Source organism: Amblyomma maculatum, chromosome 8 (assembly GCF_055883805.1).
Source record: "Amblyomma maculatum isolate TAMU_Amacu chromosome 8, ASM5588380v1, whole genome shotgun sequence".
NCBI lineage: Eukaryota > Metazoa > Arthropoda > Arachnida > Ixodida > Ixodidae > Amblyomma > Amblyomma maculatum.
This window is the reverse complement of record NC_139351.1, coordinates 88,823,774-88,967,952: the sequence shown is the minus strand read 5'-3', so window position 1 is coordinate 88,967,952 and position 144,179 is coordinate 88,823,774. Positions and strand designations below refer to the sequence as shown.

General features: G+C 44.7%; 1 protein-coding gene, 3 long non-coding RNA genes and 1 pseudogene across 7 annotated transcripts in view; 4 read left to right on the top strand and 1 right to left on the bottom strand.

The window, feature by feature from the left end:
• Positions 1–6,068, top strand: part of LOC146181745 (uncharacterized) — a 7,100-nt gene extending 1,032 nt beyond the window's left edge. The window contains exons 2-3 of the long non-coding RNA XR_014700019.1: positions 317–377; positions 5,840–6,068. This is a non-coding gene — a long non-coding RNA (uncharacterized LOC146181745). The remainder of the gene's footprint in view (positions 1–316; positions 378–5,839) is intronic.
• A 34,568-nt stretch (positions 6,069–40,636) lies between these two features.
• On the top strand, positions 40,637–58,200 carry LOC146181744 (uncharacterized). Of its 2 annotated transcripts, none has more exons than XR_014700018.1 (4): positions 40,637–40,815; positions 52,391–52,419; positions 55,468–55,528; positions 57,886–58,200. It is a non-coding gene; the product is annotated as an uncharacterized LOC146181744 (long non-coding RNA). The 2 variants fall into 2 exon arrangements; XR_014700017.1 differs by having other exon boundaries at positions 40,650–40,815; positions 52,391–52,426; positions 57,886–58,174.
• A 6,474-nt stretch (positions 58,201–64,674) lies between these two features.
• Positions 64,675–76,331, top strand: LOC146181742 (uncharacterized). 3 transcript variants are annotated; one of them, XR_014700282.1, is made up of 4 exons: positions 64,675–64,822; positions 65,418–65,453; positions 69,665–69,725; positions 76,043–76,285. It is a non-coding gene; the product is annotated as an uncharacterized LOC146181742 (long non-coding RNA). The 3 variants fall into 3 exon arrangements; XR_014700283.1 differs by lacking the exon at positions 76,043–76,285 and adding an exon at positions 73,087–73,386 and having other exon boundaries at positions 64,676–64,822; XR_014700284.1 differs by lacking the exon at positions 64,675–64,822 and adding an exon at positions 64,853–64,945 and having other exon boundaries at positions 76,043–76,331.
• On the top strand, positions 68,108–69,072 carry LOC146181743 (uncharacterized; annotated as a pseudogene).
• A 2,065-nt stretch (positions 76,332–78,396) lies between the features above and the next one.
• LOC146181741 (acid-sensing ion channel 4-B-like) lies at positions 78,397–131,066 on the bottom strand. Its single transcript, XM_084575841.1, has 10 exons — positions 130,810–131,066; positions 111,961–112,077; positions 106,790–107,006; positions 105,930–106,084; positions 101,726–101,829; positions 97,127–97,287; positions 94,752–94,863; positions 87,009–87,054; positions 82,330–82,399; positions 78,397–78,549 (listed from the first exon to the last, which is right to left on the bottom strand). Exons 1-10 carry the CDS (start codon positions 131,064–131,066, stop codon positions 78,397–78,399), a joined length of 1,392 nt encoding a protein of 463 aa, XP_084431967.1.
• Between the last annotated feature and the right edge of the window lie 13,113 nt (positions 131,067–144,179).

Here is a 144,179-nt window from a genome sequence, read left to right as displayed (position 1 = left end):
TTTTTCAGAAGTTGTATACCGAAACCATGTTTCCCACATGGACTTTTGTAGTCAGTCGAAAAAGTAAACAACAAATCTTTTACCCTATTGTGTTACTAAAGTGGAATTATTCACAAATTTAACAAAATGTGAGCTTACTTGAGATCACCCGGTTTTCGGCATGTTGTGTTCGGTGAGGCAAGCATATTACAGAGACCAAAAACTTTGCTGTCACTGTAAATAAACAGGTTGACAGAAACAGGTTCTGGAAGGAACATGTTCTGTATCGCAAGCGGTTCGCCCGCAAAAAAGTCTAATTAATTATTTTCATTTTCAGGCGTCCTAAGGATCATTTTATTTTTCCGCCATCCCTACGCCACCCTTATTGCCCACATATGGTAAATATCATCGGTGCCTCTCCCGTTGGTGTACGGTTCAGTCGCTTATAAAAGCATGCGTCGTTGACTCAATCATGAGGCGCCGCCATGGAATGTCGAGAAGGGATGCAATATCAATTTTCTTTACAGTAATCACAGTGCTAAAGTTTCAATCGCAGGATCGTTGGACCTCCTACCACGAGCGATGTTCTGCTTCATCCAAGTCCAAGGTTGAAACGTAGGCATGATAGAAAGCAGGAGAGGTATTCCTGAGTCAGCAAGAGAACATATCCTACTACATATCCTGCTGTGCGGTACGAGGGACGTGAACACAGCACTCAGTAACACTAATGATCACGGGCAGAATTTCTGTCCATTGGCCAAGGGGACAGTTGGCGTTTTATGCGCAATGCCATCTAGTTTTCTTCCCATAATTAAACTGACTGTGTACGCGAAAAACGGATAGTCTAATTGCGATGAATATTTCTTGCGGTTGATGCTATAGCTGCCGCCCAGAACATTCTTTTTCAGTTTTCTGTCGTAAGTTTGCTCACTAGGGCTTTTGAGTTCTATGCCAACCTGCTTCTCTATCGCCTGTATGCTACTACGTGTGTACAGGTCCTTGCAGCGAGCTTTTATTATATTGAAATCGGCCAATGGCAGCACACACACACACACACACACACACACACACACACACACACACACACACACACACACACACACACACACACACACACACACACACACACACACACACACACACACACACACACACACACACACACACACACACACACACACACACACACACACACACACACACACACACACACACACACACACACACACACACACACACACACACACACACACACACACACACACACACACACACACACACACACACACACACACACACACACACACACACACACACACACACACACACACACACACACACACACACGCACGCACGCACGCACGCACGCACGCACGCACAAACACACATTTGTGTGTGTGTGTGTGTGTTGCCATATATATATATCTTTCAGGATCCAGAAATATACATGAGAGGTAGGGGCGCACGAACGAAAAGAATGATTTAGTTCTGGTGTTAATCATTGTTTTCGTTCGTGCGCCCCTACCTTTCCTACATATATATATAAGAATATATATATATATATATATATATATATATATATATATATATATATATATATATATATATATATATATATATATATATATATATATATATATATTGCTTTCTTGGTAGTAAAAAGATTCTTCCTCATGCAAAAATACTTTTCGTTAAATGTTACGGTTACATCGTAATTCACGCTTGCTTTGTTGCTTTTATCTGCTATGTGTAGCTAATGACCTGTGATATTAGTTTCAACAAAAATATACACGAGTATAAAATTTCAAGTTATTTTTTTTCTCACTTATACCTATGTGAACAAGGTTGTCCTTCAAATGTGCTCCACAGCCAGATAGATGTTTTGTTCAGTCATATGATATATGTAACGTGTGGACGCTAGTGGAGAACTAAGACGGTGCACTAATGAATGAAGTGGCGCAGTTATGCGCTTAGATGTAGTTCTCCGCACACTTAGACAAATATATGGAATCTTTTACTGCCGACACAGACAACGTTAAAGCCGGATGTTCCCGAGTACGGTACTTCAAGCGCGGTAATAATTATGTGAAAGATGGAGCAGCGAAACACTTTGTTATCAGGCACAATTTCTGTTAACTCTTTTTCGCTGGACACTGTCATTCGTTGTTAGTCCCACAGAGGGAGGCAAGTAGTGCGTACATGTAGACATGTCATTAAGTATTCCGTGCTGCTAACGCCCCCCCCCCCGCCCCTCCCCCCCCCAAAAAAAACAAGAAAAAGTAAAAAAAAAAACCACCCCCGCCAGCTAATATCCCCCCCCCCCCCCCTCCCGTGGTGGCGCAGTGGTTAAGTGTGCCGAAAAACCCGGGTTCGAACCCGACCGGCTTTGTTTAGATGGAGGAAAAACGAAGAGGTGTTCATATGAAACAAAGAGGCGTGGTCCGTCCCCTGCCGGAGTTTGGCGAGCGTTGTGTCGCATCGTCGCTGGTTGTGTATGATGTGGCCGAAGACTGAGTTTTCTATATCCTTGAGCGGGACCTCTTTAATAGGAAAGATTCATTTGAGTCCAGCATGTGTGAGGGGCGCAGATGCACGAATTCCGATTTCTGCTTTGAGCATTGGAGACCACAGGGTCAGTATAGCGGTCCCTTATGCGTTCGGCCGTTTGTAGTCTGGTCTCTATGTCCTCCAGGCGCCCTTGCGTAGGCCATAGGGTGAAGTTGTCGACGTACAGCGCTTCCTACACTCCTTCGTCCTCACCGAACAAGGAAAATAAGCGCATAATGACAATGTTGAATAGCAGAGGGACTACACTGTACCTTGTGGAGTGCCTTTCGTGCTAAGGAAGAAAGGTCTGTGTTCTTAGTCCAATATTTTCATGTAAGACAGTGTGTCCGAGAAATCGTTTGATGTAGTTTAAGGTGTTTATACCACAGTGTGTTTGACTCAAGCGTGTATGACCTCATGAGTTACGTCGTCGGGCGCCCCTTTGAGGCCGCGGGCGAGGACGATTTTTGTATGTTAGATGGGGTTTAGTATTTCGCGGTCGAGTTGGAGCAGGACATCGTGCACGGATATGTGTGGGCGAAATCTGAACATGGTGCCCGCGAAGGTGTGTTGTTCGAGGTACTTAGACAGTCGATCCCTCGCCATCGTATCCACCAATTTGCCCCAGGAGGTGAGATATGGGTTGGAGGTTGTCCGGCTCGATCGGTTTCCGGGCTTTTGGGCTAAAGGTGACGAGGCCGTCTGCCACTCAACAGGGGGGGGGGGGGGGGGGGGCTTCTCCTGTTTAGATTGCATTGATGTAGTCAAGAGGTACTGGTACGCCTTGCCAGGGAGGTTTGCCAGAAATTTGACTGTAACCTTGTCCATGCCCTTCATTTTGCACAGATTGGCCCGCAGATCGCGGAGCTTTCAGTGGAATGAGTTGTCCACTCCGAGTTTTCCCTGGTAGCAGTAGGACGATCTGCGGAGGTCCTGATTTGGGCACAGGTAGCGATCGCGGAGCGTCTCTGTCAGCTGCGTTGTGTTTCCTTAGAATGAGTGCATGGTTTTGTATAGGTACCTCTGCGTTTCCGTGCGGGTCTGTGTTTGTTTGTCGAGGACTCAGATTCTGCGTCAAAACTAAGAGATGCGAAAGTTACGCTTATACGTGGGAAAATTGAAGGGGACACTTAAGCTTTGGCTTCAAATATATGACGCAAAAATGTCAGTGGCGTCTATATGAGGATCCTCTTGCGGATCTACTTTCGCGTGCATGTACTTTGGCACTGGCTTAATGCACAACCCCTTAAGATCACGAGCATGGCCGGGAAAATGGTAGTTACCGGGCGTTGATTGATCATTGGGTGTGTAGCATTTCGAGTCCAGATAACGTAGCCCAGTTTGCAGGAGGGCCCAATGGCGAAAAAAAAGCGAGTGAGAACGGGATGCACGCACCGTGATCTGCTGACAGCGAGCTGGCGTTTCGGCAACCGGGGAGCGCCCTCGCCGCCACGCAGGAATTCAGAGGGGGGACCCCTTCCTCTTTCTGCATGGCGGCGGCGGTGTTCTACGTAGTCACGTTGTCTTGACTCGCTAGCGGCGGCATCAGTCAGTCGCTGCTAGCGCTGCTTCCTGCGAACCCCCCCGTTCCTTCCTCGTGTTTTCCGATTGCTGCGCCCGATCCTGCCCCATCGTTCGCCGCTGGGTGTACCCCACTCCCCTCTTCCTGCGAGGCTCCGGTTGCCGAAGCGCCGGCTCGATCTGTGGGGATGAAAGAGGGGCGGAGCTGGTTACGAGGCCGACGACGAAGACGATGCGAAACCCAAGAACGGGCGCCAAAGAGCTGCGCTCTAATAGGAATCGAACTCTTCGGTACCCTTGGATGCCCAGGCAGAACTGCTACCCCCAGTCCAAGCAGGCACGTTCACGCCGCTTAGGTAGGCGGAGCTTTATATCCTTGTCCGGTGGTTCACTCAGCGTAGTAGCTTCCGAATTTGTGCCAATAATTGTGTGTGAGATACAGAGGCACGCATTAAAGGATCAGCGACAGCGAGTAGCCAACTGCATGTGTGGTAACGAGAATCCGCAGAGGAAGCTGAAGATGGGAGACATAAGCGCTGTCATGTAATATCCTCAAATGCAGAACTTCTGTTTCTCCATCTTTTGAAGCGAAAGGTTCACTCCGCCATGACAGGCCAAGGTCGTCATGCGGTGCCGCAGCCGCTACTGCGCATGAACCGAGTCGCGCGTGACGTCAGACTCAGCTGCCTTGCTGCTCCATATTTTGCATTCCGAATCGCTAACGTGAACAGACACGAACGCTGACTTGCTTTCGCTCATATAACTATAGGTTCCAGCTATGCTTAAGCCTGCCCCTTCAGGACTCTGGACCGAACGGAAGCGAAATGCAAGGGCGTTCTTGTGCTGTGTGATGTCAGTGCACATTAAAAATCCCCAACTGGTCGAAATTACTCCGAAGGCTTCCACTACAGCACATCTTTCTCTGTATTTTAACTCTCGCCTTCCTCACTGCCTTTGTGGCCCAGTACAGGTGTCCGCGCAGAAAACTACTGTTCCCAAGGACGCGGGATCGAATCCCGGCCTCGGCGGCCACTTTTCGATGGAGGTGAAAAGCAAGGCGCCCGTGTGCTGTGCGATGTCAGTGCACGTTAAAGAACCCCAGGTGGTCGAAATTTCCGGAGTCCTCCACTACGGCGTCTCTCATAGCCTGAGTTGCTTTGGGACGTTAAACCCCACAAACCAACCAACTATAACAGATACTGCGCCTTTCTTTTTCTGTAAACCAATTTGCACTTACATTACGAATTACCTTGAAGGGCTTGAGAAGGTTAGAGGGGGACGAGTCTTCGCGCGTGCAACAAGCATGTTCAGGTGTCCACCAAAAAGTGAGAGAGACTGCGATTTTGCGCTGAGAAAATGACCTTGAAACGTGTTCGCCGCTTAGCGAGTCAGGTGTCGGCCGGCAGTTGGGAAAGATGCATCTCACCCCTTCCCTCCACCTCCCAAAAAAAGAGAAGCATGCTTCTGCTGGAACGTTAACGTGAACGGACACCACACACGAACGGTGACGCTTTTGCTCGTGCAAGTAGGTTCAAGCCATGGTTCAACCTGCATCAACTGTTTTAGAATAAATGTGGAGGTTGCGTTCATTACACAAGTATGATATTGAATAAGCATGCTCACCGATGACTAATAGTCAAATGAAGGTTTATTTTATAAATATCAAAGGGTATTTTATTAACCGGAGAATTTTCTGAATGTTATTAGAAGAAAGGTCTTCAGGAAAATGAAGCCTTTATGTGTTAATTTTCTTCCACTGCGTAACAATTCTGGGCTTTTGTTTTCGTTTTAGTGCTCTCGAATCCAGAAGCTAGGCGATCGTTGTGCTCCGGATTGCGTGTGCGTGAGCAACCCGGCAACCAAAGGCAAAAGAGAGAGAAGACCACATGCTTGCATATGGTCCCCAGCACGCGCAGTGCCCCAAACATAGTATGATGACGACATCGAAAACAATCAATAAAGTGGAAGTATTACCAACAGATTTTTTTTCCACGTCATCCAATAAATGCAATAAAAATCTGTTCAAGGTCAGTGTTTAGTTATTAATGCGAGAGCATTACTTCGCTTCATAAAACCCCGGCCCTCAGTCACCAGCGGCTGCGGAACAACTGACCACGGCGGCGGTCAGACCTGTGACGCAGCAGGGGGTGCTAAGAAAGCCTGGCTCCGCTGGACAGGCCGCCATTGGAAACTGACCCTGGCAACGTTTAATGCTAGAACCCTAGCTAGTGAAGCTAGTTTAGCAGTGCTGTTAGAGGAACTAGAGGGCATGAAATGGGATGTCATAGGGCTTAGTGAGGTTAGGAGGCCGAATGAGGCATATACTGTACTGAAGGATGGGCATGTACTGTGTTATCGAGGTTTACCAGAGAGGCGACAACTAGGAGTAGGTTTCCTTGTCAATAAGTATATAGCGGGTAATATAGATGAATTCTATAGTATTAATGAGAGGGTTGCAGGCATCGTAATTAGGCTTAATAAGCGATATAAACTGAAGGTTGTACAGGCCTATGCACCTACATGTAGTTATGATGACCAGGCAGTTGAAAGCTTCTATGAAGATGTAGAATCGGCAATGCGAAAAGTAAAGACGCAGTATACTGTACTAATGGGCGACTTCAATGCCAAGGTAGGGAAAAAACAGGCAGGAGGCAAGGCAGTAGGTGACTATGGCATTGGTTCTAGGAATAGCAGGGGGGAGTTACTAGTTGAGTTTGCAGAGCGCAATAACTTACGAATCATGAATACCTTCTTCAGCAAACGGAAGAACCGAAAATGGACATGGAAAAGTCCTAACGGAGAGACTAAAAATGAAATCGACTTCATAATGTGTTCAACCCCCGCCATTGTGCAGGATGTAGAGGTAATCGGGAAAGTTCGATGTAGTGACCACAGCATGGTGAGGTCTCGAATTATCCTAAATCTGAAGAAGGAACGCAATAGATTAGTAAGAAAGAAACCCATCAACGAATTAGCGGTGAGGGGGAGGGCAGAAGAGTTCAGGATCTCTCTACAGAATAGGTATTCAGCTCTAACTGAGGATGGCGACATTACCCTAGAGGCAAGGAACAATAATTTCAGAGATATCATTACTGAATGCGCGGTAGAAGTAGGCGGTAGGATAGTTAGAGAGGATACCGGTAAGCTGTCTAAGGAGACGAAAGATTTGATTAAGAAACGGCAGAGTATGAAAGCTTCCAATCCAACAGACCAGATCGAATTGGCCGAGATATCAAAGCTAATCAATAAGCGCAAGGTGGCCGATATAAGGAAGTATAATATGGAGAAAATTGAGCATGCTGTAAAGAACGGGGGAAGCCTTAAAGCGGTAAAGAAGAAATTGGGCATAGGCAAAAACCAGATGTATGCGATAAGGGACAAGGCGGGCAACGTCATCACTAATATGGACAAGATAGTCAAAGTAGCCGAGGAGTTCTATACAGATCTCTACAGTAGCCAAAGTAGTCAGGACCGTAATGAGATTGGCGGTAGGGAAAAACAGTCAGACGTTCCACCAGTGACGAAGGACGAGGTCAAAAAAGCGCTAGAAACTATGAAAAGGGGGAAATCAGCTGGAGAGGATCAGATAACTACAGATTTGCTGAAGGACGGGGGGGATATCGTGCTAGAAAAACTGGCCACCCTGTATACGCAGTGCCTGGTGTCATCGACGGTACCGGAAGCATGGAAGAATGCAAAAATTATCCTCATTCACAAGAAAGGGGACTCTAAGGACCTTAAAAATTACAGACCAATCAGCTTACTGTCTGTTACGTATAAGGTATTTACTAAGGTAATCGCTAATAGAATCAGGACAACCTTAGACTGCAATCAAGCAAAGGATCAAGCAGGGTTTCGGAAACGGTACTCTACTATCGATCATATCCATACCATCAATCAGGTGATAGAAAAATGCGCGGAATATAACCAGCCCTTATACATAGCATTCATTGATTACGAAAAAGCATTTGACTCAGTTGAAACCTCGGCGGTGATGCACGCATTGCGAAATCAGGGGGTAGACGAGCCGTACGTGAAAGTGCTGGAAGATATATATAGTGGCTGCACAGCAACCATAGTTCTGCATAAAGAAAGTAACAAAATTCCCATAAAGAAAGGTGTTAGGCAAGGAGACACAATCTCCCCAGTACTATTCACAGCTTGTTTAGAGGAAGTATTCAGAGACTTGGAATGGGAGCAGTTAGGGATAAGGCTAGATGGAGAATACCTCAGTAATCTGCGATTTGCCGATGACATTGCCTTGCTAAGCAACTCGGGAGATGAACTGCAAATAATGATTGATGACCTAGACAGGAAAAGTAGAAAGGTAGGCTTGAAAATCAATATGCAGAAGACTAAGGTAATGTTCAACAGCCTTGCGAAGGAACAGGAGTTTACATTAGGTAGCGAAATAGTGGAAGTAGTAGGCGAATATATCTACTTAGGACAGGTAGTAACCGCAGATCCGGACCATGAAAAGGAAATAACAAGAAGAATAAGATTGGGATGGAGCGCATTTGGCAAGCACTCGCAGATTATGACTAGCAGCTTACCGGTATCGCTCAAGAGGAAAGTATACAACAGTTGCATCTTGCCTGTACTCACCTATGGGGCTGAAACGTGGAGGCTAACCAAGAGAGTTCTACTTAAGTTGAGGACAACCCAGAGGGCTATGGAACGAAAAATGGTAGGGGTAACATTGAGAGATAGAAAGCGTGCAGAGTGGGTCAGAGAAATAACTCAAGTTAACGACATTCTAGTGGAAATTAAGAAGAAGAAATGGACATGGGCAGGACATGTAGTGCGAAGAGAGGATAACCGATGGTCGCTGAGGGTAACAAACTGGATTCCAAGGGAAGGAAAGCGTAGCAGGGGGCGGCAGAAAGTTAGGTGGGCGGATGAGATTAAGAAGTTCGCAGGGGTCAAGTGGATGCAGCTAGCACAGAACCGGGTTAAGTGGAGAGATATGGGAGAGGCCTTCGCCCTGCAGTGGGTATAATCAGGCTGATGATGATGATGATGATGATGATTACTTCGCTATGTTCACAGATTTCTGTCCGCAGACCGAGTCCGCAGGCCGCGTTCGCAAAATCGTGTCCGCAGCAGTTGCGAGTAATTGAGAAGTGGTAGATGTTAATGAGTGGTGTCGATCGATAGAGGGTGATGTAATGTTCCTGCTTAAAAATATTTAGTTCAATAAGTTAATTAGGTAATTAATTACAGGCAAAAGTTGTAAAGTCTGCAGCAGTTGTGAGTAATTGAGAAGTGGTTAATGAGTGGTGCCAATCGGTCGAGGGTGACGTAATGTGTGCGAAGGAACAATTAGGGAAATAAGTTAATTAGGTAATTAATTAGAAGCAAAAAATGAAAAAGTAAAGGCGAAAATGGTCTCATTGCGAATGGCTTGGCGCCACATTTAAATATTGTCAAATACTAAAATAGTTAATTAAATCAGCCAATTTAGATGACGTCAAGGATGTGACGTCACACAACCTGAAGTCAAGCCAAAAAAGGGCATAGAAAGGGGTTGGCGCGCAATTTGAAAATACCAAAGTTTAAAGTAGTTAATTAGGCAGTCAGTTAGGGTGACGTCAAGGATGTGATGTCACGCAACCGAAAGTATAGCCGAAAAAGGGCGTAGGAAGGGATTGGCGCTCAATTTGAAAATACAAAAGACTAAAATGAATAAACAAAAAGGGATTTAATGTGACGGAGAGGATGTGACGTCACGCAACCGGAAGTATTTGCTTATTAATAATGTCAAGAGTAATATCACTTTAGAATATAATGTTTAGAAAGGACACAGAAGAGAACGAAATGTATGATATAAATGCAAACATCTTGATTCTGATTATAAAATTCTATCTCAGGTGTTAAGATAGTATTGAATGCGTTTGGCAATCGAGAACAGTCAACGTGTAGATGCTAGTCTTAGACATACACATACAGTGGCTCTTTGTTTTCGGGCTTATTGTGGACCTACTGGTTTGTGCACTCAGATAAGTATTTTTTTAATGCAGCCTATTACGATAACGCGAAGGTTTACAAGGCGTTTTTTCAGTACGAATAAGTTTTTCTGCCGAAATGCTCTCTTTTAAAAAAATAATTCGGATGAAGACACGATTTAAAGTTTCTAGAATTCGTAGATCATCCATGTTTTTTTTTTTTTTTTTTTTTTTAAAGCGCGCAGAGTGTGACCCAATTTCGACAATTTTTGGCGTGTCTGTAATACGGGTAATTGTTAAAGTGCAGGTGTAGGTCACGTCACGAAGTATTCGATCACCAAATGAGCCTCATCATGTGCGTCAGTGTGACGATTATGCGTCTGACAAGTCACACGAGCTTTGGCGGGGTACATTGGGGTGGCGTCGGGAGGAATATATTAGGTTGGCAAAGTGCGTGTCTAAGCTGCGCAGTGCATGCACTACAGCATATACGTGCTTTAAGGGCCTTTCTGTATTTAAAGCGCCACTTTTAGTTGTAGTTATAACGGAGCCTGTTTCTGGGCGAGGTGGATGATGGCTTTTATTAAAGAGAAATAGTTCAAGAATGAAAGTCATGGAAACAGGACACATGGGTTGTAGATTGAGTCTGAGCTCAATGATTGTTGCATATGTATCAACACGTTTTTTTTTTTTTTTTTCTTTTTGAATCGTGGCAGATAAATTGTTTATAACTGAATTTTCATTTGTCATCTGTTTCGGTTTCAGTCTCAGCAGCCAAGTCAAAGTCAAGGCCACGTGTCGGATGAAAAAGAGCGCTCTATTTCTCGATTCTTGACGTATAGTGACACATAGTTTTCAGGCAGGCAGGATATATCAGCATGATTATTGAAACGACAGACGAAAGATTACATCGCTTTTTATTATTCACTCATGTGACCTCGGCGACATTGCGCTAGGCTGTTGAAAGCGAATACAAGACAGATGAGAACAGAAGGAAATAAAATTACAACATATTTAGCGACCGTAGGCGAATACGACGTGGGGATTCATAAGCAGTAATGTCTTATGCAAATGAAGCAATGCACGTGTCATGCGAACTATTGCAGATGTGTTTCCTCAAATCGATTCCTCCATGATGCAAGCACGATTCGTTTTCTTGATATGCCAGGACACTGACTGGCACGCATTCAACAGCTAGCGTGTTACGGCGTTCCTGCTGTTGCCGCCTAGAATAGCGATATCGCCCAACCAGGAGCGGCAACTTTTACTTCGCCGTTATAAATGCGAAGCCATTTCTTGGCTTGTGGATGGCCTATGGACAGGATATATGGACGGATGCGTGACAACGAGATGTGTACATACATGAGACAACGACGATAATTAGAGATAATCAGACAATAAACAGAATATCAATGATGATAACGTGATAAGTCATAGCAGCTTTGTTTGTAGAGAGGGTCACGATAGACATGAAAATGAGACCAAATAGCTAGACAAGCCGGGGTGGTGCAGTGGTAAGACGCCCGACTACTGTGCCGGAGTTCCCGGGTTCGAACCCGACCTCGGCGGCTGCGTTTCGATGGAGGCGAAACGAAGAGGCGTCGTGTGCTGTGCGATGTCAGCGCACGTTAAAGATCCCCAGGTGGTCGAAATTACTCCGTAGCCCTCCACTACGGCTCCTCTTTCTCTCTTTCCACTTTCATTCCCACCTTCCTCCCTTCCCTTACGGCGCGGTTCGGGTGTCCACAGAGCAAGTGTGACAGTTACTGCGCCTTTCCCTTCCTGTGAACCAATTTAATAGCTAGACAAGACTGATAACGTAACTCGGGGAATTCAAGACAACTTTATCTGTAATCATATGACATCATCAGAATAGATAGATAGTTACTGATATGGGAGGGATAGTTAACCATAGTGATATTTAGTGAACGTGATAGTTAATATTAGTGACAGTTGTGGCAAGTAGTGTTTAGGGTATGGGAGGGATAGTTAAAGATAGTGATATGTAGTGATAGTGATAGTTAATATTAGTGACAGTTGTGGCAAGTAGTGTTTAGAGTATGGGAGGGATAGTTAATGATAGTGATATGTACTGATAGTTAATATTAGTGACAGTTGTGGCAAGTAGTGTTTAGAGTATGGGAGGGATAGTTAATGATAGTGATATGTAGTGATAGTTAATATTAGGGACAGTTGTGGCAAGTAGTGTTTAGAGCATGGGAGGGATAGTTAATGATAGTGATATGTAGTGATAGTATTAGTGACAGTTGTGGTAAGTAGTGTTTAGAGTATGGGAGGGATAGTTAATGATAGTGATATGTATGATAGTTAATATTAGTGACAGTTGTGGCAAGTAGTGTTTAGAGTATGGGAGGGATAGTTAATGATAGTGATATGTAGTGATAGTTAATATTAGTGACAGTTGTGGCAAGTAGTGTTTAGAGTATGGGAGGAATAATTAATGATAGTGATATGTAGTGATAGTTAATATTAGTGACATTTGTGGCAAGTAGTGCTTAGAGTATGGGAGGGATAGTTAATGATAGTGATATGTAGTGATAGTGATAGTTAGTATTAGTGAAAGTTGTGGTAAGTAGTGTTTAGAGTATGGGAGGAATAGTTAATGATAGTGATATGTAGTGATAGTTAATATTAGTGACAGTTGTGGCAAGTAGTGTTTAGAGTATGGGAGGGATAGTTAATGATAGTGATATGTAGTGATAGTTAATATTAGTGACAGTTGTGGCAAGTAGTGTTTAGAGTATGGGAGGAATAGTTAATGATAGTGATATGTAGTGATAGTTAATATTAGTGACAGTTGTGGCAAGTAGTGTTTAGAGTATGGGAGGGATAGTTAATGATAGTGATACGTAGTGATAGTGATAGTTAATATTAGTGACAGTTGTGGCAAGTAGTGTGTAGAGTATGGGAGGAATAGTTAATGATAGTGATATGTAGTGATAGTTAATATTAGTGACAGTTATGGCAAGCAGTGTTTAGAGTATGGGAGGGATAGTTAATGATAGTGATATGTAGTGATAGGTAATATTAGTGACAGTTGTGGCAAGTAGTGTTTAGAGTATGGGAGGAATAGTTAATGATAGTGATATGTAGTGATAGTTAATATTAGTGACAGTTGTGGCAAGTAGTGCTTAGAGTATGGGAGGGATAGTTAATGATAGTGGTATGTAGTGATAGTGATAGTTAATATTAGTGACAGTTGTGGCAAGTAGTGTTTAGAGTATGGGAGGAATAGTTAATGATAGTGATATGTAGTGATAGTTAATATTAGTGACAGTTGTGGCAAGTAGTGTTTAGAGTATGGGAGGGATAGTTAATGATAGTGATATGTAGTGATAGTGATAGTTAGTATTAGTGATTGTTGTGGTAATTAGTATTTAGAGTATGGGAGGAATAGTTAATGGTAGTGATATGTAGTGATAGTTAATATTAGTGACACTTGTGGCAAGTAGTGTTTAGAGTATGGGAGGGATAGTTAATGATAGTGATATGTAGTGATTGTGATAGTTAGTATTAGTGACAGTTGTGGTAAGTAGTGTTTAGAGGTGATAGGAACAGCATTCTCAGCCCTGTTACCATAGTTTCGTTGCGCCTTTTAATGTTTTGCTGTGAGTCTTCTTGAAATAATTCGCTCCTTTGATACAATTTGTGAATGCGTAGTTCAGTCGGTGAGACCACAGACTGCGTAGCTCCGTACGCTAGTAAGCGCAGATTCCAGAGTTTGCATTCGTTGTGACTTTCACTATCTTGTTTCACTCGTTAATAGGGTTTGAGCTTAGCAATTAATAGAGGTACACGAAGTGTGGTTGAAATTTACCGAGGGTAAAACATTTACAACTTCCGCGGGTAGATAGTAGCAACTCACCATGGCTCTGGAGCTTTTCTTGCCCACTAATATTTCGGATCTGGTTGTGCCGAACAACAAAAGAAACTCAGTAGACAAGAGGTAGTAGCCTGGACGAACACACAGGCAAGGACGTTTCCAGATATAGCCAAGTACTAGAAACTCTGGACCAAAAAAATGCTCAAACAACACATGTTCTGCATACGGAGAAGTCTCTGACATCATTCAGATGATACGGAATTGCGAAGAATGATTAGAGAGAAATATAACATCAGAGCACTCAGGCAAACGGAGTGGGAGGAGGAGCAGGCCCCCATGGGCCTCTTTGAGCAGCCTAAGCTGCTAATCAGGGCCTAAGCCACTGGGAGCCTGGGGCACAAATTCGTTCCTTCATTTGAATACGAGTGACTACGTAACAAGAAAGATTTGTTTTTTTTCCTCTCTCAAACAGTGTTTGAAAGCCGAAACGCGTCATTGAGAAGACATTTAAATTGTTAAACTAAAGAAGAATTCTTACTATGTTTGTTAACTAAACATAGTAAGAATTCTTAGCGGTACACGATGATAAGAAACTCTATCCCATAGGTGGGACTTGTAAGCTCTTTTTTTTTTTCAGTTGTATAGCGTCATTCCGGTTGAAACGCGTCTCCTTTTCTCCAGTTTCATGAGTATTTTAGGTAAATGCGAATAAGCTAAATCTAGTTGTAGTCGACGGCATAGGATTCCCTAACCTTGTCTAATAAACAGAGTGAATCAACTATGGTTTTGGATTACAACGCGTTTAGCAATGCCAATATGAAGGCAGAATTAATACAGACAATCTTATTTATTGATACACTCATCACCGATGTGCAAAGGACATCTAACCAGTCCAGGAGTACTTTGCACTCAACGGTGCGACCATCCGTCAATTTTTCTTTTTCACGGCGGTCCAAAACAGTGTGCACCAGAAATGTCGATACTTCGAACATTTATTGATTGATAAATGCAGATACGTTGGAAGCATTCCGAGCCTAACAGTGATGCGTAGTACGGTCTCGTGTACGAGCCTATGAAACCTTTATAACAGCCCCCAAAATAATTAGGTTAAGCAATTTGCTAATAAATTTTCAAATGATCCAATTTTCTGGGTCGCAGATTGTGGATAAAGAGACGCCGCATGGAAATGATAAGAATGAAAACCGAGCTATATACGCGTTTACTTTGTACTTGAAGTTCCGATTATCTCGTAACATTTAAAGCGTAGAGAAAACAGGTAGCATTATTCCTTCGCTAATCTAAGGAAGAACAAATGAATAAAATATTTCGCTATAACAATTAACCTAGTGTGGAAACCATTTATTAACATTTCACACCCTCCAGGAGCTGCGCAGGATTGTACTGTGATCACTGCCGATAATCCTACGTTATCAGGAAAAAAAAAAACTGGCTAATTGCTTTAACTTTACTGAAGCCGTTACGCCGAACGGTGGAGGGAGAGTAAAAGGAGATGTTTGGCTGCCCGGCAGACTACGAACTGCCAGATCAGTAAAGAGATGCTGCCTTTTTGACTGCTATCAGTGCCCCAGGTCCCTCCTGATTATGCTGTGTTTCCGTGGAAAGCAGCGGTAACGATGATCGTTCCTCCAGACATGCTGAATTTCAGAGCGCTCAAAGTGAGTTTTTTCGCCAACAAATAATTACGAAATAAGTTGTGTTACACCCTTTCGAAATAGGATGCCCCGTGATGTAGATGTAATTACCAGATAGAACCTTTCAACTATCTGATTGATCTCATCAGCCCTGTATTGCAGCGCAATTTCAACAGCTGGCCAGAAAAGAGAGATGCAGTTGTTGTAAATGCGGGGGGGGGGGGGGGGGGGCTGAGTCACTATTATCGGCAAAGGAATCAGCAGAAATGGCTTTGCGAATGCTCGTCCTTTCTTTCACTGAATATAATTCAGACATGTGAACTGTATATATACACTTTGTTCACACGCTGCAGGGCGTCCAGTGGGAGTGCACTCATATTTTTCAATGCATTACTCAGGCTGGAGCACCAGTCCCATGATTACAACACGAACCGCAGTGATCATTTCTATACGCCCCCAATAAAATACGTTATGGACGTCAGAAGGATAAATCGTAATCCTGCATTTTGTTCACTTTCATTTTCCAATTCTGTAGTTTGTGTTTGTGCGTGTGTGCATGCGAGTGCCCTGGTATATCTCTTTTTGCCATTGTTTCTGCCTACTGCATGCGAAAATTCCGTTTTCTCCTATTCTTGTATATGCAAAATACCTTCTGCGCCGAACATGGCTAACTTTTGTGACGAGGCGCAGATAGTTTACAAGTTTTTCAACGGGCATTTGTGTTGACCACCTGACATCCACGTGAAGTTTAAGGTGTGTCGACTTAGACCAGGGTGGAGTACAATAAAAAAGATGCAGTTTCATTCTTTTGATGGAAAAAATAAAACTTGCTATTCATTTGCATTCTGGTGTATTAATGTTGGATAGCTGAATCAGGTTTTATTGCTGTCACTTAATGGTTATTAGACCTGGATTTACGTTAGCTTGAATTTGGGCAGATAACGTTCAATCGACGGTGTACTACAGATGATTATTTGATGGAATAGAAAGTACTCAGACCACGCTTTCGCCTTGCGAGCAGAAGTCTTCTCACGCGCCCTTTGTAACTTTCGTCTGCCATCTTCTCTCTCTCTCTCTCTGAGCCTCTTTCTGCCCACATCTGCATAATACAGGTCCAAGGATGCAGCTCGAAGGCTTCCTTTCGCAAATGCTCCTCAGCAGAGCTGTGTGCCACAACTGAGGAAACAGAGCAAAAATATAGAAACCAACTTGCATGGATGTAGCCGCAGTGGTTTGGATAATGCGGAGGACGCTATTGCTCGCGCTCGTGTGACACCATGCCAGAATATATCAGACGAATTCGTGCTCATCTCCGAAACAGTGGTCGATCGTCGATGTATCAAGACCGAGCTGCTGCGCACAACAAAGGCCAGGCTGCGGCTACAGCGGCGACGACGACAATACATAAAAGGGGGGATATTCACCTTTCGAAATCGCCATCTCGGCCGAAGATTGTGCTAGAAAGTACCACCTTGAGCGTCAGAGCTAAGTAGCTCTCTCCGATACTGAAGCGAAAGCTTCAATATACGAGGTGTAAAGCCAAGGTCTTCTTGCGCAGAAATATGACTTTCAAGGGTCAAACTACGAAACACCTGTGGTGTAACCATAGTTTCGCTTTAAACGGTGGCAAAGGTCAAGGTAAAAAGGTCAAAGCGATGAACTATGACGCGCGCATATAAAATTGACGCCATGTTGTGACGTAGCATATGAAGACCATTGCTGCAGCCTGGAGCCCGAGCAGACGGACGCAAAATGAAGTCCAGCTGTTAATTTCAATTCAATTCAATTCAGTTTATTTTCAACTTGAGGTCGAAGGCCTTCAGGCGAAAAAGCTGTTTTAGGACAGCTTGAAGAGTGCCTGAGGGCCCACACACGGCAGCAGTTGTCCCAGAATAAATTACAGTGCAAGCTCACATCAATTTAACATCAGTTCAACAAAATCGAACAGAAACTTCCGAATAGAGTAATTAGCAAAACAGTAGTTATTCATGGAAATTCAAAGTAATTCACGTTATGCCCCAATTCATAATGAAACTTTTTTAAGCGCTGCAGAATTCTAACACGTCAGTCCAACTCTAATCACAAAGTGAGCATGGTTATTGAAACATAGTTAGTGCATTTGGTTATAAAATACTGTCGCAATCTTTTTTTATTGAAAGTCTCCAAATATACTACCGGCTTTGAGTTAAGTTAGTTAAATTGAGTTAAATATAAGTTTAAATTTAAGTTTACGCCCTCGTTGCCTCTTCGTGCTACGCTTTTTGTCGGATGGCTGACATCAGTGCTGAAGTTTGGCCCAACAACTGCGGCCATCCTCGAGTCAAGCAGCTTGACAGAGGATCATTGTCCTATCACTTGCCGAGCTTTCTTTCCCAGTTAAAACAGTGACTGGGCCCGGTATCCGAAACACGAATCAATAATATAAATAAGCAGATGAGTTACATATCTCTTGACAAATTATAAAGGCAGGCAGATGATGCTGTTTTAGTTGAAGCCTAAATGCTATACAGACATATAAGGCTGCGTAGAAACGCACACACGTGTCCATGCAGGCATAATCAGTCCTTTCTCCAAAATGATGTTCTAATAATACTACTTCAGAAGTCTGAAGAAAGATTTTGTAGAACAGTTGGCGGCATAATTTTATGGAAAGAGCTATGGTGATAAATCATTCCGCAGATGCGAATAAGCATTCTTTCACTCGCATTTGGGCAGTCTTACATTTCGACATGACTGCATTATAAAATTACATTTCAAAAATTTAAAATCAGGTTGCATGATTTGCAAAAGGACAGCAGTAAGCACAATAAAGGCCAAGCCTTAAATTTTAACGATCTCTACGTATAGCGATTCCGTCTGATTTTGGTATAAAAGTACACTTGTTGAGCATAAATACCAAGGCACTAAGTAAGGCGACCACATGCACTGTTTCAGCATCAATCCTCATCCATGAGGGACGATTTTCCAGCTTTTGGGATGAAGTCGACAATGCTCGCACTGTATTTCATTTTAGGGCTGATTGTGGTTTCAGAGTAAGGATAAACTATTTTCTTCCTTATCGTATAGAAGACTTGGGACTTATCGATCAAATTGTATGCCGGAAATCATGTTAACCTTTCAGTGGAAGGTATGCAAACCTTATTTCTATTTCGAGCTAGAGTTGGTGGAGGAAGGGCGGCGTGTGCGTGTGTGCGTGTGTGCGTGTGCGTGCGCGCGCGCGCGCGCGTGTGTGTGTGTGTGTGTGTGTGTGTGTGTGTGTGTGTGTGTGTGTGTGTGTGTGTGTGTGTGTGTGTGTGTGTGTGTGTGTGTGTGAGAGAGAGAAGGAGGGGGCAGGAGTTACTTTACCTTAGGAGTGTTATTAGCCCACTGAACAAAACAGCACACATCATAATCTGAGCCCCAAAGTGACGGAAACACTCATTTGTGTTTGGGATGTCCAGAACGTCAAGTCCTCCTTGCTTGTTTCAGGGCTGAAGAAAAAAAGGACGTGATTTTTTTTTTAACTTCATCACTTCTGATAAATAAAAAAGTCCGATGATTACACTACCTAGTAAGGCGAAATTTGAGCGCAGCTGTTCTGGAATTTCAGTTTTACAGTAGGCTGAGGAAATAAATCTGGGAGACATGTTTCTATGTATTTGCAGCTTCAGTGTAGTCTACATTGTCCCCCATAACCATCCTTCAACTAGCACTCAGCCCTCTCCCAGTTTATTGTCATAAAATTCCGCTTTCATCATAGCTGCCATCGCTGTTGCCAGGTTTCGACGACCTAACCTCGAGAACCGCGTGGTTTTCACGAGAACCACGTAACTTTGGCAAGCCCCACTCCCTGTCCAGGTCAGATAGAGTAGAAGGTGCGTCTAAAAAGCGCGACGAGCTGTCGCTGTAACTCTAGATTTGTTGGATTGGAATAATAATTCCTATCATAAACTACTTGACGCCAACAGAAGAAGAAAAGAATCTCCCATTTATCTCAAATTTTTTATTAACCTGACCTTGTGCCAGCTGATGCCAATTTATAACCGCCTACATCCTAATCTCAACCGCCCACCTAAATTTCTGCCACCCTTATCACTCTTTAGGTCTCTTGGAATCATGTGCGGTAAGCGTCGCAACCACCAGCTATCTCGCCTTCGTAATAGATGCCCTGACCATGCAAGCCAATTTTGATTCTGTGATTTCGACTGCGATGACATCGATTCTCGCTTGTTCGCTGACCCCCTTTGCCCTATTTCTCTCTCTTGATTTTACACATGTTTAACCCTTTTATTTAGCCTTCGCGTTTCTTCTCCATTGGTGACTACCAGCATGATACAACGGCTTCATACGGGCTCTCTTCAGTTGCACTCGCTAACAGCTAATTATGATATGAGACTGCTTGCTTAATCGTCAATCTCATTCTTATTGTCCTCAGTTATTTCGCTTTCGTGGTCAGGATCTGTAGTAGCTCACTACCTGTTCTAAGTAGATTTATTCTCAAACAACTTCCAGCGCCCTGCGACCGACCTTAAGCTGCGATTATCTTCTTACACTGTTTAGATTACATTACTTTTTGCATATTGATTCTTAGACTTCTGCTGTCTTCAAAAAATACTTCGGTAAAACTCACCGGAACATAGATCGCCGGAAAATGTCGGCCTCATTTTAACGCTTCGTATGTGTGAATAAACAGTGTGTCACGCATACCACGATCGTGCATTCTTGCATGTTTCAAGATATAAAATTACATTGCAGCGAACCATTCAAAGCTTTATCGCTTTTCAACAGCAGGAGGCATGTGGCCTTGTCTCTTTGATTGGAGCGCACGAACCGATGTTGTGCTTTTTGTTTATTCATGCTCGGTATCGTGAAACGCGACTTTATTGTTTTCGTTGTAGCGCGGGATGCGCCGAGATTAGTCAGGAATGATCACAGGCAAGCACGAGTGTTTCCGTAATGTTCCGGAGGTTTCCAGCATATCTCGACTGGGTTATCTAGAGGCTTCTGCGCCGACCCTAAATTTAGCACTACCGAAAACAGCGGGCCTTCGTGTATACAAGACCGTCAAGCACGCTTACTTACACCGCCGCCTATTCGCTTAGTCCTTTTGCGGGCGCAAGTCAGCCCATTGAACAGTTGTTTTTAGTGCAATAAATGTCTGTCCGTTTGCTGTCCTTGGCTTCATCACCACCATGGGACAATATGTCAAAATGTTACCACAGGAAGGAGCTCAGCATTAAGGCAAAAGACGCATGAATGGCAAAGCCTAAGAGTTCATCACTCTGCGTGTGCTTACATTCATTAGCATGTCAAATCAAAGTTCTGCACCGTTTTCCTTCACTCATGTTTGTCTTTATCCATGTTTGTGTTTAGCATATTTCCCAGATGCACGAAAAGACCAGTATTTGAAGAAATTTCTGATAAGCGTGCCCTTCTTGAGTCTAAATATCAGGCCCCACGGTTTCAAGGAAGAAGCATTTTGCCTCACCATCAGATGTCGCCACGGACGGCCTAGGTGCGAGCTCCTAGGATGGGACTGGCGACTTTGAGCATGTGTTTTATTCTGTCGCTGCTTGTTGTCTCACAGTAAGCATGAATTGTTTTCTCTTGAAAGCAAGCCACACAGTATGTATATATATATATGTATATATATATATATATATATATATATATATATATATATATATATATATATATATATATATATATATATATATATATATATATATATATATATATATATATATATATACATATATATATATATATATACATATATATATATATATATATATATATATATATATATATATATATATATATATATATATATATATATATATATATATATATATATATATATATATATATATATATATATATATATATATATATATATATATATATATATATATATACATACATTAGATAGCAAAACATATACCTAGTCTAAATTGAAAGTAATATTTCAATGGAACGAGTGAAATTCCTCTATTTCGACATTCAATATAGCGAGGAAGATTTCTCTTTGGCAGCTTCAGCAACTTTCTCTACAAGAATTTGTATGCAGGGTTAAGACATTTTGAAGTACGAAGGCTGGTTAACGTACACCAGCTTTCCGCTTTGGTGGCTATGTCGGGTCCCTTTGATTGGTTGAACTTTGGTTTCAGATCAGCAACCGATGCCATCAGCAGCTAGACGTTGATCGGACGCTGCGTATACCTACGTAGGGATGTAGGCGGCTGAGGAATGCTTTATAGGTTCGTCGCGGCGATGCGCTGTGCCAAATGACGATCGCCTATTTCTAACGTCAGGCTCACTTCTCTTTGTCAGTGTCTGTTCGACCAACAAGGACGTTGAAAATACCCACGTTTGAGAGGAAATTTATAAAGAAGAAAGTTTTAACAAATTCAGATAGTAAGTTAGGCTTCAAAGGAAAGGGAGACGTACGTCAGCTAGAGGTGGTAAAGTGTTCCGCGTAAGGTCTATTTTAGGCGTAAAGTTAGCATCATTGAAAATGTTGCTCTTATGCTTCAGTATTTGTAGCGCTTTACTGCATATGGTACAACAACCAAATCACTGTGCTTTTCCTCAAATCTGGCAAAGTGGCACGCTTGAGCAGAATGCGTGAAGACGTGGAAATTCGCCAAAGCAGGCCGTATCCCTCCAGCGCTTCTAAATTGTTTTGTGTATAGGCAATATTTACGACCTATCTATGGGCAGTGCTAAATTTGTCTATAAGCCCCCTATAGAAAAACGCATTAGTCTATGGGCATAAATCTATAATTAATCCAATGACCTTATTGACAGAAGTCTACAGACTGTTTATGGCCTGTCTAAAAGCAATTTTCTAAGATGTGGTCTTGTGCACGTTATGTTGATCGACGTGTTCAGCGTTTTCTTTTACAGACGACGTATCTGCCATTCAAGGCTGCTGATCCGCTGGGGTGACTAAATTTAATGGCTCTCGAATGCTGAGCCCGACGGCGCTGGTTAACCCTTTGAATATCGAATATTCTATTCCAGAAAAAAAAAAAACTCGCCCCCAGTGTCGAATTTTTTAAACGCTATGCGTTTGGCGCAGTACCCGTACGGCAAATACGCCGCGGGACGGAGTGCGGCCGCAGTACCCGTACGGCAAAAACAGTCAAAGGGTTAATGCCTGCCGCGACCGCCACGTTTAACTGGAGGCAAGTTCGAGCTACTTTGCGATGTTAGTGCACACAGATTACCGTCGCAACAGGATAAAAAGGATTAGAGATGGATGAAAATTTTCAGCCGAAATGCGAGTAAACAGAAAAATTTTTGCTGTTACTAAGCAACTTAAGGGGCGTTAAACGTCTTAAATAGTTTGTGTGATAGGACTGCCGAGTGGGCATTATGTCTTCCTTTTAAATGGTGGTCTTAATAACTTTATAACTGATAACTTGCTTTAGCGGAGCTGATTGGTAGCAATAAGTATTTGTTATTAGTATTGTAACTAAATAATGATGATTTGGCATTCCCAATTTGTGCTGTGTTTTGTTTTGTGCTGCTTAAGAGATTAAGGCTATCAGGTGTCAAACATGTACGTTTTTAATTACATTTGACACATTATCCGATTGACGAAAAATACGCGGATGAAAGTAGAGGAGACAGCAAGAACGCCGGATTTCAACTAAGGTTTATTCCTGTTTCCTTCTTTTTTCTTTTCCAGAGGCCAACCACGTACAGGGGCGCAAACGAAAATGACGTAATGCTCTTTTTACTCGTAGTTTTCTTCGAACTAAGTCACACTTTGCGGATATGTACCAAAGCTATTGGTGGTTCTGGTTCCCGTGTTTACATCCGGTTTTACGCCCCAGTGTAGGCTATGATTTAGGTTAACGTTTTCATGTAAGGGGTGTGGGGGGTTATGAAGTCAATTTAAGAACCAGTATCAGGGGCAAACAATGGCGGCCCGGGCAATCTCCACAGCCCTGTCCTTACACTTCTAGCCTCTCAGCACAGACAGCCATCAGCCTCTGTAGCAACCTTTTTACTTACATAGTGTTACGGACGACAAGGAAGAAGAAGCGGGCAGCGGCGCGGGCAGGAGCGCTCGCGCTAGGCCCGCGAACATTCATTAAACGTCATCTACCATCGCCATCGGTCATGTTCTGTCTCCTGTCTTCATCGGCTTACCGCTTCGTAACATTTGGTTGGAGGTGCGGCGTACGACATCCCCATCCTCGCCTTGGAGCATCGAGGCCATCTTCAAGCCGGGACCATCACCGAGGGCCCAGGGACATCGCCGAGCAGCTTCGCCTCAGCCCTTCAAGCCCAGACCTGAACAACTACCACCGCCCAGCCCGGCCAGCCCGGACCTGAAGACAAGGAGAACAGACATACCAATCAGAATCGAGATGAAGGACCCGAAAGACCCGAAAGACCCGAAGGAACCGATGGACACGAACACGCAACCCCCGCCCAAGCTGCCCGACGTGACCTCGAGCCATCTGTCCCATGGACTCTGGTGACGGATGGTTGACAGCTCCAAGGGAGGCGGATCACCCACGCATCAGACATCGTACCGGCAAGCCGTTCTATTCTTCCTTCTTCCTCTTCTTCTTCAAGCATCCAGACACGCCCATCATCACGCCATAAAATCATTAACATTGCTAAACTTCCTCGTCCACGATCGGGACGATCGCTCGGTGGCCCCGGGTCATGTTACGGACGACAAGGAAGAAGAAGCGGGCAGCGGCGCGGGCAGGAGCGCCCGCGCTAGGCCCGCGAACATTCATTAAACGTCATCTACCATCGCCATCGGTCATGTTCTGTCTCCTGTCTTCATCGGCTTACCACTTCGTAACAATAGGATAAAATGTGCATTGAGCCCTTTTTAATGTATTTGACGAAGTTTTTATTATTATAGACTACTACAGTGCTTGCATTAACATCCCTTTATTTGTGGTGCCATGACGTTTACAACCTGTGGGCTTAGTGTACGGGTACTTTACAAAGACGAAACGGAGGAAGTAAATGACAAGGCATAATCACAAATTCCCAGTTAATGACAGCAAGTCAAGGCAGGGAGCTTTTTAACCAATCTGTGTATAAGCTAAAATATACACTCGTGTAATTTTATATCGTATCTCCTGTCTTCCTGACATAAGAGCATGTTATTTACCACAAACATCAACCAAGTGAACCGTGAAAAAGCCTGACGTCTTTAATCTGACATTTTGTTTTGTGTGTTCTCTCATATCATTTTGGGTTGATATAGTAGTGCATTTTCTAAACCGAACTGCGTCAAAGCGTACTGATAGGGTACTTCGTGAAACATCTTCTGAAGAACAGCGCAAACACAGATACATTAGACAAGAAGAGTGCTGACTTGCAACTGATGGTTTTCTTTTCCTCAATCAGAAGATGTTGATGTCTTTAGTCTTAATGGCAGATAATAAACGCCGGCACAAAAAGAAAGAAAAGCAAGAAAAATTAACGGCAAAAGAGAAATGAAGAAAGAGGGCGTGTTTATTATTTTTCTTCTGATTAAGGAAGAAAATCGTTAGCTGCGCTTGTCAGCGCTGTGTTAATCTCTTCTTCCCTTGTGTGTTTGTCTGTGCTTGCGCTGTTCTGCAGAAGTTGCATACCAAAACCATGTTACCCGCATGAGCTAGTGTAGTCTATCACAAAAACTAAAGAACGACACCTTGACCCTATTGTGTTACTAAAGTGCAATAATTCACAAATTTAACAAAGTGCGAGCTTACTTGAGGTAATCCAGGTTTCGGCATGGTTTGTTTCGTGAGGCAAGTATTTTAAATGATCCAAACATTTTGCTGTAACTTTGACAGAAACAGCTTCAGGAAGGAGCAGTTTCTGTACTGCATTCACTTCGCCCATGAAAAATTCTAATTAAATATCTTCATTTTCAGCCGTCCTTCGGAATACTTCATTTTTCCGCCACACCTGCGCAAGCCTTATTGCCCACATAAGGTAAATATTATCCGTCCCTGTCTCGTTGGTTAACGGCTGAGCCGCTTATATAAAGCATACGCCATTGACGCAATCATGAGACGCATGAATGACAGCGCTAAAAATGTTGTTGTTGTTGTAGTGGTTATTTATTGTATGTACAAAAGGAAAGAAAAGAAGTTTGCCAGCCCCGGTATCTGCTATCTTATATCTGAAGCACCTGAACTAGGGCAACGCTAAAAATGCCAATCACAGGATCGACGGACCTCCATCCACAAGCGATGTTCTACTTCACCCAAGCACGGTGTTGAGGCATGAGACGTGTGAGGCGGTTTTGAGGCGTAGGTATATTGTTGTTGTGGCTATACGAAGAAGGAAAAGAAAATGCACGGGCCTGCTACTGGCTCTGTAGCTGAGCCACCTCCGCTGCCTCGTGCAGACAGAAGAGAAAATAGAGAAGAAAGAAGAAAAAGAGGGAGAGAAAGACGTGCGCCGCAACAACAGCCGTCGTCCACCACCGTAGCGGTGGCTGGTGCAATGACGGCCTACAACAGAAAGAATTCGGTGGCAGGCCAGCCCCCTCCCAGCCCCATCAGGGGAGTACCACACTATTCAGTCAGCGGAGAGGTATTATTGGGTCACCAACAGAACATACTCCATTACATAACCCGCTATGCGGGTCGAGGGACGTGGACACAGGACTCTGTAATTACTAACGATGACAGTAAAAAGTTTTGTCCATTAACCAAGGTGACAGTCAGCGTTTTACGAGTCATGACACCAAGTTTCCTTGCCGTAATTAAACTGACCATGAACGCGAAAACAAAAAACCGACAGTGTAATTCATATCATCTTCCCTTGCGGTTGTTGCAAAAGCTGCTACCCACTTTGTTATCCAGATTTCTGTTGTAAGTTTGCCCACGAGGGCCTTCGAGTTCTATGCCAACCTGCTTCTCTATCATCTGCTACTACGTGCGTACATATACCCGCAGTCAGCTTGCAATATCTTAAAATCGACCAATTGAACCATATTGTATTTTGCTTTCATGGTAGCAAAAATAATACTTCCTCATGCGCAAATACATTTGCATCAAACGTTACCTTTTCCTCATGCTTAACGCTTGTTTTGTTGCTTTTACATGCTGCATGTAGCTGAAGACCGGATATCTTAGTTCGAGCAAAATATGCACGAGCACAAAACTTCAAGTCAAATTTTTGTGAATCGTTCCTCTCTGAAATTGGTCGTCCTTAAGATGTGTTCCACAGCCAGATGAATAGCTTATTCAGGTGATAAATGTAACATGTGGACGCCAGGGGAGAATTAAGAAGGTGCACTAATGGAACAAGTGGCACAGTTGTGCGCTTGGATGTATTTCTCCGCTGCCTTACACAAATATATGGAAGCTTTTACTGCCGACGCCGACAAAGTCGAAGCCGTATGTTTTCGAGAACGGGTCTTCGAACGCTCTAATATTAATATGAAAGATTGAGCAAGGAAATACTAGGTTACGGGGCATAATTTCCCTACTGAAAAAATTGTATGAGGCAATAACCTCACATTTTCTCACACAGTTTCACTCAATTCATATAAGAAATCACATACAGGTCGCATATAATTGCATGAGGTCTCATAGGTTCTTGAACATTGTCATAAATTATCTATGATATTTTATGATAATGATGTGAACCGTATGAGAGTCTATGCGATTCGATGAGATTTTATGAGGTTATTGCCACGTAGAGCTTTTGGTTTTTCAGTTGGGTTCTATCGATTAATCAATTCGTAGCGGGACGCTGTCATTTACTGCCTCCTTTGTGCGCTGGAGCGTGTAGATGGGCAACCGCTGACTGAAATTAAGGCTCTAGGCCAATGGCCGCGGCAATCGTCGGTGGTGAAGGCATCCCAGGCACTGCTCCGCTTCATGAAAACCACGGGTCTGATCGATAGGCTGTGATTTGTTGTTATGTGACGTGATATGACTGTGACGTGATATAGCTATGATGTGACTATACTGACTTCACCCAATCCCTTTCTTACTCATCACTTTTATATCCACTAACTCCTTTCCCCCGTTGCGGGGTAGCAAACCGGTTTCTTTTACCGGTTACCCTCCCTGCATTTCCTCCTTCTCATCTTCGTCCTCCTTCCTCCTCCTGCAAGCCGCTCTCGCCTACTTAGCCAAGGAATATAATGCACCCACATATTCACCGACGGTTCAACTACTCAAGACATTTCTTCCTGTGGTCTTTATGTGCCATCAACAAACCATGTCCTGTCTTACCGGCTGCCTCGGAAGGCATCTACGACAGTTGAGCTCCATGGCTATAAAGGAGCTGTTTCCTATATCCTGCGCCAAGCCCCAGGACGATGGCTTATCTTCACTGTTTCCAGAACATCTGCAAATCCTGTATAACCTGCTGAAGAAAGCCAATCATCAGCCTGTTTTCCTTGACATCAGGTATCTACATCATTTGGCTACTGCAGCAGGCCACTGAAAAACATTTTAGTGGATGCTAGCCCACTGTGGCATTAAAGCCAATGAAAAGACTGATGAAGCGGCTCATAAAGGCCATCAACATCAAAGTTACACTCGGACTTTCTTCACGTAATTTGATGCATCCCAACTGACCAAAAAATTTGCGTTCGAAGCAAAGTTTCGGCTTTAAAGCCTAACCGACACATCACTAGCAATTTCTTTCAAGACTCCCTCCGAAATTTCCTCGCCAACTAGAAACTCCTTACCACAGACTTCGCCTGAACTGTGCATATACAAATGGCTTGCGATACCGTTTTGGTCAAATGAACAGTCCGCATTGTGACAACTGTGGCTCGATTGAAACTGCGGAACATATCCTGCTTGAGTGTCCTGCGTACGCTGAGGAGCCTGCGTACTATGAACACAGTATGGAGAAGCTATCCCCAGTGCCTTTAACAATGGACAGTATTTTAGGTCCCTTAGCCTACTCTAGGCAACAGACTCGCAATAAACTTTTTATTTACGTATTTGAAAGAGATTGGACTTCTTGACAAACTCTAAATTCACCTTAAATGTTACCCTCCGGCATTTTTCACGCTGTGGACTCTATAAGCACATTCGCCGGATTATGCATTTCATCATTTCATTTTATACCATTACCACGATGCACCTTACGGTCTCTTTCTCTGTCTCTCGCAGGAGTTTCCAACTAAGGTGGCAAGGCGGTAGGATATGAACTTTTTGGTAACCTTGGATCCCCATTCAGAAAGGCTACCGAGTCCATGCAAGCATGTTCACGCGGCTTAGGTATTCGAAGCTTTATAACCACGTCTGATGGTTCATTTAGTGTATAGCTTGCGAATGTGCACCAGTGAGTGTGTTTGAGGTACAGAGGCACAAATTAGAGATCAATGATTCAGCTAGGAGCCAACTGCATGTGTGGTAACGAGAATCTGCAGAAGAAGCCGAAAATGGGAGACATTATACCGCTGTCTTGTCATATTCTCAAAGGCAGAGCTTTAGTTTCTCTCAACGTGTTTAGAGAAGAAATGAGGAGGGTGCGTTCATTACGCAGGTATGATACTGCGTAAGCACAATCACTGACGACAATTATTGGTAAAATGGAAGTATAATTCGGAAATGTGGAAATGGATATTTTAAAAATTAAGGAATGTTCGTTATCTTTTTAAACGAAGATTCTTCAGGAAAAGGACGCCTCCTCCATGTCTTCATTTACTTCCACTGCATGACAACTCCGGTCTTTTTTTTTTTTTTTTTTTTTTTTTTTTTAGTGCCCTCGAAGAAAGAATCTGGGCGATTTTTGTGCTCCTGATTGCGTGTGCGTGAGGAACCCGGCTAATAAAGGGAGAAAACATACAAAACCATATTCTTGTATATGGTCCCCAGCACGCGGATAGCTCCAAGAATCGCATGGTGACAACATCGAAAGCAGTCAATAAAGTGTAAGTTTTACCAACAGCTTCGTTTTTTATGCCTTTAATTATAAGTGAGATGAAAATAAAGTGCATAACAAAACTATTTCCCGGGGGGGGGGGGGGGGGGGGGGGTGAAAAAACGTGTTTGGCTTAAATCAGGTCTCTTGAGAAACGAGGAGCTACTCTGCCAGGGCTACATCAGCTTTGCCGTCAGCACTGTTAGTGCTTTTACTGCCCCTTGCTCACTGAATAAAGCTGGGGCGCGCTTCAAGCTGTTAAAATGCAGTATTTAGTTGTTTGTTTATTAATAACCTCAAGGCTAATGACACTTCGGAAGGATTGTTTATAAAGGACAGAGAAGAGAACAAAATCTATGATATAAATATAAAAATCTTGTTCCTGGTTATAAAATTTTATATCAAGAAGTAATATAGCGTTGAATGCTTTAGGCATAAGAGAACAGTCAACATCTAGATGCTAGTCTCACACATGCAGGGCGCATCGTGTTCTGGCTAATTGCGTACCAACTGATTTGCGCTGTCAGATAAGTGTTTTAGACAACCTCTAACGACAACGCACGGTTTACAAGACATTTTGCAGTGCGAACAAATTTTTCTGGCGAAATGCCCTTACAAAACAGTTTGGAGACAAACCTAATTGCAGTTTATCGCATTCGTAGATCGTCCTTTTTTTTTTTTTTTTTTTTTTTTTCAAAGCGCGCAGAGTGTGACTCAATTTTGACAACTTTTGGTGTGTCTGCAAAGCGGGTACCTGTTTAGAAAGGGCGGGTGCAGGTCTATTCGCGAAGTATTCGAAAAGAAAATGAGCCTATCCCGGCCTCGGCGGCTGCGTTTCGATGGAGGCGAAACGAAGTGGCGTCCGTGTGCTGTGCGATGTCAGCGCACGTTAAAGATCCCCAGGTGGTCGAAATTACTCCGTAGCCCTCCACTACGACCCCCCTTTCTCTCTATCCACTTTCACTCCCACCTTCATCCCTTCCCTTAGGGCGCGGTTCAGGTGTCCACAGAGCAAGTGTGACAGATACTGCGCCTTTCCCTTCCTATGAACCAACCAACCAACCAGCCTCAGAATGCGTGTCAGTGTAACGGTTATGCGTCTGACAAATCTCGCGAGCTTTTGCACGGTACAAGTGGCGTCCGGAGGAATATATTGTCACGTGGTGGTGACCAGGGTCGATGACACAAATGAAGAGCCGGTGATTGCACCGAAGAAACTCTTTATTGGGCTGACTTGCGCCCGCAAAAGAACTAAGCAACTCGGCGGCGGCGATAGCAGCAAACGTGCTCGTCGATCGTCGAACAAAGAATTGCCCGTCGCACTCGTCAGCGCTCAATTTAAAGGCTGCTCAGAGCAATCTAGATAACGTCGCAACTGCTACAAGCACAAGCTGGAACATTGAAGAAAGACACACGAGTGGCCGGAATCTTCGAGACAGATCTCGGTGCATCTTGCGCTACAACGAAACTGATAAAGGTGTGACTCGCGACATCGAGCATTAACAAACAAAGAATACAGAACTGATACGCGATCCAGAATCAGAGTGATAAGGCCGTATGCCGGCGGCTGTTAAAAAACAACAACTAATACAGTTTTGAGGTTTCGAGGCATTATTAGGTCGGCAAAGTGCGTCTCTCAGCTGCGGAATGCATGCATTGACATATACGTGCTTTTAGCATAATGACATCGTGAAGCTCCATCTTGTACAACCCTGTTTTCCCATCAATCGGAAATCCGCATTGGGCTTCTGAAACGCGGATACCTTCCTGTATTGAAAGCTCCACATTCACTTGTAGTTATAGCCTGCTTCTAGGCGAGATGGATGATGGCTTTTATTGCAATTAATAGCTCACGAATGAAATCCATCGAAACAGAAGACGTGGGTTGTAGATGGAGTTTGAACTCAACGATTGCTGTATATGTATCAACCCATGTTTTTCTTGTGCGGCCGGTAAATATTATATATCTGAATTTTCATTTTTAATCTGTTTGGATGTCAGTTTGTGCAGTCAAGTCAAGGTGACGTATCGGACATAACGTAACAGCGATATAATTCCTGATTCTTGACGTTCTCTGACTCCTATTTTTCAGGCAAGCTGGATTTTGCGCTGTGATTATTGAAACGACAGATGAAATTACATAGCTGGTTTTGTGACTCATGTGACTTCGACGACTTTGCGCTATGCTGTTGAAATTGAAACCGGAACAGACGAGAAAATAAATAAATAAATTATGACATATATCGCGGTCCTAGGCAGAATAGGACGCGGTGATCTGTGTGCATTAAAGTGTTACGTAAATTGAGCCCGTGCACGTGTCATGCGAAGTGTTTCAGATGCTTTTCCCAAACGATTTCTTCTTGATGCAACCGCTATTCGTTTTCCCGGTATGTCAGCACCCGACTGGCGCGCATCCAACACCTAGCGTGTTACGGCATTCCTGCGGCTGCTGCTGATGCTGCCTAGGCTAGTAATATCACCAAGTCAGGAGCAGTAATTTTTACATGCCACTGAATTAGCAGGCGAGTCAGGTTTTTCTCCATTATTAATACGAATGCATTGCTTGGCTTGTGGATGGCGCATGGACAGGATATATGGACGGATGCGTGACAATGAGATGTGTACATGATATACCGGGGATAATTAGAGATAACCAGGAAATTCATAGATCAATGATGATAATGAGATAAATCATAGCAGCTTTGTTTCTAGAGAGAGTCACGGTAGACATGAAGATGAGAAGAAATGGTTAGATAAGACTGATAACGTAGCTCAGTGAGAATTTAAGTCAACCTTAACGGTAATCAGATGACATCCGCAGAACAGATAGATAGTTACGGATATGACAGTGGTATTTAATGATAGCGATAGTTAGTGAACGTGTAGAACGTGCTGAAGAAGTTGCGCCGAACGCTGGAGGGAGACTAAGATGAGACGTTTGACCGCCCGGAAGACTACAAGCTGCCAGACCAGTAAAGGGACGCTGCCTTTTTGAGGGCTACCAGTGTCCTAATTCTCTTACGTAAGAATATACTGTGTTTCCATAGAAAATAGAGCTAACCTTGATTACGCCTTCAGATATCTTGAATTTCGGAGCGGCCAAAGTGCGTTTCTTTCGTCAACAGATAATTAAAAATAGAAAGTTGTTTTAAACCCCTTCGAAATAGCAAATGCCGTGACGTAGATCGTTTCCAGGTACAACCTTTTACCTATCTAATTGTTCTCATCAGTTCAGTATTGCAACTCAGTTTCAACCACTGGCCAGAAAAGGAAGATTGAGATGTCAATGACGCGAGTCTCTCTTATCGGCAAAGGAGGCGACAGAAATGACTTTGCGAATGCTCGTCCTTTCATGCACTGAATATAATTCAGACACCTAATCTGTATAAACACACTTTGTTAACACGCTGCAGGAGATACAGTTGGAATGTACTCACCTTTTTCAATACATTAATCAGGCTGGAGCACAAGTCCCACGCTTACAATACAAGTAGTAAGGTTGAAAGTTGGGCGAGTTGAATCTGGTTCAGTTTGAAGGTAGCGCGAAAAACGAGGACCAAGAGTATAAGTCCTTCTACTCTTCTACTGTCCTTCTACTCTTGGTCCTCGTTTTTTGCGCTACCTTCAAAATGTTACAATACAAGATTTCGTGATCACTTTATATATCCAAATAAAATACATTATGAACGTCAGATGATAAATTATAATCTGCCACGGGTCATAACATTTTGAAGTGCATTTTATGGACTTTCAATCGCAAGTTCTGCATTGCGTGCGTGTGAGTGTTTGTTTGTGTGTGTGTGTGTGTGTGTGTGTGTGTGTGTGTGTGTGTGTGTGTGTGTGTGTGTGTGTGTGTGTGTGTGTGTGTGTGTGTGTGTGTGTGTGTGTGTGTGTGTGTGTGTGTGTGTGTGTGTGTGTGTGTGTGTGTGTGTGTGTGTGTGTGTGTGTGTGTGTGTGTGTGTGTGTGTGTGTGTGCGTGCGCGCGCACACTAATGTATCTCTTTTTGCCATTGTTTATGCCTACTGCATGTGAAAATGCCGTTTTCTCCTATTGTTGCACATGCAAAATACCTTCTGCACCAAACACGGCTAACTTTTGTGCAGGGGCGCAGATTTTTGACAAGTTTTTCAACAGACTTTTTTGTTTAGCACCTGCCAATCACGTGATGCTAGAGGCGACTCAACTTAGAGCAGGGTGGGGTGCAATAAAATAAGGTGCATTTCCATTCGTTTGATCGATAAATAAAATTTACTAATACTACAGTTGCACTACGGTTTATTGTGCTGAATCTGCTTTTATTAGTGTGAGTTGAGGTTTATTGGAGGTAAGTTGGATTTGAGACAACGATGAACTCAGGGTTTACCACAGAGGATTACTGAGTGGAATAGTAAATAGCCAGTCTATGCATTCGCCTTAGAGAAGAAATTATCTCACATGCCCTTCGCAACTTTTGTCCGCCATCTTTTCTCTCTCTCGTGGCTTTTCTCTGACAATATCTGCATGACAAAGTCAAGAGATGCAGTTCTAAAAGCATCCTTCCGCAAATGCTCCGCAAGATTTTTTCTGCGGGCAGCCGAGGAAACAAAGTAAACATATAGAAACGAATGTGCACGGGTGGAACTGCAGTGCTTTGAATGACGCGGAGTGCTCGTGTTCGTGAGGCACAATGCCAGACAATACGAGACGAATTCGCGCTCGTCTCCGAAAGAGTGCTCTATCGTCGGTGTATCAAGACAGAGCTGTTGCGCAAACGAAGGCCTGGCTGAGACGACAGAGGCGCCGGCGACACTGCATAAACGGATGATCTTCACCTTTCGGAATCGCTGTCTCGGGCGAAGATTGCGCTAGAAAGGTCAAGCTTGGGCGTCAGCGCTAAACATTTCTCGCCTATTTCGAACTTCGCTATACGGGATGTAAAGCCAAGGTCTCCGTGCAGAGGAATATGACTTTCAAGTGAGCCAGAAGACAAACAACAAAACACATGTGTCGCTATGGTGTCGCACCCCATGGTGACAAAGGTCAAAGGGCAAAGGTCAAAGAGATGAAATATGACATGGGCATATGGTTAGGTGTTACGTGATAATCGACATAACATGTGACTGAGTATATTACAGGAGCGCGCAGCGCGCCAGGCCATTGCATTGCTGCAGCATGGAGTACGAGGACCGAGGAGAGGGACGCGAATGAAGCTATGACGTACAAATTAGGCTTACCCGTAGCTACACCACCAGCAATCTTTTAACTGCAACACTGCCCAGTTAGAAAATTTAGTTCTGCTGCCATATAGAGAATGCAGTGTTAATAAGCTTTAAATAAGAATTATAAAAATAATATTTGTGTCTATCGTCTTTTAAACTGCCTTTTGCGGCAAAGAACCTGAGGTACTACTAGTCTGTATGTATTAGAGCAAACGGTACGTGTAAGATGTAGTCCAGCTGTTAATTTAGGTTTAGGCTCTGATCGCATCCTTTTGCTCTAATTTTTGTCGGATGGCTGACATCAGATCAGTGCCGAAGCTTGGACCAACCACTGGGGCCATCCTCGAGTCAAGCAGCTTGATAGGGGATCATGGACCGATAAATTGTCGAGCTTCTTTTTCCAGTGAAAAAAAATTGCCGGGCCCCGCATCCGATACACGAATCAATAAGAAAAATAAGCAGATGACAAATTATAATACGAGAGATGACAAATTATAAAGGCAGACATATTATGCTGTTTCAGTTGCCTAAATGCTACGCAGACATTTAAGGCATGATGAGTCTCTTATCTAGAAAAGTGTTAATTATACTATGTAATAGGGCGTTTATTGACGCTCAGATGGAGAGCTGTGAGGACAGGACCTTGCAACGGCGAGCCCAGCGTACTTCTTTGTCTTCGTCGCACAACGCACAGGTGCATGTCGATGGCTGAAGTGCTGACTATCACAGTACATTTTCCCCCCGGGTAAAAAAAAGGAGCCATCCTGGCGACTTATGGCGTGGAAAGCACAGCGGGGTCATAGAATGGCTTCAATCGGTTCACGTGAACTGTTTCACGACCACGGCGACGCAAGTCCGCAGAGGGCGTGACGGGCTCAACTACGTAGTTGACTGCAGATGTTTGCTGGAGGACCCTATATGGCCCGTGGTAGCGAGCAAGAAACTTCTTTGAAAGGCCAGGGGTTGTGGAGGGCACCCAGAGCCACACCAGTGTGTTCGGGAGATATGACGAAGCTTCGCCGGTATCACGGAGGTATTTTTGTTGCCACTGATTTTCTGTTGTGAGAGAGCGGGCGAGCTGACGGCATTCTTCTGCGTACGTGACGGCATCGGATAGCGGGGAAGATTCGGAAACGTCAGGGCGGTAGGGAAAAAGTGTGTCCATAGTACAGGGTGGCTCGCGCCCGTAAAGGAGAAAGAATGGAGAGAATCCAGTAGTGGCCTGTGTCGCGGTGTTATATGCGTAAGTAACAAACGGTACAACTTGGTTCCAATTGGAATGGTCGGTGTTCACGTACATAGCCAGCATGTCACCGAAAGTGCGGTTAAAACGTTCTGTCAGTCCATTCGTCTGAGGGTGGTACGAGGTAGCGGTGCGGTGTATGATGCGGCATTCTTTCAGGAGAGCCTCAAGAGCGTCTGATAAGAAAACGCGTCCGCGGTCACTGAGCAGTTCGCGAGGGGCACCATGGCGAAGAACCAGGTTTTTCAGAATAAAGGCAGCCACGTCGCGTGCGGAAGCAGAGGGCAATGATGATGTCTCAGTGTAGTGGGTTAGATGATCCACTGCCACGATAATCCAGCGGTTGCCAGCTGAAGTTGTAGGAAGGGGACCGTATAGATCTATGCCGACACGATCAAACGGACGGGCAGGACAGGGCAACGGCTGCAACGAAGCAGGGGACTTGAGAGGAGTTTTTCGGCGTTGGCAAGACTGGCAAGAGCGGACAAAATGGCGGACAAAGCGGTACATTCCACGCCAGAAGAAGCGTAGACGCAAGCGCGTGTAGGTTTTCAACGCTCCGCCGTGGGCGCACTGGGGATCAGTATGGAAAGCAGCACACATTTCGGCGCGGAGATGACGGGGGATGACTAAAAGCCACTTCCTTCCATCGTGAAGATAATTGCGGCGATAGAGCAGCCCGTCACGAATTGAAAAATGGTGAGCTTGGCGGGCAAGCGCCCGAGACAAACGACCTGGAGAGTGACTTGAAAGAAAGTCCAGAAGTGTAGATATCCAAGGGTCGCGCCGCTGTTCCGTGGCCATGTCGATAGTGGCAAGCGAAGACAAATCGTAGGCGCAGATCTCATCAGACAACGAAGAGGGAGGCAGCGGTGAGCGCGAAAGAGCGTCCGCGTCAGTATGCTTGAGGCCTGAGCGATATATGACACGAATGTCATACTCTTGGAGGCGAAGAGCCCAGCGAGCAAGGCGGCCGGGCGGGTCCTTGAGGGACGCCAGCCAGCACAGAGCGTGATGATCAGTGACCACATAAAATGGTCGGCCATAGACATACGGACGGAATTTGCCGATGGCCCAAATAATGGCCAAGCATTCTCTTTCCGTAACAGAATAATTGGACTCTGCCTTGGTCAAGGTGCGGCTTGCGTACGCCACCACATAGTCTCGGATACCAGGTTTGCGTTGGGTGAGAACGGCGCCTATCCCCAATACCGCTAGCGTCAGTGTGAATCTCAGTTGGCGCATTCGGGTCGAAGTGGCGGAGGATGGGAGGCGAAACTAAAAGACGGCGTAAAGTGTTGAAGGCGTCATCACAAGCAGGTGTCCATGCGCAGAGGTCGGAGCTGCCGGAGAGGAGCTGGATGAGAGGAGCAATAATAGAGGCGAAATTTAAGATGAAGCGGCGAAAGTAGGAGCACAGGCCGATGAAACTTCGTAGCTGCTTCAGTGATTTTGGGCGTGGGAATTCGGCAACTGCACGAAGTTTGGTGGGATCGGGAAGAATGCCATCCTTAGAAACGACATGACCTAGAATTGTTAGTCGGCGAGCAGCAAAGCGGCACTTCTTCAGATTCAGTTGGAGGCCGGCGGTAGCGAGACAAGTGAGAACGTCCTTCAGTCGGAGCAGGTGGGATTGAAAATCGGTAGAAAAGACTACGATATCATCGAGATAGCAAAGACAGGTTCGCCACTTGAATCCACGAAGCACAGTGTCCATGAGGCGTTCAAAGGTGGCCGGGGCATTGCAAAGCCCAAAGGGCATGCCGTTGAATTCATATAATCCATCTGGTGTGATGAAGGCAGTTTTAGAGCGGTCAGCGTCAGCCATTGGCACCTGCCAGTAGCCAGATCGTAAATCCAACGAGGAGAAAAACTCGGCGCCCTGCAAGCAGTCTAGTGCGTCATCGATGCGTGGCAGAGGATAGACGTCCTTGCGCGTGATCTTGTTGAGCCGGCGGTAGTCGACACAAAACCGGAAGGAGCCATCTTTCTTAGGTACCAACACAACTGGAGACGCCCAGGGACTGTGGGATGGCCGAATGACACCACGACGGAGCATGTCGTCCACATGATCAGCAATTACTTGGCGCTCCGAAGCCGACACGCGATAGAGGCGCTGGCGCAAAGGTGCAGTTTTACCGGTGTCGATGGTGTGCTTTACGACAGACGTGCGGCCCAAGTCAGTTTGAGGAAAGTCGAATGAAGAAGCGAAGTTCTGCAAGAGGGCGACAAGTTGATCACGTTGCGCAAGTGGAAGATCAGCATCAATAGCATGTTGGAAAACGTCGGAGGGCGTCGAAGCGGTCGCAACATCGCAAGAGCACAGACTAACGTCGAAGGAGGGGGTTGAGTCAGCAAGATTGGTGATATGACTGGGATCAAGCTCTTCAAGACGTCCAATGCATTCGCCACGGAGCAGGGCTGCTGGGCACTCTTGCCGTCTTGAATTTCGAGAACTGCGAACGGAAAAAGGAGGCAGGGATGACGGGAGGTGGCTTCGGAAGGTGTAAAAATCGCAGTCAAAGGAGTTACCCACTCACAAGACAGTGGTACGAGGGCAGCAGAGAACGGAGGAATGTCGGTGTCATGGGCGACGAGAAGTTTTGCAGTGCGGGGAGGGGTATCACAGAAGGGGGCATCACAGAGGGGGGCGAAGGCAATTTGCGCACGAGCACAGTCAATAACGGCTTGATAAGTCGATAGAAAATCGTATCCGAGGATGATATCATGCGAGCAGTTCGGCAGAACAATAAACTCGATGGGGTACAAGACGTCTTGAATGAGCACACGGGCTGTGCAAGATGCGGAGGGGTGAATGTGCTGTGATGAGGCGGTGCGGAGCGAAAAGTCGGAAATCGGAGTGGTCACTTTGCGAATTCGACGGCAGAGCGCTTCACTGATGACGGAGACGGCTGCACCGGTATCGACGAGAGCGAGAACTGTGGCGCCTTCTACAGAAACTTTGATAACATTAGCGGGACGACATGGAGGACTTGAGGAATTCGAAACAAGCGCAGTTCTTGCCCCCGGAACTGCGACTGTTAGTTTCCCTCAACGGTGCTGGTAGAACGTCGCAGCATTGGAGAAAGCGATCGGCGCCGAGGAGAATGTGATCGACGAGTGGTATAGGTTTGGCGATCTTGTGGGACAAATTGAGAACCGGGCGGAATGATTTGCGAGCGTGAGTCGGTATCGTACGGGTAAAGTCGAATGTCAGGCTGTGAAGGTTGGAGGCGCTGGCGACAAAGGCGCGCAACATGGCCCGGCCGACCGCAGGCATAGCAAATCGGAAGGTTGTCCGTAGTACGCCAAGGTTTCATAGGATGTGGGCGGAACCTTGAGGGTGGGGCTTGAAACGAAGGCTCAGCATGCGGCGGTGAACGGTAGGCAGGGACCTGCACATAGGAGCCAGACGTGGGCGAAGGTGGTGGCCTAGCCGTTACTTGGGCATACGTGAGAGGTGCCGTCACAGGCGGCACCACGGGGTTGGATGGCAAGACATCAGCGACGTGTTCTTGCACGACACGGCGTATAGCAGGGGCCAAAGATGGAGCCAGTTCAGGAACGAGGCGGCCCGAGTCTTGAAAATGGGGAAGGAGTGAGATCTGACGTGCGACCTCTTCACGAATAAAATCTTTGATCTTTTGATTCAGCGGGCTCCCTTCAGAAGTTGGCGAACCACCCAGGGCTAATGCGGATACGCCTTCGTCGCACACACTTGAGCGGCGCCTAGAAGCGCGCCGCTTGCGGAGCTCGTCGTAGCTCTGGCAAAGCTTCACGAGTTCACTAACGCTGGTGGGATCTTTCGCTACCAGCATCTGGAAGGCGTCCTCAGAAATGCCCTCGAGGATATAGCGGATTTTGTTTGCTTCCGGCATGGCCGGGTCGACTCGTTTGCAGAGATCAACGACGTCTTTTATGTAGCTGGTAAAGGTCTCATCAGCGCGCTGAACACGATCGTGTAAACGTTGTTCGGCACGAAGCTTACGCACTGCCGGGCGGCCGAACACTTCCGCGAAATTCTTTTTAAATGTCGACCAAGATGACAGGTCAGCCTCATGGTTGCGAAACCAGAGGTTCGCCACGTCCGTCAGATAGAATATGACGTTACTGAGCTTGTATGAGTCATCCCACTTGTTGTAGCTGCTTACTCTTTCATACGATGACAACCAGTCGTCGACATCTTGATCGGCCGTGCCGCTGAACAGGCAAGGGTCACGCTGGCGCACGACGCCAGCACACATGATCGTGGGTGGAACGGCCGGCAGCGTCGAAGTGGACTCGTCTTGCATGGCGGTCGTAGAGGGTAGTGTACGGCTTCGCAGTTCCAGTTTGGGTGGGATCGTTTCCGGCACCTCCGCCAATTGTAACAGGGCGTTTATTGACGCTCAGATGGAGAGCTGTGAGGACAGGACCTTGCAACGGCGAGCCCAGCGTACTTCTTTGTCTTCGTCGCACAACGCACAGGTGCATGTCGATGGCTGAAGTGCTGACTATCACAGTACAACTACTTTAGAAGTCTCAAAAGATTCTTTAAAACATTTTTTCATTCATTTAATCATTTATTCATTCTTTATCTGATACTCTACGGATGCCCTGAGGCAATAAATATCGATAAAAAAAAAAGCAGTTGGCGACCTAATTTTCTGGGAACAGCTGTGCTGAAAAATAATTCCGCAGATGTTAATAAGCATTGGCTCATTTGCATTTGCGCAGTCTACCATTTCGACATGACTGCATTATAAAATTATATTTCAAAAATTTAAAATCGGGTAGCAAGATGTGGAAAAGGTCAGCAATAAGCACAAAAAAGGCTAAGACTTAAATTTAAACCACCTCTACGTTTAAGGACTCCTGCTGACGTTGGTATAAAAATGTACTATATTGAGCATAATCACATAGGCCTTTAGTAAGGCGACCAAATGCACTGCTTCAGTATCTATCTTCTTCCATGAAGGACGATTTTCCAGCTCTTGGGATGAAGCCGACAGAGCTCGCACCGTATTTCATTTTAGGGCTGATTGTGGTTTCAGAGTAAGCATAAACTATTTTTTTTTCATTAACGTATAGAAGACTTGGAAGTTATCGATCAAATTGTGTGCCGGAAACCATGTTAATATTGCAGTAGAAGGTATGCAAAACTTATTTTGATTTTGTCCTAGTGTTTGGTGAAGGAAGTGCGGTAAGTGTGTGTGTGTGTGTGTGTGTGTGTGTGTGTGTGTGTGTGTGTGTGTGTGTGTGTGTGTGTGTGTGTGTGTGTGTGTGTGTGTGTGCGTGCGTGTGCGTGTGCGTGTGCGTGCGTGTTGTGTGTGGGAGAGGGAGGGGGCAGGAGATACTTTACGTTAGGAGTATTATTTGTCCATTGAAGAAAGCAGCACACATTGTAAACTAAGCCCCCAAAAGACAGAAATGGAATGCACTCATTCGTGGTTGGGATATCCAGGACGTCAAGACTTCCCTTGTTTCAGGGCTAAAGAAAACAAAAGACGCTATTTTCCTTAACTTCATCACTGCTAATCAAAAAAAAATTAGTTAATTGCGATACTTAGTAAAGCGAAATATGAGCGCAGCTATTCTGGTATCTTACATTTCCAATATTCTGAGAAAAGAATTTGAAAGACATGTATTTGCAGCTTCAGCGTACTCTACATTGTCCCCATAACCATCCTTCAACTAGCACTCAATCTTCTCCCAGGTCTTTATGATTATAAAGGTGCGGCTCTCATTACATCTGCGCCGGCGCTTCAGCCACGTTTAGACGACCTAACCTCAAGCAACGCTTGGGGGGACGTGTAGGGGGGGTTGGCCTTCTGTGCAGACATATTTCAGCGCGGATAATTAGCGCATTCCTTAAGCTCCAACTTGAAGGGCATGATGCGCCCGCGTTACTGGTTCCCGTCTTCTGCGGCTCCCCTTACCGATTTCCTTTTCTGCGATTGAACGTGTGCAGTTTGCTACTCGCTAGCTAAATAGCTACTGTTCTTACTATGGGCTCCTAACTTTTCACGCTTCGTATGCAATCGTAAGATGACACATTATGTAAGAAAGCCGCCCAATATAGTCATAAAGCCCCGCTTTAACTAAGCCGTCCTAATGCACCTGCATGGCGTAGCGCTTGCATGTCTGACTAGGGATTATAGGGCGCCGGAGGAGGAGGAAGAACATTTATTTCCGCCGAATATGGCGCGGCAGCCACCTCCGGGTCCACACGCAGGCGTCCGGGGAGGAAGTCTGTCGCACCGCGGCCGGAGGACACCCGGCCCCGTCTAGGAGAAGAGGTCTTCAGCCTCGGCCGCCAGGCGGACGGCGAATCGCTGAGTTTTTTCGTCGGAGCTTTTTAGCGTGGTCTCCCATTCATCGCTAGTTTTATTCGCGTTGCGCCCTGGGGCACGAACGCATCTCCGTATTATGCGATCTAATGTTGCCACGTGGCCGCAAAATTTACAAATTTCGGTTTCTGCACCGTCCCTCTTCCGCCCTCTGGCACCCGTCCAACTCCTCCACTGGGGCGAAAAGAAATTTCGAACTTGGAGTCTTCTCCAGTCGTATGATTCCTTTTTACTCAGGGATCTATCCGGTGGCGGATATATCCTCCGGTCTTTCTTCAGGTTGTCGGTTACATCCCTAAACGTACCAATACACTCTTTGCTTTTAGACGTTGTTGTGGAGGCGTCCGCAGCACCCCGAGGTAGCGAGGAGCGGGCGAGCATGTGGGCAGCCTCGTTGCCGGCGAGACCGGCGTGTGCTGGGGTCCAGATTATGGTCACGCTTTCGGCGAGAGACGACTCGTTCAGAATTTTTGCAGCACGATTGCTGACTCTACCCTCGCTAAAATTCCTAACCGCAGCTTTGCTATCGCTGATGACGTGTTTCACGCCTGGTCGTGCAATGGCAATGGCTATTGCAATCTCCTCCGCCTCTACCGGCGGTAGATCTCGGTTTCTTTCGATTCCTATGGCGATCCCGGTGTCTAATAGGGTGACCGAGGTTACGTCGCTTTCTTTCCCGATCGCTGCACCGGTGTAGGCGACCGATCCCGGCGGGAGTTTGTCCAATTTGTTAGCGAGGTGCTTAGCTCTGCTTTTCCTCCTCCCCTCGCCGTGTACGGGGTGCATGTTCTTCGGTATGGGCGAGACGTATAGATGCTTTCTGATTTCTCGATCTATGCTTCTTCTGACACTTTCGCCTTCCCCGGGCGCTAGTAGGTTTACCCAGTCGAGGATTTGCCTACCCGTTCCTGCGAGTCGCTCTCTCTGGGACAGCCTGACCGCCGCAGCTAGCTCTTTCCACTCATTATGCAACCCCATTTTCTCTAGAATGTCGTTAGAAGTAGTTATGGGGAGTCCTAGAGCGCACTTCGTGCATCTCTTAATTATGGTGTTTAATTCGCGTTCTTCGGTCTTGTTGATATTCAGGAATGGAGTCGCGTAGCAAATTCTGCTCGTGACAAAAGCTTGTACGAGTCTGAGTCTACTAGCCTCCGTGAGACCACTCCGCCTGATCTTTTAATTTCTTAATCAGGCTTTTGTTACTACCCCTGCGGTTGATAATCATACCTAATATTCTAATTTCAACTACTTTCGGGACATAGTTCCCGTTGACTTTAATTTTGATATCTGGAGTTAGCTTCCCGCTACTGCTGGTCATTACCAGGAGCTCCGATTTTTCTGGCGAACAGCATAGACCTACGTCCTCTGCGTGTTTGCTGATTATATCTGCTGCCTCTTGGAGCCTGGATGTGATGTACGAGTCGTTCCCTTCGCATATCCAGACGGTCTCATCGTCCGCGTAGATGCTTAGATTTAAGTCATCGAGATGGCCAAGCTTACGGGGGAGCTTCCTCATTACGATGTTAAAAAGGAAAGGTGAGAGCACAGCCCCCTGCGGAGTGCCTCTGTTACCCAGCGGGAACTCCTCCGAATTTAAGCCCTGAAAGCTGATGATCGCCGTCCTGTCTCGCAGGAATGATCTAATGTAGTTGTAGGTTCTTTCGCCTAATCTTAGCTCAGCGAGCCCGTCGAGAATGGCGTCGTGGCTGACGTTGTCGAAAGCTTTCTTAAGATCTAAGCCTAGAATAGCTTTCGTATTTTTTTTCCTGAATTCTCTGACTACATCGTTATGTAGTCTGAGCATGGTATCTTGCGTACAGAGGCCGGGCCTGAATCCGACCAATTCAGCCGACCACGCATCATTCTCTTCGGTGTATTTGGTTAGCCTCCTCTAAATGACTTTCTCAAGTAGTTTGCCTACGCTTCCGATAGAGTTGGCAACTGGGTACTTGGGCAGCGGTTTATACCACCGTCACGTAGATCACGTTCACGACTTTTCGCTCTCAAAGCCTACCACCTACTCTCCTCTTCCGCTTTTACCCCGCCGCGGTGGTGCAGTGGTTAAGGCGCCCGAATACTGTACTAGAGTACCCGAGTTTGAACCCGACGCGGTTGCGGCTTCGTTTCGATGGAGGCGAAACGCAGTGATGTCCTTGTGCGGTGCGATGTCAGTACTTGTTGAAAAACTTCAGGTAGTCGAAATTTCAAGAGCCCTCCACAACGGCGTCTGATAACCTGAGTCGCTTTGGGGTGTTAAGTTCCTTAAACCAAGCCAATCTTCTGCTTCGCACCTAGCTTTCATTTCCACCTTTCCCTCATCCGCTGCTGCCTTCCTCAGTCTCAGACGCCTCAGCAGGATTGGCCGCTAGGGGCCGTGGAATGCGGATGCGCAGTATTTGTCAGTATCTCTCACTCTGTCACAAGACGCAGTATCTGTCACACATGTTTCTGTGGACACCTGACCGCGCCGTAAGGGAAGGGAGTGAAAGTGGAAATAGAGAACGCGGAGCCGTAGTGGAAAGCTGCGGAGTAATTTCGACCACCTGGGGATCTTTAACGTGCGCTGACATCGCACAGCACACGGACGCCTCCGTTTCGCCTCCATCGAAACGCAGCCGCCGGCAGTCGAGATCAAACCTAGGAACTCCGGCCAGTAGTCAGACGTAAATTGGATTTCACGAAAGGCATTTTATCTGTCACGCTTCTATGTGGCCACCTAAACCGTGCTGTCGTGGGTGCAGGAAAAAGGAAAAGAAAATGCACGGGCCTGCTACTGGCTCTGTAGCTGAGCCACCTCCGCTGTTTCGTGTGGACAGAAGAGAAAATAAGGAAGAAAGAAAAAGAAGAGGGAGAGAAAGACGCGCGCCGCAACAGCCGTCGTCCACCACCTAAACGGTGGCGGGTGCAATGACGGCCTACAACAGATAAAAATTCATTGGCTGGCTAGCCCCCACCGCAAGAGGCGACGACCTACCGTCCCAGCCCCGTAGGGCCAGGAACAGCCACCCTCCCCAAACCGCTAAACCGCGCCTTAAGGGAAGGGAGGAAGGACCAGAGAAAGTGTTGTCATAGTGAAGAGCTCCAGAATAATTTTGACCACCCGTGGAATATATCGAGGGTGGCTGTTCCTGGCCCTACGGGGCTGGGACGGCAGGTCAACGCCGCTTGCGGCGGCGGCGGCTAGCCGGCAACAAATTTTTATCTGTTGTAGGCCGTCATTGTACCCGCCACCGCTTCGGTGGTGGACGAGGGCTGTTGCGGCGCGCGTCTTTCTCTCTCTCTTCTTTTTCTTTTCTCTACTTTCTCTCTTCTGTCTGCAGGAGGCAGCGGAGGTGGCTCAGCTACAGAGCCAGTAGCAGGCCCGTGCATTTTGTTTTCCTTCTTCCTACAGCCACAAGAACAACAACGCTGACATCGCACAGCACACGGACAGCCTTTGCGGTTCTCCTTCACTGAAACGTGGCGGCACTGCCGAATTTTTGCAGCAGTATGCGATGTCAGCGCACGCTAAAGATCCCCAGGTGGTCTAAATTACACCGTAGCCCTCCACTACGGCTCCTTTCTTTCCACTTTCACTCCCACCTTCCTCCCTTCCCTTAATGCGCGGTTGAGGTGTCCACAGAAAACAAATGAGACAGTTACCGAGCCTTTCCTTTCCTATAAATCAATCAGTTTTGCAGCAGTATTCAGGCATCTTAACCATTGACCACCGCAACGGCCTGTTCAAATGGCTTGATCAGCAATCTCGAAAATCAGCTTTAGGCGGCGCCTCGATTACATTGTATTGGCTTCTTACTCAGACACTTGAAGAAAAATTTTGTTTTTTCAAAATCAACATATCAAACCCTGCTTTGAACGTGACGTGTTTGGCGACGTGTTATTCAGGTGCGATTCGCGTGATGGAATTGAATACTTCTACCTTTGCGAGCCGTTTTGAGCATATTCCGTTTTTTTTACAACGTCGCACTAGTTCTTGACCTCATTGCATGCATTGATGCACACCAAAACTTGAAGACGGTTCTGGTGTTTTATAACTTCCCACGAATCTCCACGGAACTTATCAGATGTCTCTATAGACGCACCACAGCTGATATCCTTAACAGGGTGACAGCGCCTCGCTTCGCAGTGTTCCGTTGTGTGCGACAGGGCTGCGCGCTCTCGCCAGTACTCTTCGCGCTGGCCCTTGATCTGTTGCTGCGATGCTTGTAAGGCGCGAGTTCGGTGCGCGGTCTTCCGATGCCGGACTCGGCGCAGGCCAAGCTCATGGCTTACGCAGGGGCCCTCACGCTTCTTCAACGTGACAGAGATAGCTTGATGAGCTTTGAACAAGTATATGCTGAGTATCATCGACTCTCTGGGGGCCGCCTCGATGGGGCGAAGAGTCAGCTCTTATGTCAACGCCCAAACTCGGGTTCGGACAAACTAGCCTGCGTCGACCATGTTAACAGTTAGGAGTCCTGTTCTCAGCATGAGGGCAAATTATGCGGTCAAATTATGCGAACAGATTTGGTGCAGCAGATGCGACGAGATGGAAGGGGGCATGAGCCTTTCCAGAACAGGGGGTCTGCTGAGGCACCTATTAGATCCGACCAACTGAAAATCCCAATCAGGAATTAGATTACTGAAAGCCAGGCACGCGTTTAAGGGTACAGACGCGGAATTTATGGATGCACTAATCAACATGTACATTGGCGATGCTCATAGTGCCCCCCTCTCAGAGTATGAAGGAGCTCCCAACGAGGAGCTGGACGCACCCATCACGGAGGCGGAGGTTAGGGTAGAAATATAACTAATAAATAATGGACCGCATGGTAGATTAACTGTCGCAACGAAGTGGGGAAACTCAAAAAATTCACAGTAACATGCGAGCCTATGCGAACTGCGCATGCTTTATTTGATTTTATGTATTGAGGCTATTGTGACATTACTTTAGTTCGAGTGAGTTTGCTGACCCAGATGTACTGCTGGAAGCATGGAATCCTATAAGGGCGTTGGCTGATGACCTGTGAAGTTTGTAACAGGTTTTTCCTTTTTTGTGGGCTCAGAAATTTCTGGTTTGTTTTATTGACCAGACGCAGAACGGCATACGCCTGTATGGGAAAGCAATGGTTTACCGCGTCACGAAGCAGCCTCGTTTTCGCTTAATTAGTATCGTACTGCAGTGTGTTGTTTTATGACTCTGCGATGAGAACTGTGTGTTTATGTTAAAATAGCGGCACATTGTTTCAATAAATTTTCTTTTGACCTTGTTTAAACTTATTTAGTGGTACGAGCCTATGCGATGCCACGGATATTCCACCTCATCCCATCATGTTGTGAACATGCGATGGCATCTGTTCCTTTTTGCTTCGTTCAGATATTGTACATGCCTATGCGATGCCATCGGAATCCCACAACATTTATGGTGTGAACATGCGACAGCGTCCGTTCCTGTATGTATTATTAGGACTGCCGTTGTGATTTACGGGGCTAGATATGCGACGCCATAGTAATACGACCCCATATATGTTGTGAACGCTGGTGCGAAAGCATTTGTAATAAACGCTACAGTGGAGCTAGTTTTCGGCCTTACGTTCATGCTGGTTTTCACAAACGTGACTTGCCTCGAGGTTCCTGTGCACGGAGTATCGAGAACTGCCGCGCCTCCTTTCAGGCGTCGATTTAGATTCATGGACGCCCCGATGGCATTTAATCCTCTTCAAAGAATCTCCCTCCCCTCGACGTGACGTATAAGGACAATTTAAGGTCAGGTGGTCGAAATTAATCCGTAGCCCTCCACTACGGCTCCTCCCTTCCCTTACGGCGCGGTTGCGGTGTCCACAGAAAACAAATGAGACAGTTACCGTGCCTTTCCCTTCCTATAAATAAATCAGCTAAATCAGCTAAGGTCCCTGCGCCCCGCCGGGGTGGTGCAGTGGTAAGACGCTCGACTACTGCGCCGGAGTAACCGGGTTCGAACCCGACCTCGGCGGCTGCGTTTCGATGGAGGCGAAACGAAGAGGCGTCCGTGTGCTGTGCGATGTCAGCGCACGTTAAAGATCCCCAGGTGGTCGAAATTACTCCGAAGCCCTCCACTACGGCTCCTCTTTCTCTCTTTCCACTTTTACTCCCATATTCCTCCCTTCCCTTACGGCGCGGTTGCGGTGTCCACAGAAAACAAGTGAGACAGTTACCGCGCCTTTCCCTTCCTATAAATAAATCAGTTTTTTTAAGGTCCCTGCAGCATGACACAATGGGTGAGATGACCAATACTGTGCCGAAGTTCGAACCCAAATGCCGACAGCTATGCTTCAATGGAGGCGAAGGAGATTGGCGTCCGTGTAATGTACGCTGTCAGCGCATGTTGGTAATCTCCAGGTGATCGAAATTACTACGTATATAGTCCTTTACTAATGCACCTCTTGTCCTCTTTCCGCCTTCACTCCCACATTAATTTAATTAAATTGGCTTACAGGGATGATGAGCGCAAGCTCAAAGAAAGAGAACCGCTGCATAAAAAAACTGATTTATTTATAGGAAGGGAAAGGCGCGGTAACTGTCTCACTTGTGTTTCTGTGGACACCGCAACTGCGCCGTAAGGGAAGGGAGGAAGATGGGAGTGAAAGTGGGAAGAGAGAGAGAGGAGCCGTAGTGGAGGGCTACGGAGTAATTTCGACCACCTGGGGATCTTTAACGTGCGCTGACATCGCACAGCACACGACGCCTCTTTGTTTCGCCTCCATCGAAACCCAGCCTTCGAGGTCGGGGTCGAAAACCGCTGCATAAATCTCCAGGGAACGTTGCTGGTGATGAGAGAGAACGCATCTGCAATGGGCGCAATAAATATTAGAAGTGAGAGAAGTACCGAAACCCGCAAATAAACCTTCGGGGAACACGCTGTAAGATTTGAATATTGAGGTCGCACACACATGAATATGTTCTGAAGCTTAACGATGTACATATTAAAGTGCGTAAGTATTATTCGGATGTACAAACATATCTTACGTTACACATTTTTCGCAGATCTTCTCTTTTGACCCTCACCACTGACTTCGGATACGTATGGCTGTTTTAATCGCTTCTGGTCATCTCTACGCGATATCTGGACAGCTTATCCTTGACAGTTGTGCTGATTTCACGGTGGCCGGGCCTTTTAGTACGTTGTATGCGACAATGCGACCATTAATTGTTTACAACAATGTTCTTACGCAAGGATATGTAGATTTTTGCTTTTCGTGCACGCAGGCTCCTGTGGCAGAGTTGCCAGGGGCCGTCCCTTAGTGTGTGATTAAATAAAGAAGTTGCTTTAAGACCTAATTACTCATAAAAAGTTTTGTTTAATATTTAAACATGCATTGATCACGAAAGCATTAAATAAAATGTCATGAAATTTTTTTTGAACAAGGCTTTGATTCTGCCTGTGCTTTAACTGCGCCCTTCTCTGTTGAGAAGAATATTTTGTAAGATTTTTCTTTAATCTTGATTGGTTCTTATGCATCAGTTAAGCAGTATTATATATTAATTTAAAACTGCTATCAATCCTATTCAGTACTAATATAGGAGTTGGTTGGTTACACCAAAAATACATATGTAGTTGTGAACTAAAAATTGCACACGAAATATAGTGACGACCAAAGGAGAAAAAATCACGAAGAGCACTCGTGCGAGCGCTGCTTCAGCAGAGAAGAGAATCACTCACAGTTCTTTGCACATGCAATATTATTGATCTATTTACTACAATATCGGTCTGTTTCAATAAAAAGGAATATTCTCTGTGGTTCCAGAACATATTACGTTACTTAACCGGTCTTTACAAGTTGAGATATGCCTTACTAAATAAATAATTTAGAAAGCGACTGGGTAAACAAAATAACACCTTCGTGTCCTATCGATGTACCTGTCATGTGTCCGACCTATAGAGGTATAACGAGAACATATATTACCCGTACAGCAAAACGACCTTGAACCTGACCGCTGTTGTCTATCATATTTCAGGGAATTCATGGAGATGCTCAGCTTGCAGTGCTTGTCTGCATGTATAGCGTCGCTACTAATAGAGATTTTTCGAGCGAAGTTGAGATGTAAAGATGCGTAACCTTTTAACTTGTTCAGAAAATGAGCTCCATTTGCACGAAATGACATCAGAGAAAATTGAACCGTACTCATGGGGGATTTCGAGCCGTTAGCAGTCGCTTGCCACACAGGGAGGGATTTTTGGGGCGGGAGAGGGTGTAGAGAGTGCTAGAGAGACCGGTACTAGCAGTGTAAAAGTAGCGGAGTGTGAAGTAAGCTGGTGCATAAGCGTCGGTATATAGCAGCCTCCAGCGTAGTTTGGTTCTGAAGAGAAGTACAAACGTGCATCGTATGAGACGACAGTATTCTAGGTCAAAACAGTGAGTATCAAGGAGGTATACGTCTTATGGTGCCGGGAGTCTCGACGAAGGAGATCGCGAGTGTTTGCGCAGGCAGTGAGATTCCAGGGAACTAGCTGAAGTCCGGAACCACAGATCTGGCAAAACATTAGGGCTGGGCGCGCGTAAGCAGAGGGAGACTGGGCTGACTTATCCTACTCGCCAGATAGTTTGGCAGGCTTCAGTCAGTCCGACAGCATCTCGAAGTGGAGGCAGGAGGAGGTGATTAGCGCAGTTTCTTCAGGCTCTTCGCAGTCGGAGGGACAATTAGAGGCGCTGGGAAGCCTTGGACGTTGGCAGCGGCTACTGTTTTGAAGTCTTGGATTGGAGATGAGGTGTCACATCTATTGCTTCAGAATGGCAGTCCCAAATGCAGGAGAGGTGGCCAGTTCGCGTTTGTGTCATCTTTTATACAACTCGGGGTACTTTTTTAGGGGGAGCGGTTTTAAACTAATTCTTTCTTTCTCAGATTGAGGAGGCTGTGTTCTCATTGAATTGTTCGTTCATCACTAATGTACCAGAAGATTGCTCCTCGCGCGTCGTTAGCCTCTGCCTTATCTAAAGTTGTCGCTTCGCAGCATGCGTGACGTTGTGTTTGAATAAAGAAGCATTACCTAGGTTCAAGGCAAATTTTTATTCCTCAACTTCTCTTTTGCATGCATGGTGGTGCCACTTGTCGCACTGCGGGTCCACCGTCTCTTCGGCCGTCCTAGGAGCTCCAAGGAGTAATGATAAATACTAAGGCTTCTTATGGTGCCTGTATAGTCCGGAGCAAAACTTCTCCACAGGGTCTCTTTACCGGTCTCCGATAAACTCAAACAAGGAATAAAGCAGCACCAAAGTAAAAGACAAAACAACAGTCTATGGCGCATAGTGCAGCACGAATTAGTATATTTATCACCCCATATTCGAAGGTGAATGTTAGAATGTTACAAGGACGCAAACTGCAACTCTGCTATACCGATATGTTCTGTTTAATAGAGAGTACAATACGCTGTAATTTATCTTTAAAGTCAGGGTCTGTTTTGAAGCACAAGTTTCACTACACCATGTGTCAGCCAAGGTCAACCTGGTAGGTCGCTTGACCTTCAACGAGTAACAGGTCGCAGTGTGGTTATATAGCTTAGCCATGATGCCATGTAGGATGTACCGCCACTTGACCTTTGAAGGCAAATACAGCATCACGTGTTCCCTCTTGTGGTTGATAGCGTCTTCGACTCCATGGTCTCGGCAATTTAATAGCAGCAAAAACCATGCCTGCCCATGTCTAAACCTAAGCCTAACCAAAATAAAGCAAAATGACGCTCTCGCTTTTGTTGTCGAAACTCGTACGGAGATGATGTTTGAATCTCTATTGAACACTCGGTCTTGCCAAAATGTGATAACGTCACAACGTTGCTGACTGCAGGCTGTGAAACAGTCCTTTATCTGTTTTCGAGGCCCCTCGTATTAAATGCCATTAATTACTGTTTGAGTAACCAACCTCCGATTTTTACTAACCAAAATAAAGCAAAATGACGCTCTCGCTTCGCCCAACTAGGTTTAGCAGGGTTAAAGCAATTTTTTTTTTCCTGAGGTTACTGGTAAGGCTCTAGCACGATTATTTTCATAAAATTTCGTCTATGACCAAACTTCAATTATTATTTTCGCGTGCTTAAGACTCGGCAAATGTGCCGCTTTCGCGTGCACTGATTTGTGATCACATAATGTTTGATTTAGGTACTAGTTACTTTGTACTGCTGTTATGGATTAGGAATAATTGATTCGTTATTTTTTCGAGCAATTATAACTTAGTGACTATGTATACGGTTGGTGCTTCAGTCATCTTTATTTTTGCGCACGCTTAAATCCTCCCTTTTCATTTCCCTTCTTTTTTCTTTTTCGTTACAGAGGACAATCAAGTACTCAAGGGTCAAGAAGTATGCAGTAATGTCCTGTTTGCACATAACGCGTTTTCACCATCGCGGTAGATACAGATATGCGGCCGTATGCTGGTTGTTCTTGTTTTGCCCAATGCTGCTGTTCTAAGCACGACAAGAAGCATTAAATTCGCCGAAAAATTTCTTTTCAGCTATTTAAGGAAAACTTACCTGGGTACTCGCAGTAAGCAGCAGGGACTAGGGGTTCATTTTATCTGATCTGCAGACATGTAACAAAGCTTAGCTTAAATGAGCGACCAATTCAACAGCAAACTAAATTGAAAATGTTTGTGGTGCAGGGAGCATTTTCTTTGGTAATGTACTGTAGCTGTTGTGGGTAAAGGCAGCATGAAAAATGAGTGCCTCTCGTAATATTTTTGTTCGGGTTCGGTTTGTTGTGGTACATGGGGTTCAACGTCCCAAACCGATTCAAGCTGTGAAAGACGCCGTAGTGGAGGGCTCCATAAATTCCGACCACATGGCACTCTTTAACGTGCACTGACATCACACAGCACACAGGTGCCTTGCTTTTCGACTCCATTGAAAAGCGGCCATTACGGCTGAGTTTCGATCCGGCATCATTAGTTTCAGTAGTCTAGCACTGGAACCACTGCGCAAACACGGAATTGTAACCTTTTTGTTTAAGTATGAAGTAGGCATATATATATATATATATATATATATATATATATATATATATATATATATATATATATATATATATATATATATATATATATATATATATATATATATATATATATATATATATATATATATATATATATGTGAAGGAAAGAAGCCAACAGTCGGCGAGGCCAAGGAAAGCGCTGGGAATGGTACTTTATGTCTCTTTTTTTAATTTTTGTTAACGTTTACTTGGATAATCACAGAAGTTAGTAATGTAATCTATTTAGGAGAAAGATAATTAAACACAAAGTAGAAGAAAAAATAACGTGCCGATGGTGGGAACCGAACCCACGACCTCCGAATATCGCATCCGCACTCTCAAGCTTCGTATACAGACAACAGAGAACACTCTTCATATATATATATATATATATATGAAGAGTGTTCACCAGGTTGAGGGTGGCGCTGGTGAACACTCTCAAGGTTCGTATATACACAACATTAATACCCAAGAAAGTAGCAGGGGGACAGCGGTCGATGTAGCTCAGTTCCTGTATGTAACTTAAAAAAAAAAAAAAAAACGTCTTTGCCCCAGGAGAAACTGGCATTCTTTTGACACGCTTCATTACGTCCTGACCTAGACGGCCGCTATACAAGGCTCTGTACATAGGAACAGAGAAGAAGTCGTCACAAACAGCTTTATACAGGTTCTTCTTTTTCACTGAACTTAAGTATTCTGTCGAGAAGCGAGCTGACAGAATTCGAACACTGCTGACAACCTCTTTGAAAAAACTAGAAAGACGCCCTGGCACGCTTTCCGTGGCAACAACGAAATTGGGCAACGCCCGCGCGAGCCTCACTTGGCACACAGTGCGCAAAAAGGGGTCGGTAACGTCGCGAAAGAAAATAAAATAGATCTGTTGACAATCTGGAACATTATCGGTACAAACTTTTTTGAAAGCAAGGGTTTTTATCTGCCATGGGGTTCACTTTGCTTAATATGTAAACAGCCAGAGACAATAGACCATGTATTTCTGCACTGTTGGGAGGGCGTCTATTTTTGGGATGTGCTGCAACGAACTGTTAAAAAAGAATTACCATTAGACTCATACGGGATTAGATTCCTGCCAACTGGAAATAATGATGGGATTCTACTTGATGCGGTTATGCTAATAGGCCTGCACAGTCTATGGCGGTCCAGAATGGCGGGTTTTCACTGTGACCCTGACGCCCGCCCTGCAAGGCTCTACTTTCGCGAGAGTATTACACGCATTGGTTGAAATGCACAAATTGAAGACCACTGTGCCAGACTGAATTTCAAGAGTCGAACCACTATGCGAGCTGAAGGAATTTTAACTTGTGAGCGTTCTGTTTGTAGCGCGTTTTTGTTAGTTTTGTTTTGTGTTGGTGATGACCGGCAATAAAGAAAAAAAAAAAGCCGATGTAGCTCAGTTGGAAGAGCACCGGACGCGATATTCGGAGGTCGTGGGTTCGGTTCCCACCATCGGCACGCTGTTTTTTCTTCTACTTTATGTTTATTTATCTTTCCCCTAAACACATTACATTAATAATTTATGTGATTATCAAGTAAAAATTAAAAAAAAAAAAGACAGTACAATCCCCAATGCGCTCCTTGGCCTCGCCGACTGTTAGCTTGTTTCCTTAATGTATTATAACGAGCACCCTCATTTCCCCTTCATTTATATATATATATATATATATATATATATATATATATATATATATATATATATATATATATATATATATACTACATATTGCAGAATAGGTGAACGCGTCTTGACAAATACGTTAGGGAGGCGAGCAACAACGAAATAGAGGCACAACTTCCAGCGTTACAGAGGACAAAACCAACGTGGCAAGCTTTTGCAGCTTGCTATTATTTGAGAAAGTCATAAATATCTCCCCCGACGTGTCTCTTCCGACGTTATTCGTCTTCACAGAAGTTTCAAATTGTACCTTACCCTGTCTTTTCTGTCATATGTATTGTATTCGTATATGAAGCGCTTTTTAACTAACACTTGTCAAACACCCAGACCACGAAAACATCGGATGTACGTAATGTTTTTCTGGGTCCTCTACGTGCTTAACAATGTTCCGAGCCGATAAATTACATAGCTTTGTACGCAGAGGCTTTCTTGCTCGCACAAACGTGGGTATTCAGTCGTGCATACGGTAGAATGCGACGCTGGCCTTAGTAGCTTTATAGAAATTTAGCAATTGTCTCATGTAAGAAAAAGCGACTTGCTTCGAATATCCTTGAGTTCACGATGTTCTCTTTCGATAGGAAGTGTTCTAAATAGACGTGTTTTGCTGCAGCTGCGAGCAGCTGTTCTGAAGTTTGCATCCTGGTAACTTCGTACCTTCAAAAGTCTTACTGAAACACTTCAATTTCAGACTTCCCCCGGAAAGGTATTATTTGCCTGCTCGGCTGCGCCGGCCTTTTTGTCCTGCTAAGGTAAACGTAATGGTTGTTACCTCGACTCTAAAACTTTTCAGCGCTTGTAATGAGCAAAAACACGTGAAACGTTGACAATGTCTCGGTAACGAATACACATCTTTCTTACAACAAGGGTGTTAAGGTTGCAATTTGCCTGATCTCTATGAGCTGAAAGTAACCTGTTTCATTGGAATCGCGGTTGATGAATGAACATCGTCTCACAGCGCACCATGCAGTGTTTAAAACGAGAAGCCACTAGAGGGCCCTGGAAAAAATTATCATCGCACCACTGCGGTGGAAACTAGCGGTGGAAACTAGCAAAAAACGGCTGGAAGATTGGTGGCTTAAAAGCAGAGAAGTGACATAATGTTAGTATTGTAGGAGCAAAATTTAATAAATGGAATGATGGTTTAGTTAACCATTCTAAATCAATAATTAAGATATATGGAAAAAAATGAGCATGATAGCTAGTGCTACCACCCCGTTTCAAAGGGGACGCTCCTATATTCCATCCATCCATCCATCCATCCATCCATCCATCCATCCATCCATCCATCCATCCATCCATCCATCCATCCATCCATCCATCCATCCATCCATCCACCCACCCACCCACCCACCCACCCACCCACCCACCCACCCACCCACCCATCCATCCATCCACCCACCCACCCACCCACCCATCCATCCACCCATCCATCCATCCATCCATCCACCCACCCACCCACCCACCCACCCACCCATCCATCCATCCATCCATCCATCCACCCATCCACCCACCCACCCACCCACCCACCCACCCACCCACCCACCCATCCATCCATCCATCCATCCATCCATCCATCCATCCATCCATCCATCCACCCACCCACCCACCCATCCATCCATCCACCCACCCACCCACCCACCCACCCATCCATCCATCCATCCATCCATCCATCCATCCATCCATCCATCCATCCATCCATCCATCCACCCATCCACCCACCCACCCACCCACCCACCCACCCACCCACCCACCCACCCATCCATCCATCCATCCATCCATCCATCCATCCATCCATCCATCCATCCATCCATCCATCCATCCATCCATCCATCCATCCATCCATCCATCCATCCATCCATCCATCCATCCATCGTGGGTGGCTGTTTTTCGATGGCCGAGGCGATATTCATTGTTTTGGAGCGCCTTACTGTTACCTTTATTGCCATGTTTACACCAATTGCTCCTGCGAGCGATGGACATACTTACTCTACATATACTTGGTGACTTGCAGATATTACTGATATCGGACTGCTTCAATTTCCGGGTGTAAGTGCGCCTAGCAAGCAGTTCGAGCCCGGAGCCAACTTACTTGTATATCGCCTGCTACTACATGTGTACCACTACTGAAATTTGCAGGACATTGTTGCATGAACAAGATATCAGAACATAAGGTTTCTTTTTCAGCGTGCTGTTCATTCGCCTCACGCCCTCTTAGACGTATTTCCTGTCCAGTATATTGCAGGGATACAGACACCAAATTTTGGCTGTTATTACTATCTTTGAAAATATATGCGCAGCACTTTAGAAAACACGAGTATGTACGTGGATCGCGTGACACGTATTAGGCCGCTTATAAATGATTTCTTCTCTCTCAACGTTTTCTTTTGTCACCAGCCCAATGACAGCTGTTTTGACAAGAATGCAAAACTTCAAATTTGTGGTTTATTTTCTTGTTTTAGGTTACCACAGCTCTTGCATAAGCCAGCCCAGGGTTGATCCGCCAAATTAAAAATAAATTATTATGTCGTAGATTTTGCAGAAGACGTGTTACCTCAACTTGTCAATTACATCACAACAGCCACTGGGCTGTTTAAACCGAAACCGAAATGGGTCGAGAAAGAAGTCATTCGTAAACTATTCATGTAGCTACAACGTCATGGCTCGCGTTGACAATTAATTGTTTTCCCCACCTCTTCAAAGAAAACGAATTCACAAACAATTTTTCTGTTTACTGCTTACTTTCACAACGTGCTTACATTTCTGGTTTCCCGGTTATTTTTAGCCCATGCACACCTCAACCAATAATTCAGGCCGTCGCCTTACATTTTTCATTTCCTTTGAGGCTGTGCTGGTGGAAGCTATACAGCCCAGTGATATCACCATCCATTCAAAGTTCCTATCGTGTTTATTTTTATTCGCGCTTAGTTTAGGAAACTGTGTCACGTCGTGTCCTTTTGTGTCTTGTGGTTGCATGTCTTTGCCCTGTTACGTTTCCAAAATACAAGACGCACCAACTCGCGCAAAAATAAGTTATAATGAAGCTCACCAATATTTTATTTATTTTCGCTATGTGACTATTCCCGTTTTTTTTTTTTTCTGCATTTAGTGCCCTGTTTACAAGAGACTAGGCCAGCACTGCGCCCCGGATTGCGAGTGTGTGCGGAATCCCGCCGGAGTTCCTCGAAAACCGTATTCTTGCATATGGTCACCAGCACGTGGATAGCTATGCACAGCAAGGACGCCCACAACGAAGACGTCACGGATGTCAATAAATCTGACATCGGACCAGCTCAGCTCCAAGCGTGCTTTCCTTAAATGCAAAATATGACATCATATACAGAGCAAGATTTACAATGCTGATTTTGCCAGCAGCTGTCATAAGGACCTAAGCTTAGTCCGTGCCATGTATGTTTTATGTCGGCGCCCGACGAAAAATGCGAATACCGGTAGTAAATGCTGTGATTTTCTGCATCATCCTTGTAACCTTTTACTCCTTATTTTTTTCTTTTGGGGAACGTTAACACTGACAGACATCTCAGATGATGCCTTTAGACATATTATCGTTTTGCAATCACCCTGAATACAAACGCGCGAAATAATTCTCGATGTCTATTTTCGCTGCAAAGATGTATAAAACAGGTTACCACGAACGTTAACGTCAGACATGTTGTTTTGGTCATACAGCCCAAGATAGGAAAATGGAAACTGTTGAAGCTTCAGGATTTTATTTATTCGTCTTCTTATTTTCTGTGCTCATTCCGCATCTTCAAGGTTTTCATGTAATACTTAACAGCATGAAACTTTTCTAGGCTTTTGGCGCTACAGTTAAATGATTTTCGAGAAAACTATTTCCGTATCATGCATTTCACCTTCGTGCGTTTTTTGTAATATTTATGCATTGATAAATATTAAACAAAATATATTATTACACACACATACGTAAGATTTATCTTAAGCTCCACCTTTAAATCGATCACACGACAACGTTAAAGGTTCCCCTTGTGGATCTTCGGTTGGGTACATGCACTTGGCCACTCTCTTAATCAATAATCCCGTAATTTTTGACTCAGCTAAGTCGCACTCTTTGCGTGCGATAGTAATGTACTATATGTAAAATACAAATTGAAAAAAAAAAATAGAACCTTCTTTAACCAAGCCGTATGAACCTGTCTGCGTCGCTTAGGGGTAGCATCCCTGACTCGGTATCCAATGTGTATAGGAGAGTTCGATCTTCCTCAACCTGCCATCTTAATTGAAAATTTTGATTTAGCAGCTCCTCCTCAATCGGCAACGTCACGTAGTCGAGTGATCTCGCAGAGCACTGGGACCAATCAGTGTTCTGCCTCGTGAGCAGATCATGTTAATGAGTCTGCGCCATAAAATGAGTAAAGATCGCAGAGTCAACACATGCGCAGAATGAAAGATTTGTTGAATGTGATGCTGGCATTATGCATAACATTCCCTTGTCGTGTGGAATGAGTTATTTGGGCCAAACTGGCAGGTGTGTGAACATGAGTTTAAAGGAACACCGTCATGATATAGGTAAAATCACTAACCCTGGAAACCTTGAACCCAATTGAGCAAAACACAAACGCAAGCCAGAATTTAGATGAACCACCATGTTAGGCCGTTCAAACGAAAGAAAAGAAAGAAAAATAATACGAGCGTTTAATATATGGGAAGCTGGGGAAGACAAGTGCGTAAGCACACCGTCAGTTATACTAAAACGTCATGAGATAATGATAATAAAAGAGCGTAGTGCGTGGGGATGTGACACTGAGCAGTGAGAGATATCTTTTATCAGAGGCTGCGCGTTGACTATTTTAGATGTAACCCTGTTATAAAGAAACCATAGTTGTCAGTGCGTGCTTGTCCTGTGTACGTCAGTTTTCCTGCTTCCCTGTGTGTCTGTTATAGAGTAGCGCGCAAATTTTTTCCGCAGTATGTTATTACTACATTCAAAAGTATTACCATGTTTTCAATTTCCGCGACATGTTATTACCACATTCCGAAACTCATTTTGGAAACGAAGTAAAATTGGAGGAAAACTTAAGATTCGCCTCTAAGGGTATGACTGGATATCATTAATGCTAACTGTTCCATTTGCCCGTGCAGATGCGGGCATTGTTCTGTCTTTCCCAATCATTGTCATTATGCGAAAACCCATGAAGCATGCTTATAAATACGACAGCATAGCTCCTGCGTGTGAGTCTTACTAGATGGACACTCTCCACAACGTGTGAAGTTTCTGTTCCAAGTCTCGTATCAACGAAGTATTTGCCGCGAGCGCACAGAGCCCTTGCCGATTCTTGGTGCGGAGCCATCACCGCCTGTGCTGTCAGCCGTCCCACATCATGCGGAGTGTGACGTCACACCATGCGTTGCCCAGTCAGCGACCTCCGCTCAAAGCTAACTTGAAACGGTGCATCTCGGGATTTTTTGCCTCTCTTTTCTCGCCGCGAAGGTTTTATGATAATTGCGTGATATACGAATAAATGCTTTTATAACCATTTGGAAGATATTCTAAGGTTCCTGCCGCAACTTCATTACAGCAGTATGTGACCTTGGTTGTAACTGTTGATGGTCAGCAGGGTGACTTGGATTCATGTGGGCATAGAAAAGCCCGCCTTGAAGCGGCTGAGGTGCGCGAATCGAATAGGTCAGCCTTCCCAACTAACGCTTGCTCTCTCCTAGTGCAATATAGGTTAGAGTACGGGTACCAGAGAAATAATGCCGACAGCGCAGAAAGACAGTTCTTTGTAATATTTAACACCTTTCGTAAGAGCCAAAACACCGATGAATAGCTACAAACAGAGCGCGCAATCTTTTTGGCAGTGTAAAGCCTCGCTTCGTTCCGTGCAGAATTCATGTAAGTTTTCGTTCGCTTCCCATCAGATCTGAAACCGGCGAATTATCTATAATGCTGTCTGCAGGCCCTCCATGGGCGACAAGCGTTTTCGGCGTGTTTCTTCGTGGCCATTGAGGGCCTGACAAGGCCAGCGCACCATAGCAGTCTACGTCACGACTACCGGATGGTTGATTAATGGTCAGCTTATTGTTACAGGGAAGACCCACAGTCCGATAGCTTTTGTCGCGTTTCATAGGCACTTTTGCGCCCCGTGACCGACGTCACACACGAAGTTGAGTCCGTTCATCCGAAGTCCTCGTCCACAGCGCCACTCTCCGAAATTGTGCAAGTGTCCAGTCTGAAGCCCTATTATGCACGTTCTATATCACCAACGTAGAACGCACCGGGTCTGTGCTTTTCCCGAAGGGAAAGGGGAGGAGGGGGTGGGGGTGGAGGGGTAGTTTTACTTAGCAGTATTCGCTGGTCCTGCTGCAGAAGATGATGAAGTGCGACAGACTGCCAGAAGACGACGTTGAGTGTGGTGAGATCTGAGCTGTCTTCAACGTTAGTTGTGCGCACAGCTAGCAGACTGTGGATCTTCCCCGTAACAATATGAAGTGGCGTGAGGTGCAACGTTAAATGTAGGAAGCGTGTACAGGGGGTCTAAGAAATAACTCAAGTTACCGACATTCTAGTCAAAATTAAGAAGAAATAGCCATGGGCAGGACATGCAGTTCGGAGAGATGATAACCGATAGTCTCTAATAGTAACCGACTGGATTACAAGGGAAGGTAAGGGGGGGTGGGGTCGGCACAAATTAGGTGGGTGGATGAGATTGAAAAATTTGCAGGGGTCAAGTGGATGCAGATAGCACAGAAGCGGGATGACTGGAGGAAAAAGGGAGAAACTTTCGCCCCGCAGTGGCATAACCCGGCTGATGACGATGATGATGATGATGATGATGAAGTGGTGAGCGCGGATCTGAGTCGAGTGCCGAGGTGTCCAATCACCACTCATGCCCACGAGCGGGGGTTTCATGTGCCGATCATTTATCACCCATCCAGTAGTCGTGACGTTCGCTGCTTGGAAAGAGGACGATGCGTCGATCTGGTGGTGAAGGCTTCATGCGCTGAGCGGCAGAACGAGTTATCGATATAGTTCAGCTTGCTGCATCGAATTGGTACGAAATCTTGTACACCCATACTAATCGGCACAGCCTTCTCGAAAGGACCAGAGGGTTTCACTAGGGGTCATGATACCGTTTTGTCAACAATTTATTTCGCAACGAAGCATCAAATAAATTAGGTTTATTGTAACTTCCACGGGAAAGATCTGCGCCTTTGTAATAGTCGCGATTTCGTTGAAGTCGTTACTTTTCAAGTGGTTTACTTTACAAGTAAGGAAAAACTGTGTAGTATTATAACAGACGAGAATAAAAATAACACAAATACTTTCTTCAACTCGTTCATAAGTAATAAATGAGAAGTGCAAGGCAGTGTTGCTTGAAGGTTGTGGTCTCAAACAGCATGTGCAGGAAGTCGTCCTTTCCTCTTTCCTGGTATAATAGGCGCGAATTCAGAAAGTGCATATTGATTCCACATCAATCGACAAATGCTAACTATAACTAATAAAAAAATTATTTCGTTAAACGTTTAAGCCGCACAGCTCGCTGCAGGTGGTTGGCTCAATTATACATCTCCACATGTGATTACAATTTGCGCGTCGCGTCTACTACTGCCGTCCACTGTCAGGTTCCTGAAATGTATTGCTATATTTTCTGACTGAAATGAGAAATAATGTATGCAACAGCGCTTCAAAAGGTATCGAAATGTTAAGGCTTTAGATTTCATCGATCCCTTCTTTATGGATTCCAAGGTTATAACAAGCGCATTCTTCGCCATTTTGCTTCTCCAAATTCTTGCTTTATCTTGTGGTCAAAGGTGCAGCTTCCAAGCAGGGCCAGGTCGGTTGAAGATAGAGACGGGAATAATAATAAAAAAACAACAACTTAAAATTCAAAAGCTGTACAGACAGTATGATTCTTCAGCTTAAGTGGCGAGAACCTCACTGCAGCGAGAAAGCATTCCGTCGCCTTATCAGCTCTTTTCCTGAGGAATGTATTACGAGCTCTTAAGATGAAGTTTATAGTTCTCATCCCATGTTTCCTTTTAGCGCTGATTGTTGCCTATAAGGAGTAAGCATGATGTGTCTTCTTTACAAGTGCTATCTTTCAACTGTTTCAAAACGGCAACCGAGAGATATAGATTCAAAGGAAAATAATATTCCAAGAAACTTTTTAAGAAGATAAAGAAGAGCTGTGGAGCTCTGCGCCGCTCGTTCATGGCTCTTGTTTCGCTTCTTCTGAGAAATCGTCTTTGGCTCACGAGAAAAATAATGTTTTGTAACTGCACATACATACATACATACATACATACATACATACATACATACATACATACATACATACATACATACATACATACATACATACATACATACATACATACATACATACATACATACATACGTACGTACGTACGTACGTACGTACGTACGTACGTACGTACATACATACATACATACATACATACATACATACATACATACATACATACATACATACATACATACATACATACATACATACATACATACATACATACATACATACATACATACATACATACATACATACATACATACATACATACATACATACATACATACATACATACATACATACATACATACATACATACATACAAGCGTACTCGGTGCCTTAATCGCAGAAACGCTTAAATAACTGCGCTCATTATTTGCATTCAAGGGTATCGTAATCCTTCTTTGAAATTTTTGACGCATCAGAGAAAGCCGTCCCGAATTTGTTCTGCTGCTCGCAGCTACCATACTTCCATCATTGTTAGCCACACTCAGAGCGACATCACGAAGTGAGACTTTACGTTCCAGCTAGAGAGTTTGGTGCTTGTTGGAACGACACAAAATCCTCGAATAGTCTTCGACAAATGAGCAAACCACTGTTCGTAACGATCACGGTGTTCGAGTCGCCACAATGCACAACGTCGGTTTCTGCAGCGTCACTACATCGGAAATTGAAAAATATAGTGGGGCTATAAATTTCTAACGGTTCATCAAAGGAGAAACTGTGAAGAAAAAAAAATTAAAACACCATAAAAAGAGAATAAAAGCTCCCTGACTCGAACGTTGCTAGAGAACGTAAACTTTTAATGAGGCGACGTTCTGCCTCGCCAACTGCCTGTGGAGCACAATTCGGTGGAAATGTGATGAAGTTCAATGATAAATTTCGCACGTTTCAATGAAAAATATTGTCGTGAAGTATATCTTTCGCTCAATTATCTCACGTAGCGATGCTCAAAATATTCGATTTTTATATTCCGTTGGTAAAACCTATGCTCAAGTGCACCCTCTGCACAATTATCTGATGCTCACGTATGGCCTTTGCACGAACAGTTGGAAACGTTTATGGTGATATATACCTGAGAACAATTCGCGGGCAATGGATGAACTTATCACACACTTTGTGCAGTTGCCTAGAAAATTTTATGTTAAATTATATCTTTGGGCCGCTCATCTGTCAAATATGTTTTTCCTGGTAATATTTATTTTGTCGTTCACATGTGGAAAGATATGATGATCATAATGTTATTCCCTACCTCACGTTTGCGCACTGCAACAAAACCAGTACTTCGCCTCCACCGAGGCCGCAGCCACTTGGACATGCTCGTATAATCCTGAATCATAATGCTAAAGCAAGTAAAATCAAATTTAATCAATACATAAATTAGAATGACTGCGAACAAAACACTGTAAAGACATAATTTCACGTATTTTATCTTGACATTTATGAAGGCTCATTACGATGTCGTATCTACGTTTCCAGTGCTTTTCCTTTTCTAAATTCCAGTTTGCCTCCTTCATCAAGACTATGTTCTCTATCACGGAGCGCACCATCATGATGCAAGAAGGAAAAAAAAAAGATTACAAACCGCTGAAAAGCACCTACTTTTAATAAATTTAAAAACTGAGACACTAACTACAGTAAGCAAATGTTCTACTGCCTCCTCAGTTATTCACTGACTGACGATTTGTAAGCACCTGGGATGAAGTCGAGAGCTTTGAGCTTCTGTTTTATTTTAGCTTTCATTGTAGAATCAAAGTAAGTATGAATGATCCTTTCTTATAGGTAAAGCAGTTTTACTCTGTTCGCACAGAAACGCTGTCCGTTTGAACGCGTAGCGTTAAAGGCAGATTTCCGAATTTCTCCAGATTCCCTCTCATGGTACTCTTGTTTGGAAGTTCAGTGACCAAGCATGAACACATTTTGCAAACGTTCAATACTTAGGAGGATTAAGTTTCTGAGGTTACGTACGATAGTTCTCATAACCCTATGATTTTCAGAAGTTTCAGTCTTGCAAAGTTCTTCAATGTACTTCTATGGCGTTCAGAACGTGGGCAGTACGTAGACGTGGCGTCGCGATCAGCAAGTATGACAAAGGGCATTGTCTCTTTTCTTTGCTGATTTGCGCCAACGGAGTATTTCATTGATACATGGCAGCTTGTATTACGTTTCAACGTTTACAGCTCACCATAACCTCTTAAACGGTGTTGTTATTGTGAATGACTAACTTGCAGTCCGTGTTCATATCGTGAAACGCAGCCATCTTGATCAGGGTAGCAGTCGGGAGTGACCTTCTTTGTTCTGTTTTGTGCGTTGAGTCTGTGCTCTGAATTTATTATATCTTTCTTTGCAGAGCCCAGTCAACTACGCGGGTACCGAAAGATGCACGGTAATCCTTTATTACGCGTAGTAGAAGTTCTGTTAGTTTTGAGTCTAGGATTTTGCGTTATTCTGCATGACGAGTGTATATCTGTAGTATATTTGCGGTCCTTTGCTTGCTCACAAATCTTTCCTTGCAGTTCAATGAAGTTGCTCCACAGAAGGCAGAGGTTCCTCAGAGAGAGAGAGAGAGAGAGAACAACTTTTATTTAAAATGCCTGCAGAATCGGTTAGGCTCCCTCCAAGCAGGGAGGACAAGCTTTTACCGTCACGCGGCGACTACGTCAGTCTCGTGCGTTGTGCTCCTTGAGGTCTTGTTACGTCCCTCGCTACTTCCGCGGGTTCGAGAGGGCCGCCGCCCCCTTCTTGGGGGTGCTGCCCCCCCTCTCCTCGGTTTCGCTCGGTCGCTGCCTCTCTAGAGCTGCCGAGACCTGCTGGACGGCCTTGAGTTGTGTCTCTTGATCACAGCTCCTCGTTGCAGCCTCTAGCTGCGGCGGGATCGTCGTCTTCTCGCTGGCTTCGCGCGGATTTAAGCTCTCGCTTTTTTTATCCTTCTGACCTTCTGACCTTCAGACAAGGTCAAGGGCCACAAACCAAGTCGATAGCAAATACAACTGACGCTTCTGGTTCTCGATGGCTACTGTAGAAAAATAGGGCTGCACGACCTTGAAGATTTTTCGCGATAATTTACATAGATATGACTAAGTGCGACTTGTAAGCTGACGTGTAAGTTGACGTGTAGAGGATTGACTCACGATTCAATGCAAGAACCTGCCTTCTTTCCTATTGCCATGATGTCTGCATTTTGCCTACTATCGTTGCACTTAGTCGGCGAGGTCAGAATATGCGACCGAGTAGACAGCGCATGGGCGCAACTTCTAAATTTAGTCACAGGATAATGAAGGCGAGCTTTGGTGATCAGCTTAAATTTTCTCTGCTTATAAAACCTGGGCTGGCTTGAGTGATGGGTAGTCATTAATGTTGACCTGCATTTTATATTCCGTCTTTTGTATTCAAGTAAGTGCACACTTCTTCACTATAGTCATACATTCTATGTGTAATACCTCCTTTTCTGAGCTTTAGGACGCTAAACGCTACTAACCAAACCAAACCTCCTTTTCAGCATGTTTTTCTATTTGCAGCTTTCCATGCCGATACACTATAGATGGTTTTGCAGAGAAAAAAAGCTCTACCGCTGCGGGCGTACGATTAAGATCGTTAGCTCGAGTTTTGCAGAATGTGATACCATCGTGTGCATCACGAAACAGCTATTCGTTTGGTACCACCGGCGTTTCTCTACGGCTACTGGTGCGACCTTCGGCAGGCCCTTGCGGGAGAACCAGTAGCCGTAGAGAAACGCCGGTGGTACCTGGTTCTCCCGCAAGGGCCTGCCGAAGGTCGCACCCCATCACGGTTTCGAAGACCAAAGGTCGTTTCTGCGAATCCCTCACACACGCTAGTATCTAGATCGAAAAACAATTCTGTGCACCATATCGTGCCGATTCGTTTGACACCACTCAGAACCATGTACCTCACAAGCGTGGACCACGATTTGGCCGCAATGGTGATTGTAAGTGGCGACACACACACCCATTCCCAGGTGGAGAATATAAGGCTGGTCGATAATATACTAGGTAATAGGGTGGAGGGTGGCTGTTCCTGGCCCTACGGGGCTGGGACGGTAGGTTGTCGCCGCTTGCGGCGGGGGCTAGCCAGCCACTGAACCTTTATCTGTTGTAGGCCGTCATTGCACTCGCCACCGCTTCGATGGTGCACTCCGCCTGGGTGGCGCAGTGGTTACGGTGCTCGACTACTGTTCCCAAGGACGCGGGATCGAATCCCGGTCTCGGCGGCCGCTTTTCGATGGAGGCGAAAAGCAAGGCGCCCGTGTGCTGTGCGATGTCAGTGCACGTTAAAGAACCCCAGGTGGTCGAAATTACCGGAGTCCTCCACTACGGCGTCTCTCATAGCCTGAGTTGCTTTGGGACGTTAAACCCCACAAACCAACCAACCAACCAGCTTCGACGGTGGACGACGGCTGTTGCGGCGCGTGTCTTTCTCTCCCTCTTCTTTTTCTTTCTTCCCTATTTTCTCTTCTGTCCGCACAAGACAGCGGAGGTGGCTCAGCTACACAGCCAATAGCAGGCCCGTGCATTTTCTTTTCCTCCTTCCTACAGCCACAGCCAGGGCTGTCCCCTCAGCCCTCCTTTATTTAACATTTATATAGAGACCCTTTGTTTGAAATTACTCAAGAATAATAGCATTCAGAGATTCAATGTACCAGCAGCCGAAGTAAAGCTTTTAGCATATGCAAACGACATCGCTGTTTTTACCGATGATGAGGGGGTCATAAGCCAAGCTGTCAAGTGTTTGCGCGAATTCAGTCGCGTCACCGGTAGTGGAGTTAACTGGTCGAAATGCCTCGGACTTTGGCATGGAAGGTGGTCATCTACGCCTGAACGGTTTGCATGTGTGCCTTGAACGACGACACCAGATAGGTACTTGGGAGTTCCGCTTACGGCTTACCGTGACAGTGAACAGTATTGGAGAGGGCAGGCTAAAGAGATAAATAATAAAGCTGAAGAGTGGAGAGGGACCAACCTATCAATTTTTGCAAGGGCCACAGTTTGCAATTTGTTCTTTATCAGTAAGCTCTGGTATGTTATGCAGGTGTTGCACTGTTCTCGGTTAAATATTCAGAAACTGCACAGGAATTTCGCTGTATTTGTCTGGGCATCTGAATGGGAGCGCTGCAGCCGGACTAACTTGTTCAGACGAGTAAAAGATGGTGGGCTAGGATTGGGCGACCTGTTTTTGCGACAGCTGGTCAGTCGTTTTTTGTTTTTTAGAGACACGACCGACCCGTTCTTACGCACCGTATGCCAAGTCAGGCTGAGGCGGCTGTTACCGGAGTACGTGGTTTCAACGGAAGATTTTTCCGCAGGGATTAAGGGCTTTTATAGAGAAGTCGTAGCAAGTGTTCGGTTCCTTTCAGCGCGGTTCTCAAGGGATTATTTGTCTACAGTAAAACGAAAGAAATTATATCGTGCATTGTGTGACATTATGTTCCCTGTGCCTTTGTACAAGGCCATGTACGATGGAGGCCCAGGTGCAGATGTTTTAAAAAGGGTAAACAGAATGCAGGTGACGCCAGGAGCAAAAACCTTCTTTTTTAAATTACACACCGGAACCTTGCCGGTGAAAACATTTTTGGAGAAGAAGGGATTATTCATACCCTGAGGATCACACTGTTTAATATGCAGGAAGCCAGAAACCATAGACCATGTTTTTTTGCACTGTTGGGAAGGAGTATATTTTTGGGACGTATTGCAAAGAACGTTAACGAAAGATTTTCCTCTAGACCCGCATGACATTCGGTACTTATGCGTAGAAAGTGAGGATGGGGTACCATTTGATTTAATTATGCTCATGGGCGTCCACTGTATATGGGGCTCAAGAATGGCGGGTTACCATTGCGATAAAGATGCACAGACTACCAGAACTTATTTTCGGGAAAGCGTGGAGAGGTATTTGGCAATCCAGAAAGCTACAGCAGAACATTCCGAGTGGCTCTCAAAGCTAGAGCCTTTGTTGTGTATGCGTGAATTTTAGCGTGTCATATGTAAATAGCGTCTGTAAATAGCATTTGAGTGATTTTTGTATATTTGGTTCTCGTGTCAAGACCAGGCAATAAAGAAAAAAAAAACAACAACAATAGGTAATACAGCGGTGGTGGTGGGCCTCAGTCACGTGGCTTTGGGGAATCATGACGTCCCACTTGGTGGACCAGGTGGGGGGCTCCATTGTATGGGTAGTCATGTGGTAGCTAAGGAATTATTTGTAATGCTGTAGTTATGATCGCGTAATTTGGCCGCCATCTTGATACTGAGAGCGATGGAGGAACGGAAGAGAAACCGGCAAATTTCAGTAGTAAGCGCTAACGCTCTTAAACGTTACCGGCTTTAAAGTACCTGCTTCAATATCTGTTCGTACGTTTGGCAGGGTGAAACGTTAGCTTTAGCAGTTGAATAAAAGTTTAGGACCTTTTCTATTTAACGAAGGCAGAGCTTACTGGAAACTAGTTGGACCTCCAGCAGTTTCGTTCTGTTCAGTTACTGTCCTGAACAGACACATAGTGACGCGACTTCAAGGAACCGTTCGAATTTAGCATCGAAATAAGTTTATGCTTTCTGGACATTCATTCCAACCTTTTGTTTTCAGACTTCCCCAAGGTCACTGGTATTTACCTGGCTGGCTGCGTCACCCTTACTGTCCTCCTAGAGTAAGCGTAATTCGGAGCTACCTCGGTTCTTGATAAAACTTCTTAACAGCGCTAAAAATGCTTCTACGTTTGCCTCGTGCTCTTGCTATAATCTCTGTATCATTGCAGAGGCCGGTTGAGAAAGCGTACCCCATTTAGGGGCGAGATATTTTAGTCACAATGTAAAAATTTCAAATGTGTATCGAGATATCACAAAAAAAAATTACTGAAATATCACCTGAATAATATGCAATTTGTGTTGGGCGCACACTGTCTCGATCTTCACCGAACGGTATTTTCAGGCTCCCGATCATATTCTTTATACTGGGTCCTGGTCTGAGGAGTCGTTATGGGAACGAAATAGTACAGTTACGTTGTTTGGTTACTTTCGCGTTTAAAACAAGCAAGTAATGCATTAAAGAGGTTATTTCAGAGTGGCCGCAAATTTTGATTTTCAGCTGAATAAAAACAAAAATTTCAGCGCTCATTTCAGACTACACTGAGTTATTATGTGTGCTTTATATTCCGCAAAAGTCCAGTTCTTTTGTATAGTCAGATTTCATAATGTTTTGGTGGAGTTCACAAATGCCACGCGACGCCTTAAGTGGAGCAATGAGGGAGAGTAGAACAGCTTCCCGCTCACATAGTGTCACAAAGCGTGGGACACGAGACGCTGAGAAATATTCTGCAACAATGACGACCAACAGTGATATATCCAATCGTGGTTCGGGCACACCTCTACCAAGTTTTTTACCACCCTTAAATTGGTTGCGACTGCGGCTGGTGGAAAGTCTGGTTCAGAGCGTATGTTTTTATCTTTTCGGGGGTGATTTCTCCCATTAAGCAATCCAAGTTCAGAGCCAACATACGTTTTCGGTCACCGGTTACTGCACTTGTGTCTGTCGTCAAAGAAACTTGACATTGCCTTTAAGCCAAAAATGGACTCATAAAGTTTCGCTTTCTTGGGGCTGCTCATATACACTGACACTACGTGTCTCCTACAAGTACTTCTGTGGAATATTAAAATGTACAGACACATTGTCTCTATTTTATTGCCTTGATTCCTCGGTGTGGTTCAGTTCTGAAAAAAATCAGATGTCAGCTTTTTCATTTGTTTTTTCTTTCTAGATTTCACTCGTGAGAGCTATACCTCCGATTAAAAGAGGCTTATGAGTTGTGGTAGATAATTACGCTAAGTGAGGACGTTAACTTATAGGACTGGTAAATAAATAATCAAAGCAGCTATTACAGACGTGATAAAGAGAAATGATGAAACTAGTTGGTATTTGCACGAGGCTTTATTGAGGCCAAGTTTAAAGCAATGCAAGTTTCGAAGTTCACATTTACTATACTCGGGGACAACTTTCTGTGGCAATGGATCCAAAGCTACGAGGGCGGGGCTTTCCTAACTGTATTACTACGCCATGTAGTTCCAAGTACCTGGCTTCGGCTGCGGTTTCGGCAACGCGCATGACGTACGCTGTCAAAAGCAGACGAGCGATACGAGCGCGCGCAGAAATGGGCGGAGAAAAGCGGCCGACGCATCCCACCCGGCCCCGCCTACGCTCTTGCGCTTTACGAGATTGTCGACAAGCCGCGCAGCCATCGACATGAACGCTGTCTATTAAACTCCCACTGTACTGGCTAGTACTGTAGTTTAAGCCTGATACAATAATAAGCTTAATAGTTCCGTAATGGTTTAACATTCCAGAGCATCCACTGCGAAATTTCTGGAGGCACTATATGCTTGTGCGGAGTGAGCTGGTGCGTTTCGGCTCCGTAGCTTCCACCACATTGCCACAAAAAGTTGTCCCCGAGTATAGGATATAATAACCACGTGGAGTAATCCGGTGTACGTACCCTTGTGCCCACTTGAAAGATATATCCTTAGAACGCAGCCACAGTGAAGAACGCAGAGTAGATAGGATCGGTAAGAGAAATGCTGGTTCTCAGTATTTATGTACTTGTACAAAGGAAACAGAGTGACTTGTCGAAAGAATCGCTTTCGGCGAGATGACAGTGATTTGGGATGCAAGATCATTGTTGGAACATTGAAAGAAAGTTTATAAAGTAACACTAAAACTCGTCCGTGTGCTGCTCGATGTCAGTGCACATTAAGGATCCCCAGGCCCCGCCGGGGTGGTGCAGTGGTTACGGCGCTCGACTACTGTGCCCAAGGACGCGGGATCGAATCCCGGCCTCGGCGGCCGCTTTTCGCTGAAGGTGAAAAGCAAGGTGCCCGTGTGCTGTGCGATGTCAGTGCACGTTAAAGAACCCTAGGTGGTCAAAATTTCCAGAGTCCTCCACTACGGCGTCTCTCATAGCCTGAGTCGCTTTGGGACGTTAAACCCCACCAACCAAACCAAACCTAAGGATCTCCAGGTGGTCGAAATTATTTCAGAGCCCTCCACTACGGCCCCACTTTCTCCCTTTCCGCTTTCACTCCCACCTACATCCTTCCCCTTACCGCGTGGTTCAGGTGTCCACAGAACAAGTGTGACAGACACTGCGCGTTTCCTTTCCTGTGAACAAATTATTGTTATTATTATTGTTTCGGAAGGTGTCCAAAAGTAATGAATAGGAATTTGGGGAAATAAAACTAGTAGACAATAATTCAGGAAAGGTTGAAAAATACCCTATCTATGTGCACGACTACCATAAGTATACTGAAATTAAATCACAGTTTTATAGCTATCGCGGGGCAAAGAAAGTCATTTTGATGACCTTGAGCAGAGCACCTACTAAGTGAACGGTATATTTTGGGGAAGGCAGTACTATTAGCAGTCTGCAGACGTTGAAACGGAAAAATGAACGCTTGTCAGGATCTTGCTTGTGCAAAACGAAAAACGAAACGAAGCAAGCATATGTGCATAAAAATCAGTATTCAGCGCAGATAGCTTAGTGTACAATAAGTGTGCCTTCACCCCGAAGACAAAGCAAAACGACCAATCCAGCTTTGTGTGTAAAAAATAACATCTTATTTACTTTGTGCACACGTTTGCTACCGTTCTATAAGTACGCATCTCATGTGTGCTCCCACAAAATATCGGCACAATCTAGCGTTTCTCTATAATTTAGCAAGTAATTCTGCAGAATGATTTTGTTATTGTGATTCAGCTATTAGTTGGCTCATAAAACCACAGAATTCGCGTCGCTTGAATAACAGCCTTAAAGAAGCTGCGTTATTAAGCCATTGCATAGATACATTGGCTTCTAATAGCGTAATGAGAGTGTAATGAAACAGCATTGATATACACCTTTTTTTAACTAGAAGTTTTGATGTTTTCTGAAATTAGAAAAACAATGTAACACGCTAAACACTTTTCATTTCCTTCCACTTCGTAACTACTGCCGTGTCTTTCTTTTTTTTTTTTTTTTTTAGTGTCGTTTTAGAGATAAGGTAGGCGACCTTTGCGCTCCGGATTGTGTGTGCCTGCCGAACCCACTACTGAAGGGAAGACCATATGCTTGCATTTGGTCACCAGCACGCGGATAGCTACGGCACAAATGCGCACGATGACGTCACGCTACTTGGAAATTCTCCAGAAATAAACGTGTTTGTGCGCTTCTTATTAGAAATTAACACTCCGATATCAATGAAATTATGGCGATGGGTAGGGCCGAATTGTTTTGAAACATGAATGCCCTCACATCAACGACAAATAAAGGTTTGGTTTGACAATAATTCATTTCATGCTCTTTTCCTGAACAGATGCTCTTTTTACTAACAGTATGCATTGGCACAGTCTTTGTCAAAGTTTAGATCCCAGAGGGTTTGCCTCTGAACACTACTGTATGGGTCGTAATGCAATCGCCGTGATGGATGGATGGATGGATGGATGGATGGATGGATGGATGGATGGATGGATGGATGGATGGATGGATGGACGGACGGACGGACGGACGGACGGACGGACGGACGGACGGACGGACGGACGGACGGACGGACGGACGGACGGACGGACGGACGTACGGACGGGTGGGTGGATGGATGGATGGATGGATGGATGGATGGATGGATGGATGGATGGATGGATGGATGGATGGATGGATGGATGGATGGATGGATGGATGGATGGATGGATGGATGGATGGATGGATGGATAGGTGGGTGGGTGGGTGGATGGATGGATGGATGGATGGATTGGATGAATGTATGGATGGAATATAGGAGCGTCCCCTTTGAAACGGGGTGGTAGCAGTTGCTATCATGCTCGTTTTTCCCCCTGTACCCTAATTATTATTTTAGATCAGTTAACTATACCATCATTCTATTTATTGAATGATGGTATAGTGATGGAGGTATTACTAACATTATGCCACTTTTCTGCTTTTAGGCCACCAATCTTGCAATCGGTTTTGCTAGCTTCCCCCGCAGGTTCATTCACCCGGCCACTGGCATCCCTAAACCCCAGGGCCTCAGGAAGAGTGACTGCGCCTGCATCGACTTCCGGATGGATACCCACACATTCGAATATAAGATGGTTACATGAATGTTACAGGAGCGCCACCACGCGGATTAGAAGCATACACGCTGTGTCTAAACGTCTGACAAAGACTACGTAGCAAGAACCGTAGTCCGACAGCTCAACCATCTGGTATTAATTTCGGTCTGGGTTTGAAGGACTTGGTATGCGAGGCATGAGGCCCGTTCTCGGCAAGTTGCGGCGAGCCTCGAATGCGAAAGCATTACATGCCCCATAGAAGCTGAAATTCGGCGTGGCCAAAAAACCAGCGATGTCGGGAAACGTACGAGAAACTGACTACGTCCCCCGAGCTATACTCTATAGCACTAAAACTTATCGACAACTGTTACATTAATCAATACTAATAACGCCAGTAATAAATAATATTAACAACATCTAACAACATATTGCTAAAAATAATAATTACAGTGTGTAATTAGAGTGACGTGGCAATAATAGCGCTGAGTAATTAACACGCGTTAATATTACATAATTAGCGCTATTACACATAATCATCAATACTAACTGCACTGATATCGCATCATGATCTCCCATGCATCAACGATTACGTTCTTTACAGGAAGGCACTATCAGCATTTATATTTGTTCATGCCGCAGACTAACCGGTGATGTGTCTTGTTCTCTCTGTTTACACTTTGGTTCGAAGTGATAACAACTAGATCGTGCTTTCGTGTTCTGCTATGCCATAAAATGATCTCCTTATGTAGTTGCTTTTCTATTTTACTCTTTTTTTCATTGTCTATGTACCATTTTGTATTGTGTGCCTTTTCGAACTGTACCTATTATTTAGTTTTTTCTTTCCTACTCAGGTGTTTGTTGCTATAAGTACGTTAATAACTTTATTATTTTGTTAACAATTGTTCTAATTTGGTCATTATTACTGCTTTATATAATGTGATTTTCACTGTTCTAGCAGATGTCATCGGGTATTCATTTTTTTTGTATCACTGTATTTCACTCCCCTCTTCAATGCTTGACATTTGACTGTATGTAAGATAAATAAAAATGAATAAATAAATACAATAACAACACTGGAACTCACAACAAATGGTAATGCTCACAAAAAAAAAAAAAATCCATTCGCCTTAACCGCACACAAATTTCTTAATCCAGCGCTGATCTTGCATTCTTTGCTATTCGAAAACTGCGCTGCTAAGCACCGCTCCTGAAGCATTCACGGAGAAAAACAGGCATATAATGCGCTGTAGAGTTACCTAAACGAGTTTGACAAGCATAAAGCAGAGCTACCGTGTTTGGGGCATGCAGTGGAGCCGTGGATTGTGTAATTTTTCACGGAATTGAGTATTGCATCCTAAGGGCTTTATGGACAGTCAAGAGCGTGCTTCTCTCAAGATGGGACAGCGATGCGCAAAGGAGGAAGACATTTTTTTTTTTTCACAATGATAGGAACACCAGAGCTCTTCAATACTACCAGTTGCAAAACTTCCCATACGGCCCATGTATCAAAATAACGGCAATTTTGATTGGTCGAAATTCGGGTGTATACGAATGGTGGCGCCGCCCGCGGCCGTTAAGGAAAGTGCGTCTGAATGGCAAATTTTCATATTTTTGATAAATGCAGAACCACTACGGAAAATAAAATTAGTCTCTTTGGGACGTTAAACCCCATAAAACAAATAGAACAAACATTAAACGCACAAGCCCTTACAATGGCTACTAGCAGGAATATAGGAAAGAAAATTTAATGAACGTTCAAAACCGACATTTCAATTGGCCAACGTTTTCACGACTTGCCTGAGCACAAACCTCGAGCTAGAATTAAAACTCCTTTCCGCTTCTTGTTTTCTTCCTCTGCGTACCTGCTTCACTCCCCTTTTTGTTATATTTTAGTGCCCTCTTCGGAAGAAACCAGGCGACTTCTGCGGCCCGGACTGCGTGTGCGCTTTACCTGCGCCTGGACAGCCTCAGAAGCCGCTTGCCTGCATATGGTCTCCTGCACACGGATAGCGACGATACAGACCTTCATTGAGGCGTCAAGAAGTCAGAGTTTCAATAAAAAGCACATGTCCGCGCGGTTTGTTCCTACAAGGCGAACACTAACAAGCACATATGAAGCAAAAAGGGCTCAATTCTTCAAACATACACGATACTGAAAAAATTGTACGAGGCAATAACCTCACATTTTCTCACACAATCTCACTCATTTCACATAAGAAATTACATACAGTTTGCATATAATTGCATAAGGTCTTATAGTTTCTTGTACATTATCATAAATCATGTACGATATTTTATGATAATGATGTGCACCGTATGAGAGTCTATGCGATTAGATGAGATTTTATGAGGTTATTGCCCCGTAGAACTTTGGTTTTTCAGTAGCCTTGAGGCACTAATGTTATCAGCAGAGAAGGTTATGTACAAAGAGGCAACTCAAAAATTCTTATGACGATTGTCATTACTGCGAAGTTCTTGCGAGCAAAGGTCATTGACACGTGGATGGAATTCCCGTTTCTCGTTTGTCGGGTCACATGTGTGCGTTGAGCTTCGTTCAGAGTTATCGCTTGTAGCGTCAAATGAGCGATGGCGCATGCGCTTCGTATGTCATTGCGTTATTAAGCGCTCACGCGAATTGATCAGAATGAAAAGTAGAGTAGCGGCGGCACCGTCTTTGAGTAGTACAGCGCGCGTCATAAGTAAAATACGGGGGATTTTGTGCACCGCAGCAGAATTTACTGGAGAGGAGAGTTCTTTCACGCAGAATTACGCCCAATGTCACCTTCGGGGTGGCTGCGCAAGAACTGAATAGCATGAACATGCATCCTCCCTGGACAGAGTAGTGAGACCTGAAGGAACACGTCATCTACGTAGCCTTAACTGCACATGAGCGTCTCCATGGCCCATAAATCCCGACATTTTCCATCGCCAACAGATTGCGTTAATGTATAACACACACAGGATACTACGTAGACGAGACGACCGCAGTCTACCTGGTCTCGTATGTGTGACTTGTACGTTAGCGCTATTAGTTGTTCATTTAAACATCAACCGATTCGCCCATGCAACAAGCACTTCTAAGGCCCCGAGTACAACAAATGTTTATGCCATGCTTAACGAAACCTCCACTCTGCATAAATAGGTTCAGCCTAGTTGCACCACAGATAATTTTTATTGCATCTAGGAGCGCCAAGTGCTTGAAGATCACTTGACAGGAGCGCACTCAATGGCGCGTTTTGGTAGACGTGGCTACTGATAGCACCTGGCCGCTCAGTTTCGCTTTCGACCACGTACAGCCTCAAAAATTCCTAGCGCTCAGGGGTGACGAGCCTATGTGGGCGGCCTTTAATTAGATTTGCGTGTTGTGTTTAAAGCACTTTCAGTTTACACGTGAATTCACGTTCACCGTCAGCGATGTAGGGTTTTGACACTCCCGCGTGATGTCACGGGGTTGTTACAAAACCGGGTTTCTGGCCTCCACGTTTTCTGGACAACACCGAATTACATCGCGGTCGAGCTGATAATTCCTTGTTTGGGCTCAAGTTATGACCAGAGTTTGTGGTAAGTTCTCCATTTAACTGCGAGTAAATGTGTAAACTTGTGTCAGCAATCAATAATGTGTTGGTTTTCAGGTGATGTGAGCAATGTAGCCTTTACCCTGAACGCGTTAACAAACAGCTTTATTTGTAGACAGCATATAGGTGCGCGTACAAAGTGCTTTGTCAAACCTGGAGTGGTTAAAACAGAATTTCTAAACACGTGGTGCAAATATATATAAAAAAAAAGAAGTAGTAACATCAGCAGTGAGAGGCCAGAGAGGAACGAGTTTACAAGTTTGTTGGTTCTACATGCTGTTGAAACAGTGCAAGGGACGGGACACAAGGAGCTTCCGTCTGTGTCTTTTTCTGTTTCACTCCTTGTGTCGTCTCGTTTCGTGCGCTGTTTCATCACCAATAGCGTGAGGCAGTTTTATTGTCATGCAGCTTAAACATCGATGGTATTCTCTTCTAAGGTCATTTAGAAAAAGTGCTCTGTCAGTAGGCCTGAGAATTGCTAGAACCACCAGATAATTTGCACGTAGGTGCGAAACATTGATAAAATCAATGTTATTTTTGTTAAACTTGAGTAGTAGCTTCAGTAACGACATAAAAGTATGTTTACATTGGGCCACTATTATTTCTGCCTTTACTTAACCAAACGTGCACATAGCGAGCGGGGAACGTCAGAGCCCTTGTACCGAGTACACTTCATTCCTCGAGGACATGCGTGGCAGTCTTGAAGGACGTGACCGCACGAGCGACCGCTGTGGCCACGGTGTCAATAACACTGTACAGCATCACGAAGGACAGACCTAAGTAGATGCCCATTGTTCCGCCGATGTTGGTCACCAGGCTGGAGAACTGAGTTCAAACAACAGACAAGATGAAAGTTCAGTCAGTATAGGTGCTGTTACTACAATATACAGCGCTGCTACTAGAGTTTAGCAGCGCGCTCACAATTGTAACCTCAGAAAGTTGCGCATCTACTAGGTTACAGAAAACATGACGTTCTTGCATATCAGCATATATGCACCAGTTCGAGCTTGTTTCCCCAGTGGCTGGCTGGCTTTAACGAGAAGAACGAGGATGCGGATTTCTGTTATTGAACACTGCAGGTGTAGATAATTAGCAAGCGAATTTGCCTGCTTTAAGCAAGTTCATCATTGTTTCGGCGTGCTCTGGTGCACTTGTTTTGCACAATATATTGGCTTTTCGCTTCTTCCTAACCTCTCTAAGCTTCAGTGAAGCAACTACAAGCTTTAAGTTTTAAGATATTGGAATTTCGAAGCTATCGGGTGAAACATACATACAAGATGCGTTTTGCAAGCCAATTAATGTTATTCGAAAGAGCAGCTTGTGTCCACCTTGTCATAACACACATTGTTGGAATGGATTCTAAACAACCCCATGATTTGTGCAGTATAGTCATTGCTTCGTTATAACAGTACGTGGCCGTTCCAGCAACTGCCACATGACAGTAAGCTCGATTGCAACTTTCTATCACTAGTAAAACAAGGCTGGCGCTCTAAGTGCCTGTCACGTAGAAGAATACGCCTATACCAACCAAATATAATAGCCATGCCAACACTCCCGTGTCTTCCATTCCGCAGCCTTCGTGGGGTTCAAGTGTATAAAAGGGTTAGTGTAAGAGTAATGTTCAAGATGAGAGAGAGAGAGAGTCCCCTTCTAAGTTTTGAGATCCAGATTCTACGCATTGATGCTGATTCGAAACCCGGTAAACGATGTTTTTATTTATTTATTTCCACAATACTGCAGACCCTCATTTAGGTCCAGGCAGGGAGGGCAGAATTATCTCAATAAAAAAGCAGCTGCATAGTAAAACAAAGAGGAAAACAAAGTTGTACATATATATTCTAAAATTGCTCGCAAAGTGCATTGTCAAAATCAACAACCGATATCACTCGTACAGGCAGGGCATTCCATTCGTCAATTGTTCTCGGAAAAAAAAAGAAGAAAAGTTTAAAGACGTTAGTATGAGCGAAGTATGGTGCTAAAGTGTGATTATGATGATGACGAGTTCTACGCGTTTCTGAAAACCGCACATAGGGGGTTGAAAAGATGCCTAGGTTTCCATAAATTAATTGGTGAAGGAAGGATAGGCGGGCTATCTTACGTCTTACGCAGAAAGCTTAAATATTTTTTGCTGCCATTAACGAAGACAGCGAATCAGTTTTGTTGTACCTATTAAATATAAAACGTGCTGCGCGTCTCTGTATTTTTTCCAATTCCCTTTTGTCTCTTTTTGAATGGGGGTCCCAAATCATGGCGGCATATTCGAGTTTTGTCCTTGTGAGCATATTGTAGGTTAATAGCTTGCAGCTGCTAGACGAGCCCTTAAGTTTGTGGCGAAGAAAACAAAGTTAACGCAATGCTAAGAATTTGATGTGGTCTGTGTGGTCATTCCATTTTAGTTGCGAGTTTAGTACAATGCCAAGATGCTTTTACCTTGACACTTTAACTGAATCGCCATTAATACAATAGCTGAAGGAAAACGGATTTTTCTTCCTTGTTATGCAAAAGAAAAAGCGAAAACGTTCTACTCTATTATTGTTCGCCGTTTAGCGATTTCGTCACAGAGTACAAGTTTCTATTTGGTTTCTCACACAGCTTAGAGCATACTGGGTACAACATTGGTTTGCGTGAATGGCTTGTCTTATTAAAAATGCCCAAACTAAGGTTTCGATAATGACCACTTTCTGGTCAAGGCAAATTGTTTGCGATTTTCATTTTTCTCCCTCTTAGCAACAGGAAACCGACGAGCCCTCGATTCTACCAACTGACCATAACTCATTTCTTGGGTCTTGGGGAACCTCGAGATCGACGAACCTCTGAAGTCATTGCTTAAATTGATATCGCAGATGGTAAAGGACACAGTTTTCCCCCTAGTTTTCTGTTTGCATACATTACGTTCAACCGAAGCCTTTTGGGTGCTTTCAGACTTCATTTTAAAGTGATACACACAAGCGAAAAATCCAGCTTAGTTAAATTTCTTGATTTGCATTGAACACCACGATGGGCTGAACATAAGCCAAACAACTTGTAGCATCACTTAGCGAATTATGATATACCATAATGACCGAATTACTTGAAAACGAACCGATACCTAGCTAAGTTTAAAAGGATGCACGGTGTAATATAAATTGTTTTCCTGTTTAACCTGAATAAACCGAGTCACTCAGTGTCACAGCGTACTCAGCCTGAGCAGACTCTCAGGCTTGTGTACTCCTCACCCTTATGCATAGAGGAAGCTACATTTTCGCACCAGGCTCGCTGCCTCTGATCGCCCGACCCAGCGGTGCTGATCATTTAAGTGAGGTCTGGCTTGACCTGTGTAGACCAAACATTTCGTGGTGTCCGGCTCAGGACCAGTGAAACATGGAGTCAATAATCCATAATTTGGCTTTGACCTCGAGCACTTGGTCCATGAAGTGCTCTTCTTTGTAACGTGGTTCATGTCCCTCTTACTGTCTTCCACCGATTCGTTTTTTTTTTATGGATTTCAGAAACTGGCTGCAATGCCTCTGTGATTGAATAACGTCCACGTGGGATCTGTCGTATTTTGCTTGGATAGCAACCCAACGTCTTCGCAAGGCTATGCAGACGTAGTTGAACTAAATCTAGTGGTACCACACTAGACAGCAAGATTTGCCCCTGAACTCCAGCTGCGACTCCACGCGGCGAGTGCGGGAAGGAATTCATACGTGCAAACGGTACCTCCTTAGATTATAGGAACGCCGTTGTGAAGTTAGAAATGGAGACGAGAGAAAGAATAAAAGAAATAAGAGTAGAAAGGCAAGAAGACCAAGAGGAGAATGTAAAGAGGAGAGGGAGGCAGTGGAGTTGCAAGAAGGCTGTGCGTGCGTGAATGTGCGTGCGCGTGTTTGTGTGTGCGTATGTGTGCGTGTGTGTGTGTTTAAGATATGCAAGTGTGCTGTCATGGAAGAGAAGAAATTTGGGAGGGAAACAGCAAGGTGCAGTGTTGACAAGCTTCAAAATGAAGGGCGAAGGAAGCCGACTAGCAGAAAAAAACAAGAAGCCGAAAAAACGGAGGCGGGAAATAGAGTGGAAAGGAAGATAATTAAAATTAACAAAAGCAAGAGAAACCAAGGCTGCAAGAAAGAAGACCAGAGGATGAAGGGAGGTGAAGGAGAAATGGAAGAGAATAGTAATTAAGGGGCTTAAGAGGGGAGGGGGGGGGGGGTCTGCATGGGGGACACGCGGACGGCAACCGTTGACGTTGCCATGTCATCACCTCAAATGTTATGACGTGACATTTTTATTGTTTATTACTCCCAAATGCACTCAGTATCAAATCTTGCGTAATTTTACCAGACATCACAAAACTTCCCAAGTGAATTGTTTCACCCAAGTGCACAACGAAATGTGCAAACCTCTTCTCAAGTTTCATTATCCGACCCCCCCCCTCCCTTCAGTCGATATATATATATATATATATATATATATATATATATATATATATATATATATATATATATATATATATATATATATATATTCTTTATTAAAAATAGGAAATATTTATCCTCATGATATCCGTCCCTAGAAGCAAGTTGGTGCCCCTTCAATAAACTGGGCAAGCGTGTGAAAGAAGCTGCTTACGGGAAATTGAGCGTAGCGCCGACGTTTCTCGATTTTTTCGTCCAGGTAGATTATCAGCTTGGCCATGGTCCTGGTGCACAAAGATCGAATCACGTATTACAGAAAATATGCATTCCTGACGTGCGTCGCATGAGACAGCCATTGAGGAGAGTATTGTTTCCCATTCTGAACAGCACACTGATAGACACTATCCTAAAGGAGATGCCTTGATGACTGTCTATGAAATTTTCAGTGATCCAAGTTTCTCCCAATATACACTTGCATTTGTGTACTTTAGTGCAATAGAATTTTTCTCAACGAACATGTAAACCCATGAATATGTATTCCGCCCAAAACGATTTAAAAACAAAAAATGTGTGACGGGTGAATAAAACAGTCTACAGACCTTGTATAAACTGTGCGCATGAATACCTGTAAAGACGCAATCACCGTTTCCAGTTGTAAACATGCTTAGAGGTTACAAAGAGATGCCTTGTGCTATATCCCTAATATAATCTACAGCTCCAAATACCCCAAACAAGCAGCTATTTGGTAAGATATGTATTCTAGTATTCTTTCTTTTTGGTATATGAAAAATTGGAGCTGAATATTTGTCATACTATTCCTATCATGTACCACTCCGCTTTGGAGTGCCCCTTCCCCCAATCGACCTCTCGTCCTCAATACCACACCTTTTATGTGAACTGGGCCCGCCTGCTTGAACGTGTCGGCAAATCATGTCCAGAGGACTCCATCGGAGAAGCGAGCGCTAAAGTTTCAAATTTAATGTTTTTTTTTTTATTTTCCGCCTTATTTTTCAAGTGCTAAGCTACAAAAGGTTCAGCAAGGCTGTTGACTGGGCGAATTGATATCGGTTCATAATAGAAACAATCCAAAAGACGATAAACAGACGATAACCCTTCTGTTTATCATCTTTTCGCTAGTTTCTATTATGAGCTACAAATGTGTTTGATTAGTTTTGCTTCTGCGCTGTAACATTTTCATTAATCAATGAGATTGAACTAAGGAGAATCAGTAATTGATTTGTTAACAATGTCCTCATCCTATGGACCGGTTGTCGAGCATGGTTGAATCTGCTTTTGCAGTACGTCGCTGCATAAAACCTACGCAACGAGACCAGCGTGGGATGTCTGTGTTGTCACTGTTCTTTTTTCTGCTTCAGCTTTTGTTCTGAGTACTCTCAATGAGTTTATCATGGTTCCTGTCTTCAAAGTGTTATCTCTAGGATCTTGTACTCTCTGCCGCAACGTTGTCACGTCAACCTGACTCGGCTAAAATAAGTGTGTGCCCTTCCTAGTAATTTTCATACTACAGTTTAACTTCATTCACCTTCTTCTATCTCATTTGAAATTCTTTCTGAGTTATTTTCGATCCACTCACCTGTTTGGGTACAGCCGCCTCGCCTAGGCATGCATGAAATTCAAAATATCGGAAGAGTCGTTAGTGATAGCGTCACGTATCACGTGCAGTCATGGGAAAACGGTTCCACAGTGCGGTTCGGCGAAAACATTTTATACGAATCCAAGACCTTTTATACGAAAAAGGTCAGCTGAACGATTAAATGTTTTCCTGCAATCTCTATCCCGTAATCTTCTTAACGTGACTGGAAGTCGCAACCAATTTCGCCAGCTCAAACCACGGCCCTAACCAGAGACCTCATTTTGTTAATTTTATTTTGACTAATTATGACTTTAGTCGTGACAGAAGCAGAAGGACGTGTGGAAGGAAATGATCAATTCGATGTACAGTCAACTCTCCGTTAGTGCCACCTCTAGACAGACTACTGGCTGCGGGTTCGCAACGGTTTAGTAATGAAAAAACTATCCGCCACTTTCTCACATTATCAATGAGCAGTTCATTTATCCGTCTATTATAGGCTTATTAGGTTATCGGCGGTAATAACGCGCGCCAGTAGTCTTCGTTTTGGTCAGAAGTGCAAACCATATGACTGCATGAAAGTGCGTTGCTGGGCGAGTTGGTGACTGATCATGGTAGAAGAAAATAGCGCAGGAGACGGGACAAGGATGTAGAAAACACGAGCGCCGACGAACAACTGATCGTTCTTTTTTCTTCCTGCGCATCTGTCGCTCAGTGTTTTCATACGCTCACGCTTTAAACATATTCAGTTGTTAGTCGGCGCTCGTGTTTTTTACTTCCTTGGGCCGTCTCCTGCACTATTTTCTTCTACCATAAACCATATGACGTTTTCCTTCACTCGTTCACCTCGTCGTCATATTGCTTCATTCGTCACCTAGGGCTCATTTATTCAGTCCTTGGTTTATTCAGCCCGTCATTTATTCAGGCACGATGCTATGTTAGAGGCCACCTCCGGACAACGGTACCTGGCGCCCCGATCAAATGCTGATGAATCAATACGAAGAAAAAAAACGTTGAAACATGCAACTCTGATTTATACGCTAAAAAAGGAAACACAGCTGTTGACCACATTTCATCAGCGCTAATTATTTCACCTGATGGGCTGAATACGAGAGTGTCCATGCATGTAGTGTATGACACAACAACATTATTTATTACCATTGGCAGTTCCAAATCCCCATGCAGACACTGACACTGCTCCATCTTTCACAATGACAATCACTATGCTAAAGAACGCACAACGTACACATAGAGCATCTGAGCGATTGTAACTGCGTGGGCGCTTTCCATAGCGCGGCGGCTCCGCAATTCTGGATCGATTTCAACGAAGAGGTTATCACACCTGCGTGCAGTTGACCTCAACTACCTAGCCGGGAACCGACAATTAATTATTTTAAATGATCGCCCGCATATATTTGGAGGTCAAGGACAAACTTTCAGATCACCGCGGTAAACCGCACTGGAGAAATGCATCTTTATGGCTGATTTCCTTATCACCATTTTTTTTATCATCAATTTCCTAATCACTAATTACGTTATCAGTAAATTTTTTATCACTAATTTCTTGTCACTAATTTTTTTTTCACTGATTTTCCTATCAACAATTTCTTTTTCATCGCTATCCTTATGACTAATCACCAATTTTCGTACCACTAGTTTTTCTCTCCACAAAATACTTCCTCTTTCAGTGTTAGATGGTTTGCTCGGCAAGCAGCATCGTTTTGCGGTATGGTGCGATCTCAGCCGGTGGCTCAAATAACTGCAACCCATACAATCACCCGACGCTTCGCTGTGGCCACAGTGATACTACAGTCGATCTTGTTCATCCCTCACAAACTCAAGAGCAGCTCAATAGCCGCCCGCAAGCTTTCCGCTACGAGGGCGCATTTCAGATTTCCCGGCTTTTCTATGAAAATTTGAAAAACAAAAACTACGTGAGTCATATTTTCAAGAAAACGATTGAACAGGGGTTCTGAAGGTGCTCTTTAACTTTGAAGCACTTGGGGTTGGCAGTACCTTTTAAAAAGTTCAGTACTTAAGACGAAAGTAAAAATAACCTTTCGGCGTCAACATCGTGCGTCCAGTTTAATTCGCGTTCAGAACGCCTTCCGTTTCCGAACGGTTGACTCAAGTTATATGGGACAAGTCACAACCTGTTTACCTTAAGTAGTGTTTATGGATAAGGAAGTGTAAGATGCTGCCTGGGAGTCTACACTAAGTGTTACCTGCCCTGACGACGGATGTTTGATTTATGTTTTTTTTTTCAAATACGTGTTAACAATCTTTCAATAAAATCAATTGGCAGTTTGCGCCGCAAGACCCCTTCTTCCATTTTCTCTTGCGGGAGTTCCTGTCGGACAACTTTGCCATGTGCGAAAAATTACGTCAACTCGACAGTCTGTTCTACTTATGCAATAGTTAGCATTTTATCCACTTTCTACTGCTGGTGTAAGCTGCGTAACGGACTAAATCGAAGGCGTGCAGCTTGAAACATCCACTTGCTTTAATTTTATCTGCAAAGTGCTTTGTAAGGATTAATTACAGTTACAATAATATTCACAGTCATATTGCACTTGTGAAGTAGTACGTATAAGGCGTTCCCTATCTTTATCGTGCATACAGGTTATCTGAAGCTGCTGTGAAAGCTGCTGTGAAGGAACCCTATACGGTGGAGGGACATCTGTTTTGACTTGCCCAAAGCCCGTTTCCCCCATTATTTTATTAAAAGAAATCTTAGAAGTTTATTCCATCGCTATGAGCTAACTTGGCCGCTCAGACAGAATTATCGTACAGGCATTTTCCTATTTTACCCGTAAAACTTGCCAAAATGTGAACATGCTAGCGTTAAGCCTTATGTCCAGCTGAAAACAATCATGAGAGTGCTGCGGGCTGAAGGTACAGGGTCATTCACGTCTGTCTATAACACTGTCACTGCATTCCAATCAATATTGCGTCCGATGCAGGCGCTTATCAAAGCAAATCGATGCAAGCAGAAAGGAACCCGGAGGTGGTGCTTAGCATGGTCTGCCGTTAAGCTTTATTGCGTAGCTGGACTGGACGTAATGACACTTTAAAAGCAGTTATAGCTAGAAGTAGACGAGGCTGTACATCGCGAATTATACATTAGCTCACAGAAGGTTACAGGTGTGGAGGTGAAACTTCACTTTCTGACAGACAGCATGGAAGTAACCTTTCACACCGAGGAGACTGGTCTCTACCAAATGAAATTTGACTATCAATTAAAGTAACGAAAAGCCTCGGACTGTGACTTACGGCCTAGTTCTCTTTCGAATGCAACCTACCTCAGGCCAGGCTCGATGAGTGAGCGTCTTTCTGTAGACAGCTTCGCTGCAGAAAGAGAAAGTCTCAATTAAAGGGCAACAAACGTCATGGGCTACACCTAATCAAATAAAATGAGTTTTGAATCCGTACGTTCAGAAAAAGTTAACAACGGTTATGTTTTAACTACGCAGCCACTCGCAAAGCAGTAGCTCCAACCTGGGCCGGTTTATGATGCATGCTGTGACCATAATGCAAACACTATATTTGTATTTACAGATACAAGGGAAACCCTTATGGAGGGGACACTTTGAGGGTGTGACGCAGTAGCGTTGGTGAGCAATAGACATATAAAGCCCCATTTTACCCAAGCCGTATGAATGTGCCTGCGTGGCCTAGAAGTAGGGCGTGTCTGATTCGGCATCCAAGAGAATTGTAAGGTTGATTCCTTATTCCACCTTACCACCTTAAACGAGCAACACGAGTTCGCGGTTCCTCCCAACGTTCTGATGTCAGCTGGTCTTGTTAAGTCGCAAACATCATCATAGAATCAGTGCTCGGCAATACGAGCTGTCAGTTTCGACATGCCAGCGCCATGCCCGGGAGTTTTGGTTCACAGCTCCGACGCCGTATTATTCTGAGTAACGGGACGTTTAACGCTATTGCGTTATATGAACATGCAATGTTCAGAGTAGATGTGGAGCTATAACTACACTTCAGCCATATATGGGCATATATAACCAAATAGGGTCACATAGGACCAAATATGGCCAAATATGGCCAAATATGTCCCGTTTCTGATATACTCTTATCGCTATAAAAAGCCTATACTTGGCCTAAATAACGCAGACAGCATGCGCCACATAACGGGACTTCTTAAAATATCTGCCCCATATGGCAGGATGTAGAGAGGGACTAAGCAGAACAAATATTTTGAGCAGTATATAGCGAGGTTGTAAGAGGGCGTTATTAATACTATGCACTCAAAGGGAGGGTTTCTTGCAAACTAGAAACCTTTTTGCTTATTTCATGTGAGCCATTTTCAATGCTTTTTCATGATGCACTAAATGGTCACGCGATCCTCGACAATATCAAAATACATGACGGCTAATTAGTGTGTGGATAGGAATTAAGGGCAGGTATCATCCCTCGTAACAGCATTCTGTCATTCCAGATATAAATCACAGTTTCAGATGCATGGAACTGTCTAAGTGCCAGAGCCCAGCTTAATACATAGTGGCTGACTTGTGGCGGAGGCTCAGGCCATAACAAGGGTCTGCGATAAACGTGTAAGCGTGCCGTCTGTACACCTAAACAAAAAAGAGCTGCTGTTTCTGAGATCCCTGGAGCACGCTAATGATTGGAGGTTATAGGTAGGAGCGACGAGATAATCATTCCACAGTTTCATTAGTTTTTTCCCTTTCTTCCTTTTTTTTTCTTTGCCTTTGCTGCTGTTTATAGAAGCCAGTTGCAGACAAGCAAACGATGTTGACAATCAGCGCCCGTGTTTGCGTTCTTCTCCCTTGTTTTGTCCGTGTTGCTACTGCGCTGTAGTCCAGAGCACAGGTTCGCGAACATTTCTTAATTTAACTGTTTGCTCTGCTCAGTGGTACAGCGAGAGATTGTGCTGTCCTAACGAACTATTCACTGTTGCGACTTACTCGTGAGTGCTGAAACTCCGCATTGCCTGACCCGCCGCAATAGCTGAATATCATGCTACTTGTCTTTACCCGTAGACCGGACGCTCCAGGACTCTGAAAATGGTCTTGCATTGTGCACAGAGGACTCCTGTACGATTTGAATCTGCAATCGTATTGTGTCTACCCCAATGACTCTCTAAACAGCACAAATCTTTCATCACGTCCTACACTGATAGAGCATAGTCTAGCCGTTAATTGCGTACCATAAAGATTCTTTTTCACAGATCCCTCAGATCTACGCAACTTATCTGCGCTTTGTGAAGGGGACATGATTATGTGCTTGTGTGTGTATGGACGTGGCGCATATTCTCTTCACCTGTGGTTGTATACATCCTCCCGTTTCCCTTCAATTGAATCATCTTTTGTCAACACTGGTAGGGCTAGATCAGGGGGGTAAAACGCTGCGAGAAGGTTGTGATACACTCGTGTAGCGCCATGATGGTACTCCTATTAATTATTTGGCTTTACTCGCACAAAAGCTATAAGCAGTAAATCTATAAACCATAAAATTTAATTAAATGTATTCACATTTTATTTTTTTACAGTTGTAAAATTTAAGTGATATAAAGGCCGATAAAAGCGTGCTTGCGACAGTTTCGTATCGTTTCTTCTGTTGTACTTGGAACAAGAGGGCGCTGGATGTACGCAGCTGTAGCATATGCGACAGGTACCATCATGGCTGCGAAGACGATTAGCAAAGGAATGGAGAGGGTTTACATGGGAGTGCTGCCGTCGCTTTCGTTCTAGATTTAGCAGTATTAACTCTATACGCTGCTAATTTTTGACAGTATAGCTTTATGCTACGATGCATGCACATCCGTCGGCAATACTCCGGGTGTCCGATTTTAGTCGGAGGCGACTTCAACGCTCCTCACCCGGATTGGGGGTATCCCACTGCAAGCCCTCGTGGTAGGCGTGTGCGGGACGCCTTACATGATGCCCTGTTTGTACTGCTCAATCACCCTGGGACAGCAACGCGGCTTGTTCGTCAGATACGTAATGCTGCCTATGCTCCGGACTTGACGTGGTGGTCGGGCGCGGGAACTCCCTCGTGGCACATGGAGCCAGACTGCTGGGGAAGTGATCGCCACCCTATCATCATCGGTCTCCATCCCTCACGTCTCCGCCCTTTACGCCGCAAATGTCCTGTGATCAACTGGGACAACTTTCACTCACGTCTCGATATCTGTCTTCAGAGTCGTCGTCACGCCTTGTTGAGCGCATACAAAGTGCACTAAAAAGCGCTACGACTACTTCCTGTATTAATGCTGGTTGACCGGCACCAGATCTCGGCCTGCTTATCTTGTGGACTGCCCGCCGTCAAGCCGAACTGGCTGTAAGGCGAGACCCTATTCTTCGACGCAGGCACGTACACGACTGCATTATCTTACTGCTATAGCTTGGAGATATTAACGCGATCTCTCGCGACGCCAGTGGCATGCATGGCGCGAACAATTTTCTGCTAAATCCTCGAATGCCTCACTCTGGTGAACGTTTCGTGCAATGAAACATGGTCGCCGTTCTACTGACGCAAGAAGCAACAACATGCTTTGTAGCTAATTTGTCACCGGATGATTTCGCCAAAGAAGTAGCACAAAAAGTTTTCCCAAAGCATGATACTTTGCCTCCTTCAGCTACTAATGTAATTCGGCAGGTATCCCTGCGGATGCATACACAGTACCATCTGCTGCTGACTCAGATAGAATTGCGAGCCCCTTTTCTATGCCTGAGCTACTGGCTGCAACTGATGAGGCAAAACGAAAAACAGCGCCCGGCCCGGTCAAAATTCAGTATGAGGTTTACAAAAACCTGAGTGCCGTTGCACTCCCTCAACTACTAGACACTATAAACAATGTATGACTGCATTGTGTCGTACCTGAGAGCTGGAAATCCGCTGTCGTGATCCCCATTTCCAAACCAGGAAAGCCCCCAACAGACCTCGCTAACTTGCGACGAATCTCATTAACATCAACGCTGTGCAAGCTTGCAGAGAAAATACTGGCTACACGACTTTCTTGGTGGCTGGAACAGCACAGGTTTTATCCTCCCGCTCAAATTGGATTTCGTCCATACATAGGTACAGAGGACGGGTTGGCGGTGTTGCCATCAGCAGTACTGTGATCTACCCGAAGCCGCTATGTGCGTACCATATTGGCAATGGACGTTGAAAAAGCATACGACAACATCAGTTATGGTGCAATCCTGAACGCCATTGACATGCTCCTTCTCCCTTTGAAAGTATGCAGTTTTGTCGCATCATTTTTGGACGGGAAAACATTTGCAATACGCCTCAGCGATGACACAATTGGTTCATTCGTTTCGCTACGTGGCGTGCCCCAGGGATCAGTATTGCCACCGACATTGTTCAATATTGCTTTCATCCCACTGGCATGGCGCACATGACATCCCCGAAATCAAGTTTTTGCAATACGCTGATGACCACGGTATGGAGCACTCACCGAGATCTGCTCACTCAGGAGGTTAACCTTCAGTCAGCTGTATATATTGCCTCTGATTACGCTTCTTCTATTGGCCTTCAGCTTTCCGTGTGTAAAACTACACACACATGTGTCGCTAACCTCTGGAGACACCGTAAACTTACTGCAAATTCAATTCGTCTGTGTCTATCCGGCACCCCACTACAGGAAAGTCCGAGCGTAAAAATTCTGGGCTTAACGATTCACCAATCAGGATCAGCAACTGCTTGGCTTTCTCAGGCAAAAAAGCAAGCTATTCACCAGCTTGCGGCTCGCATCCCGCAGTTAGTACGTATTGAGTGGGTCCCACGGGACCTTCTGCCTTCCCAAAGTCAAGCTGATTTAGCGACGCGCCTCCTTACCCAATATTCATTATTACCACGGCTCCTTGATGTGGACTCCGCTACCCTCCTTTTATCAAGAAAGGAACACCTCCGGCGCCGCACACGTGCTCTTATCTCTTCGTGTGCGTATCCCTCCTCCGCGGTCTCACCCGTGCAGAGGAGGTTGCGCTTAGGAGGATCCGGGTCGGGGTTGCCCTCACACCAGCTGTCACTCGGACGTGATATCAGTTCCGATACTTATATCCCCGCCCAGTGTGTCCGATATGTAAAGACGAAAATGCTGAAGCCGACATTCACCATTGCAGTGAGTCTGTCCAGCTTTGAAACCAACACAAATCCGGCACTTGACGATAGCTGGCCTTTCAGCAAGCAATCCTGCCTTGTATCCCGCTTTGACGCAGGGACCACATCATCGCTCACTCTTGGACTTCATAAAATCAGCCAACCTTTTTCCATTCATTTAATCATTAACTCATTCTTCATCTCATACCCTACTGACGCCCTGAGGCAAAACTATTGTTAAAAAAACCCCATAAGACTGTGCTCCCTCCCCATCGAGTGTGCCAAGCAGTATTGAACACCATGCCATCAGGGTGTGGCGCGCCCGCGTAATTGAACTATATTTATGTGGCGCCCAATTTTATTTCTGTTTTTTTTTTTTTTGGCCGTAGGGTCCCGGGTGGCAGGTGATAGCTAGCGGTTGGCATAGCCGGACCCTGGTGGTTGGTAGGATTGTGAAACATCCCGAGACCACCATGTCAGGACTGAACTGGCAGGAGCTATAAACTCTGACTTCTCATTTTATAGCGGCGGATGAGAGGAATTGAATTACCTCGGTACTCTTAATCCCGGGTGAGACGCGTTACTTATACGCTACATAGGCACACTTGTACTGTTTGGATAAAGCGGAGGTATATATTTACGCCGGGTGACCTTTATAATAATGTGGTTGCTTACTACTGTAACCTAATAAGTATGCTTCAGATAATAGAGGCACAGATTAAGGATATGGGATTAGGCGAGCAGCACGGATCATATACGCGAACGAGCTATAGTTCCCAAAGATGAGAGCCATTAACACAGCCGTTTCATACGCTCACAGGCAGCGCTTAAGTGTCCAATTCCTCTGAAAAAGATGTACTGCACACCTTAACTAGGCCTCCTTCATCGTAATATTTAAATGCCTAAACTACCCAATGAATAAGGTAAACGTGGCAAGATGCGGCCAAGCAAGGCTAAACGAAGCAAACCTTAGCTAAACGAGATATTTCCTTTGCATGTATGTCCGCACTCGGCCAAGCGAATTAGCCAATCAAGTGTCACAAACATTTGAGAACTATAAAATCAGCAAATAGGTGAGAGGACAGTATGCAGTAAATTTTGAATCTACTTACTAGCAGGGCAGCAGACACGAGCACGGAAGCCGTTGAAGGGTGAACAGTCTCTTCACTTCTGCCATGCACTTTTTTTTCTTCCCACAGCCTGTCACTGAGGAGTATGCATTAGCAAACAGTGAATGCGGGTAAACATGATAATTCATTTTTTTTCTTTTTAAGTGCTGATTTAGACTCCCCCTCTCCGTTAACAACATATTCAGAGTTATTACAGCATTTGCGCCTTGAAAGGCAGACATTCCCGAAGCCCGCTAAGGGTCTTAGTAAATTAGAAGAGTGTCATCTTTGATGGTTACAAACTATGTCATTTAATAACGCAGCAACACTTCATGCCATTGAGCCCGAATCCTTTTCGGCGCAGTGCAAACTTTGTGGCCAGAAGGCGAACTTATACCATATGGTAGGGGCTTGTCAACAAAATACCAGTATTGACATAATAAATCAGCCAACGTGGGAAGGATAGGAGGTGGCCCTGTCCAGCTCGGACCTCGATCAACAACGAGCTCTCGTCGAAAGAGAACGGGCAGCGGCTTTTAACAACGGTGTCCCGGACTAGGGACCCGACCAGCCTTCGCTTAATCTAGGCCAATGTCAATAAATGTTTTCATCATCATCATCTTCTAAGTGCTGTTATTAGAAACCTAATTGCTATAAGCAAATGGCTGCCTATACCCTGCCTATATTACTAATACACTGATCTCAAAGGACATCGATGTTTTAATTATTTCGCTATGTAGTCTATGCAATAATTTTTGTCGATAATGCTGATTCACATTGTTGTTTAGTTGTGCTGGTCGTTCATTAAATGTTGCTGCTTCCACTACGCAAAACCTTTGGGAATCCTGCACCTTTTCTCATTAATTTGAGCGCCATACTTTATCTCAAAATAACGGCTTGAGGGGCTAGTTGGTGCATCATCGTGTTCAGATATGTGGCGCAAACAAACACAAACACAGGAGAAGATACACACCACACGCGCACACTACCAACTGTAAGAAGAACCGGAAAACACTTCCTCTTCTACACTCAGGCACGTCTCAACTTCCTCTTCTTCTCATTTTCCTCTTCTTTGCCTAGGGGGAAAAAGGCACTCACTTCCTCGCAGACCTTAACCTTGTCCAAACATGGCGGTGACCAATCTCTTGACTGTAATGTTTGGTTGATATTTTCGGGCTGAGAGGAAGAAAGTGTCAATATTCCCTTGGGAAAGAAGAGGAAGAATAGAAGAAGAGGAAGAAGAGATTGGTCACCGCCATGTTTGGACAAGGTTAAGGTCTGCGAGGAAGTGAGTGCCTTTTTCCCCCTAGGCAAAGAAGAGGAAAATGAGAAGAAGAGGAAGTTGAGACGTGCCTGAGTGTAGAAGAGGAAGTGTTTTCCGGTTCTTCTTACAGTTGGTAGTGTGCGCGTGTGGTGTGTATCTTCTCCTGTGTTTGTGTTTGTTTGCGCCACATATCTGAATACTTTATCTGTTTGGCCTATTTCTGTGATATTATGCAGCCTATGTAGCTTGTTATATTTCCGGGTTTGGAGTGTGCTTTGTCTTCTTTTTATTTGGTTTTCGTGTTTTTTTCGCCTTTTGCTTTTGCCTGTGCTTTAATATCAGTGTTTCCTTTGCACTGTCATTACAAAGCGCTGATGCTGCTAATAAGTGGCTCTTAATTATTGTCAAGCTGCTTATGTAGCTTTTTCCCCCAAACCTACCCCTTCTTAAATGTGCGTTATAAACGGGAATAAAACACCTTATCTTACCTTGTCTTAATATCTAACCATAAGTTACAAAACCTCATGCAGCCAAGACACATCTCGTAGTGTAGAGTCAATAGAAATTCAATGAAAATTCAGTACGCTCACTTCCTATGATGCAGCACAGCTTCGCCCCGGAGATATTGAACGTGCGCACCGTGTGGTCCATGCATCCGCACCGCCGGAAGATGGAGAGTTGGAGGCAGGCATCTAGACACTTCTGGTTCGCAAACATACACCAGGGAGAAAGAATTACGCATAAATATACATCTAGTTCTGGATATTGTTGTGCTGTTCAGTTATTGTACCCTGCACCAGCTCCTTGGTACTTCATCAATAGTTGGGCGAAGAGCAATTGTAACCAAAATGACTTCATTCGCCTATGGTATAGCTGAAAAGCTTAAAGGGTAAAGCAACCCTGTGAAAGGAAACGTCACGTGACAGTGGCCCTCCGCAAGTCTGTACCTTGCCTCTGGTGATAAAGAAGGTAACATAACTGGTGACAAATGATAGGATTAGGCCTGCGCGTAACCGGAACCGTCGGCGAAAAAAAAAAGGTGGCAGTCGTGGTTATATTTGCGACAGTTCGAAAGAAAGCCATTGCAGCGGAATTTGACCAGTAGTATAAGACGCCGAGCGCCGTAAACACCGAGCCACTAAGGTGGTGATGTTGCCTTTTGTTGCCGACGTTTGACACTTTTCAGCTGCTAATCTCTAACGCTGAATTCAGCGGAGACAGGCGGATGGATTACGATGTAAAATGAGAGTAATATGGTACCACTTGCGTGTAACTTGTTTTGCTGAACTGTATCTCTTGGTAACCCGGTGGCCAATCGTGGCGACAGGGCTGCGGATACGGAGGTTCCAGTCGCCGCAATGTCATCTGCGACAAGGGCAGTGTATGCCGTAAGATACACACGACACCGTTTACTGCCCGCCTCTCCCGTCACCTCACGGCGTTAAGCCTAGACAGCCTCATTAGTCAGTCTCCTTTAATACATCCCCTGCTGCAGAATAGAAGCATGTAAGTTGTTTCAGCATTGAAAATAGTGACAACTGCAGTGCCGAACCGAATAATTTACCGCGCTTTTTTATGGTTGCTGATTTGAAGAATAGCAAACAAGCCAGTGAAAAATCGAACACGGAGCAAGATAACTATAGGAGAAGTCCCGGCGCTGAGTCTGCAAATATTTATCTCTCTGCTAACTTAGAGCAACCGACGTAACCAAAGCTTTTAAGACACTAAGAACCATATCAAGACTGATGTACCATTCACACAAGCAACCCCGAACTGCTCGGTGAGGGAACGAGGTAGGAGGGAGTAAAATAAAATAAGGAACAGGGGCGCAGGTGTGATGTGTTCTGAATAATTTTGGCCCTATGGATCTCTAAAGTGCACTCACTCATTTTTTTCAATGAGGATGCAGTACCAGTAGCAATAAGCTTGTCGTTAGTGAATGGGAGTTCAAGGGAGTGAAAGGAGGAAGACAGGAAACAAAGTAGGTGCTTGGGCATGTTGGTTAGACATTTTCGGGGCAGCACATACGATGAGGACGACAAATTGCTCCTCTCGTCGTTGTTGCACCTATAAAGAGAGAAAACGTTTGGTAGGACTGTAACTATTCCGGCTTTCTTTGAATTACTAAAGAATGCGAGAAATTGGTCGAAGTTCCTTTGGCTGGTGAAATTATTTTGTAACCCTCCACAGCGATAACTCCTTCTTTGTCTTCTCGTCAACTGCCTTCGTTCACAGCTTGTGGTTGAGGTTTCCACTGTGAGATGAAAAATTAACTCCGCTTATTGTTCCTAAATATAATTTTTAAACCACAGCCTCATCTCTCACTGCCTTTGTAACCTTGCGGATATTTACCGGCATTGACATTCTTCATAGCCTTGTGTGTCTTTAACGGGTGCTTACATCGCACACAAGGAATCCTTTAAAATATTGATTTCATTAAAAAGCGGCTGCTGCGGAAGCGTTTCCACAGATACTGTACATGAAAGGCGTCCGTGTCTGCCGTTCTCCCTTCTATTTTCATACACATTTCCCATCTTTCTTTTCTGATGCACTCTTGGGGCTATATAACGTTTGATCTTCTTGCATGCGTTCGTGAGTGAATGTGTGTGCCGTTCCATGGTTGTGTGTTGCGTTGTAACTATTTTAGAACTTGATATGCGAGTCAACTTCCTTAAGAACTTTTGATGCAGAATAGAAACCTGCCAAAAACCAGATGGAAAAGCGGCGCGGTTAGGAGGGGTCGTCTACGCGTACACAGACATCGCGTAATTAGCGAGCATCAGACTGCAGCTGGAGAGGACGATCATCAAATCGCTCACGCAAGTTTCCCGCCCAGGATTGCATCGAAACCATCTATACAGAGATGATATCGTGCGCGCCAATATGGCGCCCTCTATTAGTCGCATAAACAACTCTATTCCTCAGATGTTCAATGCTTCCACTATGCCTCAATGTGTGGCCCCACCTTGCTTATGCGTAAGTACGAGACAAAGTTTGGCGGGATGTGGATTCCGTTGCGATTGTAGTCCGACTCGACGCCCGGCTCATGAATCATGACCTTGAATCCGACCTCAGTCGAGAGAGGAAGGTACTCGTCGATTTCAGCGTCCAGCACCATGCGGAGCCCTGCATGTGATAATGCAGCCGGAGAGGTTGTACTTAGTTATTCATGCATGCAGGCTTTTGCAAGTATCAGTCACTAGATAGCCCTCTTTGTGTCAATCGAAACTCATTTTTCTTATACCTCTGCAAAACGATAGAACTTCTTTCATTATTTCAGCACTTTAATAGCACGCCCAGCTAATACGCTCATTGCTACAAATAGACTGGCAAAACATGCAATTCATGCTATACCTCCCGTTTGTATACGCTCTTTATTTCCTCGCAAAGTTTGCCGCCAGCTTGAATATTGTATAAATTACAATTACATAAATTACACATCTGAAATTAATGTCTGATCTTCGTCCTCCCAATATTTTCAGATGCTAGAAAAACCTGTTGTAAAACAGAAACAGTACTTTTTTTTTTTTTTTTTTTTTGCAATCACGAATTCCCCACAAATGTTCATGATCTTCTAAAAACACGGTGATGGAGGTTGTTCTCCTTGGCCCGAAAGAATCTGCCATTAAAAAATTTGGAAATGAGCTTTGTGATTAGTGACATATATACCCAGACTCTCTACATTACAGATTAAGACATTTCATTTCGAAAGCTTGAAAGATACGGTGTGTGCGGGTTGGATTACCATCACTTCTGAACCGTTACCAGTCTACTAATTTTGCTGTACCTAATTCTACAGCTGAAAATCGATTCATTTTTTTTTTTTCTGATAGACAAAATTGATTTAAATTATCCTGACGTCTTCTTTCTTTAACCCGAGGTTTTCTTTTCTGCACTGACCAAATGTTTTGACTTGTTGGTTGCTAGAACTGATCATTGTTGTTGTTGAAATGCCACTGCGAAATAGAGCTGCGGACTTGTCAAACCACCTTATGGCAGCTTTTTTCCGTTGCCTTCGATCTGTATTGCACACGATGGAAATAAAGATTTGATTTGATTATGTTTTTGAATCCTGTTCCAGGAAAAAAGAGTCGTCACTATACGCCAATAACTCAAGTGAACTCACATTTAAGGTTAAATACTTCCTGGCATTCCTCACAAAACCATTTATGGTGATTTAGTCTTCAATCTTTGCATTAACAATGTCCGTACACAGTGCAAATGGCGTAAATAACAATGCATGTAGGCAATACAGAAATAATCACATCGCTCTTCTCTCTCAAATTTTAATTCACCCGGCAAGCGAATCTTCGCAATTTGAGCACTTGACTTATAGAGAACGTTTTATCGCAATGCTAGATAAATAAAAGCAATCGTGTTTTATAGTAGCGATATGCGCGTTACACCAGATCTCAAGGCGACGTTTGAGTGATTACAGGTTGAAATAGTTAATATTGTTTACGTGTTCAGTGTGTATTATTTCCCTCCAATACATTACGGGACGACCGAGTCAAGTTCCGTGATCAAGTTGAACAAGCCGTTGACTTCATTAAAAAATTACGCCTTTTTGCCTCAACAAAGCTCTAATCTACTTTTCATTATTTTCATTCCTTGTACAGTACTGCCATTTGGAATGTAGCACAAACAAGGAGTTGAACATTAGCCAGAAATTACTCTTGCAAAAAGCAAATTCAGGGGGCACCTTGGCTCAGCCTTTTCTGACGCACTGTTAGGCATTGCCGGTAACCCAAAGTCCCAATTCTCTACGCGTAAACTTTCACTAATTGCCTATAACCAATTGTCTAATTAGCGCAATCAACCTAATTAGCTACTTAGTGTATTGTACTTTTGTCAATTGCCAGTACAGATCATACTTATCAGTAAACCTTAGTTCCTGTTCAGCAAGCGTAAACTTGAGCTAATTGTCTAATTAACGCTACTTGGCTAATTAGCTAATTAGTGTAATTGACTGTCTCTTCGCTCATTGTAGGTACACCCTTGCTTGACTACGTCCACAGTTAGGAAACTATTTAATTATTAATTAACCTAATTAGGTTAATGTTAAATTACTTACATAACTAAACTCAGTCCCACTTGGAGCATCACTATATCCCTTTAATTGGTTATATGGTTACTAGTCAAAGTACACTTGGCCCCGTTTGATATTTGCGCACTGGGACGTCACGACCATTTGGACCATTTGAAAAGAGTGAAATTTCTGTCGACAACACCTGCTTACAACGATGAGGCATAAAGGCTTCCGCCTTAATAAAATCGTCATTATTATCCACAACAAACCCTGCTCATAGTACAATGAACATGACTTTGAAAAGCAAAACATGCTTCAAATCCAGCATGTCGATATTAGCAATCTATTAGAATACCCTCATCGAAGTTATTGAAAACATTACAAGGCATTCGCTGAAATGTAAAAGTTCAAAATATTTTGCCTGCGAGACTCACTCACTGTCCAAAAATGCATTACACCAGTCATTCATTTCCGTCCATTCTCGTAAACTAATTCTTGCAATCAAAATGCGCCAATTTGATGTCCTAAACTTCCTAATGGTTTTCGTGCAGAGGTTTAGAAATTCTCAACTAATTCTCCTTAATTCGAATTGCCCAAGAAATGCTTCCTGCTTTCGGTATCCGCCCCCCCCCCCTCCTCCCCTTGTAAATCTATTTAAGCACTGCATTACACGGATCTTGTGTTTGGTATAAAACAGCGCATGGGTACCGAGCTAAGAGGGAAAAGAGTCATACAGGGTACTGAACTTGCAAATTGCGCTGTTTGGTAAGAAATGCACAACTCACCCAAACTGCCGTTTTACTACTTTATTTGATCTAATTCTGCACTTTGTTTTGAAACTACAATGTCATTTTTTTAAATTTGTTTTCTAGACTGATTTGTTTCAACGCATATGCAACCATTGTGACTTCTCAACCATTGTGACTTCTTGCCCAGAGAGCCCGCCGGGGTGGCGCAGTGGTTACGGCGCTCAGCTACTGTTCCCAAGGACGCGGGATCGAATCCCGGCCTCGGCGGCCGCTTTTCGATGGAGGCGAAAAGCAAGGCGTCCGTGTGCTGTGCGATGTCAGTGCACGTTAAAGAACCCCAGGTGGTCGAAATTTCCGGAGTCCTCCACTACGGCGTCTCTCATAGCCTGAGTTGCTTTGGGACGTTAAACCCCACAAACCAAACCAAACCTTCTTGCCCAGAGAAAGTGCAACACAACTTATACGCGAACAAACCCCGCCTTGGTCGTGCAGTTGTTAGGGAGCTCGACCTGCGGCCTAAGATGCGGGATCAAATCCTGATTGGGGCAGCCGCTATTCGACGGAAGCAAAAAGCAGGGCGCCCGTGTGCTGTGCAACGTCAGTGCACGGTGAAGAACCCCAGATGGTCGAAATTTCCAGAGTTCTCCACTGCGGCGTCTGTCATAATATAATGAGCGTGGCGCAGCGTCTGTCATAGCCTGAGACGCTTTGGGACGTTCACAAAAATAGTTAATAGTTAGTTTACAGGATGGGAAAGGTGCAGTATCTGTCACACTTGTTTCTGTGGACACCTGAACCGCGCCGTAGGGGAAGGGAGGAAGGTGAGAGTAAAGTGGAGAGGGAGAAAGAGGAGCCGTATTGGAGGGCTACGGAGTAATTTCGACCACCTGGGAATCAACCATGCGCTGACATCGCACAGCACACGGACACCTCTTCGTTTCGCCTTCATCGAAACGCAGCCGCCAAGGTCGGGTTCAAGCCCGGGCATTCCGGGCAGTAGTCGGGCGTCTTACCACTGCACCACCCCGGCGGGGCATTTATGAGCTTATTTTGGAAGAAGGCAGCAGAGCAGGCAACAAAACAGAAGAAGCACACACAGACACAAGGACAACACTGCGGCATTGGCCTTGTGTCTGTGTGTGCTTCTTCTGTTGTGTTGCCTGCTCTGCTGCCTTCTTTCAAGATGTTAGACCAACTAGCTCAACTTTCTCCTTTATTATTGTCCATAAGCTTAGTTCACACGTGCGCACAAGGTGGTCAAAATTTCCGGAGTCCTCCACTACGGCGTCTCTCATAGCCTGAGTCGCTTTGGGACGTTAAACCCCACAAACCAACCACTCAAGTGGTAGTATGTTCATGGAGTCGAAAGCTCACAATCTGCTTGCATGCCCTTTTTGCCCGAGCCTGCTCCACCCAACAGAACAGAACACTAAAGGAAAAACATAAATGTGCGACGATTGACCAGGCTTTCCTGAGCAGGCTGCACATAAAACTACTGCATTTCGGTAGGTTCTGCAAGCGCCTTCACACGATGTCCATGTTTGGTCATTACCACCGGACTATGTCTGATTTATGGGCTTTAACTGAGAGGCCTCGGTGCCGTCACGACTTCTGAATGAGTCACGCGCGAAGTAACAGTGGAATAAAAATATCAGAATGTCTTTCTTTGTTTCCTGATTTCTTCACATTTTCTGTTTGTTTTCTTGTTTATTTCTTCAGTTAGCTTCTCGGTTCTTTTTCCGCCCTTCTCTATTCCTTTCTCTCTTCAGTTGCTTCAGCCACTTACCCTTGGAGATGACGCCCACGTTTTCTGGGGCGAACGAGAAGCCGTGTCTGAAGTTGAAGCAGTAGCAGGTGCCGTAGCGCCCGAACGGAACAGCGTACAAGAATCTGCGGAGAAGAAAAATATTAACACAAAAACATAAAAAGGGACATTAACTGCACAGAAAAAGATATCGAAAGAGGCGAGCTGAAATGTTCAGGCCAACTGTACAAGTCCTGCCTATCCTGTATTACAGAAATGAATAAATCAATTCTAATACTGATAAATTATATGGCTTTTAGGGACACGAAGCTGTGCATATTGAGTCAAATCATGTTAAAATAGTTTTGAAGCTCGTCCTCGTGACACATGCCGTGGTTGTCGTTCATCGCATGCGCAACGCCATATCTGCCCGAATGCGTGTGATAATAAATCGGAAGTTTGTGCTGCCCCACCGGAGTGGCGCAGTGGTTACGGCGCTCGACTACTGTTATCAAGGGTGCGGGATCGAATCCCGACCGCGGCGGCTGCTTTTCGGTTGAGGCGAAAAGCAAGGCGCCCGTGTGCTGTGCGATGTCAGTGCACGTTAAAGAATCCCAGGTGGTCGAAATTACTCCGTAGCCCTCCACTACGGCGTCTCTCATAGCCTAAGTCGCCTTGGGACGTTAAACCCCACAAGCCAAACCAAACCACACTTTGTGATGATTGTTTGTGATGATTGTTTAATAATAATAATAATAATAATAATAATAATAATAATAATAATAATAATAATAATAATAATAATAATAATAATAATAATAATAATAATAATAATTGGTTCACGGGAAGGGAAAGGCGCAGTATCTGTCACACTTGCTCTGTGGGCACCTGAACCGCGCCCTACTGGAAGGGAGTGAAAGTGGAAAGAGAGAAAGGGGAGCCGTAGTGGAGGGATACGGAGTAATTTCGACCACCTGGGGACCTTTACCGTGCGCTGACATCGCACAGCACACGGACGCCACTTCGTTTCGCCTCCATCGAAACGCAGCCACCGTGGTCGGGTTCGAACCCGGGAACTCCGGCACAGAAGTCGGGCGCCTTACCACTGCACCACCCTGGCGGGGCAATGTGTGTGATGATTGTTTTTAATCCATTTTCTCCAAGCTGTTGGCACACCGCCTTGTCATGTTCGTGGCCATACTAGACGCGACCACAATTATCTGGAATAACATTGACTATGTAACCATTTCTAGGATGCGCAAGATTACCGTTTGGTTTGTGGGGTTTAACGTCCCAAAGCGACTCAGGCTATGAAAGACGCCGTAGTGGAGGCCTCCGGAAATTTCGACACCCTGGGGTTCTTTAACGTGCACTGACATCGCACAGCACACGGGCGCCTTGCTTTTCGCCTCTATCGAAAAGCGGCCGTTGAGGCCAGGATTCGATCCCGTATCCTTGGGAACAGTAGTCGAGCGCCGTAACCACTGCGCCACCCCTACGGGGTCAAGATTACCGTAGGTGTTATGTTATGAACTGCGGGAAAAATGCTCATCTATAGGCTTAACACAAATGAAACCATCCTTTCCACACCCTTAGATTTGCTTGCTTAGTAAAAGCGGGATTCGAGCACACCAACGTGTCTAGTAGCCCTATGCGCTCTTTATTAGTATACACGCCAAGAAGGGTGCTGCAGCAGCTTGGCGTGCAAGTTAGATATTTTGTGTCATTCAGTACAACGTGTTCTTATTAACTTTGAGAGCAACTTGAATTTTTCCTTACAGACCCGCTAGCTCTTCGATGCGCGCCGCTATGACATTGATTTCCAGCACTATAATTTAAAAATTAAATCGAATAGCTTACCTACTGCTAATCCCAACTAAATTTAAATGGGCGCCCACTAAAATAACGTACATAAACCCGCAGAAAGTATGCGCGTCCTAAAAGTAACTTGTTAAAATGGATCACTGAATTTTCAGCTGATGAGCAACGAGAGGCCGCTGTACCCAAGTGGCGAGCGCGGGCAGCTTGTCGGCTGCCAAATGAATTGCGAGATTTTGACTGGCTTAGGCGTTGGGGCGTCCTCCCCGCGAGACAGCGCCTTGCCAGATGGGGTGTTGTGCCCAATGACCAGTGTGCCAACTGCGGTGCTCCCGAGAGCCTTGCGCATGTTTTTTTTTTTTTTTCGAATGTGTAGTGGGGAGAACAATGTGGTGGCTCGCATATAGGATATTTAACGTCCGCATGAACCCCGGCATCAGGCGTAGGCGAAACCCTTTTGAACACCTCGTGTTCACTGTGGTTCTGTTTGTGTTGTGGCGTCGCAGGTGCCTCGCTGAGGCGCGCCGAACTCCCGCCCGAGCAATGTAGCCAGCCTTGCAGAGGCTGCGTCTAGTCATCTGGAAGTATCTGTCTGGACAGAAACGGATAGCGAGACGCCGTTTCTGCGGTATGTTGTACGGGGGAGCAGACGAGATGCCTGTCGTCCTTTATTAGAACCCTCCTCGTTTATACTGTTTTCCCCTCTCAGGGGAATCATGTTTTTGTAAGTTTATTATTTATATGTAACCTCTAGTGTTTTGTATAGTGCTTTAGTTTGAGAGTAATGTGCGTTTTTGTATGTATGTATGTGCCCAATAAATTCTCTTTATGTAGCAGGCTTGCGCGACTAAATCCAGTGTTGCTTGTATCTGCTTTTATACGGTTTAAATATGCGGCACGTGCTAGCTACGCTAAATTATGAAATATTAAAGAAAAGGCGCGGTATCTGTGAGATTTTTCTCTGGGCATCTGAACAACGCCATAGGGGAAAGGAAGGTGTGAGTGAAAGTAGGGAGATAAAGAGGAGCCGCAGCGGAAGGCTGTGGAGTAATTTACACCACTTCTGGCTCTCTAACGGGCAATGTATGTGAAAGCTTAATATAATCACTAAAGTCTGATCTGTTTGGAAAGACTCCACCGCGTTGTCTCTCACAAATCAGGTGTGTTCTACGTGGATGCCTCGGGCCCCCATCCGGGGGGCTGGCATACGGCCGCAGTCGTTCACAACGGGAACACAGTCGATGACCTTACATTCAAGGCCAAATCTATAAGACACGCTGAAGAGGTAGCCATTGCACTCGCCGCCTCAGACCACACTTCTAAATATATCATCACCGACTCACGAGGGGCTTGTCGGAACGTCGCCCAAGTCCTTAGCCTATAGAATATTTCAAAACTGCTGTCGAGACACGTGCCCCGCATGCCGATATCTCGTTTGGGCTCCTAGCCACCAGGGTCTTACAGGGAACGATGCAGCTGACGGAGCCGCCCGCGCGCTTTCTCTCCGGGTAGTTTCCTCGGGACTCGAATCGGCTGAGGACATCGATTTCAATCCGGCCTACACATTCAAAGATATTGTAATTTTTTATCAAAACTTTTTTTTAATTGGTTCACAGGAAGGGAAGGCGCAGTATCTGTCACACTTGTTGTGGACACCTGAACCGCGCCATAAGGGAAGGGAGGAAAGTGGGAGTGAAAGTGGATAGATAGATAGAAAGATGAGCCGTAGTGGAGGGCTACGGAGTAATTTCGACCTGGGGATCTTGAACGTGCGCTGACATCGCACAGCACACGGACGCCTGTTCGTTTCGCCTCCATCGAAACGCAGCCGTCGAGGTCGGGATTGAACCCGGGTACTCCGGCACAGTAGTCGGGCGTCTTACCACTGCACCACCCCGGCGGGGCATTTTTATTTTTTTATTTTTTAAATCAAAACTCGCATCTCAAATACCCTAACTCCTGCAAAGGGTTAGGAAAGGCGAACGAGAGGCTGCTCCTGCGCCTCTTCACGATGCCGTGCGCCGGGCACGATGCCGTGCCCGGCAATTCTTCAACATTTTGACTCCAAATTCACTGGCCAGTGCCAGTACTGTGGGCAGGTGGCTGACACCTAACACATGGTATGGGCCTGCCAACTAAACCCACCCCATCTTCCCATCCCTAACACTTCCCGGGAGGACTGGGAGGCGACTCTGCTCGGCTGCTGCGACCTACAGGCCCAAAGGGCCTTAACGCGGCGTGCGCGGGCGGCGGCAACCGCCAATGGGGTCCGTGACTAGGGTCTCCACCCAGTATTGTAAGGCCGAGGCCCTTAAGTCTCCGCGTCAAACAAACCTCCAAATATACAATAAACGTTTTCACAACCACCACCACCGCCCTCATAGACGCAGTAAAATATATGTACGACGATAAAACCTCTTATGCACACCTTTCTTGCCGGCAGTCGAGGGACCCGAAGGAACATTCCAGGTACAAGTCTTCGCGCTGATGTCCCATCCGCAGTCCAAGTTCAATATTCCGCCTCTGCGTTTTCATGACCCACTCCGTGAAGTTGTCCGCTTCCATCAGCAGCTCGTTGCTCATCTTTATCCGGGAAGTAAAAAAGCAATGCACACACGTTCAATGAGGTTCTCGACACAGTATACAGTCCGAAAGCCCTCGTGATGTCACTGTGAAGGGGTTATATTTGGCTGGTCAAAGACCACAGATAATAAGGGGGAAGCACACCAGGCAGAAGACGGCCGTTTGTCAAGCTACCTTTACCTTCACTCAATTACTAGCCAGTCATGGCAGGAAGCAAGCGGTAGTAAAAAGTGCACAATTAACTGATCCGGACGGGCGTGGTTTGACGCATTTGTGAGAGTTCGGTATTGGTCTCTTTTCTCTGTGCATTTATTACTCGTGTCGGCATATGAGTTGAGAAGGAAAACGTGCAGGCTGTCATTAACTGCCGATCCCTCTGGTGTGATCAAGATTTTTTGTCGCACGATCATAAGCAATTGTATATCGATCCGAAGCATTGGCTTTAATTTATATTTGGAACACTCTATCCTTATTAGTGTCTCTTTAGGAGTAAAATAATGGATTACAAGCAAAGGCAACTTTTTTTTTGCAGAGTACGACAGAAATCGACGTGGAAATTACAAATTTTGCATGGATAAAGTGGCCGCCGCTGGCACAGAATCAGCTCAATTGGGAACGCAGGAAAATGCCTTGTCTTGAAGCGCGCGTAGTCGGGATAGTGACGATAGGAAGTATAAAAGAAATACGAACTCTACTGCAATATACCCAGACGTTCTCTATAGGTCGTCCATTGCAGAGTCGCTCCTTCCAGTAGTCGGTACCCCGGCGAGCTGCCAGGTCCGAGTCATTGCCGCAGAGTACGGACCGCCGCACCTGGTTCATGTTGCAGACGGTGATGGCGGGAAGCGGCAGTTGTCCACGCTCTATCTCGGACAGGCTGATATCGATAGCGACGGGTCTCTCGCTAAACTCAGCCAAGGTCCTGCATTCAGCCATCATATTATGAATCAGGAGAAATAAACTTTGTAAACTTATACGTCATCGGTCGAGACAGTTTTCCAGAAAGCAAGCGCTTTTTTTTTTCGGTAATAAAGATTATTTAATAAAGGAACCCTTAAGCTGTGCTTTTAAAACTGTGACGCGATATTGTTGAATGGTTCCCCTGCAGCTTCTCTTCTGGGTCCTCGTTCGCCTATACCACTTTGCTACGCATCATCATTATAATTATCGGGACTATACCCGCTCAAGCGCGAAGTCCCCTTCCATATTCCTCCAATTATTCCGATGCTTTGCTAGCTGCATCCTCTTTACCTCAGAAAGCTTCCTAACCACATCCTTCTACCTTGCTTTCTCCCTACTCCTTCTACGCTCTTCCATGGGAATTCAAATGGTTAACCTTAGTGACTATAGGTTATCCTCAGTTCGCACTACATACCCATTTCTTGTTCTTGGTTTCGACTAGGATGCAGTAAAATCGAATAATTTCTCTGGCCCACCCAGAACACTTCATTACCTTTAACGTTACTCCTACAACTTTCTGTTCCCGAGCTCTCCGCATTGTCATTAAATTGCGTGAACCCTTTCTACTATGCAAAGAAGCAAACAATGTGCACGTGGTAAATTAAGGATGGCCTCGTTCACAGCATTTCAGCAGAAGACAGTAGTGGGCGATGACCACGAGTGAGACAGGTAGTTCATAATTCATAATGCATGTTATGCTAGCGTACTGAACTCCAGAATGTAAGGAATGCAGCTTTGTGAGAATCAGACAGGCAGAGGATGTGAGGAAATTGTTGTGAACAAGGTCACTGCAACCTGCCCAAAGAAGAGTTAAATCGCGATAAAATAAGAAAGCCTTTACCCAGAGTGAACGTAGAACGATTGATATGAAGCTATACAATTTTTTCGAGAAGCTGAAAGTATAAATTCATATTGTATGAACTCTCTATGACGTGTTGTAATCAAGCTAGCCAAATACCTGCGCCTGAGTGCTGGATAATGGGCTAGTTGGGCTAACCATTAGGATCATGAGAAGCGCCGACCAAAGGAACTCCTGCTATGAATCTCATATGTCCGATCTAGATCAATTCATCCGCGGACCACATTGTCCAAGGGTGGTTAGGCTGGGCCCACTATCAAAATCTGAGAACTTGGGTTAAACGAAATGTTTGTCTTTCCATTGCAAATATTCTCTATCCGCCCCTCTTCACTCTAATGTACATCTGTGCACTGATGGTATTATAAGTTAATAAATAAATATGACCAGAGGTTTGGCAAATTGGGTTTGTTAATGCTCTAGCTAACGCCTTCATGAGGTCTCATGATGCAGGTACTCGAATCATTGGCCAACATTTTTGGAAAGTGATATCTGGGATAGCAGTGTCGGTGCCCTAAGATATGCCATCTTTGACATCATATGAATCGCCTATTAAGCTTCCTAGCCGATTATTTTGCGATTGAGAGCGTTGGCGTACAACACAGTGTGTCACATACAGTGAAGTAATTGAATTGGTCAAAGCTGGAAACGTACATAATTTGCTAAAGTACATGACTACAGCATCAGCTGCGAGGTTAATAACGCCCCGTCAAACTTGAAATGTCAAAGCCTGACTGCTGGCTAATCTACAGGAGAGATGCCACAGCTGCTGACATTCCCAAGAAAGACCAGATGCCCTTGCTGGCGAGAAAGAGGAGTCGTAGTGGAGGGCTACGGGGTAATCCCGACCACTTGGGGATCTTTAACGTGCGCTGACATAGACGAGGTGTTACTCCCCTGAAGGGGCTGGGACAGGTAGGTCACCGCCGCTTGCGGCGTGGGTTAGCCTGCCACATAATTTTTATCTGTTGTAGGCCGTCATTGCACCCGCCACCGTTTCGGTAGTGGACGACGGCTGTTGTTGCGGCGCGCATCTTTCTCTCCCTCTTCCTCTTGTTTCTTCTCTATTTTCTCTTCTGTCTGCTGCCCCGCCGGGGTGGTGTAGTGGTAAGACGCCCGACTACTGTGCCGGAGTACCCGGGTTCAAACCCGACCTCGGCGGCTGCGTTTCGATGGAGGCGAAACGAAGAGGCGTCCGTGTGCTGTGCGATGTCAGCGCACGTTAAAGATCCCCAGGTGGTCGAAATTACTCCGTAGCCCTCCATTACGGCTCCTCTTTCTCTCTTTCCACTTTCACTCCCATCTTCCTCCCTTTCCTTACGGCGCGGTTGCGGTGTCTACAGAAAACAAGTGAGACAGTTACTGCGCCTTTCCCTTCCTATAAATAAATAAAAAATAAATAAAATCCCTTCTGTCTGCACGAGGCAGCGTAGGTGGCTCAGCTACAGAGCCAGTAGCAGGGCCGTGCATTTTCTTTTTTTTTCTTCCTACAGCCACAACAACAACAACAACAACAACAACAACGTTAGAGATCCCCAGATGGTCCAAATTACTCCGCAGCCCTCCACTACGGCTCCTCTTTCTCTCTATCAACTTTCACTCCCACCCTTCCCTTACGGCGCGGTTCAGGGGCCCACAGCTACAAGTGTGACAGATACTGCGCCTTTCCCTTCCTGTGAACCAATTAATAATAATAATAATAATAATAATAATAATAATAATAATAATAATAATAATAATAATAATAATAATAATAATAATAATAATAATAATAATAATAATAATAATAATAATAATAATCAATCAATCAATCAATCAATCAATCAATCAATCTTTATTTAATGTGCGCAGGAACAACCATGTGGTCTTTGTGCTGCAGCACAAAAAAAAAATGAAAAAGCACAAACATGTTTACACACACAGAGAGAACACAAAAAAAAAGAAATAAATAATACATGAAATGAAACTGAGACGAAAAGTATCACGGAAATTAAGCAAACAATGAGTATCATCACTTATATACACAGTGAGAGAATTTTTTAGCACACCAGGAAATAAAGAAAAAAAAAAAGAACGGTAGGTAGAAGAGGGAAAAAAAAAAAAGAAAAACAGATGACTGACATTGATTATAGTAATATAGAAATATACATAAAATAAACAACCATTCCAGGCGCAACAAGTGCATGGTACTTAAAACACAGGCTAGAAATACAGAATAATACAATAAAGAAGTAAAATTGAACAAGGGACAGTAAGATTCGAATATAAAGTTTAAAGTTGAAATATAAGCAAGAAACGGATAAAAAGTAGTTCAAGATACAGACAGCATTGAACAGGAGAAAAAGCAAAAAGTGAAGTAAATACAATTTAAGGCTAGAAAGTGGGAGTTATATGTGATAAAGTACTATTTAGAATACAACGCTACGAACATCCAATGTAAATGAACAGAGCGAGTTTTGGAAGATGTCAAGGTGAGGACAAAAAGAGTTAAATAACCACTGCATCCTGTCCAGAGGGGAGTGGGAATGAAGAGGAGAAACCTGAAATGGTCTGAATTCCCTCATGCTCTTTCGCGGAACGCGCAGTAGGATGTACTCTAAGAGCTGAGGGCACATAATGTGGCCATGAAGGAGTTTGTACAGAAATATGATAATAATAATAATAATAATAATAATAATAATAATAATAATAATAATAATAATAATAATAATAATAATAATAATAATAATAATAATAATAATAATAATAATAATAATAATAATAATAATGGTATTATTATTATTATTATTATTATTATTATTATTATTATTATTATTATTATTATTATTATTATTAATATTATTATTATTATTATTATTATTATTATTATTAATGTGCTGTGCGATGTCAGTGCACGTTAAAGAACCCCAGGTGGTCGAAATTTCCGGAGTCCTCCACTACGGCGTCTCTCATAGCCTGAGTTGCTTTGGGACGTTAAACCCCACAAACCAACCAACCAACCTATTATTATTATTATTATTATTATTATTATTATTATTATTATTATTATTATTATTATTATTATTATTATTATTATTATTATTATTATTATTATTATTATTATTATTATTATTATTATTATTAATTGGTTCACAGGAAGGGAAAGGCGCAGTATCTATCTGTCAATGCTGTCTGTATCGTGAACTACTTTTTATCCGTTTCTTACTTATATTTCAACTTTAAACTTTATATTCGAATCTTACTGCCCCTTGTTCAATTTTACTTCTTTATTGTATTATTCTGTATTTCTAGCCTGTGTTTTAAGTACCATGCACTTGTTGCGCCTGGAAGGGTTGTTTATTTTATGTATATTTCTATATTACTATAATCAATGTCAGTTATTTTTTTTTCTTCTATCTACCGTTCTTTTTTTTTTTCTTTATTTCCTGGTGTGCTAAAAAATTCTCTCACTGTGTATATAAGTGATGCTACTCATTGTTTGCTTACTTTCCGTAATACTTTTCGTCTGTCATTTCATGTATTATTTATTTCTTTTTTTGTGTTCTCTCTGTGTGTGTAAACATGTTTGTGCTTTTTCATTTTTGTTTCTTTTTTTTTATTTGTGCTGCAGCACAAAGACCACATGGTTGTTCCTGCGCACATTAAATAAAGATTGATTGATTATTATTATTATTATTTTATTATTATTATTATTATTATTATTATTATTATTATTATTATTATTATTATTATTATTATTATTATTATTATTATTATTATTATTATTATTATTATTATTATTATTATTATTCGAGCTAAGAAGCTCAGGGGACCGGCTGCGCCTGTTCCATGCAAAGAGCCTCGATGCAGTTGGCCACTTTGCCGAAAATAAAGGGCGCTGTAAGTACCGATACTGCTCTGGCATCACACGCGTGTTTTGTTGTTGTTGTTGTTGTGGCTGTAAGAAGAAGGAAATGAAATTGCACGGGTCTGCTACTGACTCTAATACATTCTAAGAGTTCTAATAAATTACTGTTTACCATGCAAATTTCGGTAAAAATCGGCAACTGGGCGTGTGTACCTGGCAATGTCCCAGCACGTCAGTCCCGCGAAGATCGTAAGCATGACGACCCAGCAGACGCGTCGTGCAACAGGAACCTCGGGTCCGAACACGACCTTCATGCCTGGAATCTGGGACCTGTACAGAAGAGCACTAAGGTGTCTGAATATGGACGTTTTCGGACGGTCTTTCCCTCCAGGTATGCTGTCTACGGTATACGCTCCGGGCTCCATGTCACGATGCTCGCCTGCCTGCATTCCTTCCCTGGAGAAAGCGGCTCTTCCAGCCTCTGCACCCTGCAAAACTTCGTGCAGGCACCAGGTGAAGTTTGTGAAGCTCAAGACACAAAATAAAGCGACAGAACTGAAGTCTCATGAGGTCTCATGATACACTGTCCAGCTTTTCTACTATTCAAGCTTTTGATTAGCATTCACCAAGTGCAGTGCACCCACGTAGCATGGGTAATCTTAAATTATTTCAAGCTTCTCGTATATGTTGAATAAGCAAATTAGAAGTTCTCACAGATAGACGCGTTAATAGCTTATGCTAGGGCTTGGTTGTCTTACTGATAATTATGATTTTTTTTGTACAATATCTTTTGGGGGAGTCAAAGTGCAAAGCGGGTGCTAATACGCCGCTTCGTCTCATTGCATATCTCGGAGCGGCAACATGCACGAAGGCCTATATCTTATCGTAGGACTATGTCCATGAAATCTCATAAGCGCACATGATTTACTATTGCCCAGACTTCTTGAGATCTGTGGTGAGTAGGCCTGCGTTACGTCCCTAGTGGTATAAGGGGAGTTCGCCAGTTCGGCGTTAGCCATCTAGATACGATGACTTAGAGGGAAGCGCGGGTTTTAATGTGTCTTTTTTCCCAGTCTTAATACCGTCCCAATGTCGAAGTGTCGTGGCATAACTTAAGATAGGAGAAGGATGAAAAGGGTTGCCTCCATAACTTTTATGGTATTTTAAATCCCTACTTCTGCTGGGACGGCTGTCTATCGTTGTCTTTGACACAGTCGCAGAACAGTCTACATCGACTATGCAATCAAGCAGACACGTAGTTGCGGCAACTTAGAACGCAATAATCAGTTACTTAGGTCTTAAAAGCTTTTGAGAAGTATAACTGCAAATACTACTAATTTGAACTCCACAAACTAAGCACCTTAGCCAACGTGCCGTGAGGTCTGACCTTTCTAAATTTAGCTGCTTAACTACAATGCCGAGAAGTGAACGAGACCTTAGGGCACTTGTGAAAGAAATATTAGTAACAAAGCCGTTAACCTGCTTGGAAGCTCGTTTTGTACGTTGCCTTTAAATGAAACCATGCAATCCTCACCTTTCCGGAGGGAGATTCGTGAACTGGGGTTATCTGACCGTCTAGTCGTATGTCGTTATGCATATGAGGTCGCGGTAAACGAAAATCCCTGCCTTGAATACAAAAGCGTCTCTTTAATGCGGTTTCTGTGGGACCGTATCATCAACGAAACCAAAGTTCTATCACGCCATTTGCTCGTTCCACCCGCAAATCACTGCCAAGTTGGACTTTCAAATGGCCCCGCCCACCGTAGTCAGCGACACTTTCTCATCGGCCCTCATTTTCTTTGTTATTGAGTTACGACTTTCTATTTTGCCCCACGATTAGTTTTATTTTACCAAACAAACTTCTATGACTTTGCCAATCGTTACCGCCGTGAACGAAGTAACTTTCCTCTGCGTTTTGAAGGACAAAACTATTAGGCTTGGTAGCGTGGGTATATGGTTTTGCTTCAGTGGAGAAGAATAACGTATGGTTAGGTCTTAAAATCTGTACCGCCTGGATTTTTGATATAGAACGCCGAGAGGTGTCAGATTCGTACTGATGTTCTTTGACGCATTGATCAAATTGCGACAGAAAGTGAAACTCCGCTTGCCCGGATTATAATTCAAATTGTGCTATACCCGCAAGTATAGAGGCGTGTATTTATTTTACGTTGTTTGGTCACCTTAGATTTCATTCCTGGTTTTCTTAACGTGACAGGTAGAGAACACTGATAGGAAACAACTTACTAGCAACGGCATCACTGATCAGGAGGAAGCTATTTGACTTCAAGAGCAGATCGCCGCGGCGTGCGAAACAAATACCTTTTTTGCTTTGCTTTATAACGCAGATCAAAAGCAGAATTGATAGATAGTTTAATCCTGCAATTACCTTCTGCTTCACGAACAAAGAAATGCTTTCAACACGCAGTCTTTGGGCATTAAAGCATATTGTTCGCATGGTCTGAATAAATATAAACCATGTAGGAATCTTTAACTTCAGAGACTCTAAAAAGCCTAGGATAACTCCAATTCATCTAGACCTGCACCAACTTCATTGGATTTGTTTCCAACTATTATACTCTACTAAGGTCTCTTTTCTTCTTAAGTCCTCAATTGCCTCCTGCCTTTTCGACAAGGTGTGTTCGAAGGCTCCACCGAGCAGTAAGACAGTTACATCACTTTTACTTTCCTCGATAGAAGCTTTTAATTTGCGACCCTATTATCAAGCTTCTAAATAGCCATGCTGCTGTGGTTTGAGCCCGGAGGAGAAAATGGTTTTGTTTGGTTTGCGAGGTTTAACCTCCCAAATCGACTCAGGCTATAAGAGACGCCGTAGGGGAGGACTCCGGAAATTTCAACCCCTTGGGGTTCTTCAACTTTTAACGTGGGGTTTTGGAGGAGAAAATGCTCTAATGTATCGGGTATGAGAGCGCATTCGAGGCAGAGGAGACGGCTGACATCCTGATTAAGGCCAAAGAAAATTGGAGAAATGTTACATTGCGTCAAGAAGCAAAAGCACTGTGACCGCTGCCCCGCTGGAAGATTTGCGAAAGGTCGCTGTGTCAGGTCAAGCAATCAAAGGTTCTGGCTAAGGTCTATTCAGGGTGTCTAGCGCTATCTATGACGAATGGTACAATGTGGACCGCTACTTCTACAAATACGCCTTACTTGAAGCTATATTAGCCAAGACAATATGCGTATTTATTTCCGGTACACTGAGAGCATTTCTGGCGGCAATATTCGTGTTTTAGAGGATTTCAACTTTTACGGTCATGTCTACCTGCCTTGTTTAAATTTGCCCCCTATTGATGTTTTGTAAACGACAGAGTGCACAGAAGTGTGAACTTCGAACTGTGCTGACTCTACTTGTGGCTCGGGGACGAGAAGAATCCGCTCCAATCCGCGCGGTAAAGTAGGTGACAAGCTTCGAAGTGTTGCCTCGGGTAGCGCCAGGCTTGGTTTCCTGTGATGAAGATTACGTAAAGATCATTCACCAAACCTTGGTTCGCCCGCCCCGCCTGGAATGGACCCTCGCGACGTTCCCCTCACGTACCACGATATCCTCTTGCATTACTGCACCTCTCGTCGTAGTATTATTAGTATCCATCACTTGTGGCGCCACATTCAGGCCCACATCTTTCTTACTCCAGCACGTCTTGCCCTCCCCCCCACTGGGACATACTCGCCGGCCTGCCGCTTAAGTGACAGCTCCAGCGCCAACTACGCTTATATTCTGTACTCCTGTCCAGCACTCTTACCCCCTGCCTCTTCTCGCATCACCAGGAGGCTGCTCTGTGCAGCACCATGACGGATCTCCAAAATCAACTGGTGACTTGGACACAGAAAGTCTCACTATAGGCACCACCTAAACGCCACACTGGCAAACGCAAACCCGCCCGCAACGCTGATATGGAATCTTCTTTACTTTCGGCCTTGTTAACAATAAATGGTCTTGACTACTACAAATCTTATCGCAACTATCATGAGGCGGTTTATTAGGCTTTAACGTTTCCTCAAATGTAGGTAACCTGAGATGAGGTTTAACCAATTCTCTGTTATATGGGTGTTTTAGGCAGCTGTTCAACTTAGCAGTCAATTAACGGTCATTATTAGTGTTGCAAAACGGCATCAAATGCTACTCAGATCTCAACTGCAGTTCAGTTCGAATATGGACTAGGCTTCAGCGTGCATATCAAATGACGATGTGGTGACCGACTGAGCCAACGTATCGGCCTAATCAGACGCATTTACCGAAACTGTACTCTCTAAAATCTGCCTACGAACTACTGCTTCAATTGTCAATGCGATTTCTAATGGAAATGCATGAATAAATGCGCTAATTTCATTCTAATTTTTGTATTTAATGCAGCCAGAAAATGTCAGCTTGCATGCTACATTACCACAAACTGCCGTAGCTATCCGGGAGTGTCACGTCAGTTCTGTGGGCCTCGAGTTTGCAGCTGGATAGGGGAACCTCTCACCCTTCAATAGTTTGCACTGCGTTTGGGTAATCAAGGGGATTGTTTCATATGTTCTTGCCATCTGATGCAAGCCTGGTTTCTCCCCGCAAAGTTTGCATTTGGTGTCGCAGGACCCGGGGTGAATAGTTGAAACCAAATGCAAGGCTATCCTCTACTCCGCGATGTCAGTGTACATTAAATAACTCCAGGTGGTCGACATTTCCCGCAGCTCTCCATTACGAAGTCCCTGACAACCGGAGTCACTTTGGGACGTGAACCTCCATAAACTGAACCAAGCGTAGCACGTTTTCGCCAAAGTTCCGTGTCTCTGCAGCATGGTTCTGAAAAAAAAAAAAATAGGGGGGTTCCATGCTGCTCAGCCCAATGTGGAGCGAGGCCTTATGCTGCGGGCCACCCAGTATTGTATCGAATACAGCCAGCGTTTTTTTTTTTTTTTATAGTGCGGGAGGGGGGGGGGGATAAGCTGGGATAGTATTCCTCTTCCCCTCCCCCTTTTTTTTCAGCTATCTAGGGGTTCCTCTGCACCAGGTTCGTAACAGAGGAGAACATTGGGATTAAGAAATTTTGGCTATGAGACGACAAATTCGGGCTTGGTTGTTTCGGGAACTTTCCGTGCTTTCTCGTGCGCAGGTCTGCAAAACATTCTTGTTTACAAAGCTTGCCTACGTTCTGCAGGTTCTGCTTTCTGTGAGAAAAAAGGTGTAAGTAATGCACCGAATATTCACAACATTCGTGTGGTTCTCTCGGTGGGAACCCATGCGTTGTAACAATCTGTTAATTGCTTTCTACAGAGGCCAGGGGAATAGGCATTGTTCAGTTAGCATTGGTTAACTACTTTTGTCGCGTTTTCATTTTTTTTTTTTCAAATTGGCAAACTATCCTTTTTCGTACCTCTACTTATCAATAGATAAGGCAAATGAGCACTACGACAGTGCTCATTTGCCTTATCTATTCGCACCGACTAGACAGGCCTGTGAAGGGACTGTAGGGATTTCCTAGGAAGTCGTGGACACCTTTATTTACCACCAGCGTCCTTTTCTTCAGCTGTATAAACTATTTTAGCGTAAGCAAGCAGGAGAAGAGGAAAATATTCTCTGACCACATTCACTGCGCCGGCCTATGTTGCCAGTTCCGAGTGGGCTGTGCATTCGCACGCTGTGCATGGCATAGCGGCCTTTAGTATTTGGCTGTTTAAAAGCTTAAACTCCTTTCATTAATGCAGTTCTCGGTAGTAACGTCATCGAAACAGCAACGCATGATCGTGTACATCACGATAATAAAAAAAAAATCGGAAGCTGATTGCCGAAAGCGTATGGAAGAAGTATGCAATGACAGTCCTAGTGCGACTTTAAATGTTTTTCTGCTTGACTGCTTTGCAGTAGATCCTGATTTAAATCCTCCATGAACGTACCAATTTAACTTCCTCCATCGTCGTAAACAGCGCACGTCGCGCCGGCCTTGCCTTCCGCAAATCTCGTGCAGATGACGCGGTGTATTCTTTGCGCCAACGTCAGAAAAGAGTGCTAAAATTTGGTAATTTCCTAAATAAAAATCCGGCTGCCAAAAAACTCATTCCCGAGGATCGCTGATCCGTGCTATATTGTTGGTAGGAGTGATAACTGCAATATAAGCAAGTTTCTACCCGTAGCCAACTGCCATAGGCACGGCGCTGCTTATCGTCTGCCTCTCCGTTAGCTAAGACATCGTAGAAATTTAACGTATCTTTCTTTCGTTATGAGTCAATGGGATTAAGAGTAAGACAGTTCTATGAGAGACCATTTCCTCTAGCGCTCAACCATTCCAAATCGCCTTGCGATGTGTCTTTGATGCGAAGCAGTTTAGGTCAAGGCTAACCATTGCTCTCCTTCCCAGAAGCAGGCGTCTTCTAATTTCATGGCTGCAGATTACCTCGGAAGGAGACTGCAGCCATGAAATTAGGAGACGCCTGCTTCTGGGAAAGAGAGCAATGGTTAGCCTTGACCGCCTAGTAAAGAGCAGAGACATTAGTCTGCCGACCAAGATCCGTATAACTCGTGTTATGGTCTTTCCAGTTGTGATGTGTGGATGCGAGAGTTGGACTGTGAAAAAGGCTGACCGCCGAAGAATTAACGCGTTTGAATTGTGGTGCTGGCGAAGACTCTTGAGAGTTCCTTGGACTGCCAGAAGATCAAGTCAGTCCATATTGTCGACCATAAACCCTGACTGCTCATTGGAGGGTCAAATTCTAAAGTTAAAGCTCGGCTACTTTGGTCATTTGATGAGAAGAGAGGAGTCGCTGGAGAAAGATTTGATGTTGGGAAAGGTTGAGGGACGCCGGAGAAGGGGTAAGCAGCGAACGCGATGGTTAGATGGCATCCTCGAGGCAATGCAGATGAAGTTATCTGATGTTAGGAAGATAGTGAGAGACCGGAAAGCGTGGCGTGACATGGTCCATAGGGTCACGAAGAGTCGGACGCGACTGAACGACTGAACTGAACTGAACTGATTGTGAGGCAGCGTATGCATGAACAAATTTGTGCTTTGTAAATATGTTAATATTTTGTAATTATTCAAATAAAGCCTTGTGTGCGCTCCTCCTATTTTCTATCTCCGGCTTTTCCTGCCTTGAAGCTTGAATCTTACATGTGCTAAGTGCAACTTACCGCGATATATTCGTTATCGCTATATATATATATATATATATATATATATATATATATATATATATATATATATATATATATATATATATATATATATATAATTTTACACCGCACCCGTGCCACTACGGTACCCCGCTTTTCCAGCTAGCATGAAAGAGCTGCAAGCCTTGCTTCCATCAAAAAACGGCCGTCGCCACAACAAAACGCAGATGTGAAGAGAATTTATTGGGTAAATACATACATACAAAACGCACATTACTCAAAGACCAAAGCACTATACAAAACACTCTATGGTACATATACATAATAAGCTGAAAAATATGATTCCCCAGAGAAGTGAAAACAATAGATGGGGGGCGGGGGGATCTAAAGACGACAGGCATCTCAAGTCTGCTCCCCGTGCAACATAGAAAATAATCGGTATTTGAAATTGTCATTAGAATTGAAGTGTTCGTTTGCTATATTTCATATTTTCATTTCAGAAAGCGTGCCTAGTTACACAAAGCGAATTTGTCATCAGCTGGAAGTGTACATCAATTACTGCCAGCTATGGATTGTTCCTCACATCAGAAAAATTGTGTTCATTACAATGAACACAGCTGTTTTATGAATTCCATTGCCAATGCAAATCTATAAATATTTCTGCATGTAAGGCAGCGAATTCTTCAAAGTCTCCTGTGCCCCGTGTGAAGAATAGTACACAGCATGATTTTCAATAAATATTTAACGAAAGGTGAAAGGATGTACAAAAATCTGTATTTAAATAACCTTGCTTGTTCTTGCATACCGGTTATTCTCTTCTTGGCCGGGGAAAAGTGCATTGAAGCGTGTAAAAATAATGCCTCTTACAGCCAGCTGTGAAAATGCTTTTTTTAGATTGCATGCAGATGCTCTGGCTGTTAAGACATAGATGGCGGAGACAGAAGTCGTTGTGCCATGATGTGTGAACTGTTTTTTGTGTACAAAGCCCGAGGCTGTTGAACATGTGTGAGTAGATTGTTGGAGTTTATTTGGGGAAGTCCTACAGCGAACTTTGCACAAATATTTCCCTTTGAATCCTCGCTGAATTTGGTTCTCAGCTTAAGACACTGTTAAAGATGTTCTTCATGATATAAAGCTATTAGGCTTCCTTAGCGAGATGAAACACCAAATTACTGTTCGCAGATGGCTCCGCCGCGACGGTGCAAGGTTTAAGATGCCCGATTACTGTTCCAGAGTACCCACGTTCAGTCTTGACCGCGGGCGACTGCGTTTCGGTAGAGGCGAAACGGAGAGGCGTCCGTGTATCCCAGGGTAGTCGCAATTACTACGTAGACCTCGCTGCAGCTCCTCATTCCCTCTTTTCAGTTTCCCACAGACAGGCGTTCCACTTCGCACTGGCCGCTGTGAATGGGAAGGGCTCCCCTTTGGCGGCCGCAACAATCCACCCCCTCCGAGACGGCGGAGGAAGCGGCCAAAGCCTTATCTATAGCAAACGCGTCCGCTGATATTATATTCAGTGATTCTAAAACAGCCATTCGCAATTTCGCGAGGGTCAAGCATCACGTCCAACACCCTCCAAAGCATCTCTGCTCCGATTAGAGAAATTGGACTAATCTGGGTCCGGCCCACTCGTCTGATCCGGGGAACGAGGCGGCTCACGCGCAAGACCGCGGTTTCGTCGAGTGAGCGCACCCTGCGACCCGAATTTCATGAGAGGGGTTCATTTCTTTCCATGATATTACCCACCGCTTCAGGCTGGAAAGGCGCACATATCCGCCTCCCCACAAATCCTTAACGAAGGTGCAGGAAGTTGCCTGGCGCCGACTACAAACAAACTCCCTCCTAAATCCGCCGGTTCTTGCCCTCGGTGCTCACCCTCATGCTTGTTTTATGCGCTTTTCTTGAAACGTGATTTAGCGTGGTAAGTAGGTTGTTGTTGGTGGCGGTGGTGAAAAATGTTTAAGGATTCAAAAGGGTGGAGGTATGCATGAGCCAGAACTTTGAAAATCCGGCCCTTACTAATACCAGGTGGGGTCCCTAGTACGGGACCCCAGTGGCGTCGGCCGCTGCCCGGGCGCACTTGACCAAGGTCTTTTTGGCCTGCCGGTCAAAAGCAGCCGAGTAGGGTCGCCTCCAAGTCCTCCCGAGTGGGGTTGAGGTGAGGAGGAATAGCTGGGTTGGATGGGCAAGCCCACACCTTGTGGTAGATGTCCGAAGACTTCTCCGCACAGTGCGGACAACTGCCCGTGAATAATAATAATAATAATAATCAATCAATCAATCAATCAATCAATCTTTAATAATAATAATAATAATAATAATAATAATAATAATAATAATAATAATAATAATAATAATAATAATAATAATAATAATAATAATAATAATAATAATAACTGATTCACAGGAAGGGAAAGGCGCAGTATCTGTCACACTTGCTCTGTGGACACCTGAACCGCGCCGTAAGGGATGGGAGGAAGGTGGGAGTGAAAGTGGAAAGACAGATGGGGGAGTCGTAGTGGAGGGCTACGGAGTAATTTCGGCCACCTGGGGATCTTTAACGCACGCTGACATCGCACAGCACACGGACGCCACTTCGTTTCGCCTCCATCGAAACGCAGCCGCCGTGGTCGGGTTCGAACCCGGAAACTCCGGCACAATAGTCGGGCGTCTTACCATTGCACCACCCCGGCGGGGCATGATTAAAACGTTTGAGTGCTGCCGGGCACAGCGGTGTTGGTATAGAGACGAAGTAGAAACCGCTCCTCCGTCTTATATAGACCTTTACTCAAGCGAGGGTAAAGGCGACGGCGGAGAACTCCCTGATGGCGCTGGGACAGGCAGGTCACCGCCGCTTGCGGCGGGGGCTAGCCTGCCACCGAATTTTTATCTGTTGTAGGCCGTCATTGCACCCGCCACCGCTTCTGTGGTGGTGGACGACGGCCGCTGTTGCAGCGCGCGTCTTTCTCTCCCTCTTCTGTTTTCTTTCCTGTATATTTTCTCTTCTGTCTGCACGAGGCAGTGGAGATGGCTCAGCTACAGAGCCAGTAGCAGGCCCGTGCATTTTCTTTTCATTCTTCCTACAGCCACAACAACAACAAAGGCGATGGCAAAAGAATACGCGGGTTCGACTTCGTGATCTTCATCTAGGGGGTCAATATGGGAAGCCCGGAAGGAAAGCGCGCGGGCGGCGTCGTCGACTGCCTCATCCCCCTCTAGACCCATATGAGCAGGAGCTCATACTAATGTCCGGTGAGCGGGGTTACCGGTATAGGTGTAATTTTGAAGTACTCGGTAGGCTACGTATGGAGCCCAGCCTTGCTTGACGTTCCGACAGGCCCCTCGCGAGTCGGAGATAATTATTTTGGAATCAGTGCGGGTAGCTGCTAGCTCAATGGCGACCTCCCCCGCGTGCGTTATGTCGCGGGCGCGAAATTTAAGCCCATTAACATTTTTGGATTGGTGGACCACTGCGGCCGTGTACCATCCCCCATGGTGGGGGCCGGAGGCGTCCACGTAGTAAATGCCGGGTTTCGACCCATAATGGCGACCCAGGGCTTCCGCCCGCGCCAGGCGCCAGCGATTGTGGTCTTCACGTGTCATGTTTTTAGGAAGAGGGCGTACGTGGAGGGCGCATCTCCACTCGAAAGGGAAACGTACACGCTCTTCCATAAGGTTGGTGTGTTGGATGTGTAGCCGGGCAAATAGGCCGCGACTTGACAGTGGCTTAGAAAGACGTGTGTATTGGTTGGTTAAGGGAGCCTCTCGGATCTCCCGGAACGTATTCACCATGCCCAGGCCCAGTAGACGCTGGTTGGAGGTGTTCACGGGGAGATCGAGGGCTCTCGTAATCGTTTTGAGCAGGATGACTTCGAGTGCATATTCGTCTTGTTTCCAAAGATCGAGGTAAGGAGTCGAATACAGGGTTCGACCGGGCCAGCTCGATCGTACGCTTTTCGCATTCGGGCGCCGGCGCGCCACAGACGCCAACATTCGCCAAGCTTGGTTCACGATAGCAGCAGTTAGCGGCGTATCCGCAATGAACGCTGGCGGTGTATAACAAGCCTGAAATATTTTAATCTCATATGAGCGCAGCGCAATTCGCGGAGAGAAAATCAAAAAGTTACGAGAGCACTGTGGAATCTACACTGCAGAAATTGGAAAAACAGAGCGCTGCTGGTGCACACGGTGCCGCTAGTTTGTTCTCATTATCCATATCAACTAAATGCACCGTCATTATCACTGCTAATGTCATCATTGTCATGACCACTAAATACAGCGTCATTGTCATTGCTACCATCTTCCTCATGGTAAACAAAGAGAATTATGATGAGCGTTTCACGATCCCGGGCGTGGCGCAGTTTGTTAAAGTACTCGGCTGGGGATTCAAGGGATGGAGGTTGGATTTGCGCTGGAGACAGAAATTTTATCTTGCTGGTGACGCCATCATGACATCATTTGATTCACAGCTATAGTGTGACCGAACAAACACAGAAAGTATGAGCCATTAAAGCTTTTCGCCTTAAAACATGAAATGGGGAAAGACCATCGAAACGCAGCCGCAGGCGATCGGGATCCAACCCGGGAACTTCCGCACAGTAGTCGGGTATCTTAACCACTTCGCCAATAAAATTTGACGCAGGCTCCGATTATTTTTGATACGCTATGCCGACAACTGCTGCTAACTACTATGCAGCCCAACGAGCTGTATGAGCAGTCGGTTAAAATATGAAATAAAATTACATGTTGTAGAGTAGGACAACGATAATGTCGACCAGCTGGGATTATTTAGCGTGTACCGACATCGCACCCGCCACACTATCAGAAGCAACGTTACAATACTGTCATTAGTGCTAAAGTGTTCCATGAACCAGTTTCTGATGTTCACTTCAGAAAACGTACCTAGTTACAAAAAGCGAATTTGACATCAGCTGAAAGTGCACATCAACTACTGCGAGCTATGGATAGTATCTCAAATAAGTAAAATTGTGTTCTTTGCAATGCACACAGCTGTTTTCATTAATGCCTTGGCAATGCAACTGTATAAAAAGCTCTATATGTAAGGCAGAGAATTCATCAAAGGCTATCGTGTGTCCCGTGTGAAGAACAGCACACAGCATAATTTTCATAAAATATTTAGCAAAAGGTGGACGGAAGTACAAAAATCTTGAATAACCTTGCTTGTACTTGTATACAGGTCATTAACTCTTCTGTGCCATGGAAAATGGTAATGAAGCGTGTAAAACAAATGCCTCTTACAGCCTGCTGTGAAAATGTTCTTTTTAAGGCGGAAGCCTTTAATGGCTCATGCTGTCGTGGAGGCAGTGTGTCCCGCTTTTGCGACGTTCTGATTGGCCGAGGTGGGATGCGTCCCTGCCATCTGTAATGCCAAACTAGAACGCGCGCCAAGGAACGCCACGCGACAGGAGCGATGGTGTACCATCCACACACACTTGCTGGAGAAAGCATGATAGATACGGCGCCTTTCCTTTCCTGTAAACCAAGTTATATGTAGCACTGCAACAAATGCCGACAAGAGGCTAACGATGGGAGGCAAATTAAAGGATAGGAAGGGTAGGCTTTCGCCATTCTCCTCTTAAAAGACATCTCAGAGACTCAATTTTTAAATTGCATGCAGGTGCTCTGCCTGTTATGACATGGATGGCGGAGAAAGAAATTGTTGTTCCATGATGTGTGAATTGTATTGTGTGTAAAAAGCCCGAGGCTGTTGAACATGTGTTTGTAAATTGTTGGGGTTTGGTTTTCTTGGGGTAAGTCCTACAGCGAACTTTGCACAAATATTTCCCTTTGAATCCCCATGAAATTCGGTTCTCATCTGTAGAAAATGTTAAAAGTGTTCTGTATGATATAAAGCTATTAGGCTTCCTTGTTGTTGTTGTTGTTGTTGTTGTCGTGGCTGTAGGAAGAAGGAAAAGAAAATGCACGAGCCTACTACTGGCTTTGTAGCTGAGCTACCTCCGCTGCCTCGTGAAAACAGAGCCGGCTGCCGAGTGCACTCCCCTGATGGGGCTGGGACAGGTAGGTCACCGCCGCTTGCGGCGGGGGCTAACCTGCCAAAGAATTTTAATCTGTTTTAAGCCGTCATTGCACCCGCCACCGTTTCGGTGGTGGACGACGGCCGTTGTTGCGGCGCGCGTCTTTCTCTCCCTCTTCATTTTCTTTCTTTATTTTCTCTTCTGTCCGCACGAGGCAGCGGAGGTGAGCCCCGCCGGGGTGGTGCAGTGGTAAGACGCCCGACTACTGGGCCGGAGTACCCGGGTTGGAACCCGACCTCGGCGGCTGCGTTTCGATGGAGGCGAAACGAAGAGGCGTCCGTGTGCTGTGCGATGTCAGCGCACGTTAAAGATCCCCAGGTGGTCGAAATTACTCAGTAGCCCTCCACTACGGCTCCTCTTTCTCTCTTTCCACTTTCACTCCCACCTTCCTCCCTTCCCTTACGGCGCGGTTGCGGTGTCCACAGAAAACAAGTGAGACAGTTACCGCGCCTTTCCCTTCCTATAAATAAATCAGGTAGCGGAGGTGAATCAGCTACAGAGCTAGTAGCAGGCTCGTGCATTTTCTTTTCCTTCTTTCTACAACAACAACAACAACAATAACTACGTCGGCAACCATGTTGCCTACGAACTAAGACTACAACTTGAGGCCCGCCCGTTTCGGCAAGGTGGCCGGCAGCGCTTCTACATTCCGGAAGGATTAATAAATAAAAATGAGTATAGCAAGTTGCCCGATGAAGCTATCGCGTTCCATTCTTAAAGGCGAAGCTTAAGCGTCCTCCAAATCTTTGCTTTTCCTTCTTCCTACAGCCACAACAACAACAACTAAACTACGACCTGCAATAACGGCATTGTAAGGGGCAAAACATAAATAAATACAAATTGGTTTACAAGAAAGGGAAAGCTCATAATTTGTCACAATTTTCTGAGGACACCTGACCGGAACCTAGCTGGTGTTTGCACTCCGCGGCGTCGCACGTATACAAACTGCGGAAACTATCCTTTTTCTCCTCTGTGTGCCGAACACTACGTACCCAACGAGTCAAAGGGTGACCCACGTGACACGATTGGCGAGAGTAACAGAGAAAAAGAAGAGCGCGTTGACTTCTGCCTAATCATACCGCCAGCACAGAAATCCGTGACGGCGGCCAAAAGGTGCTACGCACTAAAAACGCCATTTAGTGGACATTTCCGGAGGCCTCCATTGCAGCGTCTCTCATAGCCTGAATCGCACTGAACGGTAAACCACACACATCAAAACTGCATAAGGGTGGCTGCTCCTGGCCCTGATGAGGCTGGGACAGGTAAGTGGCTAGCCTGCAACTGCATTTTATTTGTTGTAGGCCGTAATTGCACTCACCACCGCTTCGGTAGTGGACGACGGCTGTTGCGGCGCGTCTTCCTCTCCCTCTTCTTTTTCTTTGTTATCTATTTTCTCTTCTGTCTCGCGTGCTGTGCGATGTCAGCGCACGTTAAAGATCCCCAGGTGGTCGAAATTCCTCCGTAGCCCTCCACTACAGCTCCTCTTTCTCTCTTTCCACTTTCACTCCCACCTTCCTCCCTTCCCTGACGGCGCGGTTGCGGTGTCCACACAAAACAAGTGAAACAGTTACTGCGCCTTTCCTTTCCTATAAATAAATCAGTTTTCTAACCTTCTGTCCGCACGAGGCAATCAGCTACAGAGCCAATAGCAGGCTCGTGCATTTTCTTTTCCTTCTTCCTACTATTTCCTTCTTCCTACTTCCTATTTTATTTTTATTTTTTGTTAAGAGGGACCCAGTGGACGGCTTGGCCACGTGGAACGGCGCTTGGTGCGCAGTTTCCGTCGCCTGATTCTGAAAGCTTGACTTCTGGCCGGATATCGTCCTCGTGTCACAAACCGCCATTTGCGGGAGAAAGGCAATCAATGGCTTCGAGTTGAGTATGCACCGTTTTATAGCGTGAACCGATGTCGTGATATGCAGTTTTAAATATATGAAAGATTTACGAATCCTGATAGCAAGAGGAGGTTAACTGCTTAGCAAGAAAACAGACCAAGGGTGATTTAATGAAAGCGGCAGTAATTATCTATGATTCATCCTCTACATCAACTATATGCGGCTTTGCTGGAATTTTGTAGGACGACGACTACGGATCTTCAATTACACGAGTTATTGTGCATTCCAATGGCCGTACACGCGATATATAAGTGCTATTGTAACTGCTTGCAAATGATCCCGACCACGCATTACCCCCGCGTATTGTTATAAATAAATATAATTGTTATTATTATATTATTTATTATAAATTTATTATTATATAATTTATTTAAATACATAAATATAAATATAAAAATTATAAATATAAATGTAATAAATATATAAATATTATAAATAAATATAATATATCACTTGATATTTTTACATCGTACCCCATTCATTGACAGCAGTTTCAGTATTTTAACGTCATATCATTACGGGTCCCCGTGTGAAAGAAAAGCCAGTGTCGGTGTTGTGGTTGTAATGAGGCAAGCAAAAAAGTAAAGTAACAATGCAAGTCTAACCTAAGGAGTCGAACACGGTTCCTTCGCAGTGCAAGGCGAGCACGCAACCACTCCGTCACAGAACCTTTTTTTTTTTTCTTCATTGCCGACTTTACAACAACATTTTACACGTACGTTCAGAACCACATTGCTTCTCTCCGAGTAAAAGTGGATCTAATGTATGCATTGTGTTATGAGTGTAAACTAATGTAAACTAATGTTTAGGTGCGTTATTATAAAGAAACTAATTAGGAATATAATAATGAGTAGCAAAGAACACTTTCGCTTTGCTTACTTGCGATGCGTCGCTTACTGGAAAATTACTTCGATCGTACAATGCTGCCTCAATGTATGGCGCGCGCCACAGGCCGGTTCAAAGTCTTATAGATCCATCCATCATCTTCAATGCATTGGGTTTCAGGACAGCGGAAAATAAATAGGACTCCAAACTATAAACGGAAAGAAATAACCATACTATGGACAAATACAGGAGCGCTCTCTCATAAGAGGTGTGTTGTTGTGAGGCTGAAGAGCATGAGAAGGCGATGCGAACAAGGCGAAGGTTAATCGGCCTCCAGTTCGTTTTTCAATACATGCTGCATAAACCCCTAAAGCCTCCAGGATTACTTTCTAAAGAGGGACGCAATAACATTTAATAGCATTTACAATCGACTGATCACTGAAGGATTAACTGTAAGGATTTCGCAGAAGCTTTTCAGTCGAAACATAAAATTTCTTATCGAGCTGTGGCCTCAGATCGCCGATAACATTTTCTGTGAAATGTTTATATTATTGCACATACTTTTTTCCTCCAATTACAAGGTAAAGTGATGTAGGGATAACTATAGTTTCTTTTCTTACGGGCATTACTTTTATTGCAGTGGATAACCTGTAGCGCAATCCCCCTGGTGTGTTAATTCGCAACCACTCAGTCTCGTCTCTAATGCCTCCGGACTATGAGGGCCACACTGTAAACGTTTATGACTTGCACCTGTGCTGTGAAACAGACTGATACCAAAAGTAGCCAGCAGTCCACTCGGCTACCAAACCCCGGTGTTAACAGTAAAAAAGGGTCACGTGTTTCTACCTGGATTTTCTTCTACGTTTTCTTATTGCACTCTTCTTTTTATTGGCAATGTAAACACTGACGATATAGTAGTACTTCATTGCCATCGAGCATATATAGCGGCCATCACGTGCTATACGTAAGACCTAGTTGCGCAGATTGCAGCGTCATTCCCTCCTTTTTTTCTTTTCAGGTGAAGAAAGTATTTGAAAGAAATGCGATCACCAAGCCTTCATATTCTTGTTGTCTCAATTGGTATAACAACTTTGTTTTTCTTCATTTTGCTAGGTTGCATGTTCTCATTGAAAAAGATGATTTGGTTTGGTATGTCGGGTTTAACGTCACAAAGCGACTCAGGCTATCCAAAACGCCATAGTGGAGGGTCCGGAAATTTCTGCCACCTAGGGTTTCTAAATGTGTACAGATATCGCAAAGCACACTGAAGTCTTGCTTTTCACATCGATCGAAGAGCGGCCGAAATGGCAGGTATTCGATCCCGCATCCATGAATGCAGCCGTAACGCCCCTTGAACATTGCTCCATCGCGGTGGGGTTTTGCTTCGAAAGTGAAATATTGTAACGCAGTCAAGCGTGATAGTGCCAAAGGCAGCGAATGAAGTAACTGGTTTTGCACTTAAATTGATTAAATATTGGGCTGAAATGCTCGTGCAAATAAACTAAGCGCCTCGGTGGCTGCGATAACAGCAACAGCATGCTCGGTCATCAAAGTACGAATGCTCATTGCATTCTGCAGTGATTAATTTAAGGCCAGCGTAGAAATATAGAGATAAACAATCTCAGGTATACTGAAAAATTTAGGAACATTGCGGAAGGCGCTTGCCTGCAATCATTGGTGCATCACACGCTACATAGGAAATTATATAGCCGCGTTTCTCGACACCAAGCATGAACAAACAATGAGTAAAAAATCAATCCGTGCATTATACAGTCGCAGTGTTAAGGCCGCATGCTGATGGCTGTTGAAAAACAACAAAGATTTAAATGGTTCGCGGAGCACATGTGGAGAACTCAAAATTTATAGGAAAGCTTCAGTCCGCGGCAGCGTTGAGCAGAGGGAGAGGGCTCTGCTCGTCTGGTACCGTGCGGCAGGAAGCGGAAGGGTGCTTTTTTTGTTGTTGTCTTTTACCTTGGCGCTGTTTCCCCGGTGTTCTTCATGCTGCCTGTCAAACTCTATTCTGGCGCGTCAAATTCTCATAAATGTGAAAAAATGAGAAGGGTTCAACGCTGCTGAACCGAATATGGAGCGAAATCATTAGCTGCTTTTAGGCACTGTAGCTGCGAGTGACCAAGCGTTCTTCTTCTTCTTCTTCTTCTTCTTCTTCTTCTTCTTCTTCTTCTTCTTCTTCTTCTTCTTCTTCTTCTTCTTCTTCTTCTTCTTCTTCTTCTTCTTCTTCTTCTTCTTCTTCTTCTTCTTCTTCTTCTCCTCCTTCTTCTTCTTTTCTTCTTCTTCTTCTTCGTCTCCTTCTTCTTCTTTGTCTTCTTCTTCGCGGCTGTTCAAGGTCATTCTAGACTGCGGCCACGAACTAGGCGACGGGCCATAACCTGGCGTAGTATTGCTTTCACGATGAAAATGCAGTGAATGAAGACACAACCATGAAATACAAGCAGAAAAATAAAATCAAAGCGTGGCATACAATATTCTGGATGTGTGCATCTCACATTCTCAAAGAGGGAATGCAGTTCCTGGTTAAACTACTCCAGTTTGATGTAGTTCGAGAACAAAATAAGAATTTTAATGAATTTGTCCTTGATAAGTAAAGTTTTGAAGGAAGTGAATACGTGTATCGGGCCTGGCGTCCTTTGAGCGTCGTTAAATATAGATTGTGGTGCAAACGATGTTTACGGTTAGTAAATGTACATTAATTCTATTCATAAGACAATATGTCCATATAGCAAGCTAAATGTTCCCTCCACGAGCTAAGGGACTGGATAAACCAAAGCGTCATCTCAGGAATTTACAAACAATGTCCTATAAGCCCGGGTAGACTGCACCCTATAAACTCCCCCTTTTTTTTCTGAGCACAATGTGAATGTTGCGGGTCAGAGCCAAATTGTATCACATCGTATAGGCTTGTCATCAAAATCAGTCCATATCACGCTAATAGAGCCGAACGTGAGTGAATTTATAGGCGCAATGTTCATCTCCGATCCCGTGGCTCAATCATCCTTGTCTAAAGCGCTCAGGTTTAAAACTACGGAGTGCCAGACAGTGGACCCCCACCTACTACGCCCTTAACCCCTTAACCTTTTTTTATAATAAATATTTACTACTACCACTACTAACACTACTACTACTACTACTACCTGATGCAGCCATAGCTGTCAAAGAAGATAACAACCTTAGCAGCACGTGATTCGGAGCTCGCGAGATTTCTTCCATAGAAGAAGAAGCCGTTGCTCCTGCCGCAGCAGGTCCTTCGCCCCGGCTCCTCAAAAAAGCGACTTCAAGCCTGGACGTCCCAGCCACGAGCCGGAATTGAACGGGTCGCTGGTTCGTTGATAGGCCCCCCGAAGTGCCACGACAGCCGGGGCAGCCATCCAAGGTGCGGGCGCCCCCGGTAAGAAAGCCAGAATGGGCCATCGCTTCGGTCGCCATGTTGCACCCGCGTCTGCTCTCAATGCGCTGCTGCGGCGGGGCCAGAACCATAGGACGGCGAGTCATCACATGTACGAGTCATCACATGTACATGTACGAGTCACTGCGGTGGTCGCCTCCAGTCTTTCAGTGCTCGTCGTTCTTTGTGGCACTCTGGGCTACGTGTCCGGCGGGTCACCATAGAATATCCTGGACAAGCCTTCCGGTGCTGACCATGGGCCCAGCTCCTGGCGAACGTCAGCTCATATGCCAAAGGTTGTTTCGTCCAAGCTGTGCGGCCAACTGCGCAGGTCATATTGTGGTCCCCGCTGAACTTCATCTCCAATGTGCAAGAGCCAGCAAATTCATGACTGTTGTAAACGTCCACAACATGGTCACATGAAGACCGGACTGTGATCGTCTTTAGGTCTGCGACTCTTTTACTTGTGTATATTTTCTCTGTTTCTTTTGTCCTTTAAGAAAATCAATAAATGGTTTGCTGTGTTCATGCAGAGTCAACAGTGTCTGGCTTCCATATTCTCACAGTAAGCGGGTCAGATGTGATTGTCCACAGAGCAAGTGTGACATATCCGGCGCCTTTCCTTTCCTGTAACCAGTTATTATATTCTTCTGCATCATACTGTGAGGTATTTGTGGGAAGGTCCTTTCTTTAGGTTTCTGCTTTAGTTTTGTAGCCTGTATAGATATTATATTTACAACATCGACATCGTTTTGGTCGTGGAGTATAGGGATAGAATATTAAACATATCTTGGGAAGCTTAAACAGGCCAAAATGAGGTAATGCAGAGTAGAGCATATTCCCGGGTCGACGCTTGGCCAGCGTCACGACGCTTTAAACCGTCGTTTTCCGGCATCTTAATAAAGCTATACATACATACATACATACATACATACATACATACATACATACATACATACATACATACATACATACATACATACATACATACATACATACATACATACATACATACATACATACATACATACATACATACATACATACATACATACATACATGGATGCATGCATGCATACATACATACATACATACATACATACATACATACATACATACATACATACATACATACATGCATGCATGCATGCATACATACATGCATGCATACATACATACATACATACATACATACATACATACATACATACATACATGGATGCATGCATACATACGTACGTACATACATACATACATACATACATACATACATACATACATACATACATACATACATACATACATACATACATACATACATACATACATACATACATACATACATACATACATACATACATACATACATACATACATACATACATACATACATACATACATACATACATGGATGCATGCATACATACGTACGTAAGTACATACGTACATACATACATACATACATACATACATACATACATACATACATACATACATACATACATACATACATACATACATACATACATACATACATACATACATACATACATACATACATACATACATACATACATACATACATACATACATACATACATACATACATACATACACAGGAAGCTTACATGAACATTCAGAAATCCATGCCGCGGTTGTTTTTAAAAGTACCTGCATGTTTTCTCTCCAAGATATTGAAGGTTAGATTCCAAACCATGCACAAGGTGTCTGCTATTTCATAGAGGAGTACCGGTTTCCAATTAATGATCTTCAGTGAAAATAAATAAACCAGGGTAGAAATGTACTTTTATGACTGAGGTCCGCGGCAGTACTTCGACATCAGAGATTCGAATGCTGTTCATGCTGTAGTATTTCTAGTACCTAATATTAGGATATTGGCGATTTTCAGGTTCAAGCGATTCCAGCATATATCAAAAAGGCTGTGGAATACCTTACTGAATACGACGGATTATCAGCATTTACCACATAATTGGAACGTCCGTTTATGTAAAACCAGGCATTGCGAGATATCAATGGCGCTGTTGCGATGCAGAATTCCGGGCTTGAATTTGTGCCTATGCAAATGTGGGTGGACACCAACAAACCTGTGTGCATCATGCGAAGTAGGATCAATAGAGCATTTTTTCCTCTCATGCCGGTGGCTCACACTTCAGAGAAGGACATACCTGGAAATCCCCCTCTTTGGGTTCAGTTCAGTTCACTTTATTTTTTCCTTTCAAGTGAAAGTGGAAGACGAGGCAAAATGCGTGTAACCTGACAATGCCTCGTCTCCCATGTGCAGCTCGCAACAGGCAACACGTTACGATGCATACAAAGGGAAATGTCCTGATTAACAATACAGCAAATTAAAAAAAAATGATATACAAGATACATATTCCCGTTTTGAAATTCTTTCCGTTTTTTTTTCATCAAAATTATTATGATTGTTAACTTTTGTGTTCATAATTCTTATGGCTGCATTCTGATGGTCTCGTAGTCTGGGGGACAACAACCAAGCATACCAAATGCACACTCTAAAGGCTCAAAAACGATCAATTAGATCAATAGCGAATGTACCGTGGTGTACTCATGCGGGTCCCTACTTTGCTAGGTTCAAAATCATGTAAATCTCAGTTACTTTCATTTAAGTTAATCTCTGTACCCAAGAAACAACGCCCTTAACCCTCAACTTTTTTCCTGGAATAATAGTTTACTAAAACTACCACTGCTTCTACTACCTGATACAGCCATAGCTGTCAAAGAAGGAACAACCCTAGCAGTACGTAACCCGCGAGGCTTTCTCGATAGGAGAAGAAGCTGCTGCTCCGGCCGCTGCAGGTCCTCGTCCCGGCTCCTCAAAGCTACTTCAATCCAGGACCTTCCAGCCACGAGCCGAGGTTTAACGGGTCGCTGGTCCGTTGACAGGGCTCCCGAAACGCCACTACAGCCGGGGCAGCCATCCAAAGTGCGAGCGCCCCCGGAAAAGATGCAATGGAGAACAGCAGCCGCCGTCATGTTGCACTACACGTCTCCGCTCAATGGGCTCCTGCTGCGGGGCCAGACACAGAGGAGTCCGGCGCATCATCTGCACGAGTCCAAGACCACTGTGATGGTCGCCGCCACTCTTCTCGTGCTCGTCGTCCTGCATGGCGTTCTGGGCTACTTGTACGGCGGACCACGACAGGACGTCCTAGCCTCGCGCGTTTTGGAGCTGGCCGTGGGCCCACAACTCCTGGCGAAAGTCAACTTCTACGCCAAATGCAATTTCGTCTAAGCTACGCTAGCGAGCTGCGCAGACCATATTTTGGTCCCCACTGAACTCCATGTCCAGGGTGCAAGAGCCAGCCAGTCCATCACTGTGGTGATCGTCCGCTAGCTAATCACATGAAGACTGAACTGTGATCGCCTTGACAACGTCATCTGCTCTTTCACCTTTCTTTCATTTGCCATTGCAGAAGAGCAATAAATAGCTTCCTGTATTGAGTTCATGCAGAATCAACAATACTTAGTTTCAAACAATACTTTGTTTCAAACGTTACGTAGTGAGCCGCGATGTAAGATACACGTTCTGGAATTCATATATAATGTAACAATTTATTGCTGCATTACTGATATTGAGAGATCTCAGTTTCTGATTTGCAACGCCGGGCGAAGCTGTGACGTCAGAACCAGGGAAGACTTCGGTCACGTGCACCCTCAAGGTCGATCGGTTCTTCTGTCACTTGCTCAAGTACAGTTAGCGTGCGTGCCAACGCTTTTCAAAAGCCAGACGAATGCATGGGTTTCCGCAGCAGGTACTACTCTGAGAAAAGCCAAGCGAGGAAAGACGGCAGCATGTCCTCAAACTGGTAATAATAATGAGGTACGCTTTTAGCGATCTCGGCCCTTGTATTTAGCTTTGTCCCAAGATGTAACGCTGATTCTTGTGGCGGACATCTGTGTTATTGTTCAGTAACCGAGACAGCCCGTTAGTCGGCCGATCCCCTTTTCACGTTTTAACATCACGATTCCTCACTGTCACCACACAACACCATGATATAACGCTTACGAGAAAGAGTGACATGAGAGAAAAGACACCCTGCCACTAATTCAAACCTTTATCAGCTCCCGTTAAGCCTACGTAGCACCGGGATGCGGGAGAGACACCTCAAGCGTCTCCCCACCATAACTCGCCTGCATTACAAGCGGCCCTTGGGCTACCCCTCGTCATGTCTACCGCCTACCATGTGCTGTTTTAATAGAGCTTCATCGACTTCACTATACCAACAGTATGTGTGTCTACGACGTCAGTGTTTGCGTATGCGGACTATCGGTGAGAAAACGAGACCACAGTAGGGGAAATTTAAGTTTTAAATCCCTCTGCCATGTTTCTGAGCTCCACAGCCAGGTAGGTATTCGTTAATTATGAAGCTTTGCAATGAAGCGAGAAAAAATTGCTGAAATGTCAGTGGACTGTTCCTTCGAATATGGATTGTGATCCAATCAAAGTTTACGGTTAATAGATGTAAATGCCCCGCTGTGGTGGCGCAGGGGTTACGGCGCTCGACTACTGTGCCCAAGGATGCGGGATCGAATCCCGGCTTCAGCAGCCGCTTTTCGCTGCAGGCGTACAGCAAGGCACCCGTGTGCTGTGCGATGTCAGTGCACGTTAAAGAACCCCAGGTGGTGAAATTTCTGAAGTCCTCCACTGCGGCGTCTCTCACAGCCTAAGTCGATTTGGGACGTTCAACCCCGCAAACCAAGCCTAATAGATGTAGATTATATATATTCTTAAGACACTATCTATGTCCGTATAGCTAGATACGCATTCCCGCAGACTTTTAAAGGCTCAACAAACTAAAGTATCATCACAGGAATTTACAAACAATATCTTACAGCAGCCCCGCTAGACTGCAAGCTATCAGCTCCTCCAATTTTTTTTTCGGACTACATGTGATTTTCAGGAGCCAAGAAACCGAACTTTATCACATCGTATGAACTGCCATGCCGGCCAGTTCGCACCGTGCTCTAAGAGGAGAAGTGGGTGAATTTGGAGGTGAGAATGCTCATCTCTGTTCTCGCGGCACAATCATCCTTAGCTCGGACTATTGACCCAAGCAACAACGCCCTTAACACTTAACTTTATGCCTGGAATAAATGTTTACTAATACTACCACAACTACTATTACTATCTGAGACAGCCATAGCTGCCAAAGAAGAAAACAACCTTAGCAGCACGTGAGGCGGAGCCCGCGAGACTTCCACTATAGAAGAAGAAGCTACTACTCCGACCGCGGCCGGTCCTTCGCCCCGGCTCCTCAAAGCTGCTTCGAGCCTGGACGGCATAGCCGCGAGCCGGAATTGAACGGGTCGCTGGTTCGTTGATAGGCCTCCCTAAACGCCCCAACGGACGGGCAGCCATTTAAGGTGCGGATGCCCTCGGAAAAGATGCCAAAAGGGGCAACTGCCGCCGCCGCCATGTTGCACCGCACGTCGGCGCTCAGTGGGCTGCTGCAGCGGATCCAGAAACGCAGGCAACCGAGGTATCACATGCACATGTCCCAGTTCACTGCGGTGGTCGTCGCCAGTTTGTTCACGCTCGTCATCCTGCATGGCACTCTGGCCAACGTGTCCGACGGGCCACGACAGAACGTCCCGGACTCGCGCATTCTTGAGCCGTCCGGGGGCTCACAGCTCCCGGAGAAGGTCAGCTTCTACGTCAAAGGCGGCTTCCTCCATGCTACGCCGGCGAACTGCACGGACCGTATGTTGGTCTCTGCTGAACATCATGTCCAGAGTGCAAGAGCCAGCCAGTCCGTGACTGGTGAACTGGTTGGTGACCGTGGCCGGTCACTTGAAGACTGGACTTTGATTTTATTTTATTTTATATTTTATTTTTTTTTTATTTCTTTTGCCCTTATGAAGAGCAATAAATAAGTTGCTGTGTTAAGTTGATACCGGGTCAGCAATACTTGGTTTCAAACAATATTTTGTTTCAACCGTTGTGTAGCGAGCCGCGATGTATGAATTCATATATAAGGCAAACAATTCATTGCTGCATCGCTGATATTGAGAGATTTCAGCTTCTGTTTTGCAACGCTGGGCGACGCTGTAATGTCACAACCAGGGAAGAACATAGTCCCGTACACCCCCAAGGTCGATCGCCTCTTCTGTCACTTGGTCAAGTACAATTGATGTGCGTGCCAATGCTTTTAAACATCCAGCTAAGGGCATAGGTTTCTGCAGTACGGGATATTTTGAGAAAGACAAAGCGAGCATACACTCCACCATGTCCTCAAACCAATAATAATAATAATAATAATAATAATAATAATAATAATAATAATAATAATAATAATAATAATAATAATAATAATAATAATAATAATAATAATAATAATAATAATAATAATAATAATAATAATAATAATAATAATAATAATGTTCGTTTTTAGCAATCTCCGCCCTCGTATTAAGCTTTATAACACGATGCGATGCCGATTCTTGCAGCACACATCTGTGGTTGTGGCCAGTAACCGAGGCAGCTCGTCAGTCAGCCGATCCCCTTATCACATTTAAACGTCACGACGCCTGAATGTCACCATCGACCACGATGATGTAAAGCTTACGAGCAAGAGTTACATATGAAAGAAAGACACCCACCGGACAAATTCAAACCTTTAACCTCAGCGTATAGGCTATGTAACCATGGGCTGCGGAAGAGCCACCTCAAGCATCTCCACAGCATAACAAGCTTGACTTACAAGCGGGTGCTAGGGCTACCCCATGCCACGTCTACCCCCCCCCCCCCCCCCCGGCACTCGCTGTGTTTATAGAGCTCCATCGACTTTACTCTACTAACTGTATGCCGTATTATTTTATCTATTTTTAAAGCGTTCTGCCGGGTTTCTCAGCTCCACAGCCACCTAATCGGTAATTTTATTATGAAGCGTTCTAATGAAGCAATAAAAAAATTGCTAAAAAGGGAGTAGATTCTCCTTTTGGATATGAATTGTGGTCCGAAGCAAGTTTATGGTTAATAGGTGTTCATTATTTGTATTCTTAAGACAATATGTACGATTAGCTAGCTAAACATGCTCGCAACCTGTTAAGAGACTGGATAAACCCAAGTGCCAACTTGGGAATTTACAATGTCCTAGAAAAGCCCCGCTAGACTGCACGTTATATGAACTCCGATTTTTTTTTTCTGAACAAAATATGAATTTCTGAGGCCAAGAAGCCGACCTTTATCACAATGCATGTGCTTAATTGCCATGACAGCCAGTGGGTACTGCGCTGAGAGAGGCGCAAGTGGGTGAATTGGAAGGCGGCAATGCTCATCTCCGATCTCGCCGCCCAGTCATCCTTGGCTGGAGCGCTCGGGCTTCAAACTATGGAGTGCCAGACTGTGGACCCAACCAACGACACCTATAATCCCTTCGGGCTGTCCAGGAGGCCCGCGCGACGGCGGAGAGCTTCGGGCTATCTGTGCCGACGTGGAAGCTGCCCCCTACACCTGGCGCCTAGCAGAGTGTCCTTCAGGACCCCTACTGTGGGAAATAAAGTTTTACCAAACGAAAACTGTTTTCATTGGATAAGTGTTTACTACTATAAGTCTACTGCCTGATGCAGCTATAGCTGTCAAAGAAGAAAAAGACCCTAGCACCACGTGAGTCGGAGCCCGCGTGATTTCCTCCATAGAAGAAGTTGCTGCCCCGGCCGCTGCAGGTCCTTCGGCTCCACTCCTCAAAGCTACTTCAAGCCTGGACCTTCCAGCCGTGAGCCGTGTTTGAGCGGGTCGCTGGTTCGTTGATAGGCGGCCCGAAACTTCACGACGGCCGGGGAAGCCATTAAAGCTGCGGGCGTCTCCGGAAAAGATGCAAGAATGGGCAACAGCAGCCGCCACCATGTTGCACCGCATGTCTGCGCTCAGTGGGCTCCTGCTGCGGTGCCAGACCGATTGGACGCCGGTGCATCGCCTGCACGAGTTCAAGGTGACTGTGGGGGTCACCGCCAGTCTGTATGTGCTCGTCGTCCTGTCTGGCGTTCTGGGCTTCCTGCCTGGCGGAACCCGACAGCACGTCCTGGACTCGCGCCTTCCGGAGCCGGCCGTTGGCCCACAAGTCCTGGCGAACGTCAGCTACTACGTCAAAAACGGACCCGTCCCTGTTGCGCCGCCTAGCTGCGCCTGCCATTTTTTGATCTCCGCTGAACTTCATGTCCAGAGCTCAAGAACCAGCCAGCCCGTGACTGTGGTGACCACCCACAAGCTTGTCGCATGAAGACTGGATTGTGATAGCCATTACATCATCTACTGCTTGTTTATCCATAAATATTTTTGTCACTTTGTTTCTTTTGTCTTTTTAAAAGCGCAATAAATAGCTTGCTTTGCGGAGTTCATGCAGAGTAAGAATGCCTAATTTCCGTATAAACACAGTAGCTTCCTCTGCATCATACCGTGAGGTATTTGTGGAAAGATCTTTCTCTAGGTGTGTGCTTTAATTTGGATAATTTCTATAAGTACCATATTTAAACCTAGGCGTCACTTCCGTCATGGATGATAAGGAAAAAATGTTAAACCCATCTTCCGAGACTTTTTACATGAACTTTCAGAAAGCCATGTCGTGACTGGTACCGAAAGTTTTGGCGTATTTTCTCGGCAAGATATTGGAGGTTGGGTTCGAAGCTATGCACAAGACGGCTGCTATTTCATAAAGGACCACCAGTTTCGAAATAATGATTTTCAATGAATACATAGAAAAACAAAAGTAAAAATGTGTATTTATGATTGAGGTCCGCAGCTGTGCTTTGACGTCAGAGGTCGAAAGACTCAATTTTGCAGCGAAGCCAGCTGCTTAGTGTAAATACTTTTTCTTCATTTGTTGATGCTTTTCTCCCACCGAAGCGCACTCCAATTTGTTATTTCCCCATACAAGGCACACAAAAGACGCCAACATTTTCCGAGAGCGCAGGGTGCATGAACACATGTGAATTCTAGGGGCAGTGTTTGTCAGTCAGGCATTAGTAGAGGAATACTAAGATACCTATCACATAAAATGTAATTGCGCTAAAACTAGCTTGCTTTCATCAACTACTCCGTATAAATTCAGATGCCTGTATGATATTTTGCTTTCAATTAATGCGGCGTATTTGATAGTATGTAGAGCTGAACCGGTAGTTTATTATGTCCTTATGTACTGAGGCAGTGCAAGTTATCTGGCACACAATTTGAAGTAAAAGCTAGGAAACATTATCATCATCGTTGTGAAAAGCCAAATTCTTTAGCTCTGCAGTTTCTCTGCCGGCTACTGTACATAAACCCTTCAAACTTCCCATCTTACGGGATCATGTAACATTTATCAGTGCCTTGCTGCACTTCCTTATAGTGTAATCCACGCAGTTGCCATACGAGACTACTCGATTACCTGAGATGTCCAGTAAATGTTATTTTTTATTCCTTCTATTGAGCTTAGGTATCAATAACGCGTGTTTTTTCCGGCTCAATCTGGTCTCATCAAGGAATCCACTATAAACTATAATTTTCCTTTATATACCCGCTGCACTATCGTGCATATGATGTTTCAATATATTTTCCCACATTAATGGTGCTATTCTAACATGACTGCTATGGGCCAAGGAGGCAATAAAGGCCCAGGAATGGGCTACATTCTGATGGCCCTGATTTATTGCGCACCTCTCCGTTGAACTACACATACATCACAACAGAGCAACACCTTTGTCTTGTTGATCTTTTACTGTATGAACTCAGATTTCCAACAGTAATAGAATGCGCCCGCTGAAGTTAGATATAGTAACAGTATAGAAAAGAGAACCGAAATGTTTTAATAGTCATAGGTATAATGACCTCTTCAGATATACCGGTAAGCTTCTCATGACCTCAAAGTACTGCCGAATGCACGCAGGCCTGTCAGCAGCCCTCTAGGTAATCACATTACAGAGCTTTGAGGGCTACCGCGAAATCTTGCTGCCTGGCCTAGAGCTAACGCTCTAATTTTGTGGAGAACGCTAGATCCGCCATTAAGTATATAATGCGAAAGCGTTAATGGCTCCCGTCTGCAGCTTCCTTTATGAATCATCCTGCGTATATATGCACTTTTCGGCTCGCTTAGCCACAAACTTTTTTTGTGCCTCTATTACCTCAAACATACTAATTATCATTTAGATTTGGTCCGTGGGGTTTAACTTTTTAAAGCGACTGAGGCTATGAGAGACGCCTAATTATCATATAGTCACAAGTTACGACATGTGCAAGAGCTCCCGGCATAGCGTTGTTTGTTTAAAGTCCCGCTTGAAACAAGACCTAGGAACGTGCCTTCGAAGCATTGGGCAGCAGGTCTGGCCAAAAGTCACGACAAGTTCAGCTCACATCTCAAAGGAGTGATCATAATTGGCAGCTCATGACAAATTTATGTCTTTCGGTCGCATGAAGTGACATAACTCGTCGTTCCCGACCGTGCCACCTGCCAAAGGCAGCCCTGCGATTCGTCGCTCACTACGGCGACCACACCGACAAAGCCGTAAGTTCTGCAAATGACGCCTCTAGCGCTATATCGTTATTACCTTCTAAATTTCGCAGACCATCAACGAGATTCGTGACGCTCAAATCCGAGAGCGTTACTTGTCTATAGCACGCTACATGATTATGTCATCGACTGTACACAGGAATGACAGACAAACGTCCCATTTCATAATCATTTATTGGGCCCTGGCGATATCTTCTAGATGACCTAGATCACATGATGTCCTAAGGCAGTCGACGTTTTTTTCTGGCGAAAGTGTCAAGCTCAATCGATCACAATAGCGCCGTGGTCAAAGCTGTGGACACTCATATTGTCACCTGGTGGTGACAAGGTCGATGACACAAATGAAGAGTCGGTGATTGCACCGAAGAAACTCTTTATTGGGCTGACTTGCGCCCGCAAAAGAACTAAGCAACTCGGCGGCGGCGATAGCAGCAAACGTGCTCGTCGATCGTCGAACAAAGGATTGCCCGTCACACTCGTCAACGCTCAATTTAAAGGCTGCTCAGAGCAATCTAGATAACGTCGCAACTGCTGCAAGCACAAGCTGGAACATTGAAGAAAGACACACGAGTGGCCGGAGTCTTCGAGACAGATGTCGGTGCATCTTGCGCTACAACGAAACTGATAAAGGTGTGACTCGCGACATCGAGCAATAAGAAACAAAGAATACAGAACTGATACGCGATCCGGAATCAGAGTGATAAGGCCGTATGCCGGCGGCTGTTAAAAAAAAAAAACAACAAATACAGTTTTCAAGGTTTCGCGGCAATATACCGACTTCCAGATGCTGGCTAGTGATTCTGCGAGGCTGTCAGGTTTCAAACTATCGCCGCTGAGGTCGCCGGGCATTTTGTGCTGCCACGGATTTACTAACATTGTCAAGTACATCAAAGGAAGAAAAAGAGCGCGGTGGCAGGGAAGGTGAAGTCCTTTAGCCTTTCAACCTGTGTCAACAGGCAGTGACTGTCTTTTTGATTTTGTAATTGTGAGGTTTTCTTTTCCTCTTTGCAGGGCGTTTGTTGGTGGTTTGGGCAGACTTCGACATTTTTTTCTGGCCAAGGGACTTCCCCTAGTACGCCAGACTTCCCAGAGACGATCTTCTCATGGACGCTTTCTTTCAGGGTGGCATCAGCAGCATTCCCCTCGCGCTCATCCCTTCGGATGGCGGCGTTATTAAATTGAATAACCCTGATTTAGTACAGACGGCGTTGAAGGGGAGATCACCACAATTTATGCACATTTCTGAAGCCCGCCAGTTCAACTGAGGAGACAGATCTGCGGACCAGGGCTATTCGGAGGAATTGAGTACTCAAGTGTTCAACGTTTGGAAGTCACTCGGTGAGCGCTTGGCTTGTTCTAAAGGAATAGTACGTGGTGTCAACTCGAGTTTAAGCCCTTCAGAGATCCTTTAGAAGGTCTCCTCTTCAGGGGTGATTTCAGTTCATTCCTGTACCCCTGTAGTTTATATAGTTGACACCAACAGAGTCCGTTATTGCAACGTTTGCCGGAACCACATGACTATTAGAGTTGAAGGTGTGGCCTCTGCTCTTCAGGTTCACCAGTTTTCCTCTAGGCCTCTAAAATGTATGTCGTAAATATTGGAGTTTAGGCCACGGTTTGAACGTCTGTAAGTCAAATTCCAGGTGTTATGCGTGTGGTGCGCGCCGTGAAAGAGAACAGGCCTGAAAAAAAGAAGAAACATGTTGGCTTGTGTAATGGTCGCCATCCTGCAACCTACTATAACTATCGTGCAAGGGCAAAGGAGATATAAATTTTAGAGATTACAGAGAAGCGTCGTTGCTTGGGCGTGAGGTTTGTACCATTGTGAAGGAAAAGACAAATAGTTATGCAAGTTTTACAGCGCGGCAGGCTACGGTGATGGATTCCATTATGTAAACTGCCATTGAAGCAGCGGTAGAAAAGGCTATGGCAGATACAAATGTCCTCGCTTATGTTAAACCGAAACGCCTCTCAGGTACCTATGGTGGATTCCGCTGCAGCTCACGATCAGAACGTAGAAAGGCCTTGTATATTTCTGTGGTGCACACACAAAAAGAGCGTCCATCTCTAACTTCTGCCTCAATAGCCTCGACCAGTGCAACGGATGAGTACAGCTGATGGATTTAGGTGCTCGAACTCTAAAACGTTGCTGGTCACCCTTGGCTGGTGCTGGATCGTCATGCCCTCAATTTAAATCTAAAAAAATAATTCCGAGCAAAGGTTAAGCATAGTATTTTGGAAAAGGCAGTTGCTGCTGCACATCTTTAGGCAGAATGGGGTCTTTGAGACTATTGCAGTCGAACTGTCGTTCCATTCATTCAGCCTATAGAGATTTACTTATTCTTACAGTTCAAATTTTACCCGACATAATAGCGATTAAGGAAACTTGGTTATCTAAAGAAACAAAATTCAGTATAGTAAAATGCTGTATATTTAGGATTGATCGACCGTCGGAGGGGGGGGGGGAGGCGGGGAGGTGTTATGTTCTGAATGTTACCAAAATTTTCTCACAGGGTAAATTTGGTGTTTCAGTGGATGAACGTCAGTAGCGAAATGCCGACTGTGAATCGTTGCATACCTGGATTTCATTCCCTTACTATTACTATCGCTAATGTTTATTTTCCATGTGTC

Bases quoted from the DNA above. Each gene is read 5' to 3' on its own strand.
- LOC146181741 (XM_084575841.1), bottom strand. From the start codon at position 131,066: ATGGCGACCGAAGCGATGGCCCATTCTGGCTTTCTTACCGGGGGCGCC. The intron at 107,007-111,960 runs GTACACACGCCC...GGCTGAATGCAG, and splicing joins ACGTGCTGGGACATTGCCAG to GACCTTGGCTGAGTTTAGCG. The intron at 101,830-105,929 runs GTGTGCATAAGA...TCTTCTCCGCAG, and splicing joins CTCGACTGCCGGCAAGAAAG to ATTCTTGTACGCTGTTCCGT.